The sequence below is a fragment of the Cherax quadricarinatus genome, chromosome 35 (assembly GCF_038502225.1).
Source record: "Cherax quadricarinatus isolate ZL_2023a chromosome 35, ASM3850222v1, whole genome shotgun sequence".
Lineage (NCBI taxonomy): Eukaryota > Metazoa > Arthropoda > Malacostraca > Decapoda > Parastacidae > Cherax > Cherax quadricarinatus.
The window spans coordinates 7,727,513-7,871,691 of NC_091326.1; the positions used below are offsets into that span (position 1 = coordinate 7,727,513).

General features: G+C 44.5%; 3 protein-coding genes across 5 annotated transcripts; all 3 read right to left on the reverse strand.

Moving 5' to 3' along the window:
* Nucleotides 1-11,282: 11,282 nt before the first annotated feature.
* Nucleotides 11,283-16,644, reverse strand: LOC128695035 (uncharacterized). Its single transcript, XM_070091358.1, has 2 exons — nucleotides 16,557-16,644; nucleotides 11,283-12,613 (listed from the first exon to the last, which is right to left on the reverse strand). Exon 2 carries the CDS (start codon nucleotides 12,610-12,612, stop codon nucleotides 11,407-11,409), a length of 1,206 nt encoding a protein of 401 aa, XP_069947459.1. The 5' UTR covers nucleotide 12,613; nucleotides 16,557-16,644; the 3' UTR covers nucleotides 11,283-11,406.
* LOC138853611 (polyhomeotic-proximal chromatin protein-like) lies at nucleotides 12,663-49,539 on the reverse strand. Its single transcript, XM_070091359.1, has 2 exons — nucleotides 49,165-49,539; nucleotides 12,663-14,206 (listed from the first exon to the last, which is right to left on the reverse strand). Exon 2 carries the CDS (start codon nucleotides 14,203-14,205, stop codon nucleotides 13,012-13,014), a length of 1,194 nt encoding a protein of 397 aa, XP_069947460.1. The 5' UTR covers nucleotide 14,206; nucleotides 49,165-49,539; the 3' UTR covers nucleotides 12,663-13,011.
* Nucleotides 49,540-57,342: 7,803 nt separating this feature from the next.
* Nucleotides 57,343-64,888, reverse strand: LOC128695127 (uncharacterized). 3 transcript variants are annotated; one of them, XM_053785554.1, is made up of 2 exons: nucleotides 64,730-64,888; nucleotides 57,343-58,765 (listed from the first exon to the last, which is right to left on the reverse strand). In XM_053785554.1, exon 2 carries the CDS (start codon nucleotides 58,757-58,759, stop codon nucleotides 57,542-57,544), a length of 1,218 nt encoding a protein of 405 aa, XP_053641529.1. In that variant the 5' UTR covers nucleotides 58,760-58,765; nucleotides 64,730-64,888; the 3' UTR covers nucleotides 57,343-57,541. The 3 variants fall into 3 exon arrangements, with proteins under 3 accessions (XP_053641529.1, XP_053641530.1, XP_053641531.1); XM_053785555.2 differs by lacking the exon at nucleotides 64,730-64,888 and adding an exon at nucleotides 58,867-59,068; XM_053785556.1 differs by lacking the exon at nucleotides 57,343-58,765 and adding an exon at nucleotides 58,923-60,269 and having other exon boundaries at nucleotides 64,730-64,881.
* Between the last annotated feature and the right edge of the window lie 79,291 nt (nucleotides 64,889-144,179).

Consider the following 144,179-nt stretch of genomic DNA (forward strand, 5'->3'; position numbering starts at 1 on the left):
GGGTGGGTAGATTGCATTTTCTTGGACTGTAAGAAGGCTTTCGACACAGCTCCACACAAGAGACTAGTGCAAAAACTAGAGGATCAAGCATGTATAATAGGAAAGGCATAGCAGTGGATCAGAGAATACCTGACAGGAAGGCAACAACGAGTCATGGTACGTGATGTGTCAGAGTGGGCGCTTGTGACGAGCGAGGTTCCACAGGGGTTAGTCCTAGGACCGGTGCTGTTTCTAGTATATGTGAATGACATGACGGAAGGGATAGACTTAGAAGTGTCCTGTTTGCAGACGATGTAAAGCTAATGAGGAAAATTCAATCAGATAAGGATCAGGTAGGACTACAAAGGAATCTGGACATGCTGCAAGCCTGGTCCAGCAACTGGCTCCTGGACTTTAACCCACCAAGTGCAAAGTCATGAAGATAGGAAAGGGCAAAGAAGACTGCAAACAGAGTACAGGCTAGGGGGCCAGAGACTGCAAACCTCACTCAAGGAAAATGATCTTGGGGTGAATAATAACGAGCACATTTCCTGAGGCACACATCAACCAAATAACGGCTGCAGTATATGGGCGCCTGGCAAACCTAAGAATAGCGTTCCCACACCTCGGTAAGTATTCATTCAAGACTCTGTATACCGTGTACGTCAGGTCCATATTGGAGTATGCAGCACCAGTTTGGAACCCACATCTGGTCAAGCCCGTCAAGACAAGAGAAAGTTCAGAGGTTTGTAACAAGACTAGTCCTGGAGCTAAGGGACATGTCCTACGAGGAGAGATTAAGGGAAATCGACCTGACGACACTGGAAGACAGAAGGAACAGGGGAGGACATGATAACGACATATAAAATACTGCGAGGAACTGACAAGGTGGATAAGGACAGGTTGTTTCAGAGATGGGACACAGTAACAAGGGGTCACTATTGGAAGTTGAAGACTCAGATGAGTCACAGGGATGTTAGGAAGTATTTTTCCAGTCATAAAATTGCTAGGAAGTGGAATAGTCCGGAGAATGATGTAGTGGAGGCAGGGTTCATACATAGCTTTAAGAAGAGGTATGATAAAGCTCATGAAACAGAGAGTGGACCTAGTAGTGACCAGGGAAGAGGCGGGGCCGGAAGCTATGACTCGACCCCTTCAACCACAACTGAGTTACCTGGAGTTTACCAGGAGAGAGTTCCGGGGGTCAACGTCCCCGCGGCCCGGTCTGTGACCAGGCCTCCTGGTGGATCAGAGCCTGATCAACCAGGCTGTTACTGCTGGCTGCACGCAATCCAACGTACGAGCCACAGCCCAGCTGGTCAGGTACCGACTTTAGGTGCTTGTCCAGTGCCAGCTTGAAGACAGTCAGGGGTCTATTGGTAATCCCCCTTATGTATGCTGGGAGGCAATTGAACAGTCTCGGGCCAATGACACTTATTGTGTTGTCTCTTAACGTGCTACTGGCACCCCTGCTTTTCATTGGGGGGATGTTGCATCGTCTGCCGAGTCTTTTGCTTTCGTTGTGAGTGATTTTCGTCTGCAGGTTCGGTACTATAATCATGTATCTCTCCTGCCTGCGTTCCAGGGAGTACAAGTTCAGGAACTTCAAGCGCTCCCAGTACACAATGGGATCAGATAATATCCCTCCGTGGGTTCTGAAAGGAGCAACAGGAATGTAAGCTGCGGGTAAAAGACATCTAACCTATTTTTAAGGTCACGGGGCAAGCGTAGCACCAAGCATTTCACCTGAGGAGCACATTGACCTAATAACCTCTACGCATATGTCCGTTTACCATATTTAAGGTTAACTTTTAGTAATACCAACGTAAAAAGGTGTTTGAACAGTGTGAATAATGACAGTGCGTGTATACTACTTATCACCCGCGTCACTGCTCACACACTCCACTCGTCAACAGCAACGACAGTCTTGTGGTACAGCAACAGTGACAGTCGTGGTGGAAGGACAGTCTTGTGCTACAATAACAGTGACAGTGGTGGTGGAAGGACAGCCTTGTGGTACAGCAACAGTGACAGTGGTGATGGAAGGACAGTCTTGTGCCACAATAACAGTGAGAGTGGTGGTGGAAGGACAGTCTTGTGCTACAACAGCAGTGACAGTGGTGGTGGAAGGACAGTTGTGGTACAACAACAGTGACAGTGGTGGTGGAAGGACAGTCTTGTGGTACAACAACAGTGACAGTGGTGGTGGAAGGACAGTCTTGTGGTACAACAACAGTGACAGTGGTGGTGGAAGGACAGTCTTGTGGTACAACAACAGTGACAGTGGTGGTGGAAGGACAGTCTTGTGGTACAACAACAGTGACAGTGGTGGTGGAAGGACAGTCTTGTGCCACAATAACAGTCAGTGACAGTGGTGGTGGAAGGACAGTCTTGTGCTACAATAACAGTGACAGTGATGGTGGAAGGACAGTCTTGTGGTACAACAACAGTGACAGTGATGGTGGAAGGACAGTCTTGTGGTACAACAACAGTGACAGTGGTGGTGGAAGGACAGTCTTGTGGTACAACAACAGTGACAGTGGTAGTGGAAGGACAGTCTTGTGGTACAATTACAGTGACAGTGGTGGTGGAAGGACAGTCTTGTGGTACAATAACAGTGACAGTGGTGGTGGAAGGACAGTCTTGTGGTACAGCAACAGTGACAGTGGTGGTGGAAGGACAGTCTTGTGCTACAACAACAGTGACAGTGGTGGTGGAAGGACAGTCTTGTGGTACAACAACAGTGACAGTGGTGGTGGAAGGACAGTCTTGTGGTACAACAACAGTGACAGTGATGGTGGAAGGACAGTCTTGTGGTACAACAACAGTGACAGTGGTGGTGGAAGGACAGTCTTGTGGTACAACAACAGTGACAGTGGTAGTGGAAGGACAGTCTTGTGGTACAACAACAGTGACAGTGATGGTGGAAGGACAGTCTTGTGCTACAACAACAGTGACAGTGGTGGTGGAAGGACAGTCTTGTGGTACAACAACAGTGACAGTGGTGGTGGAAGGACAGTCTTGTGGTACAACAACAGTGACAGTGGTGGTGGAAGGACAGTCTTGTGGTACAACAACAGTGACAGTGGTGGTGGAAGGACAGTCTTGTGCTACAACAACAGTGACAGTGATGGTGGAAGGACAGTCTTGTGGTACAACAACAGTGACAGTGGTGGTGGAAGGACAGTCTTGTGCTACAACAACAGTGACAGTGGTGGTGGAAGGACAGTCTTGTGCTACAACAACAGTGACAGTGATGGTGGAAGGACAGTCTTGTGCTACAACAACAGTGACAGTGGTGGTGGAAGGACAGTCTTGTGCTACAACAACAGTGACAGTGGTGGTGGAAGGACAGTCTTGTGCTACAACAACAGTGACAGTGGTGGTGGAAGGACAGTCTTGTGGTACAACAACAGTGACAGTGGTGGTGGAAGGACAGTCTTGTGCTACAACAACAGTGACAGTGGTGGTGGAAGGACAGTCTTGTGCTACAACAACAGTGACAGTGGTGGTGGAAGGACAGTCTTGTGCTACAACAACAGTGACAGTGGTGGTGGAAGGACAGTCTTGTGCTACAACAACAGTGACAGTGGTGGTGGAAGGACAGTCTTGTGCTACAACAACAGTGACAGTGGTGGTGGAAGGACAGTCTTGTGCTACAACAACAGTGACAGTGGTGGTGGAAGGACAGTCTTGTGCTACAACAACAGTGACAGTGGTGGTGGAAGGACAGTCTTGTGCTACAACAACAGTGACAGTGGTGGTGGAAGGACAGTCTTGTGCTACAACAACAGTGACAGTGGTGGTGGAAGGACAGTCTTGTGCTACAACAACAGTGACAGTGGTGGTGGAAGGACAGTCTTGTGCTACAACAACAGTGACAGTGGTGGTGGAAGGACAGTCTTGTGCTACAACAACAGTGACAGTGGTGGTGGAAGGACAGTCTTGTGCTACAACAACAGTGACAGTGGTGGTGGAAGGACAGTCTTGTGCTACAACAACAGTGACAGTGATGGTGGAAGGACAGTCTTGTGCTACAACAACAGTGACAGTGGTGGTGGAAGGACAGTCTTGTGCTACAACAACAGTGACAGTGGTGGTGGAAGGACAGTCTTGTGCTACAATAACAGTGACAGTGGTGGTGGAAGGACAGTCTTGTGGTACAACAACAGTGACAGTGGTGGTGGAAGGACAGTCTTATGGTACAACAACAGTGACAGTGGTAGTGGAAGGACAGTCTTGTGGTACAACAACAGTGACAGTGGTAGTGGAAGGACAGTCTTGTGGTACAACAACAGTGACAGTGGTAGTGGAAGGACAGTCTTGTGGTACAACAACAGTGACAGTGGTAGTGGAAGGACAGTCTTGTGGTACAATTACAGTGACAGTGGTGGTGGAAGGACAGTCTTGTGGTACAATTACAGTGACAGTGGTGGTGGAAGGACAGTCTTGTGCTACAATAACAGTGACAGTGGTGGTGGAAGGAGAGTCTTGTGGTACAATTACAGTGACAGTGATGGTGGAAGGACAGTCTTGTGGTACAACAACAGTGACAGTGGTAGTGGAAGGACAGTCTTGTGGTACAACGACAGTGACAGTGGTGGTGGAAGGACAGTCTTGTGCTACAATAACAGTGACAGCGGTGGTGGAAGGACAGTCTTGTGCTACAATAACAGTGACAGTGGTAGTGGAAGGACAGTCTTGTGGTACAACAACAGTGACAGTGGTGGTGGAAGGACAGTCTTGTGGTACAACAACAGTGACAGTGGTAGTGGAAGGACAGTCTTGTGGTACAACAACAGTGACAGTGATGGTGGAAGGACAGTCTTGTGGTACAACAACAGTGACAGTGGTAGTGGAAGGACAGTCTTGTGGTACAACAACAGTGACAGTGATGGTGGAAGGACAGTCTTGTGGTACAACAACAGTGACAGTGGTGGTGGAAGGACAGTCTTGTGGTACAACAACAGTGACAGTGGTAGTGGAAGGACAGTCTTGTGGTACAACAACAGTGACAGTGGTAGTGGAAGGACAGTCTTGTGGTACAACAACAGTGACAGTGATGGTGGAAGGACAGTCTTGTGGTACAACAACAGTGACAGTGGTAGTGGAAGGACAGTCTTGTGGTACAACAACAGTGACAGTGGTAGTGGAAGGACAGTCTTGTGGTACAACAACAGTGACAGTGGTAGTGGAAGGACAGTCTTGTGGTACAACAACAGTGACAGTGGTAGTGGAAGGACAGTCTTGTGGTACAACAACAGTGACAGTGGTAGTGGAAGGACAGTCTTGTGGTACAACAACAGTGACAGTGGTAGTGGAAGGACAGTCTTGTGGTACAACAACAGTGACAGTGGTGGTGGAAGGACAGTCTTGTGGTACAACAACAGTGACAGTGGTGGTGGAAGGACAGTCTTGTGCTACAACAACAGTGACAGTGGTGGTGGAAGGACAGTCTTGTGGTACAACAACAGTGACAGTGGTGGTGGAAGGACAGTCTTGTGGTACAACAACAGTGACAGTGGTAGTGGAAGGACAGTCTTGTGGTACAACAACAGTGACAGTGGTAGTGGAAGGACAGTCTTGTGGTACAATAACAGTGACAGTGGTGGTGGAAGGACAGTCTTGTGGTACAACAACAGTGACAGTGGTGGTGGAAGGACAGTCTTGTGGTACAACAACAGTGACAGTGGTGGTGGAAGGACAGTCTTGTGGTACAACAACAGTGACAGTGGTGGTGGAAGGACAGTCTTGTGGTACAACAACAGTGACAGTGGTGGTGGAAGGACAGTCTTGTGGTACAATTACAGTGATAGTTGTGGTGGAAGGACAGTCTTATGGTACAACAACAGTGACAGTGGTGGTGGAAGGACAGTCTTGTGGTACAACAACAGTGACAGTGGTGGTGGAAGGACAGTCTTGTGCTACAATAACAGTGACAGTGGTGGTGGAAGGACAGTCTTGTGGTACAATAACAGTGACAGCGGTGGTGGAAGGACAGTCTTGTGGTACAACAACAGTGACAGTGGTGGTGGAAGGACAGTCTTGTGGTACAACAACAGTGACAGTGGTGGTGGAAGGACAGTCTTGTGGTACAATAACAGTGACAGCGGTGGTGGAAGGACAGTCTTGTGGTACAACAACAGTGACAGTGGTGGTGGAAGGACAGTCTTGTGGTACAACAACAGTGACAGTGGTGGTGGAAGGACAGTCTTGTGGTACAACAACAGTGACAGTGGTGGTGGAAGGACAGTCTTGTGGTACAACAACAGTGACAGTGGTGGTGGAAGGAGAGTCTTGTGGTACAATAACAGTGACAGCGGTGGTGGAAGGACAGTCTTGTGGTACAGCAACAGTGACAGTGGTAGTGGAAGGACAGTCTTGTGGTACAACAACAGTGACAGTGGTGGTGGAAGGAGAGTCTTGTGGTACAATAACAGTGACAGCGGTGGTGGAAGGACAGTCTTGTGGTACAGCAACAGTGACAGTGATGGTGGAAGGACAGTCTTGTGCTACAATAACAGTGACAGTGGTGGTGGAAGGACAGTCTTGTGCTACAACAACAGTGACAGTGATGGTGGAAGGACAGTCTTGTGCTACAACAACAGTGACAGTGATGGTGGAAGGACAGTCTTGTGCTACAACAACAGTGACAGTGATGGTGGAAGGACAGTCTTGTGCTACAACAACAGTGACAGTGGTGGTGGAAGGACAGTCTTGTGCTACAACAACAGTGACAGTGGTGGTGGAAGGACAGTCTTGTGCTACAATAACAGTGACAGCGGTGGTGGAAGGACAGTCTTGTGCTACAATAACAGTGACAGTGGTGGTGGAAGGACAGTCTTGTGGTACAACAACAGTGACAGTGGTGGTGGAAGGACAGTCTTGTGGTACAACAACAGTGACAGTGGTGGTGGAAGGACAGTCTTGTGGTACAACAACAGTGACAGTGGTGGTGGAAGGACAGTCTTGTGGTACAACAACAGTGACAGTGGTGGTGGAAGGACAGTCTTGTGGTACAACAACAGTGACAGTGGTGGTGGAAGGACAGTCTTGTGCTACAATAACAGTGACAGTGGTGGTGGAAGGACAGTCTTGTGCTACAATAACAGTGACAGCGGTGGTGGAAGGACAGTCTTGTGGTACAACAACAGTGACAGTGGTGGTGGAAGGACAGTCTTGTGGTACAACAACAGTGACAGTGGTGGTGGAAGGACAGTCTTGTGGTACAACAACAGTGACAGTGATGGTGGAAGGACAGTCTTGTGGTACAACAACAGTGACAGTGATGGTGGAAGGACAGTCTTGTGGTACAATAACAGTGACAGTGGTGGTGGAAGGACAGTCTTGTGGTACAACAACAGTGACAGTGGTGGTGGAAGGACAGTCTTGTGGTACAACAACAGTGACAGTGATGGTGGAAGGACAGTCTTGTGCTACAACAACAGTGACAGTGGTGGTGGAAGGACAGTCTTGTGGTACAACAACAGTGACAGTGGTGGTGGAAGGACAGTCTTGTGCTACAACAACAGTGACAGTGGTGGTGGAAGGACAGTCTTGTGCTACAACAACAGTGACAGTGGTGGTGGAAGGACAGTCTTGTGGTACAACAACAGTGACAGTGGTGGTGGAAGGACAGTCTTGTGCTACAACAACAGTGACAGTGGTGGTGGAAGGACAGTCTTGTGGTACAATAACAGTGACAGTGGTGGTGGAAGGACAGTCTTGTGCTACAACAACAGTGACAGTGGTGGTGGAAGGACAGTCTTGTGCTACAACAACAGTGACAGTGGTGGTGGAAGGACAGTCTTGTGCTACAATAACAGTGACAGTGATGGTGGAAGGACAGTCTTGTGGTACAACAACAGTGACAGTGGTGGTGGAAGGACAGTCTTGTGCTACAACAACAGTGACAGTGGTGGTGGAAGGACAGTCTTGTGCTACAATAACAGTGACAGTGATGGTGGAAGGACAGTCTTGTGGTACAACAACAGTGACAGTGGTGGTGGAAGGACAGTCTTGTGGTACAACAACAGTGACAGTGGTGGTGGAAGGACAGTCTTGTGGTACAACAACAGTGACAGTGGTGGTGGAAGGACAGTCTTGTGCTACAATAACAGTGACAGTGGTGGTGGAAGGACAGTCTTGTGCTACAATAACAGTGACAGCGGTGGTGGAAGGACAGTCTTGTGGTACAACAACAGTGACAGTGGTGGTGGAAGGACAGTCTTGTGCTACAACAACAGTGACAGTGATGGTGGAAGGACAGTCTTGTGCTACAATAACAGTGACAGTGGTGGTGGAAGGACAGTCTTGTGCTACAATAACAGTGACAGCGGTGGTGGAAGGACAGTCTTGTGGTACAACAACAGTGACAGTGGTGGTGGAAGGACAGTCTTGTGCTACAACAACAGTGACAGTGATGGTGGAAGGACAGTCTTGTGCTACAATAACAGTGACAGTGGTGGTGGAAGGACAGTCTTGTGCTACAATAACAGTGACAGTGGTGGTGGAAGGACAGTCTTGTGCTACAATAACAGTGACAGTGGTGGTGGAAGGACAGTCTTGTGCTACAATAACAGTGACAGCGGTGGTGGAAGGACAGTCTTGTGGTACAACAACAGTGACAGTGATGGTGGAAGGACAGTCTTGTGGTACAACAACAGTGACAGTGGTGGTGGAAGGACAGTCTTGTGCTACAACAACAGTGACAGTGGTGGTGGAAGGACAGTCTTGTGGTACAACAACAGTGACAGTGGTGGTGGAAGGACAGTCTTGTGGTACAACAACAGTGACAGTGGTGGTGGAAGGACAGTCTTGTGGTACAACAACAGTGACAGTGATGGTGGAAGGACAGTCTTGTGCTACAATAACAGTGACAGTGGTGGTGGAAGGACAGTCTTGTGCTACAACAACAGTGACAGTGGTGGTGGAAGGACAGTCTTGTGGTACAACAACAGTGACAGTGATGGTGGAAGGACAGTCTTGTGCTACAACAACAGTGACAGTGATGGTGGAAGGACAGTCTTGTGGTACAACAACAGTGACAGTGGTGGTGGAAGGACAGTCTTGTGCTACAACAACAGTGACAGTGGTGGTGGAAGGACAGTCTTGTGGTACAACAACAGTGACAGTGATGGTGGAAGGACAGTCTTGTGGTACAACAACAGTGACAGTGGTGGTGGAAGGACAGTCTTGTGGTACAACAACAGTGACAGTGGTGGTGGAAGGACAGTCTTGTGGTACAACAACAGTGACAGTGGTGGTGGAAGGACAGTCTTGTGGTACAACAACAGTGACAGTGGTGGTGGAAGGACAGTCTTGTGGTACAATTACAGTGACAGTGATGGTGGAAGGACAGTCTTGTGGTACAACAACAGTGACAGTGGTGGTGGAAGGACAGTCTTGTGCTACAACAACAGTGACAGTGGTGGTGGAAGGACAGTCTTGTGCTACAATAACAGTGACAGTGATGGTGGAAGGACAGTCTTGTGGTACAACAACAGTGACAGTGATGGTGGAAGGACAGTCTTGTGCTACAACAACAGTGACAGTGGTGGTGGAAGGACAGTCTTGTGCTACAATAACAGTGACAGTGATGGTGGAAGGACAGTCTTGTGCTACAACAACAGTGACAGTGGTGGTGGAAGGACAGTCTTGTGCTACAATAACAGTGACAGTGATGGTGGAAGGACAGTCTTGTGCTACAACAACAGTGACAGTGGTGGTGGAAGGACAGTCTTGTGCTACAATAACAGTGACAGTGATGGTGGAAGGACAGTCTTGTGCTACAACAACAGTGACAGTGGTGGTGGAAGGACAGTCTTGTGCTACAACAACAATGACAGTGGTGGTGGAAGGACAGTCTTGTGCTACAATAACAGTGACAGTGGTGGTGGAAGGACAGTCTTGTGCTACAACAACAGTGACAGTGATGGTGGAAGGACAGTCTTGTGCTACAACAACAGTGACAGTGGTGGTGGAAGGACAGTCTTGTGGTACAATAACAGTGACAGTGATGGTGGAAGGACAGTCTTGTGCTACAACAACAGTGACAGTGGTGGTGGAAGGACAGTCTTGTGCTACAATAACAGTGACAGTGATGGTGGAAGGACAGTCTTGTGCTACAATAACAGTGACAGTGATGGTGGAAGGACAGTCTTGTGCTACAATAACAGTGACAGTGATGGTGGAAGGACAGTCTTGTGCTACAATAACAGTGACAGTGATGGTGGAAGGAGAGTCTTGTGGTACAACAACAATAAAGATCTTCAGACAACAACAATGGGTGAGTGGTGGCTCCATCACATTAGATCCTTCAAGAGGTTAAGTATTACACTTATGAGGTTACGAAACTGCTTAAAAGTAACATAAAACTTAGAGAGGAAGGTTTCGATGATGTTTCGATATATCCTGGACAAAGTGACGATGCGAAGCACCGTTCAAAGTCTCCATTGTAAAGTTTTAGGTTGCTGTCAATTATAGCAGCCAGGGTCTCGGCGATTTTAATATTCACATGAATGAGATAAGATATGATTTGTTCGTATTTTTAACCTGGAGGTTTATCCACCCAGGATAACCCTAGAAAGTCTTATTTCCGTTGGGGTCCCTCAATCTTGTCTCCCAGGATGCGACCCACACCAGTCGACTAACACCCAGGTACCTGCTTACTGCTAGGTGAACAGGGACAACAGGTGTAAGAAAACAGGGGATCGAACACTCAGTATGTGAGGTGAGAGCGTTGCCTGCCAAGCCACGGGACTGTGTGAACCATTAGCTAAGATCTACAACTAGTCGCTGGATACTGGACAATTCTCAAACATCTGGAAAACACCGAATACGGTCCCAATATTTAAGACAAAAAGAAAGGAATCCTTGAATTAAAGGCCACTTTGCCAAAGGACAAGAGAGCCGGGTGCCCGTCGGTGTGGGCAGGGCACCTCGCACCCAGGGCATAACCCAAGATGGAGATTATTCGTCTTAAAATGAAATCAAACTTGGGTTCACCCGCAACGTTCAGCTTCCCTTCTCTGTATGAAAGTTTAACAGCGAGAACCAAAGCTACGTGTCTTCCCTGTCAATTTCCACCACGCAGGATGGATTCCAAGCATAAGGTGTTGAAATTTCTCAGCTTGAGCTGGTAGACGTGAGAACGACAAGAGAGAGTGGAAAGATGAAGCCTAACATTCTTTTATAGAGAATTACATTGTGAAATATGCTGGATAAGAGAGTTAATATAACTCGCAAGATAATCCTAATGCCTTTGAACCATATTTAATTAAGCTAAGTTTATTTGGATAAATAAATATTTCTTTTTACAAAATATTTAATACTCTGTTTAGCAGAGTTTGAGTATAACAGCTCTTCCCTGGACCTTTTACATCTTCCTCTTAACAGTTATAGAATGTAGACATATATAACATCACTTTAGCCATAAGCATTGAATGGCTTAGATGGAGCTGGGTAGTTGTAGCCAGTGTTACAGTTGGGCTGGTAGGTGCTGGTGGCGGTCACAGTGTTGTACTGCGGCCTGTAGACAGTGGAGGTGACGTAGTTGGTGTTGTAGATGGTCGTAGTCTGGTATTGTGTACGAGTCTGACCTGGCAGCTGGACAGTACTGACGAAGGTCCTGGTGACGGTGACGTATTGTGTCTGGGCCGGAAGGTTCACAACAGATGGCACCACTTGTTGAGTGTAGATGGTTGTGGGCACCACCTGTGTTGATACCTGGGTACTCACTACTTGCTGTGGTACCGTTACTGTCCTGGTAATATACTGCGGCACTTGCTGTGTACGGACTAGGGTAGACACCACCTGTTGTACTTGGGTACGTGTCACGTACTGTGTCTGGGTGTTAGTGAGAACCACCTGGGAGAAGATGGTGGTAGTGACGGGTACCACCTGGGTGGAAGTAATAACTCGGGTCTGACCTGGCTGAGTGATGGTCTGAGTGACAACGTTGGTGCGGATAACTTGAGTTGTACTAACTACGTCCTGAGCGGGTACCACTATGGTGGAGTAGATGGTACTGTACTGAGTACTGTCCACTGTACGGGTCTGTCCTGGGACCTGCTGGGTTCTGGTCACATACTGTGTCTGGTAGATTGTGCTGACTACCTGTTGAGGAACTACTAATGTCGACACCACATTCCTGATAATTGTTGTTGGTACTTGCTGGATGCGGGTCGAGTATACAGTCTGATACTGAACTTGTGTCCTCACGTCTTGTTGCGTCTGAGTGACGTAGTTGATCTGAGGAGGCAGAGTTACGACCTGTGTGCGGACGTTGTCCTGGGTGCGTGTGACGATCACTGTCTGGTACTGGACGGACGGAACCACTTGTGTGCGGACGATCTCGGAGTAGACAGTGGTGTAGACCTGCTGTGTGCGGAAAGACGTCTGAGTGACGTACTGCACGTTAGTGTTGTAGACGGTGGTAGGGATGACCTGGGTGGAGTACTGCGTCTGTGTACGATAGACGGTAGACGGCTGACAGGGTTGTGGAGGTGGTGGGGGAAGGTACCCACCACCTGAGGATGACTGTAGACTGTTACCTAGAAGTTCTCTCCGTTGTCGATCCAGCGAGACAGCAAGTGCACAACCCACCAGCAACGACAGGACCACCACCTTCATTCTGTTACAGAAAACTATACATAAATACACGAAAATAAAGCTAAATGTTGTCTTAAAAAAAATCGTCCTACGAGCGAAAGATAATTTGTCAACATACTGAGAGAGAGTAGCAATTCAGTGTAGAAAATAATCAAACAACGAGAAGTTAAAACTTACCATTAACCATTTCAGAAAACTAATAAAATGTATTTTATTAAAAAAATGTCTTTTTATGTAAATTATATTTAACAAATACATTTCTGCTTTAATATACATGTATTAAAAATGATTGATTCATGTTTATGTGAATGTTGAACATGTTCTCATGACGCACTTGTTTACAAAGAATTGTTCAGTTTGTTCACATTCTTCTGGTGGTTCACCAGCACTGTAGTTTATGTATGAGGAAGAATTTTGTATTTATTTGCCATAATTAAAAGGAGTTGGAGGAGGGTTGTAGTTGTATCCTGTCTTGCCACAGGTGGCTGTGATGGTCTGTGTGACGGTGACCTGCTGGGGCTGGTTGACGGTCTGATAGACCACCTGTTGTTGTTGCTGGGTCTGAGCCACCTGTTGGGTCACCACACGGTCCTGGCCAGGCACTTGCACCACTGAGGTTCTGGTTTCTTCACGTGTCTGGTACACAGGAGCGGGAGTGACGTACTGGGTCTGGACCACGGTCTGTACCTGAGTGAAGGGCTGAAATCTGGTCTCGTAGATGGTGGTGTAGATGATGTTGGGTACGACCTGCGTACTTACGACCTCCTGAGGAACTACCTGCGTGCTGATCAATGTCTGAGTGACAAAATTGGTCCTGATCACCACCTGCTCGCGAGTTGTGTAAGCTGTTTCATAACGGGTGTTGACAGAAGTATAAGGGATGACCTGTTGACGTTGAACAAAACTGGTCCTGATATCATCTCGTCCACGAACGACGCTGGTCTGCACTACTTGTTGTACACGCGTCGACGTCACATAACGTGTATTGGCTGGCTGTTGACGCCTCACAATGGAGGTTTGAACGACGGTCTGGACACGCGTCCGTACTACGTCAGGGCCTGGGATTGGCACCACTTGGGTCTGCTGCTGTATTTGTGTCTGGTAGTTTGTCACGGGCTGATTGATGGTTTGCACCTGTGTGCGAGTCACCTCCACAGGTATTACCTGTGTTTGCACCTGTGTGCTAGTGATGTAGCTGACCTGTGGCACAACGCGAGTTGACGTAACGTAAACAACTTCTTGACGAGGTGGGCTTGGGATAGTTTGAGTCACAATTCTGTCATTAAAAAAGGTGGTTGTACGCTGGATCACACTGGTCTGGTACTGGACCTGAGTTTGGACGCGAGTCTGGAAGACGGTAGTTGGTATGACCTGTTGTCTGACCAGGGTGGTGGTGATGTACTGTGTGTTGATCTGGTTCACTGTTTGAACGTTGATAGAAGTCTGAACTCGTTTGTCGTAGATCACCGAGGTAATGGGAGCGACCTGACAACTCGGGTAGGTTGGAGGAGGTGGTAGATAAGCATTGTTGGGTGGAGAGTAGTTATACCCCTGAGGGGACGCTGAGGTCCAGGGCATTGTCGCCACCAGCAGCGTCGCCGTCAAGCGCCACATCCTGCAAAGAGAAATTCCACAGGTTAGAACAGCGGTGATTGGAACCCCCGCGTCTCGGCAACTCATTTGGGAATAAAGTCCAATCACGCGCCGCTCCCTCTGTGCAATTTCTCTATGCTTTGTGGGCTGACCCGAGAGGACTTTATCGCCCAGATGAGCCGCGAGGCGCTGACCTGGTTTTTGAGTTAACACTAAAAACACCAATCATAAAATGTTCCACCAGTGATGCATATAACATTCCCTTTCTTTCGAAAACCTCAGTAGTATAGCACACACACACACACACACACACACACACACTCACACACACCACACACACACACCACACACACACACACAAATATATATATATATATATATATATATATATATATATATATATATATATATTATTTTTTTATTAACACACTGGCCGATTCCCACCAAGGCAGGGTGGCCCGAAAAAGAAAAACTTTCACCATCATTCACTCCATCACTGTCTTGCCAGAAGGGTGTTTTACACTACAGTTTTTAAACTGGAACATTAACACCCCTCCTTCAGAGTGCAGGCACTGTATTTCCCATCTCCAGGACTCAAGTCCGGCCTGCCGGTTTCCCTGAATCCCTTCATAAATGTTACTTTGCTCACACTCCAACAGCACGTCAAGTATTAAAAACCATTTGTCTCCATTCACTCCTATCAAACACGCTCACGCATGCCCGCTGGAAGTCCAAGCCCCTCGCACACAAAACCTCCTTTACCCCCTCCCTCCAACCTTTCCTAGGCCGACCCCTACCCCGCCTTCCTTCCACTACAGACTGATACACTCTTGAAGTCATTCTGTTTCGCTCCATTCTCTCTACATGTCCGAACCACCTCAACAACCCTTCCTCAGCCCTCTGGACAACAGTTTTGGTAATCCCACACCTCCTAACTTCCAAACTACGAATTCTCTGCATTATATTCACACCACACATTGCCCTCAGACATGACATCTCCACTGCCTCCAGCCTTCTCCTCGCTGCAACATTCATCACCCATGCTTCACACCCATATAAGAGCGTTGGTAAAACTATACTCTCATACATTCCCCTCTTTGCCTCCAAGGACAAAGTTCTTTGTATCCACAGACTCCTAAGTGCACCGCTCACCCTTTTCCCCCTCATCAATTCTATGCTTCACCTCATCTTTCATAGACCCATCCGCTGACACGTCCGCTCCCAAATATCTGAATACATTCACCTCCTCCATACTCTCTCCCTCCAATCTGATATCCAATCTTTCATCACCTAATCTTTTTGTTATCCTCATAACCTTACTCTTTCCTGTATTCACTTTTAATTTTCTTCTTTTGCATACCCTACCAAATTCATCCATCAACCTCTGCAATTTCTCTTCAGAATCTCCCAAAAGCACAGTGTCATCAGCAAAGAGCAACTGTGACAACTCCCACTTTATGTGTGATTCTTTATATTTTAACTACACGCCTCTTCCCAAGACCCTCGCATTCACTTCTCTTACAACCCCATCTATAAATATATTAAACAACCATATATATATATATATATATATATATATATATATATATATATATATATATATATATATATATATATATATATATATATATATAGAGGTGGTACTTCCCTATATATATATATATATATATATATATATATATATATATATATATATATATATATATATATATATTGTGTGTGTGTACGTGTGTGTGTTTGCTCGCGCGAATGCGTCATTTTCTCACGATTTTTAATATGTAATTATCCTGTGTTGTGTCAGATATCATTCAAGATGCTGCATATGGTAGAACCGTCTGCCAATTTTTCTTAGCAGTATATATTCAGAATCACTTGTGTTTTTCACATGTATTCAGAAGCATCTTCACTTGAAGTATGGATTTCATGATTTATGTTTCGCTCTTTCTTCCTGGGATCTCTTCCATTAAAATCGCATCAACGCCTTAAATATCTCTTCAAGTAGGTTGAAACGTTCACGTGATTGTTTATAGACACACACACACACACACACACACACACACACACACACACACACACACACACACACACACACACACACACACACACACACATACAGAGGTGTTTCAAGGCCTTCTGGGGTTAGAATTCAGGGGTCTTTCTTTGCTCAAAGAAAACTGTGCTTCGAGGACACTTGTCTCTTGCAGATGACGCACTAAAGTTGCTACCGCCACTGGAAGCTTAAAAATATATAAATGTGTATAAAACAGTGAGGACAGGACACTATGAACATGGTTCTGTTTCTATAAACACTGGCAGGTTATCACTACGAAGTACTGAGACACGCGCAGCAGCGCTGTGACACAGGTACGTACTTGGTGTAGGTGGAAGAGGATTCACAGGCAGAAGTGTTCAGCGAGGTGAGTGACGGGAGTCTGACGTGGTGGCGGCAAACATTATGTTTTTATACGGAGGGTGGTGCTGGAGAAGGGGCGACGGGGAAGGACGCTCTCCCTAGGTAAAGGTTCCTGGATGGTGGGAGGGCTGCTGGCTCGCTCTGCTCATCATCAATTACCATTACGTGGGAGTGTTACTCACCGTTACCGGGAGTCATGGATTCTTCACCGTTGTTTGGTCTCATTTTGCATCGTTGTGGTGATGACGGGTCCTGTTTTTTTTAAGTATTACCGCCGTTACTGGGTCTGGTGAAGAGGTTCTTGATCGTTACTGGTTCTAGTGAGGGAGTTATTGGTCGCTATTGGTTCTTGTGAGGGGGGGTAATTGGTCGTTATTGGTTCTAACGAAGGGGTCTTGGTCGTTATGGGGTCTAATGAGGGGGTTCTTGGTCGTTGCTGTTTAGAGTGAGGGGGTTCTCAGTCGTTACTGGTTCTAGTGAGGGGGGTTCTTGGTCGTTACTGGTTCTAGTGAAGGGGTTCTTGATCGTTACTGGTTCTAGTGAGGGGGTCTTGGTCGTTACTGGTTCTAGTGAGGGGGTCTTGGTCGTTACTGGTTCTAGTGAGGGGGTTCTTGGTCGTTACTTGTTCTAGTGAGGGTCTTAGTCGTTACTGGTTCTAGTGAGGGAGTCTTGGACGTTACTGGTCCTAGTGAGGGGGGTCTTGGTCGTTACTGGTTCTAGTGAGGGGGTTCTTAGTCGTTACCGGTTCTAGTGAAGGGGTTCTTGATCGTTTCTGGTTCTAGTGAGGGGGGCTCTTAGTCGTTACTGGTTCTAGTGAAGGGGTTCTTGATCGTTACTGGTTCTAGTGAGGGGGGTTCTTGGTCGTTACTGGTTCTAGTGAGGGGGTACTTAGTCGTTACTGGTTCTAGTGAAGGGGTTCTTGATCGTTACTGGTTCTAGTGAGGGGGGTTCATGGTTCTTGCTGGCTCGCTCTGCTCATCATCAATTACCATTACGTGGGAGTGTTACCGTTACCGGGAGTCATGGGTTCTTCACCGTTGTTTGGTCTCATTTTGCATCGTTGTGGTGATGACGGGTCCTGTTTTTTTTAAGTATTACCGCCGTTACTGGGTCTGGTGAAGAGGTTCTTGATCATTATTGGTTCTAGTGAGGGGGTTATTGGTCGTTATTGGTTCTTGTGAGGGGGGTTATTGGTCGTTATTGGTTCTAACGAGGGGGTCTTGGTCGTTATGGGTTCTAATGAGGGGGTTCTTGGTCTTTACTGGTTCTAGTGAGGTGGGTTTTTGGTCGTTACTGGTTCTAGTGAGGGGTTCTTAGTCGTTACTGGTTCTAGTGAGGGGGGTTCTTGGTCGTTACTGGTTCTAGTGAGGGGATCTTAGTCGTTACTGGTTCTAATGAGGGGGGTTCTTGGTCGTTACTGGTTCTAGTGAGGGGGTCTTGGTCGTTACTGGTTCTAGTGAGGGGGTTCTTAGTCGTTACTGGTTCTAGTGAGGGTCTTAGTCGTTACTGGTTCTAGTGAGGGGGTTTTGGTCGTTACTGGTTCTAGTGAGGGGGTCTTGGTCGTTACTGGTTCTAGTGAGGGGGTTCTTAGTCGTTACTGGTTCTAGTGAGGGGGTTCTTTATCGTTACTGGTTCTAGTGAGGGGGGTTCTTGGTCGTTACTGGTTCTAGTGAGGGGGGTTCTTGGTCGTTACTGGTTCTAGTGAACGGGTTCTTAATCGTTACTGGTTCTAGTGAGGGGGGTTCTTGGTCGTTACTGGTTCTAGTGAACGGGTTCTTAATCGTTACTGGTTCTAGTGAGGGGGGTTCTTGGTCGTTACTAGTTCTAATAAGGGCGGGTTCTTCATATTTTTCACTTGATATTACTCATAGGTAGCGTGTATATGAGTTCGTCTGGAGCGTCACTCGGTGTCGTCTCCTGCGTCACAGTCACTGCTTCAGGCCTCTCCTTCCGCCTCCCTGTTAATTCACTTTCACCGTGACATTCGTTGTTACAAAAATTTCCCATACTGGACACCAGGCTGGTCTTCCAAGCTGCAACACTCCCACCATACACCAGGCTGGTCTTCCAAGCTGCAACACTCCCACCATACACCAGGCTGGTCTTCCAAGCTGCAACACTCCCACCATACACCAGGCTGGTCCTCCAAGCTGCAACACTCCCACCATACACCTGGCTGGTCCTCCAAGCTGCAACACTCCCACCATACACCAGGCTGGTCCTCCAAGCTGCAACACTCCCACCATACACCAGGCTGGTCCTCCAAGCTGCAACACTCCCACCATACACCAGGCTCGTCCTCCAAGCTGCAACACTCCCACCATACACCAGGCTCGTCCTCCAAGCTGCAACACTCCCACCATACACCAGGCTGGTCCTCCAAGCTGCAACACTCCTACCATACACCAGGCTGGTCCTCCAAGTTGCAACACTCCCACCATACACCTGACTGGTCCTCCAAGCTGCAACACTCCCACCATACACCAGGCTCGTCCTCCAAGCTGCAACACTCCCACCATACACCAGGCTGGTCCTCCAAGCTGCAACACTCCTACCATACACCAGGCTGGTTCTCCAAGTTGCAACACTCCCACCATACACCAGGCTGGTCCTCCAAGCTGCAACACTCCCACCATACACCAGGCTCGTCCTCCAAGCTGCAACACTCCCACCATACACCTGGCTGGTCCTCCAAGCTGCAACACTCCCACCATACACCAGGCTGGTCCTCCAAGGTGCAACACTCCCACGATACACCTGACTGGTCCTCCAAGCTGCAACACTCCCACCATACACCAGGCTGGTCCTCCAAGCTGCAACACTCCCACCATACACCAGGCTGGTCCTCCAAGCTGCAACACTCCGACCATCCACCAGGCTGGTCCTCCAAGCTGCAACACTCCCACCATCCACCAGGTTGGTCCTCCAGCTGCAACACTCCCACCATACACCAGGCTGGTCCTCCAAGCTGCAACACTCCCACCATACACCAGGCTGGTCCTCCAAGCTGCAACACTCCCACCATACACCAGGCTGGTCCTCCAAGCTGCAACACTCCCACAATACACCAGGCTGGTCCTCCAAGCTGCAACACTCCCACCATACACCAGGCTGGTCCTCCAAGCTGCAACACTCCCACCATACACCAGGCTGGTCCTCCAAGCTGCAACACTCCCACCATACACCAGGCTGGTCCTCCAAGCTGCAACACTCCCACCATCCACCAGGCTGGTCCACCAAGCTGCAACACTCCCACCATCCACCAGGCTGGTCCTCCAGCTGCAACACTCCCACCATACACCAGGCTGGTCCTCCAAGCTGCAACACTCCCACCATACACCAGGCTGGTCCTCCAAGCTGCAACACTCCCACCATACACCAGGCTGGTCCTCCAAGCTGCAACACTCCCACCATACCCCAGGCTGGTCCTCCAAGCTGCAACACTCCCACCATCCACCAGGCTGGTCCTCCAAGCTGCAACACTCCAACCATACACCAGGCTGGTCCTCCAAGCTGCAACACTCCCACCATACACCAGGCTGGTCCTCTAAGCTGCAACACTCCCACCATACACCAGGCTGGTCCTCCAAGCTGCAACACTCCCACCATACACCAGGCTGGTCCTCCAAGCTGCAACACTCCCACCATCCACCAGGCTGGTCCTCCAAGCTGCAACACTCCCACCATCCACCAGGCTGGTCCTCCAGCTGCAACACTCCCACCATCCACCAGGCTGGTCCTCCAAGCTGCAACACTCCCACCATACACCAGGCTGGTCCTCCAAGCTGCAACACTCCCACCATACACCAGGCTGGTCCTCCAAGCTGCAACACTCCCACCATCCACCAGGCTGGTCCTCCAAGCTGCAACACTCCCACCATACACCAGGCTGGTCCTCCAAGCTGCAACACTCCCACCATCCACCAGGCTGGTCCTCCAAGCTGCAACACTCCCACCATACACCAGGCTCGTCCTCCAAGCTGCAACACTCCCACTATACACCAGGCTGGTCCTCCAAGCTGCAACACTCCCACCATACACCAGGCTGGTCCTCCAAGCTGCAACACTCCCACCATACACCAGGCTGGTCCTCCAAGCTGCAACACTCCCACCATACACCAGGCTGGTCCTCCAAGCTGCAACACTCCCACCATACACCAGGCTGGTCCTCCAGCTGCAACACTCCCACCATACACCAGGCTGGTCCTCCAAGCTGCAACACTCCCACCATACACCAGGCTGGTCCTCCAAGCTGCAACACTCCCACCATACACCAGGCTGGTCCTCCAAGCTGCAACACTCCCACTATTCACCAGGCTGGTCCTCCAAGCTGCAACACTCCCACCATACACCAGGCTGGTCCTCCAAGCTGCAACACTCCCACCATACACCAGGCTGGTCCTCCAAGCTGCAACACTCCCACCATACACCAGGCTGGTCCTCCAAGCTGCAACACTCCCACCATACACCAGGCTGGTCCTCCAAGCTGCAACACTCCCACCATACACCAGGCTGGTCCTCCAAGCTGCAACACTCCCACCATACATCATACAAGGACCCAAGTGGAAATAAGTCACTTTGACTTTTTGAGGTTACTCTATGTTATTTATACATGTGCTGCTGTGTATGATAACTTATGTAACGGTATTTATGTGTACCTGTACCTAAATGAACTTACTATCTGCTTGCTCGAGGATGACCATCAAGGATGACCATCAAGGATGACCATCAAGGGTGACCATCAGGGATGACCATCAAGGGTGACCAAGGATGACCATCAAGGGTGACCATCAAGGATGACCATCAAGGGTGACCATCAAGGATGACCATCAAGGGTGACCATCAAGGATGGCCATCAAGGGTGACCATCAAGGATGACCATCAATGATGACCATCAGGGATGACCATCAAGGGTGACCAAGGATGACCATCAAGGATGACCATCAAGGGTGACCATCAAGGGTGACCATCAAGGATGACCATCAAGGGTGACCAAGGATGACCATCAGGGATAACCATCAAGGGTGACCATCAAGGATGACCATCAAGGATGACCATCAAGGGTGACCATCAAGGATGACCATCAGGGATAACCATCAAGGGTGACCATCAAGGATGACCATCAAGGATGACCATCAAGGATGACCAAGGATGACCATCAAGGGTGACCATCAAGGGTGACCATCAAAGATGACCATCAAGGGCGACCATCAAGGGTGACCATCAAAGGTGACCATCAAGGATGACCATCAAGGGTGGCCATCAAGGATGACCATCAAAGGTGACCATCAAGGATGACCATCAAGGGTGACCATCAAGGATGACCATCGAAGGTGACCATCAAGGATGACCATCAAGGATGACCATCAAAGGTGACCATCAAGGATGACCATCAAGGGTGACCATCAAGGATGACTATCAAGAGTGTTCATCAAGGGTGACCATCAAGGGTGACCGTCAAGGATGACTATCAAGGGTGATCATCAAGGGTGACCATCAAGAGTGACCATCAAGGATGACCATCAAAGGTGACCATCAGGGATGACCATCAAAGATGACCATCAAGGATGACCATTAAAGGTGACCATCAAGGATGACCATCAAGGGTGACCATCAAGGATGACCATCAAAGGTGACCATCAAGGATGACCATCAAGGATGACCATCAAAGGTGCCCATCAAGGATGACCATCAAGGATGACCATCAAGGATGACCATCAAAGGTGACCATCAAGGATGACCATCAAGGATGACCATCAAAGGTGCCCATCAAGGATGACCATCAAGGATGACCATCAAGGATGGCCATCAAACGTGACCATCAAGGATGACCATCAAGGATGACCATCAGAGGTGACCATCAAGGATGACCATCAAGGGTGACCATCAAGGATGACCAAGGATGACCATCAAGGATGACCATCAAGGGTGATCATCAAGGGTGACCATCAAGGATGACAGCTGTTGCAAGCCTCCCACCATACATTATCTCCGCTTCAACTATCCCCTCGTTTGGTTGAGCTGCAGTTCTGGGACCCGACGCTATAGCCGGGGGTCAGAGGATCGAGCCTCCTGTGTAATACTTATACTCCAACTCCGGGGCCCTCTTCAAGGCATTGAGCTCTAGTTCCTGGCCCACTTGCTCACCTACTTAACACCACGAGACACGATGACTCGTGGTCTCTCATTACCGTTCTTAAGGAAGAGTGTTGAGTTAGGCATTCTCAGTAATTATTTTTAAAGTGATGAGGGAAGTGAAAGTGCTGGTTACATTCTCCAGTTCTATAGTAGTGTGTTGCATGATCAACCAGTGGGTAGTGATGACCAGTATTGCACGTAGGGGTAACTTAAGAATGGAGGAACGTTGCAGCAGGCCTACTGGCCTATACAAGGCAGGTCCTCAAATGACTCTGTTGAACTATAACAACTCCAGCAACATTAAAATGGTATAAAATACCGACAGGTTGTTAGGAAAGACACATGCATTTCCATATGCAACCTAACTGTTGCATATGTGTCTTACCTAACAACCTGTCGGTATTTTATACCATTTTAATGTTCAATCTATCAGACACTGCAACACAAGGGTATCTTGGTACAGACCTGCAATCAACTTCGACAGCCTCTACTAGTGAGAACGGCTGGATTTGAGAGGGACCTGACCTCCCAACATCTGCGTTCTTACTTCTACTAGTGACCTACGTCTCACCTCCTGGTGCTATATAAGGCTCCATCCTGTCACTTCAACTCCATATTGTTTCAGACTATGGAACAATGCTCTTCTCCAGACTGAGGGACTGACCACCTCAAAACTTTAAGGGTGATGGACTGATTACATCGTCTTCAAGTCTCTTCTGCTTCTACCAACTCTTCTGTACTCGACTGAAGAAGCCTACTGTGTAGGCGAAACGTTTCAAAATAAAGATACCTAACTGTTGCATATGTGTCTTACCTAACAATTCCAGCAACGAAAGAAACGCATAAGAATCTTTATTAAGAGCTTTCCGCCTACACACTAGGCTTTATTGAACCACAAAGAAAGTTTACTTTCTCAGTAAAGGATCGTATTATACAGAATTTAGCCATTTTTTCAAACGTATGTTTATTTTATACCATCTCACTCCATAGTAACTCTGGCTTTGCTGGAAAGACACCCGTGAAGCTTCCCTAGCTGCTGAACCTTTAATGGAGTACCTGACAACATTATTGTAGCCACATCAGACACAATGGGAGTAGTCATCTTCAACCGTTCAAAGCACGACAACAAGATCCACGACCTTCGACAGCACCAACACATGTTCATCCGGAGCGGCATTAGAAAAGGAGATAGACCGCATTCTCAGCAGGACTCGTAAAATATCGAGAAAGAGCGAGAGGGGCTAAAAAAGATATTTGGTTTAGACAGAGACTTGAGCAACACTCGACACATGTCACTCACATCTCATGCTCCGCCTTATATATATTGTCTTTTTTTAACCTTTGTATGGTAGAAGTGATCAAGGTCCCAGGATCGAAACGTTTTCTAGTAAATATGTCCTAGTGTTTACTCAAGTTTCTTTGTAAACAACTTGTCAGTATCTGTTACCAAGATTTATACCAAACAAGATGGTGTACCTACACCAAGAATGCTACAGCAGCTAGGCTATATGGTTTGCTATAAACACAGTTCGATGTCCCTCTCAGGTCTACCATGTCAGGGATTGGTAACGCCTCTAATGAGCTATCTGGTGTCCTGGCAAAACAACTTTCTAAACACTTAAGCACTCAGGTGATCTTAATCCCATTAAGAAACACAGGGTAGGACGGTAATCTGCCCCACAGTTCTTTGAAGAGGAAGTGAATACTTTACACAGGCATTTAGTCTACTGCATTCCCCTCTTAGCGTTATTGCCAACTGCAAAAAAGCTTGAAACACTTAGTCTCAACAGGAAGAACGCCGACATAAGACAACACACTTACCTGGTACACTGTTTTACGTGTCAGCAACGTACCATCGACCGTGTCCCTGACAGTGACTGGTAGCAAGTATAAAATACTACAACCAATTCTTCAGCCTCTGAAATAATCATAACTAAAAATTTTTAAAGGGTGGACCGGCAAGCCAGCGGAAGGCCTGGGTCAGATGAGCAAAAGCTCCAGCTGCGGGTCATTAAGACCCGCGTCAGAAAACACTTGTCCTGTTTCCTGACAAATCTTACCTAACCTCTGTGAAAGACCTGGCAATAAGGAAACAGATTAACAAGAGAATCACAGGTGTAAGAGTTTGTATCATACATTGTGGGGAAAGATGTGATAAGACTTATGTAGATGAAACAGCAAGATCTCTTGGGATAAACAGTATGAGAATATAAATACGCACGTTGAAGATTGAGACATGCAACATATGGGAATCTTTATTGAAGGAACGTTTCGCCACACAGTGGCTTCAACAGTCCAATACAAAGCACCTTTCTGCTTTGTATCTGACTGATGAAGCCACTGTGTGGCGAAACGTTTCCCATAAAAGATTTCCCATAAAGATTCCCATATGTTGCATAAGTGTCTCAATCTTCAACTTATCGGTTTTAAAGTATTTATCACACAAAATACGCATGTAATAGTTTGTACCAGACTAATACCTGTATCCAATATAACAACCCACAAAACCACTGCATAAAATGGGAGGAAGCCAAACTGAATCCAAGAAAGTGCTATACATTGACGTAAGTGTCTGGTAACTGCCATCATAGCTCCCACCAACACCATCACACTGACGTAAGTATCTAGTAGCTACCATCATAGCTCCCACCAACACCATCACACTGACGTAAGTATCTAGTAGCTACCATCATAGCTCCCACCAACACCATCACACTGACGTAAGTATCTAGTAGCTACCATCATAGCTCCCACCAACACCATCACACTGACGTAAGTATCTAGTAGCTACCATCATAGCTCCCACCAACACCATCACACTGACGTAAGTATCTAGTAGCTACCATCATAGCTCCCACCAACACCATCACACTGACGTAAGTATCTAGTAGCTACCATCATAGCTCCCACCAACACCATCACACTGACGTAAGTATCTAGTAGCTACCATCATAGCTCCCACCAACACCATCACACTCTCCTGTGTTAAGTGTCACTTGCAAATTGTCCAAGAAGAACCGAAACTTCGTCATAAGCTTCTCTGTGTAACGTGAATATATTTTGAGCTACGGCATTTCCAAGGTCTTGGCAAACTGTTCACTGTTCACACTGAACACTCCAGTTGCATGATACTTCATTTATAGAAAAAATGGTATATAAATACCAACAGCTTTTATATACTTAAAAAAACACACACACACACAAAAAAACGGCATTGGGGTTGTTGGCCCATGCTAGGCAGGTTCAACTCGCACCCACCCACACCCATTCATGTACACGTCTAATCTATTGTATGTTTAAAGCTATCCAATGTTTCTAGCTTCATTGACACTACTAGGAAGTATGTTCCGCTGGTCTACAACTCTGTTGCTAAACAGGTACCTCCCCATTTCCTTTCTAAATCTAAATTTGTCCAATTTGAATTTATTCATATTAATAATCTGTACAATTCACTCGTATCCCTTCTAATTTTGCGCCACTAGAGAGTGTAAATTCAGCCCATCTTCGTAAGAAATAAAGAATTCTGATACAGGGAATCAGCATCTACTTTATATGTATTCCAGCGCATTTATGTCCAGTCTGTAATGTGGAGACGAGAACTATGCAGCTTAATTAATTGGAGAGGATATATAAAGGATATATAAAGTTGAAGCTTAACTTGAACACTTCTGTTATTTATACTTCTTGATATAAAGTCAAAAACTCTTATTAGCTTTATTGCGAACACATATACATTGTTGTATTGGCTTTAGATTACTGGTAACCAAAACCCTTAAATCTTTTTCGCATTCAGAATAATTAAGATCTACATAATTTAGTTTATAAGTACCATGGTTATTTTCTTTCCCCAGGATTAGAGCCTTACATTTGTCAACATTAAACTGCATCAACCTATTCAGATCTTCCTGTAGCTCTCTAGTGTCCTCATCAGAATTTATCTGGTTGCCTATTTTAGTGTCGTCGGCAACTTGCTTATGTCGCTATTTATCCCCTTATCTATGTCGTTTATGCATGTGAACAACAAGGGGCCCGGCACTGACCCCTGCAGAACACCTGGTAACGGATCCCTACTCTGATTTCTCTTGAATTTATGCAAACTCTGTTGCTTATCGGTCAGCCATGCCTCGTTCCAGTTGAGCCTCCAGTTTCTCCTCCTATTCATATACTGCTACTTAATAGCCTCCAGTGTGGCACGCTATCTGTGTCCATAATGAAATCCATATACACATTATCGTATTCATTATCTTTGTCTACAACTGCAAATACCTCAGTAAAAAAAGGAGAGGGGGGGAGTTACTTAATTTGTAAACCGGGAACGCTAATTTGTAAACCGGGAACGCTAATTTGTAAACCGGGAACGCTAATTTGTAAACCGGGAACGCTAATTTGTAAACCGGGAACGCTAATTTGTAAACCCGGAACGCTAATTTGTAAACCGGGAACGCTAATTTGTAAACCGGGAACGCTAATTTGTAAACCGGGAACGCTAATTTGTAAACCGGGAACGCTAATTTGTAAACCGGGAACGCTAATTTGTAAACCGGGAACGCCAATTTGTAAACCGGGAACGCTAATTTGTAAACCGGGAACGCTAATTTGTAAACCGGGAACGCTAATTTGTAAACCGGGAACGCTAATTTGTAAACCGGGAACGCTAATTTGTAAAACCGTACTGAGATTCAGTGATAAATTTTACATATTTTTTCAAGATGGCTTCGAATTTCATCTGAAGTTACTGACCCCTTGAACCTTCTTATAATTAAAATTAGACTAACAGGTCGTTACCTTCAAATTATAGATCATGTGCAACACCTGAGTATCTTTATTGATGAATAAGACATGTGTAACACCTGGGTATCTTTATTGATGAATAAGACATGTGTAACACCTGAGTATCTTTATTGATGAATAAGACATGTGTAACACCTGGGTATCTTTATTGATGAATAAGACATGTGTAACACCTGGGTATCTTTATTGATGAATAAGACATGTGCAACACCTGGGTATCTTTATTGATGAATAAGACATGTGCAACACCTGAGTATCTTTATTGATGAATAAGACATGTGCAACACCTGAGTATCTTTATTGATGAATAAGACATGTGCAACACCTGAGTATCTTTATTGATGAATAAGACTTGTGCAACACCTGAGTATCTTTATTGATGAATAAGACATGTGCAACACCTGAGTATCTTTATTGATGAATAAGACATGTGCAACACCTGAGTATCTTTATTGATGAATAAGACATGTGCAACACTTGAGCATCTTTATTGATGAATAAGACATGTGCAACACCTGAGTAACTTTATTGATGAATAAGACATGTGCAACACCTAAGTATCTTTATTGATGAATAAGACATGTGCAATACCTGAGTAGCTTTATTGATGAATAAGACATGTGCAACACCTGAGTATCTTTATTGATGAATAAGACATGTGCAACACCTGAGTAACTATTGATGAATAAGACATGTGCAACACCTGAGTAACTATTGATGAATAAGACATGTGCAACACCTGAGTATCTTTATTGATGAATAAGACATGTGCAACACCTGAGTATCTTTATTGATGAATAAGACATGTGCAACACCTGAGTATCTTTATTGATGAATAAGACATGTGCAACACCTGAGTAACTATTGATGAATAAGATATGTGCAACACCTGAGTATCTTTATTGATGAATAAGACATGTGCAACACCTAAGTATCTTTATTGATCAAAACGTCTCAGCCATAAATTTCACTTTACATGGAACTTTATTTATCTAGATCTGTCAGTATTACCATACGTCACGTCATACACTGTCAGTATTACCATACGTCACGTCATACACTCAGTATTACCATACGTCAAACCATACACTGTCGGTATTACCATACGTCACGCCATACACTGTCAGTATTACCATACGTCACGCCATACACTGTCAGTATTACCATACGTCACGCCATACACTGTCAGTATTACCATACGTCACGTCATACACTGTCAGTATTACCATACGTCACGCCATACACTGTCAGTATTACCATACGTCACGCCATACACTGTCAGTATTACCATACGTCACGCCATACACTGTCAGTATTACCATACTTCACGTCATACACTGTCAGTATTACCATACGTCACACCATACACTGTCAGTATTACCATACGTCACACCATACACTCAGTATTACCATACGTCACACCATACGCTGTCAGTATTACCATACTTCACGTCATACACTGTCAGTATTACCATACGTCACACCATACACTGTCAGTATTACCATACGTCACACCACACACTGTCAGTATTACCGTACGTCACGTCATACACTGTCAGTATTACCATACGTCACAACATACACTCAGTATTACCATACGTCACACCATACACTGTCAGTATTACCATACGTCACACCATACACTGTCAGTATTACCATACGTCAAACCATACACTGTCAGTATTACCATACGTCACGCCATACACTGTCAGTATTACCATACGTCACGCCATACACTGTCAGTATTACCATACGTCACGTTATACACTCAGTATTACCATACGTCACGCCATACACTGTCAGTATTACCATACGGCACGCCATACACTGTCAGTATTACCATACGTCACGCCATACACTGTCAGTATTACCATACGTCACGTCATGCACTCAGTATTATCATACGTCACACCATACACTGTCAGTATTAACATACGTCACACCATACACTCAGTATTACCATACGTCACACCATACACTCAGTATTACCATACGTCACGTCATACAATGTCAGTGTTACCATACGTCACACCATACACTGTCAGTATTACCATACGTCACACCATACACTGTCAGTATTACCATACGTCACGTCATACACTCATTATTACCATACGTCACAACATACACTCAGTATTACCATACGTTACACCATACACTGTCAGTATTGCCATACGTCACACCATACACTGTCAGTATTACCATACGTCACGTCATACACTCATTATTACCATACGTCACAACATACACTGTCAGTATTACCATACGTCACACCATACACTGTCAGTATTACCATACGTCACACCGTACACTATCAGTATTACCATACGTCACGCCATACACTGTCAGTATTACCATACGTCACGCCATACACTTAGTATTACCATACGTCACACCATACACTGTCAGTATTACCATACGTCACGCAATACACTGTCAGTATTACCATACGTCACGCCATACACTCAGTATTACCATACGTCACGTCATACACTGTCAGTATTACCATACGTCACACCATACACTGTCAGTATTACCATACGTCACGCCATACACTGTCAGTATTACCATACGTCACGCCATACACTGTCAGTATTACCATACGTCACGTCATACACTCAGTATTACCATACGTCACGTCATACACTGTCAGTATTACCATACGTCACACCATACTGTCAGTATTACCATACGTCACACCATACACTGTCAGTATTACCATACGTCACACAATACACTGTCAGTATTACCATACGTCACACCATACACTGTCAGTATTACCATACGTCACACCATACACTGTCAGTATTACCATACGTCACGCCATACACTGTCAGTATTACCATACGTCACGCCATTCACTGTCAGTATTACCATACGTCACGCCATACACTCAGTATTACCATACGTCACGCCATACACTCAGTATTACCATACGTCACGCCATACACTGTCAGTATTACCATACGTCACGCCATACACTCAGTATTACCATACGTCACGCCATACACTGTCAGTATTACCATACGTCACGCCATACACTGTCAGTATTACCATACGTCACGCCATACACTGTCAGTATTACCATACGTCACGTCATACACTGTCTGTATTACCATACGTCACACCATACACTGTCAGTATTACCATACGTCACGCCATACACTGTCAGTATTACCATACGTCACGTCATACACTGTCAGTATTACCATACGTCACACCATACACTGTCAGTATTACCATACGTCACACCATACACTCAGTATTACCATACGTCACACCATACACTGTCAGTATTACCATACGTCACGTCATACACTGTCAGTATTACAATACGTCACACCATACACTGTCAGTATTAACATACGTCACACCATACACTGTCAGTATTACCATACGTCACGCCATGCACTGTCAGTATTACCATACGTCACGCCATACACTGTCAGTATTACCATACGTCACACCATACACTGTCAGAATTACCATTCGTCACGCCATACACTGTCAGTATTACCATACGTCACGCCATACACTGTCAGTATTACCATACGTCACGCTATACACTGTCAGTATTACCATACGTCACGCCATACACTGTCAGTATTACCATACGTCACGCCATACACTCAGTATTACCATACGTCACGCTATACACTCAGTATTACCGTACGTCACGCCATACACTCAGTATTACCATACGTCACACCATACACTCAATATTACCATACGTCACGCCATACACTGTCAGTATTTCCATACGTCACGCCATACACTGTCAGTATTACCATACGTCACACCATACACTCAATATTACCATACGTCACGCCATACACTGTCAGTATTCTCATACGTCACGCCATATACTGTCAGTATTACCATACGTCACGCTATACACTGTCAGTATTACCATACGTCACATCATACACTGTCAGTATTACCATACGTCACGCCATACACTGTCAGTATTACCATACGTCACGCCATACACTGTCAGTATTACCATACGTCACGTCATACACTGTCTGTATTACCATACGTCACACCATACACTGTCAGTATTACCATACGTCACGCCATACACTGTCAGTATTATCATACGTCACGTCATACACTGTCAGTATTACCATACGTCACGTCATACACTCAGTATTACCATACGTCACACCATACACTGTCAGTATTACCATACGTCACACCATACACTGTCAGTATTACCATACGTCACGCCATACACTGTCAGTATTACCATACGTTACACCATACACTGTCAGTATTACCATACGTCACACCATACACTGTCAGTATTACCATACGTCACGCCATACACTGTCAGTATTACCATACGTCACGCCATACACCGTCAGTATTACCATACGTCACACCATACACTGTCAGTATTACCATGCGTCACGCCATACACTGTCAGTATTACCATACGTCACGCCATACGCTGTCAGTATTACCATACGTCACACCATACACTGTCAGTATTACCATACGTCACGCCATACACTGTCAGTATTGCCATACGTCACACCATACGCTGTCAGTATTACCATACGTCACGCCATACATTGTCAGTATTCTCCTACGTCACGCCATACACTGTCAGTATTACCATACGTCACGTTATACACTGTCAGTATTACAAAACGTCACACCATACACTGTCAGTATTACCATACGTCACGCCATACACCCAGTATTACCATACGTCACGCCATACACTGTCATTATTACCATACGTCACGCCATACACTGTAAGTATTACCATACGTCACGCCATAAACTGTCAGTATTACCATACGTCACGCCATACACTGTCAGTATTACCATACGTCACGCCATACACTCAGTATTACCATACGTCACGCCATACACTGTCAGTATTACCATACGTCACGCCATACACTCAGTATTACCATACGTCACGCCATACACTCAGTATTACCATACGTCACGCCATACACTGTCAGTATTACCATACGTCACGCCATACACTGTCAGTATTACCATACGTCACGCCATACACTGTCAGTATTACCATACGTCACGTCATACACTGTCTGTATTACCATACGTCACACCATACACTGTCAGTATTACCATACGTCACGCCATACACTGTCAGTATTACCATACGTCACGTCATACACTGTCAGTATTACCATACGTCACACCATACACTGTCAGTATTACCATACGTCACACCATACACTCAGTATTACCATACGTCACACCATACACTGTCAGTATTACCATACGTCACGTCATACACTGTCAGTATTACAATACGTCACACCATACACTGTCAGTATTAACATACGTCACACCATACACTGTCAGTATTACCATACGTCACGCCATGCACTGTCAGTATTACCATACGTCACGCCATACACTGTCAGTATTACCATACGTCACACCATACACTGTCAGAATTACCATTCGTCACGCCATACACTGTCAGTATTACCATACGTCACGCCATACACTGTCAGTATTACCATACGTCACGCTATACACTGTCAGTATTACCATACGTCACGCCATACACTGTCAGTATTACCATACGTCACGCCATACACTCAGTATTACCATACGTCACGCTATACACTCAGTATTACCGTACGTCACGCCATACACTCAGTATTACCATACGTCACACCATACACTCAATATTACCATACGTCACGCCATACACTGTCAGTATTTCCATACGTCACGCCATACACTGTCAGTATTACCATACGTCACACCATACACTCAATATTACCATACGTCACGCCATACACTGTCAGTATTCTCATACGTCACGCCATATACTGTCAGTATTACCATACGTCACGCTATACACTGTCAGTATTACCATACGTCACATCATACACTGTCAGTATTACCATACGTCACGCCATACACTGTCAGTATTACCATACGTCACGCCATACACTGTCAGTATTACCATACGTCACGTCATACACTGTCTGTATTACCATACGTCACACCATACACTGTCAGTATTACCATACGTCACGCCATACACTGTCAGTATTATCATACGTCACGTCATACACTGTCAGTATTACCATACGTCACGTCATACACTCAGTATTACCATACGTCACACCATACACTGTCAGTATTACCATACGTCACACCATACACTGTCAGTATTACCATACGTCACGCCATACACTGTCAGTATTACCATACGTTACACCATACACTGTCAGTATTACCATACGTCACACCATACACTGTCAGTATTACCATACGTCACGCCATACACTGTCAGTATTACCATACGTCACGCCATACACCGTCAGTATTACCATACGTCACACCATACACTGTCAGTATTACCATGCGTCACGCCATACACTGTCAGTATTACCATACGTCACGCCATACGCTGTCAGTATTACCATACGTCACACCATACACTGTCAGTATTACCATACGTCACGCCATACACTGTCAGTATTGCCATACGTCACACCATACGCTGTCAGTATTACCATACGTCACGCCATACATTGTCAGTATTCTCCTACGTCACGCCATACACTGTCAGTATTACCATACGTCACGTTATACACTGTCAGTATTACAAAACGTCACACCATACACTGTCAGTATTACCATACGTCACGCCATACACCCAGTATTACTATACGTCACGCCATACACTGTCATTATTACCATACGTCACGCCATACACTGTAAGTATTACCATACGTCACGCCATACACTGTCAGTATTACCATACGTCACGCCATACACTGTCAGTATTACCATACGTCACGCCATACACTCAGTATTACCATACGTCACGCCATACACTGTCAGTATTACCATACGTCACGCCATACACTCAGTATTACCATACGTCACGCCATACACTCAGTATTACCATACGTCACGCCATACACTGTCAGTATTACCATACGTCACGCCATACACTGAGTATTACCATACGTCACGCCATACACTGTCAGTATTACCATACGTCACGCCATACACTGTGAGTATTACCATACGTCACGCTATACACTGTCAGTATTCTCATACGTCACGCTATACACTGTCAGTATTCTCATACGTCACGCTATACACTCAGTATTCTCATACGTCATGCTATACACTGTCAGTATTACCATACGTCACGCCATACAATCATTATTACCATACGTCACGCCATACGCTGTCAGTATTACTATACGTCACGCCATACACTGTCAGTATTACCATACGTCACGCCATACACTGTCAGTATTACCATACGTCACACCATACACTGTCAGTATTACTATACGTCACGCCATACACTGTCAATATTACCATACGTCACACCATATACTCTCGGTATTACCATACGTCACGCCATACACTGTCAGTATTACCATACGTCACGCCATACACTGTCAGTATTACCATACGTCACACCATGCACTGTCAGTATTATCATACGTCACGCCATACACTGTCAGTATTACCATACGTCACACCATACACTCAGTATTACCATACGTCACGCCATACACTGTCAGTATTACCATACGTCACACCATACACTGTCAGTATTACCATACGTCACACCATACACTCAGTATTACCATACGTCACACCATACACAGTATTACCATACGTCACACCATACACTGTCAGTATTTCCATACGCCAAGCCATACACTGTCAGTATTATAATACGTCACACCATACACTGTCAGTATTACCATACGTCACACCATACACTGTCAGTATTACCATACGTCACACCATACACTGTCAGTATTACCATACGTCACGCCATACACTGTCAGTATTACCATACGTCACACCATACACTGTCAGTATTACCATACGTCACGCCATACACTGTCAGTATTACCATACGTCACGCCATACACTGTCAGTATTACCATACGTCACACCATACACTGTCAGTATTACCATACGTCACGCCATACACTGTCAGTATTACCATACGTCACACCATACACTGTCAGTATTACCATACGTCACGCCATTCACTGTCAGTATTCTCATACGTCACGTCATACATAGTATTACCTTACGTCACGGCATACACAGTATTACCATACGTCATTATGGTAATCGTAATACAGTGTATTACGATAATCTTCTCCAGCTATACCCCAGCTTTCACAGTCGCAATCTTGTTGACTCGGCCCTCATGCACAACTGTATGAATATTAGTCGTGGCTTGTCCCCCTATAAGCCTTCCTTTCTCATCACATTGTCAAATGCTCCGAGCTTGTGAACACTTGTGGCTTGACCTGATCCTCTCTTCTCCTCCTTTCCCTAACTCTTCTTCTTACTTCTTTCTTTTTTTCTTTGTTTGCTTTCCTTCTGCTTAAGTGTGTTCTATCTGTCAGTTTCCTCCCCCGTTTCCTTCTGTGTTTCTTGGTCTTGCCCCTTGTAGGCCAGTAGCTCTTCCGCAGTGCTGCTTTTTCTTGTCCTTAGACTGACCCCACTTCTATCTCTACTACGTCTTCCTCTCCACTCATCTACTTTTGCATCCTTCACCCTTCACTCCCCTTCTCTCCTGTGCCACTAAACTACTCTACTTTCTACTTCCACTGTTACTGCTTCCCTGTCTTCCTCACTTTGTTCCCGTCCTTGTCCTCCTCACTCTTGTGTTTGTGTGATTGTAAATGGTCCAAGACGGACCGAAACGTCTTCATAAGTTTCTCTCTCCTATGTGCGAGTTATTTGTGTATTTAGTCCCTGTTTTACGAATGATGTTATTCCTAATGATCATGTACAGCTTTATTATTATTATTTATTATTATTATTATTATTATTATTATTATTATTATTATTATTATTATTATTATTATTCATGAGGAAGACGTAACTACGTGAAGATAATACAGAGCTTTGGGGTTTAGGAGGGAATCAGGATTGATCCTAGGGAAGGGAAGGTAATCAGGTCATTCTATACCAGTCCAAGGTGTGCCCAGTACCGACACACCAGAGGCTGACCGGTTCTACCCGTAACCGAGGTGCTGGACCCAGCGGTCCAGCACCTCGGTCCAGCACCACAGTGTAGCAACAGTGCGGTCCAGCAGTTGCGCTTGACGGTAGCTGACATTTCCGCCTTGGGTCCCTGGTTGACCACAGATATCCACCTTCTACTTTTGGATTTTACGACTACGCCAGTGAACCCCGTCTGGACTGTCTTATGTTCAGCACCTGCGTAAGGATGATTTTCCTTCTCTTAGCATGGAATGACCTATTTAGTCCCTCTTCGTAATCAGGTGTTGTAACCTGCCTGACGAAGACAGGAAACAAAAACAAGAAATAATAAGGATGTGTTTATAAAATAGTACGAGAAAATATTGATGAATTAGATGTGTAACATCTTGGTTTCTTTATTGTAGACGTTGCGCTATCCAGAGGCTTTATCAGTACAGATTCAAGGACATAATTGGAAGACAGTAGAAACACATACGAAGGATGAGGAAAATCAGTTCCTCTGCTTTGGAGTTGGTGAAGAGCACCGTAGTCTTGCAGAGTCTGGAGGACAGGTATGATGATGAATTAGACACATGTGCAACACTTGGGTATCTCAGTAAAGATACCCAAGTGTTGCACATGTGTCTAATTTATCATCTTGTTGGGTCTGTCAACCATTTATTTACATTCACAGGCATGAAGATTGGCTCTTATATAATGACGTCAGGTGAGGGACGTGTAGCAGATGAAGAGGAAAAAAAATAGATATAGTCATTGGGCTATTTACTTATTTTTGCATCTTAAAATGATCATAAGAACAGAGGAGCATTGCAAGAGGCTTGCTGGAGCATGCAGTGCAAGTGCTACGCTCACGCATCAGGTGTTTACAAACTGAAGTATTGATGGAACAAGTCTTAAAGCTGTGACATTTTTTTTCCCGAAACGTTTCACCTACAATGTTGGCTTCTACAGTCAGTGGAAAGGTTAAAATAATGTGATCATTCCATCTGGCCAGAAGTAGTATTGAGATAGTCAGTCCCTCAGATAATACAAGCATCCACGTTCTCTGAAGTATTTGCTTCATTTACAATACCTCGCAGTCCCTGTCATCAGTAAACCAGAGCTTGCTTATATCTCCTTTGTGTGTGTGTGTGTATATATATATATATATATATATATATATATATATATATATATATATATATATATATATAAATTATATAAATATATTATATATAATATATATATATATATAAATATATATATATATATATATATATATGCAAAACAACCACTCTGAAAGAATAGAAAAATTCCAAGCGCTTTCGTGACTACTCACATTATCAAGGAACTATGAAAGTAAAGCATCCAAGGAAGCTATATAAGGGGTCTGGCCAGCACCTCACTATCAGATCCCACAACGGTTAAACACCTGACGCGCGCCGACCCAACTTGGATAGGTCCTTTGCACAACTCACCCACAAACTATTCTACCCAAGAAAATTTAAAAATTATTATTTGTCCAGTGTATTATTAAATTCTTCCCAAATTCTATTAATTATAAATGGATCTAATTTATATAAACTAAAGGAAATATTCATATTATTGTCAAAACTGCTTTTTATGAAACAAGATTCAATTATATTCCTGTCGACCATGGACTTGCTTGATACTACTTTCTCAACTTTTTGAAAATCAATTGGATGGTTAAACTCTCTTACATGAATAAATAGAGCATTGGAATCTTGTCCAGTTCTAATGCTATATTTATGTTGTTTTAATCTTAGTTCGAGATTTTTACCAGTTTGACCGTAATAAACTTTATCGCAAATTTTACAAGGAATCTTATAGACACATCCACCTGTTTACTGTGATCTTATTGCATATATATATATATATATATATATATATATATATATATATATATATATATATATATATATATATATATATATATATATATATATATATATATGTATATATATATATATATATATATATATATATATATATATATATATATATATATATATATATATATATATATATATATATATATATATATAATAGTTTTCGATTGGTAGTGCCTGTCCAATCTATTTTGAAATCAATCCAAGTTTCCCGCTACTTGCAAGTTTGTTCCACTCATCCACAACTGCATCATCAGTTGACTGACCAACTGCCTCCTGATGCCACACCACTGTCGCTTTAGTTTTCAGTCTCAGGTCTAGGACCAAGGTCTTCCGCCGGCTTACCGATCCAGCCTCCTTTTAAATTTACAGATAACATCATTTAATAACCTGTACCAGGGCTATGTAGTGGATCGAGGTCAGGTCAAATGTCGAGAGAGAGAGGTCAGGTCAAGCGTCGAGAGGGAGGTCAGGTCAAGGGTTCTCCTTGACTCAAACACTTAGATAATACTCGATAATCCTTAATCTAGGTAAAAATATATGGTTCTTAGCTGATAGCCTCCGTGTGGACTTCCAAGTTCTCTGATATCTGTATATCCCAAGTACTCCCATGATTACACCCATGTATACTCCCATGAAATACTCCCATGTCTATTGTTATATGCTCTAGGAGCAGAATGGGTGTTTCGGCCAGCTAACCATGATGGTTACGTTAGTTATGGTAAGTTGTTTGGTTATGTTAACTTTGTTTAAGCTAGGTTAGGGCAGGTTCAGTTAAGTTAGGTTACGTATGAATTTTGGTTATTTCTAATGGGCCAAAGCATCGGTTCTCCCAGAATACCAGACCGAATGGTCCTTGGCCGAAACTTCATAAGTTCGCTGTAAGCAGGTCTCAGACACAACTCATCTCACATACTCATCAGTTCGCTGTAAGCATGTGAAGTATACTTGAAAGACGTAGAAAGAGGGGAGATCACAATTGAAGTATATCTGAAAGACGTAGAATGAGGGGATATTATAATTAAAATATACAAGTGATAGACGGGTATAAATAAAGGAAATATGAGTAAACGGTGTGCCGAGCATATCTAACCCAGCAAGAACTCTGAATAATTTATTTGGATTGGGTAACTTTAGATTTAGAAAGGATGTTCGGAAATACCGATTTGGAAATGGTTATCGATGAGTGGAACAATCTACCAAGCAGTATTGTCCAAGCTAAAATCTTGTTTATTTCTATTTACCTTTAAAAATAATTTAGACAGGTATGGAAATGCAGGTATTTGCAATAGAGGTTTAGGTGTTTGTGGGAAGAGAGTGGAAAATCTGGTACCATAGACCCCTGGCTGTCTTCAAGAAGGCTCTGGAATGACACCTAAAGTCAGTACCTGACCAGCCGGGCTGTGGTTCGTACGTCGGGTTCCGTGCCGTCAACAGTAACAGCCTGGGTGATCACGCCCTGATCCACCATGAGGCCTGGTCACAGACTGGGCAGCGGGGGCGTTGACCCCCGAAACCCTGTCCAGGCATAAAAGCGGACAGTGTGATTTGTCAGGCTTGTGACAGTGTTCATTTTGGAGATGATAGTTGTTGCAGGAATGAAGTGGAATTACTGAGTAATGTTAGTGGTAGCAATTCGATGTCATTAGGAGGTGAAGTTAAACGGTATAAAATACCATTTTACGGCAGAGATAATGAGGAGCAGAGGCTAGAGACGGAAGTAGGTGTTTCTCTGTATTTATTACCCAAACATTCTAAAGTTTCGAGTCAAAATTAGTTTTATACGAGGGAAAATGCTGAAGTTTTTTAAATAACTGAAACGTGGTTTAAATTGAAGATTGAGAACTCCACATCCATGGGTTTAGTTGTTCTATGTTGATGGAAATAACAGGAAGGTGAGGTGGCACTGTACGTCCGGGAAAACTCCAACTGCTGCATAAAGTCTTTTATGAAGCCTGGAAGAGCACACGCACACTGGGTAGACCTTCTAGGGACACCAAAAGTAGATTTTTAGGTGTTACATACCGACCCTCTGAACCTGGATGGGTTCCAAGGGAGGCTGCTGTGGAAGGCTATGAGGCACCATAACATAGTAGTTCTAGGGGATTTTAACTTGTGTTAAATTGACTGGAATTCAACTGGTCAATATACTAGGGAGGTGAGCAGGGCAATATGTACAGTGTGTGTTGAACCTCGTGATGTCAAGCGACGTTTTAAACCTCGTGATGTCAAGCGACGTTTTAAACCTCGTGATGTCAAGCGACGTTCATCTCACCAGGGAAGTGAGACGTCTCACGTAAGGAATTGTGACAGTAACCCAGTTTCTTTGTCTGGTAGTTGTGGCACCTTCGGTGGTAGTAGTAGTAGTAATAATAGTAGTAGTAATAGTAATAGTAGTAGTGGTAGTAGTAGTAGTAGTAGAAGTAGTAGCAGTAGTAGTAATAATAATTTCGGAGGCAGTGGTAGTGGTGGCACCACTACTACTATTACCACTGAATGTCAGCATACGCTGACAGTCGTGCTGCGTGAAGATAAATATCACGTGAGTTAGCTATACCCTCTCATGTGTCTGCAGGCCATCCCCCAAATAAATGAGAAAAGCTCAACAAACTCAGCAGGCTGTGTTATAACACCAATCCCTGCTAAGTGTGCCACTACAACCAATGTTTCAAGCGGCAACAATCACCTATAAACATCCCAACACTGACGCATCCGACAATCACAAACACAACTCTCGTACACCACGAAAAAATAATTGCTATTTACTATCATACCTTCCCTGTTTAAGTCAGCAGCGTGTACTGACTTACCAACAAGCGGTGAGATTGCAAGCTGTGATGCATAGCTTCGTCCTGATGGTACGAGTCTCTGAGGGATGAAAGTGAATGTAGGTTCTTAGGGAAGTTAGAAAACGGGTTTGAATGGCGACATTGTGTGGGTGACAACCCTAGGTTTATGTGGTGACCAGAGGCTTGGATGAAAGTGAAAGTCAAGTCTGTTGTTGCTGTTGCTGCTAGCTGGCTACTGCTCTACTGCTGCTGCTGCTGCTGTTGCTGGCTACTGCTACTGTTGTTGTTACTGCATGTGGCTACTGCTCTGTTGCTATTGTTGTTGCTGCTGGCTACTGCTACTGTTGTTGTTGCTGCTGCAGTTGTTCCTACTGGTACTGCTATTGTTGTGTTCACTATGTAACTTTTCCTGCGTGAACACGTTCATCTACCCTGTACGTTCACAGGTGTTCACACGAGTTACTGTCTACCCTGTACGTTCACAGGTGTTCGCGCCACTTACTGTCTACCCTGAACGTTCACAGGTGTTCACACTTACTGTCTACCCTGAACGTTCACAGGTGTTCACACTTACTGTCTACCCTGTACGTTCACAGGTGTTCACACTTACTGTCTACCCTATACGTTCACAGGTGTTCACACTTACTGTCTACCCTGAACGTTCACAGGTGTTCACACTTACTGTCTACCCTGAACGTTCACAGGTGTTCACACTTACTGTCTACCCTGTACGTTCACAGGTGTTCGCGCCACTTACTGTCTACCCTGAACGTTCACAGGTGTTCACACTTACTGTCTACCCTGAACGTTCACAGGTGTTCACACTTACTGTCTACCCTGAACGTTCACAGGTGTTCACACTTACTGTCTACCCTATACGTTCACAGGTGTTCGCGCCACTTACTGTCTACCCTGAACGTTCACAGGTGTTCACACTTACTGTCTACCCTATACGTTCACAGGTGTTCACACTTACTGTCTACCCTGAACGTTCAGTCCATCAAGGTTGATGGAGTAAAGACATCGACTCCAGACTGAGGGACGGACCACCTCAAACTCCTCATCTTCCATCGTTCTTCTCTGTATTGGACTGAAGAAGTCACTGGCTGACGAAACGTTTCCTCAGTAAAGATTCCCAATGTTGCACAAGTGTCTCATTCTTTTGCTGAGTATGAAGCTTTACTTCTCAAGCTTTACTCTTCAAGCTTTACTCTTCAAGCTTTACTCTTCAAGCTTTACTCTCACTGTCTCAGCTTTCCTCCCTCACACCTGTCTGTTTTTAAAGCTAAAGCAAGTTTATACATCTTTATCTCCTTCTTTATTGAGAGATGAGTTGACCATAAACCTGTCTTGTGTTTACTGTGACCTTCTTAAAGTGCTCTTTTCTTCATTCTTCTTCTCCTCTCTTTCTTCTTCATTCTCTTTCTTCTTCTTTCTCTTCTTTCTCTTCTTTCTCTTCTTTCTCTTTCTTCTTCTTCTTCTTCTTCTTCTTCTTCTTCTTCTTCTTCTTCTTCTTCTTCTTCTTCTTCTTCTTCTTCTTCTTCTTCTTCTTCTTCTTCTTCTTCTTCTGGTCATTATCCTCATACTTTTTTTTATCTTGTTTTCTCTTCTGTTAGTATTAATTACATTCGTGGGAGGAGCCTGGAGAGAGGCACTTGATCAGGTTTAATTCGAGAAAAGAGAGTGATGTAGTTCAAGAGCAAAATTGTAGTTTTGGCATTGGAATCAGTTACAAATTGGCACTGTTAGGAGTCACAGGCACTGTTGGGGGTCACAGGCACTGTTGGGGGTCACAGGCACTGTTAGGAGTCACAGGCTCTGAGGGTCACAGGCACTGTTGAGGGGCACATGCACTGTTGGGGTCATAGGCACTGTTAGGAATCTCAGTCACTGTTGGGGGTCACAGGCACTGTTGGGGGTCACAGACACTGTTAGTAGTCACAGGCTCTGAGGGTCACAGGTACTGTTGAGGGGCACATGCACTGTTGGGGGTCATAGGCACTGTTAGGAGTCTCAGGCACTGTTGGAGGTCACAGGCACTGTTGGGGGTCACAGGCATTGTTGGGGTCACAGGCACTGTTGAGGGTCACAGGCATTGTGGGGGGTCACAGGCATTGTTGAGGGCCACAGGCACTGTTAGGAGTCACAAGCTCTGAGGGTCACAGGTACTGTTGAGGGGCACATGCACTGTTGGGGTCACAGGCACTGTTGAGGGTCAGAGATACTGTTGAGGGTCACCGGTACTGTTGAGGGTCATAGTCACTGTTGGGGGTCACAGTCACTGTTGAGGGTCACAGTCACTGTTGAGGGTCGCAGGCACAGTTTACATCAGTCATTCCCTTCAACTCGAGCACTACTGCTGCTGTTACTGCTACTACTATTACTAACTATAATATCGAAGTTAATAATAATAATAATAATAATAATAATAATAATAATAATAATAATAATAATAATAATAATAATAATAATAACAATAATAATAATAATAATAATAATAATAATAATAATAATAATAATAATAATAATAATACCGCTGTTTTTGAACAAAACTATTGAAGGAAATTTTATGAATTTATCGTGTTATTGTAGGAGTGTGGCGCTAATAAACGTGGCCACTGTGATGACTCTTCTCTCACTGGTTGACAGTGAGGCCTTAATGACAGTGTGAAGGTTATAACCTCGCTTAATATATTTTATTTATTTCTATTAACCTGCGTCAAAAATAATTATTGTTATAATTTACATTATAATGGTGGTGATGGTATATGTATTTGACTCGACGCTGAGTGTGAATGTCATGGTGCAGTACAGCTGTTGGTGCAGCTGGCGGTGCTGTTCGTCACAGCGGAGGTTGGTGCAGCTGTTGCTGTGGTTATTAGTCACAAGTGAGGCTGCAGTAATTTATGCGGTTATTAGTTACAGCAGAGGTTGGTGCAGCGTCTGCTCCCACTTGCAGCAGAAAAGTTGCAATTCTCGGTGGAGAAGTTTGGCAGGATGTGTGAAAGATGGAGTTGTAAAAGAAGTGAAGGTCGGGGTGTTGGGGGGAGGTGTGGGAGTACAAGATAATGAATTTAATAGGAAGTGGGAGTTGTCGCAGCTGCTCTTTCTATGACACTGTCCTTGTTTGAGGAGATTCTGAAGAGAAGTTGCAAAGGTTGGTGGAGGAATTTGAGAGTGTCTCTTGAGGTGGGAGAATGTTGCAGGATCTAATCTCGACTGGTCCCAGTTTGGAATATTACACACACACACACACACACACACACACACACACACACACACACACACACACGTATATATATATATATATATATATATATATATATATATATATATATATATATATATATATATATATATATATATATATATATGTGTGTGTGTGTGTGTGTGTGTGTGTATAATGTGTGTGTGTGTAATATATATATATATATAGTATGTATATATATATATATATATATATAGTATATATATATATATATATATATATACAAAAACCTGTAACTGTTTTGCATGATGGTAGGATTGCTGGTTTCTTTTTCTGTCTCATAAACACGCTAAGATAACAGGGATATCTTGCTACTCCTACTTACACTTTGGTCACACTTCACAGACACGCACATGCATATATATATATACATACATCTAGGTTTTTCTCCTTTTTCTAAATAGCTCTTGTTCTTTTTTATTTCTTCTATTGTCCATGGGGAAGTGGAAAAGAATCTTTCCTCCGTAAGCCATGCGTGTCGTATGAGGCGACTAAAATGCCGGGAGCAATGGGCTAGTAACCCCTTCTCCTGTATACAATTACTAAAAAAGAGAAGAAGAAAAACTTTATAAAACTGGGTTGCTTAAATGTGCGTGGATGTAGTGCGGATGACAAGAAACAGATGATTGCTGATGTTATGAATGAAAAGAAGTTGGATGTCCTGGCCCTAAGCGAAACAAAGCTGAAGGGGGTAGGAGAGTTTCAGTGGGGGGAAATAAATGGGATTAAATCTGGAGTATCTGAGAGAGTTAGAGCAAAGGAAGGGGTAGCAGTAATGTTAAATGATCAGTTATGGAAGGAGGAAAGAGAATATGAGTGTGTAAATTCAAGAATTATGTGGATTAAAGTAAAGGTTGGATGCGAGAAGTGGGTCATAATAAGCGTGTATGCACCTGGAGAAGAGAGGAATGCAGAGGAGAGAGAGAGATTTTGGGAGATGTTAAGTGAATGTATAGGAGCCTTTGAACCAAGTGAGAGAGTAATTGTGGTAGGGGACTTGAATGCTAAAGTAGGAGAAACTTTTAGAGAGGGTGTGGTAGGTAAGTTTGGGGTGTCAGGTGTAAATGATAATGGGAGCCCTTTGATTGAACTTTGTATAGAAAGGGGTTTAGTTATAGGTAATACATATTTTAAGAAAAAGAGGATAAATAAGTATACACGATATGATGTAGGGCGAAATGACAGTAGTTTGTTGGATTATGTATTGGTAGATAAAAGACTGTTGAGTAGACTTCAGGATGTACATGTTTATAGAGGGGCCACAGATATATCAGATCACTTTCTAGTTGTAGCTACACTGAGAGTAAAAGGTAGATGGGATACAAGGAGAATAGAAGCATCAGGGAAGAGAGAGGTGAAGGTTTATAAACTAAAAGAGGAGGCAGTTAGGGTAAGATATAAACAGCTATTGGAGGATAGATGGGCAAATGAGAGCATAGGCAATGGGGTCGAAGAGGTATGGGGTAGGTTTAAAAATGTAGTGTTAGAGTGTTCAGCAGAAGTTTGTGGTTACAGGAAAGTGGGTGCAGGAGGGAAGAGGAGCGATTGGTGGAATGATGATGTAAAGAGAGTAGTAAGGGAGAAAAAGTTAGCATATGAGAAGTTTTTACAAAGTAGAAGTGATGCAAGGAGGGAAGAGTATATGGAGAAAAAGAGAGAAGTTAAGAGAGTGGTGAAGCAATGTAAAAAGAGAGCAAATGAGAGAGTGGGTGAGATGTTATCAACAAATTTTGTTGAAAATAAGAAAAAGTTTTGGAGTGAGATTAACAAGTTAAGAAAGCCTAGAGAACAAATGGATTTGTCAGTTAAAAATAGGAGAGGAGAGTTATTAAATGGAGAGTTAGAGGTATTGGGAAGATGGAAGGAATATTTTGAGGAATTGTTAAATGTTGATGAAGATCGGGAAGCTGTGATTTCGTGTCTAGGGCAAGGAGGAATAACATCTTGTAGGAGTGAGGAAGAGCCAGTTGTGAGTGTGGGGGAAGTTCGTGAGGCAGTAGGTAAAATGAAAGGGGGTAAGGCAGCCGGGATTGATGGGATAAAGATAGAAATGTTAAAAGCAGGTGGGGATATAGTTTTGGAGTGGTTGGTGCAATTATTTAATAAATGTATGGAAGAGGGTAAGGTACCTAGGGATTGGCAGAGAGCATGCATAGTTCCTTTGTATAAAGGCAAAGGGGATAAAAGAGAGTGCAAAAATTATAGGGGGATAAGTCTGTTGAGTGTACCTGGTAAAGTGTATGGTAGAGTTATAATTGAAAGAATTAAGAGTAAGACGGAGAATAGGATAGCAGATGAACAAGGAGGCTTTAGGAAAGGTAGGGGGTGTGTGGACCAGGTGTTTACAGTGAAACATATATGTGAACAGTTTTTAGATAAGGCTAAAGAGATCTTTGTGGCATTTATGGATTTGGAAAAGGCGTATGACAGGGTGGATAGGGGGGCAATGTGGCAGATGTTGCAAGTGTATGGTGTAGGAGGTAGGTTACTGAAAGCAGTGAAGAGTTTTTACGAGGATAGTGAGGCTCAAGTTAGAGTATGTAGGAAAGAGGGAAATTTTTTCCCAGTAAAAGTAGGCCTTAGACAAGGATGTGTGATGTCACCGTGGTTGTTTAATATATTTATAGATGGGGTTGTAAGAGAAGTAAATGCGAGGGTCTTGGCAAGAGGCGTGGAGTTAAAAGATAAAGAATCATACACAAAGTGGGAGTTGTCACAGCTGCTCTTTGCTGATGACACTGTGCTCTTGGGAGATTCTGAAGAGAAGTTGCAGAGATTGGTGGATGAATTTGGTAGGGTGTGCAAAAGAAGAAAATTAAAGGTGAATACAGGAAAGAGTAAGGTTATGAGGATAACAAAAAGATTAGGTGATGAAAGATTGAATATCAGATTGGAGGGAGAGAGTATGGAGGAGGTGAACGTATTCAGATATTTGGGAGTGGACGTGTCAGCGGATGGGTCTATGAAAGATGAGGTGAATCATAGAATTGATGAGGGAAAAAGAGTGAGTGGTGCACTTAGGAGTCTGTGGAGACAAAGAACTTTGTCCTTGGAGGCAAAGAGGGGAATGTATGAGAGTATAGTTTTACCAACGCTCTTATATGGGTGTGAAGCGTGGGTGATGAATGTTGCAGCAAGGAGAAGGCTGGAGGCAGTGGAGATGTCATGTCTGAGGGCAATGTGTGGTGTGAATATAATGCAGAGAATTCGTAGTTTGGAAGTTAGGAGGAGGTGCGGGATTACCAAAACTGTTGTCCAGAGGGCTGAGGAAGGGTTGTTGAGGTGGTTCGGACATGTAGAGAGAATGGAGCGAAACAGAATGACTTCAAGAGTGTATCAGTCTGTAGTGGAAGGAAGGCGGGGTAGGGGTCGGCCTAGGAAGGGTTGGAGGGAGGGGGTAAAGGAGGTTTTGTGTGCGAGGGGCTTGGACTTCCAGCAGGCATGCGTGAGCGTGTTTGATAGGAGTGAATGGAGACAAATGGTTTTTAATACTTGACGTGCTGTTGGAGTGTGAGCAAAGTAACATTTATGAAGGGATTCAGGGAAACCGGCAGGCCGGACTTGAGTCCTGGAGATGGGAAGTACAGTGCCTGCACTCTGAAGGAGGGGTGTTAATGTTGCAGTTCAAAAACTGTAGTGTAAAGCACCCTTCTGGCAAGACAGTGATGGAGTGAATGATGGTGAAAGTTTTTCTTTTTCGGGCCACCCTGCCTTGGTGGGAATCGGCCGGTGTGATAATAAAAAAAAAAAAATATATATATATATATATTTCACTGTGTTTGTTCATTATTAAATTATTGTAAAAAAATCTAAAATATATTTAGTTGGGTTTGGCTAAAATAAATTGTTTTTGTTATAATAAGGTTAGGTAAATTTTCTAAGATTCTTTTGGTGGAAAATTAATTTTTTTTACATTAACATTAATGAAAAAATATATCTTTAAACGTATAAGAGAAAATTTTAGAAAGGACTTATTTTTAAACGAGTTCTTGCTAATTGACCAGTTTTACATATTCGGCACGACATATATATATATATATATATATATATATATATATATATATATATATATATATATATATATATATATATATATATATATATATATATATAGATATATATATATATATATATATATATATATATATATATATAATATATATATATATATATATATATATATATATATATATATATATACACGTGTGTGTGTGTGTGTGTGTGTGTATGTGTGTGTGTGTATGTGTGTGTGTGTGTATGTGTGTGTGTGTGTGTATGTGTGTGTGTGTGTGTATGTGTGTGTGTGTGTGTGTGTGTGTGTGTGTGTGTGTGTGTGTGTGTGTGTGTGTGTGTGTGTGTGTGTGTGTGTGTGTGTGTGTGTGTGAATAGGAAATTAAAAGCGAACATAGAAAAGAGTAAAGTTAACTTTATGCTGCTTCCTGGGGTCGTCGTCCCCGCGGCCCGGTCTCTCAGAGTTCCTAAGAGATCTCTTCTGAGAATTCCTTAGCGCCCAAATAGAATCAGACTCTATTTCATTAAGGAGTTGAACCCCTCACATGTGTCTTAATCTCACGAGAAAAGACCTTACTGTTGTACTCTTGGTCTGTTGTCTCTCCCGTTTATACTCGCCTATTTTCGATTCTCAGCTCCTGGTCCCGCCTCTTTAACTTCGTTGGAATTACCCACCTTAGTAACCTGGTGTGGAGGGTCCACTTATGACGTGTGTCTTATGATCAAGTCGATCAGGACTGCTGGGTTCCTGACGATCAGGTCTGTCTTATAGCACCTGGACTTGATCAGGTCTGCTGTGGTCTTGATCAGAGCTGTTGTGGTTCTGACGATCAGGTCTGCTGTAGTTTTGATGATCAAGTCTGGCGTAGTCTTGCTGACCAGGGCTCTGTTAAAAATTCAGGGACACACCGTCTACTCTCCATGACCCAGAAAGGAGAGCAAGTGAAAGGTACCTGGGTGTGTGAGGAAGGTAATGAAGAAAAGTGCTTCGTACGTGCTGATGGTCCACAAAGGTGAGGGATTGGTGGACTCAGATGAGGATTGATGGACTCAGGCGAGGATTGATGGACTCAGGCGAGGATTGATGGACTCAGACGAGGAATGATGGACTCAGGCGAGGATTGATGGACTCAGGCGAGGATTGATGGACTCAGGCGAGGATTGATGGACTCAGGCGAGGATTGATGGACTCAGACGAGGATTGATGGACTCAGATGAGGATTGATGGACTCAGACGATGATTGATGGACTCAGACGAGGATTGATGGACTCAGATGAGGATTGATGGACTCAGACGATGATTGATGGACTCAAACGAGGATTGATGGACTCAGACGAGGACTGAGAGACTTAACCTCACTTGTTTTGAATGGGACATTCAATTGAAAGACTTTTCGACCACTCTGAGGCATGAAGACATTTTCCAATTTAATATATATTCTGTGCTCTACAATTCTATGTGCTGGATTGGAAAAACGCCCTCAGTGGGCGAAACGTCTCCTAATCTAATGTCTGAAGTGTTGCACGTGCAGTATGTGTTGCACGTGCAGTCTGTGTTGCACATACAGTCTGATGTGTTGCACGTACAGTCTGTGTTGCACGTGCAGTATGATGTGTTACATGTGCAATCTGATGTGTTTTACGTGCAGACTGTTACACGTGCAGTCTGTGTTACATGTGCAGTCTGATGTGTTGCACGCCTAGTCGAATGTGTTGCACATACCTGGAGGTTACCTGGAGGTTATTCCGGGGATCAACGCCCCCGCGGCCCGGTCCATGACCAGGCCTCCCGATGGATCAGGGCCTGATCAACTAGGCTGTTACTGCTGGCCGCAAGCAGACCAACGTACGAGCCACAGCCCGGCTGATCCGGCACTGACTTTAGGTATCTGTCCAGCTCTCTCTTGAAGGCAGCCAGGGGTTTATTGGCAATTCCCCTAATGCTTGATGGGAGGCTGTTGAACAGTTTTGGGCCCCGGACACTTATGGTGTTTTCTCTTAGTGTACCAATGGCGCCCCTACTTTTTATTGGGGGCATTTTCCATCGCCTGGCCAGTCTTTTACTTTCGTAGGGAGTGATTTCTGTGTGCAGATTTGGGACCATTCCTTCCAAGATTTTCCAAGTGTAGATTATGATATATCTCTCCCTCCTGCGTTCCAACGAGTACAAGTCAAGTGCTTCCAAGCGTTCCCAGTAGTTAAGGTGCTTGACAGAACTTATACGTGCAGTAAAGGATCTCTGTACACTCTCTAGATCTGCGATTTCACCTGCTTTGAATGGAGATGTTAATGTACAGCAGTATTCCAGCCTAGAGAGAACAAGTGATTTGAAAAGGATCATCATGGGCTTGGCATCTCTCGTTTTGAAAGTTCTCATTATCCATCCTATCATTTTCTTTGCACGTGCGATCGTGGCACTGTTGTGATCCTTGAAAGTGAGATCCTCAGACATTACTACTCCCAGGTCCCTTACATTATTTTTCCGCTCTATTGTATGGCCGGAGTCAGTAGTATACTCTGTTCTAGTTATTATCTCCTCCAGTTTTCCATAACGGAGTAGTTGGAATTTGTCCTCATTGAACATCATATTGTTTACCGTTGCCCACTGGAAAACTTTGTTTATATCTTCTTGGAGGTTAACCGCGTCCTCAGCAGATGACAGCCTCATGCAGATCCTAGTATCATCCGCAAAGGATGATACGGTGCTGTGGTGTATATCTCTGTTTATGTCTGATATGAGGATAAGGAATAAGATGGGGGCGAGTACTGTGCCTTGTGGAACAGAGCTCTTCACTATGGCAGCCTCCGATTTAACTCTGTTGACCACTACTCTTTGTGTTCGATTTGTTAGGAAGTTGAAGATCCATCTCCCCACTTTCCCAGTTATTCCTTTAGCACGTATTTTATGGGCTATTACGCCATGATCGCATTTGTCAAATGCTTTTGCAAAGTCTGTGTATATTACATCTGCATTCTGATTTTCTTCCAGTGCATCCAAGGCCATGTCATAGTGATCCAGTAGTTGTGAGAGGCAGGAGCGACCTGCCCTGAAGCCATGTTGCCCTGGATTGTGCAGATTTTGGGAATCCAGGTGATTTGCAATCCTGCTTCTTAGCACTCTTTCAAAGATTTTTATGTGGGACGTCAGAGCTATTGGTCTATAGTTCTTAGCTAATGCTTTGCTGCCACCTTTATGGAGTGGGACTATATCCGTTGTTTTAAGTGACTGTGGAATTTCACCCATGTCCAAGCTCCTCCTCCATAGTGTACTTAGGGCACGCGAGAGGGATTTCTTGCAGTTCTTAATGAAAACAGAGTTCCACGAGTCTGGGCCCGGGGCTGAGTGCATAGGCATGTTGTCAATGGCTTTTTCGAAATCTATCGGAGTTAGGGTAATGTCGGAAATCTGGCATACATTTATGGAGTTTTGAGGCTCATTCATGAAGAAATCATTTGGGTCGTCGATCCTCAGACCGATTAGTGGTTCACTAAACACAGAGTCGTACTTGGATTTCAATATTTCACTCATTTCCTTGTTGTCATCTGTGTAAGTCCCATCCTGTCTGAGTAAGGGCCCGATACTAGATGTGGTATTTGCCTTGTTTTTGGCATATGAAAAGAAATATTTTGAATTTCTTTCAATTTCACTAATAGCTTTAAGCTCCTCCTGCCTCTCCTGGTTCCTGTAAGAGTCATTTAGCTTAAGTTCGATAGTTTCCACTTCCCTGGTCAGCGCCTCCTTTCGTGTATCAGATATTCTAGCACTCCTGAGGAGCTCAGTGACTCTTCGTCGTCTTCTGTAGAGGGAGCGTCTTTTTCTCTCCAGTTTACTCCTGCTCTTCTTCTTTCTTAGGGGAATATGCCTAGAACATGCTTCGGCTACCAGGAAGTTGATCCTTTCAAGGCACTGGTTTGGATCCATGTCATTTAAGACATCTTCCCAACATGTTTCGTTTAGGACATGGTTTACCTGGTCCCAGTTGATGTTCTTGTTGTTGAAATTGTATTTTGTGAAGACACCTTCACAGGTACATGCATTCTGCTGTTCAGGACCCCTATGCATGTACGTCTGGACTTCGATTAGATTGTGATCGGAATTAGTTGTTTTTGATATTCTTATGTCTCTTATCAGGTCCTCATTATTTGTGAAGATAAGGTCAAGTGTGTTTTCTAGTCTTGTTGGCTCCACTATCTGCTGGCTTAAGGTGTGTTTTTCGCAGAGACTTAGTAGCTCATGTGTGTGTGACCTTTCATCTGCGCTACCTCCGGGGATTGTTTCAGCTATAACATTATTTGCTACATTCTTCCATTTTGTATGCCTTAGGTTGAAATCACCAAGCAGTAAGATGTTTGGGGATGGAGCTGGAAGGTTTTCCAAACAGTAATCGATTTTCAGTAGCTGTTCCTTGAACTGTTGTGAGGTTGCATCTGGTGGCTTGTATACAACCACAATGACTAGGTTTTGGTTCTCGATCTTTATTGATAGAACTTCAACTACCTCATTTGTGGTGTTCAGCAACTCCATGCAGATAAGGGACTCTTTGACATACAGGCCAACCCCCCCTTGTTGCCTGTTTTTTCTGTCGCATCTAAAAAAGTTGTAACCACTTATCCATATTTCACTGTCAAAGTGATCTTTTGTGTGAGTCTCTGTGAAGGCTGCAAACATTGCATTAGACTCCACTAGAAGTCCACTGATAAAAGGTATTTTGTTGTTGGTGGATGGCTTAAGGCCCTGTATATTAGCAAATATGAACGAGGTTGTATTCTGTGTTTGTTGGGGGGATTTTGTTATTGGCATCAGTAGTTGTAATTGCACGCACAGTCTGATGTGTTGCACATGCAGTCTAAGGTGTTGCACGTGCAGTCTGATGTGTTGCACATACAGTCTAAGGTGTTGCACGTGCAGTCTGTGTTGCACATATAGTCTGAGGTGTTGCACGTGCAGTCTGATGTGTTGCACGTGCAGTCTGTGTTGCACATATAGTCTGAGGTGTTGCACGTGCAGTCTGAGGTGTTACACGTGCAGTCTGAGGTGTTTCACGTGCAGTCTGAGGTGTTTCACGTGCAGTCTGATGTGTTGCACGTGGTCTGTGTTGCACATATAGTCTGAGGTGTTGCACGTGCAGTCTGATGTGTTGCACATACATTCTAAGGTGTTGCACGTGCAGTCTGTGTTGCACATATAGTCTGAGGTGTTGCACGTACTGTCTGTGTTGCACATGCAGTCTGTGTTGCACATATAGTCTGAAGTGTTGCACGTGCAGTCTGAGGTGTTGCACGTGCAGTCTGATGTGTTGCACGTGCAGTCTGATGTGTTGCACGTGCAGTCTGTATTGCACATATAGTCTGAGGTGTTGCACGTGCAGTCTGATGTGTTGCACATACAGTCTAAGGTGTTGCACGTGCAGTCTGTGTTGCACATATAGTCTGAGGTGTTGCACGTGCAGTCTGATGTGTTGCACATACAGTCGAAGGTGTTGTACGTGCAGTCTGTGTTGCACATATAGTCTGAGGTGTTGCACGTGCAGTCTGAGGTGTTGCACGTGCAGTCTGATGTGTTGCACGTGCAGTCTGAGGTGTTGCACGTGGTCTGTGTTGCACATATAGTCTGAGGTGTTGCACGTACAGTCTGATGTGTTGCATATACAGTCGAAGGTGTTGCACGTGCAGTCTGTGTTGCACATATAGTCTGAGGTGTTGCACGTGCAGTCTGATGTGTTGCACATGCAGTCTGTGTTGCACATATAGTCTGAGGTGTTGCACGTGCAGTCTGAGGTGTTGCACGTGCAGTCTGATGTGTTTCACGTGCAGTCTGAGGTGTTGCACGTGGTCTGTGTTGCACATATAGTCTGAGGTGTTGCACGTGCAGTCTGATGTGTTGCACATACAGTCTAAGGTGTTGCATGTGCAGTCTGTGTTGCACATATAGTCTGAGGTGTTGCACGTGCAGTCTGATGTGTTGCACATGCAGTCTGTGTTGCACATATAGTCTGAAGTGTTGCACGTGCAGTCTGAGGTGTTGCACGTGCAGTCTGATGTGTTGCACGTGCAGTCTGATGTGTTGCACGTGCAGTCTGTGTTGCACATATAGTCTGAGGTGTTGCACGTGCAGTTTGATGTGTTGCACATACAGTCTAAGGTGTTGCACGTGCAGTCTGTGTTGCACATATAGTCTGAGGTGTTGCACGTGCAGTCTGATGTGTTGCACATGCAGTCTGATGTGTTGCACGTGCAGTCTGTGTTGCACATATAGTCTGAGGTGTTGCACGTGCAGTCTGATGTGTTGCACATGCAGTCTGTGTTGCACATATAGTCTGAAGTGTTGCACGTGCAGTCTGATGTGTTGCACGTGCAGTCTGATGTGTTGCACGTGCAGTCTGATGTGTTGCACATGCAGTCTGATGTGTTGCACATGCAGTCTGATGTGTTGCACATATAGTCTGAGGTGTTGCACGTGCAGTCTGATGTGTTGCACATGCAGTCTGATGTGTTGCACATGCAGTCTGTGTTGCACATGCAGTCTAATGTGTTGCACATGCAGTCTGATGTGTTGCACGTGCAGTCTGATGTGTTGCACATATAGTCTGATGTGTTGCACATGCAGTCTGATGTGTTGCACGTGCAGTCTGATGTGTTGCACATATAGTCTGAGGTGTTGCACATGCAGTCTGATGTGTTGCACGTGCAGTCTACACGAGGGTCATTAAGGCTGCATGTAACCTGTTCACTACCAGTCAAAAATTATTCAGTTCTTGAAATAAAGAACATTGAACAAGTAACATTATGACAACGTTACCACTTGGATCTTTAACTGGTAACGCAGAAGAGTGAAGGAAAGCAGGGGGGGGGAGCGGCGGGCCCGGGACTAGAACCAGAAGAGACAGTAAGATAGTAGTGGTAGTTATAGTAGTAGTAGTAGTAGTAGTCATTGTAACTAGTTGATAGTCTAAGTTGGACCGCAACGTCGTCATAAGTGTCATAGTCCTGTGTGCGGGTTGTATGTGTTTTGTCCCAGTTAGTAAGGATCAAAATACTATTAGCTTGTATATACTGTGAGGTATACACTTCTCGGTGTATATACTGTGAGGTATACACTTCTCGGTGTATATACTGTGAGATATACACTTATCGGTGTATATACTGTGAGATATACACTTATCGGTGTATATACTGTGAGGTATACACTTCTCGGTGTATATACTGTGAGATATACACTTCTCGGTGTATATACTGTGAGATATACACTTCTCGGTGTATATACTGTGAGATATACACTTATCGGTGTATATACTGTGAGGTATAAACTTCTCGGTGTATATACTGTGAGGTATACACTTCTCGGTGTATATACTGTGAGATATACACTTCTCGGTGTATATACTGTGAGGTATACACTTCTCGGTGTATATACTGTGATATATACACTTCTCGGTGTATATACTGTGAGGTATACACTTCTCGGTGTATATACCTGTTCATTGTTTTCAGTTTGGTCATTGTCTTCTCAATATGTATCAGTTATCGTTTATTATGTCCTATTTTATCTTAGTTATTTTCTTGAAGCGTTAAAACCGTTTGGATTACTGAGCGTGGGGAGTATTAAGCCTCGATCATCCGTCCGGTAATGACGGCTCTGTTCTGTGATCCCTTTTACTTGTTTTCTTCAGTTTTTTGAAGATGTGAACCCGTAGTTGGCGAATAATGTTCAAAACTTGTCGTCTAAACGAGGGTCATTAAGGCTTCACTTGACCTGCTCCAGCTGCAGGTCATCACGTGACTAAGATTGTCCTCAAGACTCTCTTAATTATAAGCATCCAAGATATCCAGTGTGTGTATTTCGTATTTCTTACTCCAATATCTCGTCACGAACTCTCACGACAAGACATTTGTCCTCTTTCCCGACGAACCTTAACCTAACCTAAACCTGTTCACCACCAGTCATTGACACTAATCCTTCAGAGCAAGACTAGACCTTGTATTCACCCTAAGTGACTCTGGCATAGATAATGTTACATGTGAATGTCCCTCCTCGGTGCCAGTGACCACATTGTCCTGAGTCTGGAATATCTTGTGCAAGTAAATTTGAGCTCACATCTAATAACATTGTAAGTTCATGAGAGATATCTCTTCCGATCGCCCAGAGAGGATCAAATTCTATTGTCTAGTTCCAGAGAGGATCAAATTCTACTATCTAGTTCCAAAGAGGATCAAATTCTATTATCTAGTTCCAGAGAGGATCAAGTTCTATTGTCTAGTTCCAAAGAGGATCAAATTCTATTATCTCGTTCTAAAGAGGATCAAATTCTATTATCTAGTTCCAAAGAGGATCAAACTTTATTATGTAGTTCCAAAGACGATCAAATTCTATTATCTAGTTCCAAAGAGGATCAAATTCTATTATCTAGTTCTAAAGGGGATCAAATTCTATTATCTAGTTCCAAAGAGGATCAAATTCTATTATCTAGTTTTAAAGAGGATCAAATTCTATTATCTAGTTCTAAAGAGGATCAAATTCTGTTATCTAGTTCCAAAGAAAATCAAATTCTATTATCTAGTTCCAAAGAAGATCAAATTCTATTATCTAGTTCCAAAGAGGATCAAATTCTATTATCTAGTTCCAAAGAGGATCAAATTCTATTATCTAGTTCTAAAGAGGATCAAATTCTATTATCTAGTTCTAAAGAGGATCAAATTCTATTATCTAGTTCCAAAGAGGATCAAATTCTATTATCCGGACTAAGTATTTTTACCTGGTATTACCACAAACGTGATAGGAGAAGTCACTCCCTTCACACAGTGTATAAACTGCCTCTCGTTTGCAGTGTATAGGAAACGTATTATATGTAGAAATTTAAATCATAATTTTTATTTAAAGTAACAATTATGTGCATTTAATAACACCCACTCGAATGATAAGGAAAATTTATCACATTTTCCCAACATTTCGCTCATTTCAAAATCATTAACATGGATGTGTAGAGACTATCGATATTTTTTTGTTGCATTTCCTTTCATTTAATCTCAGAATTTTAGGATTATTCTTTAAATATTAGCGACCGTATGGGTCGAAAGGTTTAGCAGGTGGAGGGTAGTTGTAGCCGGTGTTGCAGTTTGGCTGGTAGCTGGTGGTAGATGTTACAGTGTAGACCTGGTCTTTATACACGGTGGAAGTGACGTAGTTGGTGTTGTAGACCACTCTGGTCTGGTACTGGGTTCTGGTCTGGCCGGGAAGCTGCTGGGTTTTTGCAATTGTTTCATAGACGGTCTGGTACTGGGTCTGGGCCGGCAGGTATTCTACCGTTGGTACCACAAGTTTGCTGTAGATGGTGGTGGGCACCACCTGTGTTGATACCACGGTACTCACTACTTGTTGTGGTACTGTCACGGTCCTGGTAACGTACTGCGGCACCTGTTGCGTGCGTACGTACGTGGAGACCACCTGTTGTACTTGGGTCCGTGTCAAGTACTGTATCTGGGTGTTGGGGATCACCACTTCGGTGTAGATGGTGGTGGTGACGGGAACCACCACTGTGGAGTATATTACCTGTGTCTGACCTGGCTGTGTGATGGTCTGAACGACCACGTTGGTGCGGACGACCTCAGTCGTTTTGACCACGTCCTGAGCGGGTATCACCACTGTGGAGTAGATGGTACTGTACTGGGTGTTGTAGATTGTGCGAGTCTGTCCTGGTAGCTGCTGAGTTCTGGTCACATACTGGGTCTTGTAAATGGTGCTGACTACCTGTTGAGGAACCACTAATGTCGAGACCACGTTCCTGACGATTGTTGTTGGTACTTGCTGGATGCGAGTCGTATAAACAGTCTGGTACTGAACTTGCGTCCTCACGTCTTGTTGCGTTTTAGTGACGTAGTAGACCTGGGGAGGCAGAGTGATAACCTGCGTGCGATAGTTTTCCTTGGTTTGGGTGATGATGACTGTCTTGTACTGGACAGAAGGAACCACTTGTGTACGGATGATTTCCGAGAAGATAGTCGTGTAGACGGGATTTGTCCGCACGTCTGTCTGCGTGACATACTGCACGTTGGTGTTGTAGACGGTAGAGGGAATCACCACAGTGGAGTATTGTACCTTTGTGTTGTAGATGGTAGACGGCTGGCAGGGCTTGGGTGTTGGTGGTGCTGGTGGCAGGTACCCGTCCAGTGACGACTCTAAAGCATTGAGGTTACCAAGAAGCTCCCGACGATGTCTGTCAATCGAGCTTCCTCGTGAGAAGCTCACCAGGAGAAGCACCAGGAAGCCCCGCATTATATTCTGTAAGGGAAGAGGGAATCGTGAAACAATGAGCTTAAATCAAACAGTTAAAAACAAAAGAAGCAATGTATATTACATAAGAACATAACAGTAGGACTTACTTGTCTGCTGAAGATCCAAGTCAGAATACCTACAGGAAGTGTCAAACAACATGGGATTTATTTTCTTAAACTTTAATAATATTCTTTACATGTCGTGTTCAATCTGTTTCGAAGAAACTTTTAAAAAATATTGTTTTTTTGTAGTATTTTTCAACATTTTCTAATCTTATATATATAAACTTTTAACTAATGGTTTATAACAATTTATCTCTTAATGACTTTTTTTTACTATTTACTTTCGGAAGTTAAAAGGTACAGCCGGAGAATCGTAATTGTATCCTGTCTTGCCACAGGTTCCTGTAATGGTCTGTGTGACGACCACCTGCCGGGGCCGGTTGACAGTCTGATACACCACTTGTTGTTGATATTGGGTCTGGAGTACCTCTTTGTTTACCACGCGGTCTTGGCCAGGCACCTGGACCACTGAGGTCCGGTACTGTTTCTGGGTATGGATTACAGGCGCAGGTGTGATGTACTGTGTCTGGACGACAGTTTGCACTTGCGTGTAGGGTTGAACACGTGTCTCGTAGCGGGTGGTGTAGATGACGTTGGGAACCACCTGTGTTTTCAAGACTTCATGGGGAACCACCTGGGTGTAGACTTGGGTCTGAGTTACGACATTGGTCTTGTAGACCACCTGCTCGCGAGTCACGTACACGTTTTGGTAGCGAGTGTTGACGGAGGTGTACGGGATGACTTGTTGGCGCTGAACCACACTGGTTCTATATACGTTTTGGCCTGGGATCACCTGCGTCTGCACTTTCTGTTCGTACCTTGTTTGTGTGTAATAGCGAGTGTTTGCTGGCAACTGTTGCTTAACAATGGAGGTTTGGTACTGGGTTTGGTATTTTGTCTCTACCACGTCGCGTCCTGGGATGGTTACCACTTGTGTCTGCTGCTGGTATTTAGTTTCGTAGTTAACTACAGGCTGGTACCTCGTCTGTATCTGTGTTTGCGTGACCTCCACAGGGACGACTTGCGTCTGGACCTGCGTGCGTGTCACGTAGTTAACTTGTGGCACTACGCGAGTTGAGGTCACGTAGATAGTCTGCTGGACGGGAGGGCTTGGGACAGTTTGTGTCACTATTCTGTCAATGTAGAGGACAGACGGCTGCTGGACCACACTGGTCTGGTACTGCACCTGAGTGATGTAACGCGTCTGGAAGAATGTGGTGGGTATCACTTGCTCTTTGTACACAGTAGTTTTGACGTACTGTGTATTAACAACGTTCTGGGTCTGCACGTAGACTGAGGTCTGGACGCGGGTGTCGTACACTACTTTGTTCACAGGAGGACAGTTAACTGGAGGCAGGTAGTCTCCTGGTGGAGGAGGAAGATAACCTCCCTGAGGAGTAGCCGAGGCCAGGGTCACCACCAGCAGCGTCGCCGTCAAGCGCCACATCCTGCAAAGAGAAATTCCACAGGTTAGAACAGCGGTGATTGGAACCCCCGCGTCTCGGCAACTCATTTGGGAATAAAGTCCAATCACGCGCCGCTCCCTCTGTGCAATTTCTCTATGCTTTGTGGGCTGACCCGAGAGGACTTTATCGCCCAGATGAGCCGCGAGGCGCTGACCTGGTTGAATGGCTGACCTGGAGGTATGGCTGACCTGCATGCACGACTGACCTGGATGCACGACTGACCGGATTCTACCGCTAACATGGTGATGCTTGCTCAAGAATACTTTTACCTGTTGCAATGAACGCCTCGCCCGAGTGCCTGCACCTGCAACCCCTCCCATTTTTCCAGCCACGTTTGTTCTTAGGACTTTAAACGCTTTTTTATTCTCTGTCAGAATCTTTTTTTCGAGCCTTTCTAGAACCGAGTTAAATAACCATTTAAAGACACTTAAAAATGACTTCCCTGTCCTTAAAGCAAGAATGGTGTCTTCAAGAACACACTTCAAGACAAACTCCGTCTTCATGTGTACAAATACTGGAATTATCTGTGTAAGACGCTTACAAAACATTAATTGCTGGTAATAAATGATATAATTTACTGTCGGAGAGACTGAGGGAGTCATGAAAGCATGAAAGTAAGGGGTGATGAGGGGGGGGTTAAGAAGAGAGGGAGGAGGGATGGGTGATGGGGGTAGGGGTTTACATGGATGGGAAAGGGACTTGGAGGAGAGGGTTGAAAGGCAGGGACGGGGTTTTAAAGAAGGTAAGGGGAAGGCTAAAAGGAACGGGATGAGATTAAGAGGAAGGGGGAAGGGAAAGAAGAGGAGCAAGTAAAGAGGACTTTCCTGAGAGATCTGACACAGTTCATACACAAATGCAGAATAATGCGATCCTTTGTTGACCGGTGATCCTTTACTGAGAAGACATCAAATATCAACAAGGTCTGGTATTATTCCCATTAGTTGTCCTCAGGTTTTATTCTTCACGTGTTGATGACAAAGACACATAGGCAGTAATTATGTATCTTTATTGATGAATAAGACGCATTTGCGGCATCTGGTTGTCTATGTTGTAACGTTTCGCCAGCACAGCAGTTTCTTAAGGCGAAAAACAGGCGAATATAGCACTGGAGAGGATCAGTCTCCCAGCTTACGGCAGATGATAAAGCCTTGTGTTTGGCCACATGCGTCTGTTGTTGGCTGAGGGGACGGATTCCCTCCTGTCAAAGATGAGGGACTGATCTCAGAGTTACTTCTTCTCTCCTCTCCAGTGTTATATTTGCTTGTATTCAACTGATGAAGCCTGCTGAACAGGCGAGACGTTTCGACAGTAAAGATACCCATGTGTTTTATTCATCAATAAAGGTACCCAGGTGTTGCCCATGTCTTAATTATCGGTAAAGATACCCAGGTATCTTATTCATCGGTAAAGATACCCAGATAGCTGTTTCTGGGATTTGAACATATGTGTATATACGTATACATGTATATATAAACAGAAGAATGAACGTGGACTCGAACCGGGGTTCTGACTGATAACAGGTCCAGTCCTGTACCAGTTAGGACAAAGGTTCGAATCACCGTTCATTCTTTTGGTTATTCATTGACAGTCGTTTAGTACAACTTATCTCGAGTTCGGATTCATGTATACATGTATCTATGTATATACGCATGTATATATATATTTGGTAGGGATGAATTTGGTAGGGCATGCAAAAGAAGAAAATTAAAAGTGAATACAGGAAAGAGTAAGGTTATGAGGATAACAAAAAGATTAGGTGATGAAAGATTGGATATCAGATTGGAGGGAGAGAGTATGGAGGAGGTGAATGTATTCAGATATTTGGGAGTGGACGTGTCAGCGGATGGGTCTATGAAAGATGAGGTGAATCATAGAATTGATGAGGGGAAAAGGGTGAGCGGTGCACTTAGGAGTCTGTGGAGACAAAGAACTTTGTCCTTTGAGGCAAAGAGGGGAATGTATTAGAGTATAGTTTTACCAACCCTTTTATATGGGTGTGAAGCATGGGTGACGAATGTTGCAACGAGGAGAAGGCTGGAGGCAGTGGAGATGTCATGTCTGAGGGCAATGTGTGATGTGAATATAATGCAGAGAATTCGTAGTTTGGAAGTTAGGAGGAGGTGCGGGATTGCCAAAACTGTTGTCCAGAGGGCTGAGGAAGGGTTGTTGAGGTGGTTCGGACATATAGAGAGAATGGAGCGAAACAGAATGACTTAAAGAGTGTATCAGTCTGTAGTGGAAGGAAGGATGGGTAGGGGTCGGCCTAGGAAAGGTTGGAGAGAGGGGGTAAAGGAGGTTTTGTGTGCGAGGGGCTTGGACTTCTAGCGGGCATGCGTGAGCGTGTTTGATAGGAGTGAATGGAGACAAATGGTTTTTAATACTTGACGTGTTGTTGGAGTGTGAGCAAAGTAACATTTATGAAGGGATTCAAGGAAACCGGCAGGCCGGACTTGAGTCCTGAAGATGGGAAGTACAGTGCCTGCACTCTGAAGGAGGGGTGTTAATGTTGCAGTTTAAAACACCCTTCTGGCAAGACAGTGATGGAGTGAATGATGGTGAAAGTTTTTTTTTCGGGCCACCCTGCCTTGGTGGGAATCGGCCAGTGTGTTAATAAAAAAATAAAAAAAAAAAAAATATATTTATATATATATATATATATATATATATATATATATATATATATATATATATATATATATATATATATATATGTGTGTGTGTGTGTGTGTGTGTGTGTGTGTGTGTGTGTGTGTGTGTGTGTGTGTGTACTCACCTATTTGTGGTTGCAGGGGTCGAGTCTTAGCTCCTGGCCCCGCCTCTTCACTGGTTGCTACTAGGTCCTCTCTCTCCCTGCTCCATGAGCTTTATCAAACCTCGTCTTAAAACTATGTATGGTTCCCGCCTCCACTACGTCACTTTCTAGGTTATTCAACTGCCTGACAGCTCTATGACTGAAGAAATACTTCCTAACATCCCTTTGACTTATCTGAGTCTTCAACTTCCAATTGTGACCTCTTGTTTCTGTGTCCCCTCCCTGGAACATCCTGTCTTTGTCCACGCTGTCTATTCCGCGCAGTATTTTATACGTCGTTATCATGTCTTCCCTGACCCTCCTGTCCTCCAGTGGCGTCAGGCCGATTTCCCTTAACCTTTCTTCATAGGGCATTCCCTTTAGCTCTGGAACTAACCTTGTCGCAAACCTTTGCACTTTCTCTAATTTCTTGACGTGCTTGATCAAGTGTGGGTTCCAAACAGGTGCTGCATACTCCAGTATGGGCCTGACGTACACGGTGTACAGTGTCTTTAACGATTCCTTACTAAGGTATCGGAACGCTGTTCTCAGGTTTGCCAGGCGCCCATATGCTGCAGCAGTTATCTGGTTGATGTGTGCTTCCGGGACATGCTCGGTGTTATACTCACCCCAAGATTTTTCTCCTTGAGCGAGGTTTGCAGTCTTTGGCCACCTAGCATATACTCCGTCTGCGGTCATGACTTTGCATTTGGCAGGGTTAAATTCGAGAAGCCAGTTGCTGGACCAGGTGTCCAGTCTGTCCAGGTCTCTCTGAAGTCCTGCCTGATCCTCATCTGATTTAATTCCCCTCATTAACTTCACATCATCTGCGTGTGTGTGTGTGTGTGTGTGTGTGTGTGTGTGTGTGTGTGTGTGTGTGTGTGTGTGTGTGTGTGTGTGTGTGTGTGTGTGTGTGTGTGTGTGTGTGTGTGTGTGTGTGTGTGTGTGTGTGCACAAAAAAAATCGAAAAAAATTATATTCCCAAGCGCTTTTCTTATTTACTTTGCTGGAGGAAAACAAAGGTCGCAGACGGAAGCACTGAGGGAAAGTTCTGAAAGTGTTGGCGCAGAAGCAAGACGCTTACTCACTGACGTGACTTAACGTGTTCAGTGATAATACCCACATAAACGTACTTTTGGGTGCTCATTGCTACTCTCACAGAGGATCGTCATCACCTCGGAGCAGGGAGGAATATACATGAAAATCAAAGCATGCATCCGGATGTACTGGCTGCTTTTGGGAAGTCCACTTGTATGTGAGCACGGCTGGTCACACTTTGATCGGATATATGTGAGTTTACTTTGAAGGCGAATTTATCTACAAAATTCACTGATTCGGGAAATATATATATATATATATATATATATATATATATATATATATATATATATATATATATATATATATATATATATATATATATATATATATCACTGGCGTATAGCAAGTGTTCTGTTGGTCTACTTGCTGTGTTGATAGACTCGTCTCTACTCGTCATATTTCCAATCAATCCTCAAAGGAAACCAGCAGTGTTCGCACACTCAACGTCGTCTACAACTTCACTAAAGAGTATGTTAACTACCACAAGAACTGCTCTGTTTCCTGACGATCACACTGGAGGAGAGGCAGTCGAAGATGGCGATCCACCCACCTTGTTATTTACTGAGATGACCTAGGTAGGAGTGAGCAGAAGAGTTGCACAGCGAATGTGAGGAACCTGACCCGGCAAGCATTATATATACTGATGCAGAGAGAAGGGAACGGCGGCGAGGAAGGAGGGGCGGGGGGCTGGTTGGAAAGGAAGAACAGGAAAAAAAAGCGCGATGAGACCTTGCTAGTGAGAGGTGGGAGCAGTGGTAGTGGTGAGGCTCCAGGAGCGTGCCACAAGTACAGGTCACTTTTTCATGATATATCCTGCCCGGGAAAGTAAAGTCAGCCAAGATTACTTTCTCTTTTATCTGTAGTGCCAATTGTTGTTATTCTCTCGTGTTGTAAATCATTTTTTTTAATGCTCGTTTCGCACTTCTATTGTAACTGCCATAGCATATCGTAACTTGATAATTATAACTCTCATAACCTTCTAGCTGACAATTTATAAATGATTTGCTTCTAGTTTTGCTTCATATAACCAGCTATTACTGCTCGTACAGTGGTAATCGATAAACCTTTTTATTTATATCTTGTAGCTGTCCAGATTTATTTTTCATCTTCTGACAGTTTGAAAGGATGACAGTCTTACGCAAATGGCAGAATGTGACGAATGACTGACCTAAACAAATGGGTGATTGGTGAGTCTGTTAGAAAAAAGCTCCATCACGATCTTGCGTTGGAACGATGTTACATTCAATCTTCAATCTTACAGGCAAAGGGCTAAAGCTTTCTTTTTTGCAATTCTATACTAATATTGATAAAATTTCTCTCTCTCTCTCTCTCTCTCTCTCTTTCTCATATATATATATATATATATATATATATATATATATATATATATATATATATATATATATATATATATATATATATATATATATATGTGTGTGTGTGTGTGTGTGTGTGTGTGTGTGTGTGTGTGTGTGTGTGTGTGTGTGTGTGTGTGTATTATTCACAACAACCACAGGGGGAGTAGAATGATAGCTCTAGGCCTTTCGTGTTGCAATAAGCACATCATCAGGAGCTTGCAAAATTACAGAAAAAAGAAGGATGTTCAAGCAAGTAAGTTCCCAAAGGACGTCTTCACTGGAGTGAGGGAGAGAGAGAGAGAGAGAGAGAGAGAGAGAGAGAGAGAGAGAGAGAGAGAGAGAGAGAGAGAGAGAGAGAGAGAGAGAGAGAGAGAGAGAGAGAGAGAGAGAAGTGGCCGTCTTCCTTGTTATTACAGATGCCTCCCTCTTTAAATGAGTTTATTTAATGAGCCCCGTCTCCTTTACATAACTTTTAGAAGTCTCCCCTTTAAATGTTACCGTTTTCTCGTCCCCTTTAAATGGAGCCGCTGTCCCATGGGTGGCTACCACATAATTGCCAGTGACTTCTGTATCACTGGCAATTATGGGGTAGCATATATATTTATGTATGTAAAGTTACTGGTATCATAGAGGAATATGATTGATTTTTTATTATTGCCACGTTAGGTTCATCTAGGCTATTACAATATCAATGCTTGTGGGATTTTTCTAATGCTATAATATTCATCCTTCTGGCTATGGGCACTGGTATGCCTGGGGGCACTTCTTGTACCCTTCTCTCTCTCTCCCTTTTTTTTTTTTTTTTTTTTTTTTTTTTTTTTTTTTTTTTTACACAGGGTTTGACAAGGTTAAGGATCCCTAGCTTTATTGACAGCTATTTACAGGTTAAGGATTCCTAACTTTATTGGCAAGCTAAGAGCTGTTACCTACATCAGCTCATTTGAAAGCATTTTTATTGTTATGAGACATACAAGTAGGGAACAGGATGAAGTTGGAGCCATCTGTGGGCCAGCATTTTCATTTGATCAACTGACGTTATCTCGTTGACATCATTATGCTGTACGAATGTGTTCCATACTCGAGTCATCCTGGGTATGTATGATCTCAGATGGAGTGATGTTCTGGAGAAGGGTACAGCCAGAGTGAAGTTGCTGCTTTCTGCCCGTCTTGTGGCATAAAAGCTTGTTTCACGCTGTCCTCGAAGTGGATCCAAGTGTGGTATTTTGACAATATTGGCCTTGTACATAACAGTAAGGCCACCAACATCCCTCCTATGTTGAAGGCTCTGCTGAAATGACAGATCTATCCAGGATGGGTCCAGGCGAGAGATGAGACGTCTTGCTCTGTTCTCTACTCTGTCAAGCAGTCGCAGATGAGAGGGGGGGCAGGCAAACCAAGAAAGTGGAGCATACTCAAGGTGTGAGCGTACTTGTGCCTCGTACAGGATCTTGCAACCCCTACTGTCAAGCAGATGCGAGATACGGCGAAGTGCTGTAAGCTTCCTGGCTGCCTTGTTTGCAAGATTTACAACATGGTTCTTCATGGTTAGTTTGGAGTCAAATTTCACCCCAAGGATATCAACTTCTTCTCCAGGTGCCAACATCGTCCCATTCATCCTTACTACTGCACCAGCATTACCATCATGGTGCCTAGAGACTCTCTCTCTCTCTCTCTCTCTCTCTCTCTCTCTCTCTCTCTCTCTCTCTCTCTCTCTCTCTCTCTCTCTCTCTCTCTCTCTCTCTCTCTCTCCCTCACTCCAGTGAAGACGTCCTTTGGGAACGTACTTGCTTGGACATCCTCCTCTTTTCTGCAATTTTACAAGCTCCTGATGATGTGTTGATTGCAACACGAAAGGCCTAGAGCTATCATTCTACTCCCCCGTGGTTGTTTTGCATCCTGTATCGCTTGGTTTGTGATATTTGCATAATATTTAGGTAAAAGTGGTCAATTAGCAAGAACTCAATTAAAATTAAGTTCTTTCTAAATTTTTCTCTTTAAGTTTAAAGATACTTTTTTTCTAATTTATGTTTATGCCAAAATTAATAATTTTGTAACAAAAGAATCTTAGGAAACTTACCTAACCGTATTATAACAAGCGCAATTTAATTTAGCCTAATCCAACTAAATATATTTTAGATAAGTTATAGTGATTTAATAATAAACAAACGCAATTAAATGTATTTTTCTCACTAGGTTCAGAATGATTTTTGCGAAATTATTGCATACAAAAATTTTCGCTTGCCTTATTCGGCAAGAGGAGCGTTCCTATTTAAGCCAAAATCGCAAGTTTTAGTTATTCGACACGACACTATATATATATATATATATATATATATATATATATATATATATATATATATATATATATATATATATATATATATATATATGGAGTTAAAAGATAAAGAATCACACACAAAGTGGGAGTTGTCACAGCTGCTCTTTGCTGATGACACTGTGCTCTTGGGAGATTCTGAAGAGAAGTTGCAGAGATTCGTGGATGAATTTGGTAGGGTGTGCAAAAGAAGAAAATTAAAGGTGAATACAGGAAAGAGTAAGGTTATGAGGATAACAAAAAGATTAGGTGATGAAAGATTGAATATCAGATTGGAGGGAGAGAGTATGGAGGATGTGAATGTATTCAGATATTTGGGAGTGGACGTGTCAGCGGATGGGTCTATGAAAGATGAGGTGAATCATAGAATTGATGAGGGAAAAAGAGTGAGTGGTGCACTTAGGAGTCTGTGGAGACAAAGAACTTTGTCCTTGGAGGCAAAGAGGGGAATGTATGAGAGTATAGTTTTACCAACGCTCTTATATGGGTGTGAAGCGTGGGTGATGAATGTTGCAGCGAGGAGAAGGCTGGAGGCAGTGGAGATGTCATGTCTGAGGGCAATGTGTGGTGTGAATATAATGCAGAGAATTCGTAGTTTGGAAGTTAGGAGGAGGTGCGGGATTACCAAAACTGTTGTCCAGAGGGCTGAGGAAGGGTTGTTGAGGTGGTTCGGACATGTAGAGAGAATGGAGCGAAACAGAATGACTTCAAGAGTGTATCAGTCTGTAGTGGAAGGAAGGTGGGGTAGGGGTCGGCCTAGGAAAGGTTGGAGAGAGGGGGTAAAGGAGGTTTTGTGCGCGAGGGGCTTGGACTTCCAGCAGGCATGCATGAGCGTGTTTGATAGGAGTGAATGGAGACAAATGGTTTTTAATACTTGACGTGCTGTTGGAGTGTGAGCAAAGTAACATTTATGAAGGGATTCAGGGAAACCGGCAGGCCGGACTTGAGTCCTGGAGATGGGAAGTACAGTGCCTGCACTCTGAAGGAGGGGTGTTAATGTTGCAGTTTATAAACTGTAGTGTAAAGCACCCTTCTGGCAAGACAGTGATGGAGTGAATGATGGTGAAAGTTTTTCTTTTTCGGGCCACGGCCAGTGTGATAATAAAAGAAAATATATATATGTATATATATATATATATATATATATATATATATATATATATATATATATATATATATATATTCAACAAGTCGGCCGTCTCCCACCGAGGCAGGGTGACCCAAAAAGAAAGAAAATCCCCAAAAAGAAAATACTTTCATCATCATTCAACACTTTCACCACACTCACACATAATCACTGTTTTTGCAGAGGTGCTCAGAATACAACAGTTTGGAAGCATATACGTATAAAGATATACAACATATCCCTCCAAACTGCCAATGTCCCAAACCCCTCCTTTAAAGTGCAGGCATTGTACTTCCCATTTCCAGGACTCAAGTCCGACTATATGAAAATATCCGGTTTCCCTGAATCCCTACACTAAATATTACCCTGCTCATTCATACATATATGTAATGTAATGTGTATGTGTGTCACAAAAATAATATTCTAAGGAAATGTTAATAGAGGCAATAAATTTGCCAAAGACTTTCATTTATATTCAGGTGTATTTCATGTTCCCGTGAGTTGTCAGTAGATGAGTTGACTCGTCCGACTTCTCCTGCGTAACAATCTTATATAAAAAGTTGAAGAATGGAGGTTAGGTGGCGGTGTGCAGAGTAACCAGATCTTGCACCACACCCACCACTGCACATCTGAACAAATTCCCGGGGTCAGAAAAACACGTTGCTTCATTCATGAAATCAATCAAGGTCACTTATCTAAGAGAACAAGAAGCCTGATGAGAATTAGACACATATGTAACATCTGGGTATCTTTATTGTAGACGTTTCGCCATCCAGTGGCTCTATCAATACAAATTCTAAGAAATAATTGGAAGACAGTAGAACTACATACAAAAGATGAGGTAATCAGTCCGTCAGCTTTGGAGTGGAGAGCAGCACCGTAGTCGTGAAGAATCTGATTCTTCACGACTGGAATCAGTCAAGAGCACTTGTCTCAGAGAACAGGAAGTGCACTTGTTAATTACAACTCTAAGTAATATAAGAACATAAGAAAGGAGGAACACTGCAACAGGTCTACTGACCCATGCAGAGCAGGTCTATGTCCCCCAACCGGATAAGCCCAATGACCCACCCCCCTGGATTAGCCCAATGACCCACCCAGTCTGGTCACCTCCACTCAAGGAAGGAGCACGGCACCAGACCCAGCAGCACAAGCAAGTCAGGTCCAACTCACACCCACCCATACCCACTCATGTATTTATCTAACCTATTTTTAAAACTACACAACGTTTTAGCCTGATTAACTGTACTCGGGAGTTTGTTCCACTCATCCACAACTCTATTACCAAACCAGTGCTTTCCTATATCCTTTCTGAATATGAATTTTTCCAACTTGAAACCATTGCTGCGAGTCCTGTCTTGGCTGGAAATTTTCATCACGCTATTTACATCCCCTTTATTTATTCCTGTTTTCCATTTATACACCTCGATCATATCCCCCCTAATTCTACCCTTTCGAGAGAGTGAAGATTCAGGTCCCTCAGTCTATCCTCATAGGGAAGATTTCTGATACATGGGGTCATCTTTGTCATCCTCCTCTGTACGTTTTCCAGAGCATTTATATCCATTCTCTAATACGGTGACCAGAACTGATCAGCATAGTCTAAATGAGGCCTAACCAAGGATATATAGAGTTGAAGACTTCTATTATTTATACTTCTAGATATGAAGCCAAGAATTCTGTTAGCTATATTGCGAACACTAATGCACTGTTGTCTTGGTTTTAGATTACTGCTAACCAGAACTCCTAAATCCTTTTCGCAATCAGTAGTATTAAGATCTACATTATTTAGTTTATATGTGGCATGGTTATTTACCTGTCCAACATTTAGAACTTTGCATTTGTCAATATTAAACTGCATCTGCCACTTCTCCGACCATTGCATCAGTCTATTCAAATCATCCTGGAGTGCTCTAGTGTCCTCATTAGAATGAATTGGACGGCCTATTTTGGTGTCATCAGCAAATTTGCTTATGTCGCTATTTATTCCCTCATCTATGTCGTTTATGTAAATTGTGAACAACAACGGGCCCAATACTGACCCCTTAGGAACACCGCTTGTGACGTGCCCCCATTCTGATTTCTCCCCATTTATGCAAACTCTCTGCTGCCTATTTGTCAGCCATGCCTCTACCCAGGAAAAAATTTCTCCTCCTATTCCGTGTGCCTTAAGTTTCCTCAATAGCCTCTGGTGTGGAATTTTATCGAAAGCCTTACTGAAGTCCATATACACAATATCATATTCATTACCATGATCTACCTCCTCAAACACCTTAGTGAAAAAAGTTAGTAAATTCATAAAACAAGAACGCCCTTTTGTAAAACCGTGTTGAGACCCATTAATCAATCTGTGCCTATCAAGATTCCATAAATTTTCCGACTATGGAGGTAAGGCTTATTGGTCTATAGTTCGAAGCCAAGGACCTGTCACCTGCCTTGTAAATAGGTATTACATTTGCCATTTTCCACTTATCAGGCACTATGCCAGTTTGTAGTGATATGTTAAAAAGATTAGCCAAAGGTATGCTAAGTTCCTCTTTACATTCCTTTAACACCCTTGCAAACAGTTCATCAGGACCTGGGGATTTGTTAGGTTTTAGTTTCTCTATTTGTCTGAGGACCATGTCACTAGTTACAGCAATCGTGCATAGTTTATTATCATCCTGTTCTACATAATCTGTTATTTCAGGAATATCGCTATTATTTTCCTGGGTGAAAACTGAGAGGAAGTAGGTATTGAGAATTTCACACATATCCTTATCACTGTCAGTGATCTGACCAGAGTTACTCTTAAGTGGGCCAATCTTGTGCCTGATCTTACTTCTGTATATATGAGACACTTCAATATACAATATTTTTTTTTTATATAATTATGACAACGCTTTGCGTTTTTTTTTTTTTACAAAGGTAGTTTGTAAATCAAGCGAAAAGTTTTGGGGGATTTACAAGATGTTTTAGAAGACTGTAAATCAAGCGAAAAGTTTGTCATAAATCATGTTTCCATTCTGTTTGAATGTGTGTACCGATATGTGTGTATACCATGTTGGTTGGTTTAGAAAGACACGTAAGCAAACACTATAACATATTTATTAGAAAACGTTTCGGTCCTGGGACCTTGATCACTTCTAACATACAGAGGTAGGAAGACATTATATATAGGCGGAGAGTGAGGTGTGACGCACGTGACCTGAGGAATGTCATAAGAACATAAGAATGGAGGAACACTGTAGAAGGCCTACTGGCCCATGCGAGGCAGGTCCTTATCAAAACCACCTCTGCCTATGATGAGGACGGGTAGACGATGAAATCACGTGACTCCTGTGTTGTTGGGTTGGTGCTGCTTAAGTATCATGTATGCCAATGTTTTTGAAATTTTGTAGTTTCCAGTGTTGCGTTCAATAGTGTCGGTGACGGCGATTAGTGAGGCTTCTAGGCACCGTCGGCGTCTGAGGTCTGGTTCGGTGAGAACGAGTTGTGCCTCATTCCAGTTCTTCAAATGCCCCGTGGAGTCTCTGTGGAGGACACATGCGTACCTTACATCGTCTCTGTTAGAGGCATTTCGATGCTCATTCAGGCGGACTGCAAGATCTCTGCCTGTCTCGCCTACATATTTCTTGGGACAGAACCCACAGGGGATAGCGTAGACGCCTGCTGTAGAAGTTAGAGGTGTGGGGCTGCGTTTCGTAGTGAGGTCTTTGATAGATGATGTGTTTATGGTGGAAACGTTGATGTTACTCATAGCAAGTGCCCTGCGAGTATTCGTGGCAACATCGCCACATGGGAGTACTATGAACTGTGGCGATGTTGCCACGAATACTCGCAGGGCACTTGCTATGAGTGATCAAGAAGTGATCAAGGTCCCAGGACCGAAACGTTTTCTAATAAATATGTTATAGTGTTTGCTTACGTGTCTTTCTAAACCAACTTGTCGGTATTTATTACCAAGGTTTATACCATACCATGTTGGTATACACACATGCCACGGTGGTATATATACACACCATGCTGGTATACACACCATCTTGGTATACGCACACCATGCTGGTATACACACACCATGCTGGTATACACATACCATGCTGGTATACACACACCATACTGGTATACACATACCATGCTGGAATACACACACCATGCTGGCATACACACACACCATGCTGGTATACACACCATCTTGGCATACGCACACCATGCTGGTATGCACACACCATGCTGGTATACACACCATCTTGGTATACACACACCATGCTGGTATACACACACCATACTGGTATACACATACCATGCTGGAATACACACACCATGTTGGTATGCACACACCATGCTGGTATACACACCATCTTGGCATACGCACACCATGCTGGTATGCACACACCATGCTGGTATACACACACACCATGCTGGTATACACATACCATGCTGGAATACACACACCATGCTGGTATACACACATACCATGCTGGTGTACACACCATCTTGGTATACGCACACCATGCTGGTATGCACACACCATGCTGGTGTACACACACACCATGCTGGTATACACACCATCTTGGTATACACACACCATGCTGGTATGCACACACCATGCTGGTATACACACACCATGCTGGTATACACATACCATGCTGGAATACACACACCATGCTGGTATACACACACCATGCTGGTATACACACCATCTTGGTATACGCACACCATGCTGGTATACACACCATCTTGGTATACGCACACCATGCTGGTATACACACCATCTTGGTATACGCACACCATACTGGTATACACACACCATGCTGGTATACACATACCATGCTGGTATACACACACCATACTGGTATACACATACCATGCTGGAATACACACACCATGCTGGTATACACACACACCATGCTGGTATACACACCATCTTGGCATACGCACACCATGCTGGTATGCACACACCATGCTGGTATACACACCATCTTGGTATACACACACCATGCTGGTATACACACACCATACTGGTATACACATACCATGCTGGAATACACACACCATGCTGGTATGCACACACCATGCTGGTATACACACCATCTTGGCATACGCACACCATGCTGGTATGCACACACCATGCTGGTATACACACACACCATGCTGGTATACACATACCATGCTGGAATACACACACCATGCTGGTATACACACATACCATGCTGGTGTACACACCATCTTGGTATACGCACACCATGCTGGTATGCACACACCATGCTGGTGTACACACACACCATGCTGGTATACACACCATCTTGGTATACACACACCATGCTGGTATGCACACACCATGCTGGTATACACACACCATGCTGGTATACACATACCATGCTGGAATACACACACCATGCTGGTATACACACACCATGCTGGTATACACACCATCTTGGTATACGCACACCATGCTGGTATACACACCATTTTGGTGTACGTACACCGTGCTGGTATACACACACCATGCTGGTATACACACACACACCATGCTGGTATACACATACCATGCTGGAATACACACACCATGCTGGTATACACACACACACCATGCTAGTATACACACCATCTTGGTATACGCACACCATGCTGGTATACACACACCATGCTGGTATACACACACCATGCTGGTATACACATACCATGCTGGTATGCACACACCATGCTGGTATACACACACACCATGCTGGTATACACACCATCTTGGTATACGCACACCATGCTGGTATACACACACCATGCTGGTATACACACACCATGCTGGTATACACACACCATGCTGGTATACACATACCATGCTGGAATACACACACCATGCTGGTATACACACACACCATGCTGGTATACACACCATCTTGGTATACGCACACCATGCTGGTATACGCACACCATGCTGGTATGCACACACCATGCTGGTATACACACACACCATGCTGGTATACACACACCATGCTGGTATACACATACCATGCTGGTATACACACACCATGCTGGAATACACACGCCATGCTGGTATACACATACCATGCTGGTATACACACACCATGCTGGTATACACACACCATGCTGGCATACACACACCATGCTGGTATGCACATACCATGCTGGTATACACACACCATGCTGGTATACACATACCATGCTGGAATACACACACATCCTGTCGCATCCTGTTAATTATACAAGCTTTTCCCGAGGGTCTTCCGGAGGATAACATTCCCATCAAACAACTGACTCTCTTAGTGTCTTACAATGTTTATGTGTGTGTCGAGCCTCAGCTCCTGGCCCCTCCTCTTGGACTGCAGTCGTCAGCATTTTGGACCCTGTCGTACGTACTCTCAAAGCTGCACATCGAGCTTCTCTGTGCCACTTGCTGTGGAGTTGTGAGATGTAGTTGTTATGTTATTGTAGGCAATAACAACCAGGTGTTTTCCTCCCCCTCCTCTTTCACTTCCTTCTCCTCTTCCTCTTCTTACTCCTCTTCCACTTCCTCCTCTTTTTCTTCTTCTATCTCCTTTTCCTGTCTTACCATTCCTGATTGGATGTGGTTCATACCTAAACGTAGTAATTAAACTCAGTTTAAGTCGTAATGAACGACTGTCAATGAGTAAAGAAAAAGGTAGACGGGGGGATCGAACCGTGGTCCCGTCCACTTTTCTGTTGATTCATTGACAGCCGTTCATTACGACTTAAACTGAGTTCATAGACTGTGGCTGTGAGGGAGGTGAGGATAGATTTACTGACAGAACTACTGAGGCTGTGGGACGGGACAGTAGGATTGCAGACAGTAAGTAGCTACTGACGCAGACAGGACACAGCAGTGCCTTCTGTGAAGCTTCCCTTCCAGAAGCTTAGCGGCAGAACGTTGGACCTGTTATTCTCAGGGCCACGATTCAAGCCTCTTTCCCCCTTCGTTTTCTTCTACAGTACCCCTAAGAGACACGGTGAGTGTCAGGGGTCCAAGACTGTTCAACTGCCTCCCAGCATATATAAGGGGGATTACCAATAGACCCCTGGCTGTCTTCAAGAGGGAGCTGGACAGGCACCTAATGTCAGTTCCTGACCGGCCGGGCTGTGGCTTGGACGTCGGTTTACGTGCGGCCAGCAGTAACAGCCTGGTTGATCAGGCCCTGTTCCACCGCGAGTCCTGGTGGTCACGGACAGGGCCTGTGGGGCGTTGACCCCACAAAACCTCCTCCAGGTATTCTCCAGGGAAAAAGATTTATTGCCACTGTTTATATGCAGGAGATGCAGCTCCCTCGCCCGTATATGTGTGTGTGTATATATATATATATATATATATATATATATATATATATATATATATATATATATATATATATACACACACAAATACATTGTACATACGCTGTATATACACCTCGTGTGGAGTCATTCCTTAAGATGCGGTGAAAGTCGACGACTGTGCACGCTAGAAAGGATCTCGCTGTGCAGGAAGTTGAAATTGCGCTGGAGTTGATGGATCCTTGGGGGCCGACTGGCGGAAGGCTCTTGATCCATGGGATTGGAGCTACCACCTCGCCCCCCTCCTGTATTATTTTAGGATCAAGCCTAACAGCCTACCATTTCTCAAGCACTGAAGAGCACTTAAAAGATTCTTCTGGTACTGCTACTACTACTACTACTACTACTACTACTACTACTACTACTACTACTACTACTATTACTACTATTACTACTACTACTACTACTACCATCACTACTACTACTACTACTACTACTACTACTACTACTACTACTACTACTAACAGAATGAAAGGGGGTAAGGCAGCTGGGATTGATGGGATAAAGACAAATGATAAAAGCAGTTGGGGATATAGTTTTGGAGTGATCAGTGTTTTTATTTAATAAATGTCTGAAAGAAGGTAAGGTACCTCGGGATTGGCAGAGAGCATGTATGGTTCCTTTGTATAAAGGCAAAGGGGATAAAACGGAGAAATAAGCCTGTTGAATATACCTGGTACAGTTTACAGTAGAGGTTTTATTGAAAGAATTAAGAGTAAGACGAAGAGTAGGATTGCAGATAAGATAAGATAAGATTTCGTTCGGATTTTTAACCCCGGAGGGTTAACCACCCAGGATAACCCAACAAAGTCAGTGCGTCATCGAGGACTGTCTAACTTACTTCCATTGGGGTCCTTAATCTTGTCCCCCAGGATGCGACCCACACCAGTCGACTAACACCCAGGTACCTATTTGCTGCTAGGTGAACAGGACAACAGGTGTAAGGAAACGTATCGAAATGTTTCCACCCGCCGGGAATCGAACCCGGGCCCTCCGTGTGTGATGCGGGAGCTGTAGCCACCAGGTCACCGGGCCACGTGATGAATTAGGAGGCTTTAGGAAGGGTAGGAGGTATGTAGAATAAGTGTTCAAAGTGACACATGTAGGTAAACGGTATTTACATAAGGGTAAAGAGTTCTTGCATTTATAGATGTATGTGGAAAAGGTATATAACAGGATGGCAGTGTGGCAGATATTGCAAAGAGTTTTTTTGAGGATAGTGATGCTCAGGTTAGAGTATATACGAGATAAGGAGATTATATGTCGTGCCGAATAGGTAAAACTTGCGATTTTGGCTTAAATAGCAACGTTCATCTTGCCATATAGTACAAGTGAAAATTTGTGTATGCAATAATTTCGCCAAAATCATTCTGAACCTAACGAAAAAAATATATTTCACTGTGTTTGTTTAGTATTAAATTATTGTAAACAAATCTAAAATATATTTAGTTGGGTTAGGCTAAAATAAATTATTATTGTTATAATAAGTTTAGGTAAGTTTTCTAAGTTCCTTTTGGTGCAAAATTAAAATTTTTTACATTAACATTAATGAAAAAAATATATCTTTAAACGTATAAGAGAAATTTTTTAGAAAGGACTTAATTTTAAATGAGTTCTTGCTAATTGACCAGTTTTACATATTAGGCGCTACATATATATATATATATATATATATATATATATATATATATATATATATATATATATATATATATATATATATATATATATATATATATATATATATATATATATATATATATAATATACCGCGGTTGTCAGTGTATACATATTCAGTGGGATATACCCTCATGATGTTCTCTATAAACACTGATAGGTGTATGTCTCTCGGTGTATATACACCGATAGGTGTATGTATATTAATGTGACATACACCGATAGGTGTATGTCACCATACTTTAAGAGGTGAAGTATTCTTGACTGGTGTGGAACAGGCGGCATCATACACACATATCAAGCTTTCGTAGAATCTTTCTCCGAAGATAATTACTGACCCCTCGTGTGTAGTCGATAGGTTCCAAACCCCAACAGCGAACCAACCAGTGATTGTTAACCACACAAAACAAAATTACGCGTTTATACCCTTTAATGTGAAGCAAATATTTAACTACAAGCTTTCTCCGCATGAGTTGCTGACAGATACTAAGCTTGAACAAATACTTTGTTTTGTGTCGTTCTTTTTGGCACAAACACTGGGCACAACATGCCTAATTTTCTTTGTTTACTTTCACATTAATTCATTAAAGTTGTTTGGGTAAATGACATCATTCTTTTATATATACGGAGCCTGGCAATAGCATGAGCTCTCTCCACTAGGCTGTTATTTTTTTTTTTTTGTTAATTAGGCTTGTTCAGTACTCTAGGAATATTTTGCGCAATGTGCTTCTCTCTCTTCTTTATTCTTGTTTTGAGTAGCTAATATTTATCTTGGCTATGTACAATTGTAAATTGTTTACTGTAATTTTTACCATTGAATCTGTTATAGCTTAATTAATCTTAAGTTAATTTTAAGCCTGCTCATAATGCTCTGCATACAAGGTGCTTTTGATATGTACACCCAACTACTGTAATTCCTTGTACAACTGTGTATCATGTCTTAATAAACTAATTATTATTATTATTATTATTATTATTATTATTATTATTATTATTACAGTGGTTATGTAAACAGACTAGGATCTACAAATGGCAGATGATCTCTTAAAACCCTTTGTGCGGAACAACCCTTGAAAACAGTCACGTTTCGCTCTGGGTAGAGCGAAACGTTGGCTGTACACCAGTCGTCATTCCACCAGGTGTAGAGGAAAGAACATCAGTTGTGTTGTCGAGAAAGTAACTCTTCCAACGCCTCTTCAAAAACCGGATATTAAGAGTGTCAGGGAAGACTGGTTGATTGTCATGATTGTGATGGCCTCCTTCCCTCCCTCCCATCCTCCCTCTTGTCTTCTAACGCATGATTTTGCTTGTCACTAACCTCCAGTATCTGCTACAATGTTATCCTGCTCTTACTCCCTCCCGTGACCTCAGCAGTGGTCTCTAGTTCTTTCAGGTCTCCTCGGCCTCTCACCTGGCAATTCTTTGACATTAAAAACAAAACGTAAATACGTGACTAATATCTTTATTTTTGGTGCCATGGGAACTTTGAAATTCCTGTTAGTTGCCATAGCATCTGTCAACAACGTATATGGAATGTATATATCAGTTTGGCGTTTTCTTAAACCGTTTATAGAAGAGGATTATGAAAGGTAAATGAAAGTCATGGGAAAAAAATGCGTTTGACGCTTCGAGTTTTGTTTCATGTAGTTTGTTCCTGTCCTCGTTGTGTTGTCTTTATTAGCCCCTCAAGGAAGGTTCCTTGATGTTGGTGAGGGGCTCTTGATTTAGGGAATTGGATCTGTGCTCCAGTTCCCCGAATTAAACCTGAATGCCTTCCACATCCCCCCCCCCCAGGCGCTGTATAATCCTCCGGGTTTAGCGCTTCCCCCTTGATTTTAATAATTGTCTTGTTAGAAGAGAACTTCAGCGTTCACCTAGACAGGGATTTTCAACTTTTTTTCCATCATTTACGTCCTCGGCTTGATGTATTTCTCCAATTACCCTCTTCTATACAAAAAAAAAATTATCTCCATCATAAAGGGACAGGAAAACAACATAATTGAATTACCTGTTAATTGAATTATTATTCAATTATCAGGTGCATTAAATATTTACCCCATGCCATGTAATTTTTTACCCCAAGGGGTAAATTTAACCCTGGTTGAGAATCACTGACCTAGAAGGTGAGTTCTGCGTCATCAGCAAACATTGTCGCGGTAGTGTCTATCTAACAGTGGTAGGATAGATTTCTTGAAAGATCAGCTCCCTCAGCTCAGGTACCAGACAGAGAAGCGCAAAGGGCAGTAACCCCGGGGAGGCACTGGGGGAGCAGTAACCACGGGCAGGCACTGATCAGCAGTAACCACGAGTAGGCACTGGTCAGCAGTAACCACGGGCAGGCACTGATCAGCAGGAACCACGGGCAGGCACTGGTAAGCAGTAACCACGGGCAGGCACTGGTCAGCAGTAACCACGGGAAGGCACTGATCAGCAGGAACCACGGGCAGGCACTGGTAAGCAGTAACCACGGGCAGGCACTGGTCAGCAGTAACCACGAGCAGGCACTGGTAAGCAGTAACCATGGGCAGTCACTGGTCAGCAGTAACCACGGGTAGGCACTGATCAGCAGGAACCACGGGCAGGCACTGGTAAGCAGTAACCACGGGCTGGCAATGGTCAGCAGTAACAACGAGCAGGCACTGGTAAGCAGTAACCACGGGTAGGCACTGATCAGCAGGAACCACGGGCAGGCACTGGTAAGCAGTAGCCACGGGCAGGCACTGATCAGCAGTAACTACGAGCAGGCACTGGTAAGCAGTAACCACGGGCAGGCACTGGTCAGCTGTAACCACGGGCAGGCACTGGTCAATAACCACGGGCAGGCACTGGTCAGCAGTAACCACGGGCAGGCACTGGTCAGCAGTAACCACGAGCAGGCACTGGTAAGCAGTAACCATGGGCAGTCACTGGTCAGCAGTAACCACGGGTAGGCACTGATCAGCAGGAACCACGGGCAGGCACTGGTAAGCAGTAACCACGGGCTGGCAATGGTCAGCAGTAAGAACGAGCAGGCACTGGTAAGCAGTAACCACGGGTAGGCACTGATCAGCAGGAACCACGGGCAGGCACTGGTAAGCAGTAGCCACGGGCAGGCACTGATCAGCAGTAACTACGAGCAGGCACTGGTAAGCAGTAACCACGGGCAGGCACTGGTCAGCTGTAACCACGGGTAGGCACTGGTCAGTAACCACGGGCAGGCACTGGTCAATAACCACGGGCAGGCACTGGTCAGCAGTAACCACGGGCAGGCACTGGTCAGCAGTAACCACGGGCTGGCACTGGTCAGCAGTAACCACGGGCAGGCACTGGTCAGCAGTAACCACGGGCAGGCACTGATCAGCAGTAACCACAGGCTGGCACTGGTGAGCAGTAACCACGGGCTGGCACTGGTGAGCAGTAACCATGGGTAGGCACTGGTGAGCAGTAACCACGGGCAGGCACTGGTCAGCAGTAACCACGGGCTGACACTGGTCAGCAGTAACCACGGGCAGGCACTGGTCAGCAGTAACCATGAGCAGGCACTGGTCAGCAGTAACCACGGGCAGGCACTGGTCAGTAACAACGGGCAGGCACTGGTCAGTAACCAGGGGCAGGCACTGGTAAGCAGTAACCACGGGCAGGCACTGATCAGTAACCACGGGCAGACACTGATCAGCAGTAACCACGGTCAGGCACTGATCAGCAGTAACCACGGACAGGCACTGGTCAGCAGTAACCATGAGCAGGCACTAGTCAGCAGTAACCACGGGCAGGCACTGATCAGCAGTAACCACGGGCAGGCACTGGTCAGTAACCACGGGCAGGCACTGGTCAGTAGTCACGGGCTGGCACTGGTCAGTAACCACGGGCAGGCACTGGTCAGCAGTAACCACGGGTAGGCACTGGTCAGTAACCACGCGCTGGCACTGGTAGGCAGTAACCACTGGCAGGCACTGGTCAGTAACCACGGGCTGGCACTGGTCAGCAGTAACCACGGGCAGACACTGGTCAGTAACCATGGGCAGGCACTGGTCAGTGACCATGGGCAGGCACTGGTCAGTAACCACGGGCTGGCACTGGTCAGCAGTAACCACGGGCAGGCACTGGTCAGTAACCACGGGCAGGCACTAGTCAGTAACCACGGGCAGGCACTGGTCAGTAACCACGGACTGGCACTGGTCAGCAGTAACCACGGGCAGGCACTGGTCAGTAACCACGGGCTGGCACTGGTCAGCAGTAACCACGGGCAGGCACTGGTCAGTAACACTGGTCAGCAGTAACCACGGGCAGGCACTGGTCAGTAACCACGGGCTGGCACTGGTCAGCAGTAACCACGGGCAGGCACTGGTCAGTAACCACGAGCTGGCACTGGTCAGCAGTAACCACGGGGAGGCACTGGTCAGCAGCAATCACGGGCTGGCACTGGTCAGCTGTAATCACGGGCAGGCACTGGTCAGTAACCACGGGCAGGCACTGGTCAGCAGTAACCACGGGCTGGCACTGGTCAACAGTAACCACTGGCAGGCACTGGTCAGCAGTAAACACGGGCTGACACTGGTCAACAGTAACCACTGGCAGGCACTGGTCAGCAGTAACCACTGGCAGGCACTGGTCAGCAGTAACTACGGGCTGACACTGGTCAACAGTAATCACTGGCAGGCACTGATCAGCAGTAACCACGGGCTGACACTGGTCAACAGTAACCACTGGCAGGCACTGGTCAGCAGTAACTACGGGATGACACTGGTCAACAGTAACCAATGGCAGGCACTGAGCAGCAGTCACTACGGGCTGACACTGGTCACCAGTAACTACGGGCTGACACTGGTCAACAGTAACCACGGGCAGGCACTGGTCAGCAGTAACCACGGGCTGGCACTGGTCAACAGTAACCACTGGCAGGCACTGGTCAGCAGTAAACATGGGCTGACACTGGTCAGCAGTAACCACTGGCAGGCACTGGTCAGCAGTAACCACTGGCAGGCACTGGTCAGCAGTAACTACGGGCTGACACTGGTCAACAGTAATCACTGGCAGGCACTGATCAGCAGTAGCCACGGGCTGACACTGGTCAACAGTAACCACTGGCAGGCACTGGTCAGCAGTAACTACGGGCTGACACTGGTCAACAGTAACCACTGGCAGGCACTGATCAGCAGTAACTACGGGCTGACACTGGTCAGCAGTAACTACGGGCTGACACTGGTCAACAGTAACCACTGGCAGGCACTGGTCAGCAGTAACTACGGGCTGGCACTGGTCAACAGTAACCACTGGCAGGCACTGGTCAGCAGTAACTACGGGCTGACACTGGTCAGTAACTACGGGCTGGCACTAGTCAGCAGTAACTACGGGCTGACACTGGTCAACAGTAACCACTGGCTGACACTGGTCAGCAGTAACTACGGGCTGACACTGGTCAACAGTAACCACTTGCAGGCACTGGTCAGCAGTAACCACTGGCTGACACTGGTCAGTAACTACGGGCTGGCACTAGTCAGCAGTAACTACGGGCTGACACTGGTCAGCAGTAACTACGGGCTGACACTGGTCAGCAGTAACTACGGGCTGACACTGGTCAGCAGTAACCACTGGCTGACACTGGTCAGCAGTAACTACGGGCTGACACTGGTCAGCAGTAACTACGGGCTGACACTGGTCAGCAGTATCTCCGGGGATGTTTATCATTGCTGATATATACCAACAAACATTTTAATATGACACAATATGTGGTTCATGTTACTTCACAAGGAAGACTTTTCGCCCACCAGTTACATTATCAGATCCCCAGTCATGAAGTGTCGGGGGAGACAACAGTCATGAAGTGTCTGGGGAGACAACAGTCATGAAGTGTCTGGGGAGACAACAGTCATGAAGTGTCTGGGGAGACAACAGTCATGAAGTGTCTGGGGAGACAACAGTCATGAAGTGTATGGGGAGACAACAGTCATGAAGTGTCTGGGGGAGACAACAGTCATGAAGTGTCTGGGGAGACAACAGTCATGAAGTGTCTGGGGAGACAACAGTCATGAAGTGTCTGGGGAGACAACAGTCATGAAGTGTCTGGGGAGACAACAGTCATGAAGTGTCTGGGGAGACAACAGTCATGAAGTGTCTGGGGGAGACAACAGTCATGAAGTGTCTGGGGAGACAACAGTCATGAAGTGTCTGGGGAGACAACAGTCATGAAGTGTCTGGGGAGACAACAGTCATGAAGTGTCTGGGGAGACAACAGTCATGAAGTGTCTGGGGAGACAACAGTCATGAAGTGTCTGGGGAGACAACAGTCATGAAGTGTCTGGGGAGACAACAGTCATGTGTCTGGGGAGACAACAGTCATGAAGTGTCTGGGGAGACAACAGTCATGAAGTGTCTGGGGAGACAACAGTCATGAAGTGTCTGGGGAGACAACAGTCATGAAGTGTCTGGGGAGACAACAGTCATGAAGTGTCTGGGGAGACAACAGTCATGAAGTGTCTGGGGAGACAACAGTCATGAAGTGTCTGGGGGAGACAACAGTCATGAAGTGTCTGGGGAGACAACAGTCATGAAGTGTCTGGGGGAGACAACAGTCATAAAGTGTCTGGGGGAGACAACAGTCAGAAAGTGTCTGGGGGAGACAACAGTCATAAAGTGTCTGGGGGAGACAACAGTCATGAAGTGTCTGGGGGAGACAACAGTCATGAAGTGTCTGGGGGAGACAACAGTCATGAAGTGTCTGGGGAGACAACAGTCATGAAGTGTCTGGGGAGACAACAGTCATGAAGTGTCTGGGGAGACAACAGTCATAAAGTGTCTGGGGAGACAACAGTCATGAAGTGTCTGGGGAGACAACAGTCATGAAGTGTCTGGGGAGACAACAGTCATAAAGTGTCTGGGGAGACAACAGTCATAAAGTGTCTGGGGAGACAACAGTCATGAAGTGTCTGGGGAGACAACAGTCATGAAGTGTCTGGGGAGACAACAGTCATAAAGTGTCTGGGGAGACAACAGTCATGTGTCTGGGGAAGTCATAAAGTCTGGGGGGAGACAACAGTCATAAAGTGTCTGGGGAGACAACAGTCATAAAGTGTCTGGGGAGACAACAGTCATAAAGTGTCTGGGGGAGACAACAGTCATGAAGTGTCTGGGGGAGACAACAGTCATAAAGTGTCTGGGGAGACAACAGTCATAAAGTGTCTGGGGAGACATAAAGTGTCTGGGGGAGACAACAGTCAGAAAGTGTCTGGGGAGACAACAGTCATAAAGTGTCTGGGGAGACAACAGTCATAAAGTGTCTGGGGGAGACAACAGTCATAAAGTGTCTGGGGAGACAACAATCATGAAGTGTCTGGGGAGACAACAGTCATAAAGTGTCTGGGGGAGACAACAGTCATAAAGTGTCTGGGGAGACAACAGTCATAAAGTGTCTGGGGAGACAACAGTCATAAAGTGTCTGGGGAGACAACAGTCATAAAGTGTCTGGGGAGACAACAGTCATAAAGTGTCTGGGGAGACAACAGTCATAAAGTGTCTGGGGAGACAACAGTCATAAAGTGTCTGGGGAGACAACAGTCATAAAGTGTCTGGGGAGACAACAGTCATAAAGTGTCTGGGGAGACAACAGTCATAAAGTGTCTGGGGAGACAACAGTCATAAAGTGTCTGGGGAGACAACAGTCATAAAGTGTCTGGGGGAGACAACAGTCATGAAGTGTCTGGGGAGACAACAGTCATAAAGTGTCTGGGGGAGACAACAGTCATAAAGTGTCTGGGGAGACAACAGTCATAAAGTGTCTGGGGAGACAACAGTCACAACAGTCATAAAGTGTCTGGGGGAAACAACAGTCATAAATTGTCTGGGGAGACAACAGTCATAAAGTGTCTGGGGAGACAACAGTCATAAAGTGTCTGGGGAGACAACAGTAATAAAGTGTCTGGGGGAGACAACAGTCATAAAGTGTCTGGGGAGACAACAGTCATAAAGTGTCTGGGGAGACAACAGTCATAAAGTGTCTGGGGGAGACAACAGTCATAAAGGGTCTGGGGAGACAACAGTCATAAAGTGTCGGGGGAGACAACAGTCATAAAGTGTCTGGGGGAGACAACAGTCATAAAGTGTCTGGGGAGACAACAGTCATAAAGTGTCTGGGGGAGACAACAGTCATAAAGTGTCTGGGGAGACAACAGTCATAAAGTGTCTGGGGAGACAACAGTCATAAAGTGTCTGGGGAGACAACAGTCATAAAGTGTCTGGGGAGACAACAGTCATAAAGTGTCTGGGGAGACAACAGTCATAAAGTGTCTGGGGAGACAACAGTCATAAAGTGTCTGGGGAGACAACAGTCATAAAGTGTCTGGGGAGACAACAGTCATAAAGTGTCTGGGGAGATAACAGTCATAAAGTGTCTGGGGGAGACAACAGTCATAAAGTGTCTGGGGAGACAACAGTCATAAAATGTCTGGGGGGAGACAACAGTCATAAAGTGTCTGGGGAGAGACAACAGTCATAAAGTGTCTGGGGGAGACAACAGTCATAAAGTGTCTGGGGAACAACATTCATAAAGTGTCTGGGGGAGACAACATTCATAAAGTGTCTGGGGGAGACAACAGTCATGAAGTGTCTGGGGGAGACAACAGTCATAAAGTGTCTGGGGGAGACAACAGTCATAAAGTGTCTGGGGGAGACAACAGTCATAAAGTGTCTGGGGGAGACAACAGTCATGAAGTGTCTGGGGGAGACAACAGTCATGAAGTGTCTGGGGGAGACAACAGTCATAAAGTGTCTGGGGGAGACAACAGTCATGAAGTGTCTGGGGGAGACAACAGTCATAAAGTGTCTGGGGGAGACAACAGTCATAAAGTGTCTGGGGGAGACAACAGTCATAAAGTGTCTGGGGGAGACAACAGTCATAAAGTGTCTGGGGGAGACAACAGTCATAAAGTGTCTGGGGGAGACAACAGTCATAAAGTGTCTGGGGGAGACAACAGTCATAAAGTGTCTGGGGGAGACAACAGTCATAAAGTGTCTGGGGGAGACAACAGTCATAAAGTGTCTGGGGGAGACAACAGTCATAAAGTGTCTGGGGGAGACAACAGTCATAAAGTGTCTGGGGGAGACAACAGTCATAAAGTGTCTGGGGGAGACAACAGTCATAAAGTGTCTGGGGGACAACAGTCATAAAGTGTCGGGGGAGACAACAGTCATAAAGTGTCTGGGGGAGACAACAGTCATAAAGTGTCTGGGGAGACAACAGTCATAAAGTGTCTGGGGAGACAGTCATAAAGTGTCTGGGGGAGACAACAGTCATAAAGTGTCTGGGGAGACAACAGTCATAAAATGTCTGGGGAGACAACAGTCATAAAGTGTCTGGGGGAGACAACAGTCATAAAGTGTCTGGGGAGACAACAGTCATAAAGTGTCTGGGGGAGACAACAGTCATAAAGTGTCTGGGGGAGACAACAGTCATAAAGTGTCTGGGGAGACAACAGTCATAAAGTGTCTGGGGGAGACAACAGTCATAAAATGTCTGGGGAGACAACAGTCATAAAATGTCTGGGGAGACAACAGTCATAAAGTGTCTGGGGAGACAACAGTCATAAAGTGTCTGGGGAGACAACAGTCATAAAGTGTCTGGGGAGACAACAGTCATAAAGTGTCTGGGGGAGACAACAGTCATAAAGTGTCGGGGAGACAACATTCATAAAGTGTCTGGGGGAGACAACAGTCATAAAGTGTCTGGGGAGACAACAGTCATAAAGTGTCTGGGGAGACAACAGTCATAAAGTGTCTGGGGGAGACAACAGTCATAAAGTGTCGGGGAGACAACATTCATAAAGTGTCTGGGGGAGACAACAGTCATAAAGTGTCTGAGGGAGACAACAGTCATAAAGTGTCTGGGGGAGACAACAGTCATAAAGTGTCTGGGGGAGACAACAGTCATGAAGTGTCTGGGGGAGACAACAGTCATGAAGTGTCTGGGGAGACAACAGTCATGAAGTGTCTGGGGGAGACAACAGTCATAAAGTGTCTGGGGGAGACAACAGTCATGAAGTGTCTGGGGGAGACAACAGTCATAAAGTGTCTGGGGAGACAACAGTCATAAAGTGTCTGGGGGAGACAACAGTCATGAAGTGTCTGGGGAGACAACAGTCATGAAGTGTCTGGGGGAGACAACAGTAATAAAGTGTCTGGGGGAGACAACAGTCATAAAGTGTCTGGGGAGACAACAGTCATAAAGTGTCTGGGGAGACAACAGTCATAAAGTGTCTGGGGAGACAACAGTCATAAAGTGTCTGGGGAGACAACAGTCATAAAGTGTCTGGGGAGACAACAGTCATAAAGTGTCTGGGGAGACAACAGTCATAAAGTGTCTGGGGGAGACAACAGTCATAAAGTGTCTGGGGAGACAACAGTCATAAAATGTCTGGGGAGACAACAGTCATAAAGTGTCTGGGGGAGACAACAGTCATAAAGTGTCTGGGGAGACAACAGTCATAAAGTGTCTGGGGGAGACAACAGTCATAAAGTGTCTGGGGGAGACAACAGTCATAAAGTGTCTGGGGAGACAACAGTCATAAAGTGTCTGGGGGAGACAACAGTCATAAAGTGTCTGGGGAGACAACAGTCATAAAATGTCTGGGGAGACAACAGTCATAAAGTGTCTGGGGAGACAACAGTCATAAAGTGTCTGGGGAGACAACAGTCATAAAGTGTCTGGGGAGACAACAGTCATAAAGTGTCTGGGGGAGACAACAGTCATAAAGTGTCGGGGAGACAACATTCATAAAGTGTCTGGGGGAGACAACAGTCATAAAGTGTCTGGGGAGACAACAGTCATAAAGTGTCTGGGGAGACAACAGTCATAAAGTGTCTGGGGGAGACAACAGTCATAAAGTGTCTGGGGGAGACAACATTCATAAAGTGTCTGGGGGAGACAACAGTCATAAAGTGTCTGAGGGAGACAACAGTCATAAAGTGTCTGGGGGAGACAACAGTCATAAAGTGTCTGGGGGAGACAACAGTCATAAAGTGTCTGGGGGAGACAACAGTCATGAAGTGTCTGGGGGAGACAACAGTCATGAAGTGTCTGGGGGAGACAACAGTCATAAAGTGTCTGGGGGAGACAACAGTCATGAAGTGTCTGGGGGAGACAACAGTCATAAAGTGTCTGGGGGAGACAACAGTCATAAAGTGTCTGGGGGAGACAACAGTCATAAAGTGTCTGGGGGAGACAACAGTCATAAAGTGTCTGTGGGAGACAACAGTCATGAAGTGTCTGGGGGAGACAACAGTCATGAAGTGTCTGGGGGAGACAACAGTCATGAAGTGTCTGGGGGAGACAACAGTCATGAAGTGTCTGGGGGAGACAACAGTCATAAAGTGTCTGGGGGAGACAACAGTCATAAAGTGTCTGGGGGAGACAACAGTCATAAAGTGTCTGGGGAGACAACAGTCATAAAGTGTCTGGGGGAGACAACAGTCATAAAGTGTCTGGGGGAGACAACAGTCATAAAGTGTCTGGGGGAGACAACAGTCATAAAGTGTCTGGGGGAGACAACAGTCATAAAGTGTCTGGGGGAGACAACAGTCATAAAGTGTCTGGGGAGACAACAGTCATAAAGTGTCTGGGGGAGACAACAGTCATAAAGTGTCTGGGGGAGACAACAGTCATAAAGTGTCTGGGGGAGACAACAGTCATAAAGTGTCTGGGGGAGACAACAGTCATAAAGTGTCTGGGGGAGACAACAGTCATAAAGTGTCTGGGGGAGACAACAGTCATAAAGTGTCTGGGGGAGACAACAGTCATAAAGTGTCTGGGGGAGACAACAGTCATAAAGTGTCTGGGGGAGACAACAGTCATAAAGTGTCTGGGGAGACAACAGTCATAAAGTGTCTGGGGAGACAACAGTCATAAAGTGTCTGGGGAGACAAGTCATAAAGTGTCTGGGGAGACAACAGTCATAAAGTGTCTGGGGGAGACAACAGTCATAAAGTGTCTGGGGGAGACAACAGTCATAAAGTGTCTGGGGGAGACAACAGTCATAAAGTGTCTGGGGGAGACAACAGTCATAAAGTGTCTGGGGAGACAACAGTCATAAAGTGTCTGGGGGAGACAACAGTCATAAAGTGTCTGGGGGAGACAACAGTCATAAAGTGTCTGGGGGAGACAACATTCATAAAGTGTCTGGGGGAGACAACAGTCATAAAGTGTCTGGGGGAGACAACAGTCATAAAGTGTCTGGGGGAGACAACAGTCATAAAGTGTCTGGGGGAGACAACAGTCATAAAGTGTCTGGGGGAGACAACAGTCATAAAGTGTCTGGGGGAGACAACAGTCATAAAGTGTCTGGGGAGACAACAGTCATAAAGTGTCTGGGGGAGACAACAGTCATAGTGTCTGGGGAGACAACAGTCATAAAGTGTCTGGGGAGACAAGTCATAAAGTGTCTGGGGGAGACAACAGTCATAAAGTGTCTGGGGAGACAACAGTCATAAAGTGTCTGGGGAGACAACAGTCATAAAGTGTCTGGGGGAGACAACATTCATAAAGTGTCTTGGTAGACAACAGTCATAAAGTGTCTGGGGATAAAACAGTCATAAAGTGTCTGGGGGAGACAACAGTCATAAAGTGTCTGGGGAGACAACAGTCATAAAGTGTCTGGGGAGACAACAGTCATAAAGTGTCTGGGGAGACAACAGTCATAAAGTGTCTGGGGAGACAACAGTCATAAAGTGTCTGGGGAGACAACAGTCATAAAGTGTCTGGGGAGACAAGTCATAAAGTGTCTGGGGGAGACAACAGTCATAAAGTGTCTGGGGGAGACAACAGTCATAAAGTGTCTGGGGGAGACAACAGTCATAAAGTGTCTGGGGGAGACAACATCTCAGTAAGATGCTGTATGTTGTCTTATCTCTTAATACAGTATATGATATTTTCCATTTGACTTTCAATAGGTTCTGACTCATCGTACCTGTCAGTAATCTTCTGATTTGTTGGTCATCACTTGTGGTGAAGACCACGTGGTGATTCCTGTGGTGATGACAGATGGTGATACCTAGTGGTGATGCCTGGTTGTGATGACTGATGGTGATGCCTGTGGTGATGTCTGATGGTGATGCCTGTGATGATGCCTTCTTATTAGCTGTGGCGTAAGAAGTCAGCAAGTGTCCAGTTCACGAGTCAGTGGGTCAAGGATACGATTGCATGCATCTGTGACCCTCTTCGTGATCACCTGTCTTTAATTCTGGTCACTCAGAGGCTGTGTCGTCTCCTCCACCTCCACTATGAGCCTGTGTCGTCTCCTCCACCTCCACTCCAAGCCTGTGTCGTCTCCTCCACCTCCACTCTGAGCCTGTGTCGTCTCCTCCACCTCCACTCTGAGCCTGTGCCGTCTCCTCCACCTCCACTCTGAGCCTGGGCCGTCTCCTCCACCTCAACTCCAAGCCTGTGTCGTCTCCTCCACCTCCACTCTGAGCCTCTGTCGTCTCCACCATCTCCACTCTATGCCTGTGTCGTCTCCTCCACCTCCACTCTATGCCTGTGTCGTCTCCTCCATCTCCACTCTGAGCCTGTTTCGTCTCCACCTCCACTCTGAGCCTGTGTCGTCTCCTCCACCTCCACTCTGAGCCTGTGTCGTCTCCTCCACCTCCACTCTGAGCCTGTGTCGTCTCCTCCGCTTCCACTCTGAGCCTGTGGCGTCTCCTCCGCCTCCACTCTGAGCCTGTGTCGTGTCCTCCACCTCCACTCTGAGCCTGTGTCGTCTCCTCCACCTCCACTCTGAGCCCGTGTCGTCTCCTCCATCTCCACTCTATGCCTGTGTCGTCTCCTCCACCTCCACTCTGAGCCTGTGTCGTTAAAACCATCTCCATTCTATGCCTGTGTCGTCTCCTCCACCTCCACTCTGAGCCTGTGTCGTCTCCTCCGCCTCCACTCTGAGCCTGTGTCGTGTCCTCCACCTCCACTCTGAGCCTGTGTCGTCTCCTCCACCTCCACTCTGAGCCTGTGTCGTCTCCTCCACTTCCACTCTATGCCTGTGTCGTCTCCTCCACTTCCACTCTGAGCCTGTGTCGTCTCCTCCACTTCCACTCTGAGCCTGTGTCGTCTCCTCCACTTCCACTCTGAGCCTGTGTCGTCTCCTCCACTTCCACTCTGAGCCTGTGTCGTCTCCTCCACCTCCACTCTGAGCCTGTGTCGTCTCCTCCACTTCCACTCTGAGCCTGTGTCGTCTCCTCCACTTCCACTCTGAGCCTGTGTCGTCTCCTCCACTTCCACTCTGAGCCTGTGTCGTCTCCTCCACCTCCACTCTGAGCCTGTGTCGTCTCCTCCACCTCCACTCTGAGCCTGTGTCGTCTCCACCTCCACTCTGAGCCTGTGTCGTCTCCTCCACCTCCACTCTGAGCCTGTGTCGACTCCTCCACCTCCACTCTGAGCCTGTGTCGTCTCCTCCACCTCCACTCTGAGCCTGTGTCGTCTCCTCCACCTCCACTCTGAGCCTGTGTCGTCTCCTCCACCTCCACTCTGAGCCTGTGTCGTCTCCTCCGCCTCCACTCTGAGCCTGTGTCGTCTCCTCCACCTCCACTCTGAGCCTGTGTCGTCTCCTCCATCTCCACTCTATGCCTGTGTCGTCTCCTCCACCTCCACTCTGAGCCAGTGTCGTTAAAACCATCTCCATTCTATGCCTGTGTCGTCTCCTCCACCTCCACTCTGAGCCTGTGTCGTCTCCCCCACCTACACTCTGAGCCTGTGTCGTCTCCCCCACCTCCACTCTGAGCCTGTGTCGTCTCCTCCGCCTCCACTCTGAGCCTGTGTCGTGTCCTCCACCTCCACTCTGAGCCTGTGTCGTCTCCTCCACCTCCACTCTGAGCCTGTGTCGTCTCCTCCATCTCCACTCTATGTCTGTGTCGTCTCGTCCACCTCCACTCTAAGCCTGTGTCGTCTCCACCATCTCCACTCTATGCCTGTGTCGTCTCCTCCACCTCCACTCTGAGCCTGTGTCGTCTCCTCCACTTCCACTCTGAGCCTGTGTCGTCTCCTCCACTTCCACTCTGAGCCTGTGTCGTCTCCTCCACCTCCACTCTGAGCCTGTGTCGTCTCCTCCACTTCCACTCTGTGCCTGTGTCGTCTCCTCCACTTGCACTCTGAGCCTGTGTCGTCTCCTCCACTTCCACTCTGAGCCTGTGTCGTCTCCTCCACCTCCACTCTGAGCCTGTGTCGTCTCCTCCACCTCCTCCATCTCACCTTTGCTAGGATGCCACACGTCAGATTCCGAGCATTTCATCTTAGCTCAACTCTTTTCAGGAGGATTACGCTGTGATGCTCGTGAAGGGCTCTTAATTCAAGGAATTAGAGCTAAATTTCCCTTGGATCAAACCTGATTTCCTCGCATTCCTCAGGATCTCTGTGACCGCCGCTCGTTTTTTAATTTATTTTTGAATATAATAATAGTAATAATAATAATAATAATAATAATAATAATAATAATAATAATAATAATAATAATAATAATAATAATAATGATGATAATAATAACCCGTAATGTGTTCTGTTTTCTCCTATGGAAAAAATACAATACTGCGTTCACTCTTGCTGTTTCGTAAGACACTCTTAATTTCGTTGGGTTCTTAACATATTGAAACCTGAAGTTCTTCTTTGGAGAATTCAGGAGATTAGTACCACCCTCTACCTCATGTTTATGGGTCCTTACATGGGGTCCCCAATACCCCATGTCTGTGGGTCCTTAAATGGGGTCCCCAGTACCCCATGTCTCTGGGACCTTACATGTAGTCCCGGTATTCCATGTTTCTGGGTCACACATGGGGTCCCAGTTCTCTCGATATGTTTATACTATACTGGAAAGTGCTTGTCTCTGGCCTGCCTGTTGTCTGCTGCCTGTTGTCTGCTGCCTGTTGGCTGCTGCCTGCTGTCTGCTGCCTGCTGTCTGCTGCCTAGTTAAGTTGCTGTGTCATATAGTTGTTTGCTTGCTGTTGTATCACAGTCTAGTTTTTGGCTTTGCTGTAAGGTAGGGCAACACTTGCTCGTAGGAAACACTCTTGGTACATACTGTAATTAGTATTCCTGGGCTGTAGCCAGTTAGTCTTCTTACAGTCTGCCACGTATGCTGGTATCTAATATTGAAGTTATTTTCCTGTTGTTACCTGGTTACCTTATTACCTGGTTGTGTGTGTGTACTCACCTATTTGTGGTTGCTGGGGTCGATTCATAGCTCCTGACCTCTTCACTTATCGCTACTAGGTCCTCTCTCTCCCTGCTCCATGAGCTTTATCATACCTCCTCTTAAAACTATGTATGGTTCCTGCCTCCATTACGCCACTTGCCAGACCATTCCATTTCCTGACAACTCTATGACTAAATAAATACTTCCTAACATCTCTTTGACTCATCTGAGTCTTCAACTTCAACTGTGACCCCTTGTTTCTGTGTCCCATCTCTGGAACATCCTGTCTGTCCACCATGTCAATTCCTCGCAGTATTTTGTATGTCGTTATCATGTTTCCCTTGATCCTTCTGTCTTCCAGTGTCGTCAGGCCAATTTCCCTTAACCTTTCTTCATAGGACATTTCCCTTTGCTCTGGAACCAGCCTTGTTGCAAAAGCTTTGCACTTTCTCTAATTTCTTGACGTGCTTGACCAGGTCTAGGTTCCAAACTGGTGCTGCATACTCCAAAATCTGCCTGACGTACACGGCGTGCGCGCGCGTGTGTGTGTGTGTGTGTGTGTGTGTGTGTGTGTGTGTGTGTGTGTGTGTGTGTGTGTGTGTGTGTGTGTGTGTTTGTGTGTGTGTGTGTGTGTATGTGCGTGTGTGTGTGTGTGTGTGTGTGTGTGTGTGTGTGTGTGTGTGTGCGTGTGTGTGTGTGTGTGTGTTTTTTTGTGTGTGTGTGTGTGTGTGTGCGTGTGTGTGTGCGTGTGTGTGTGTGTGTGTGTGTGTGTGTGTGTGTGTGTGTGTGTGTGTGTGTGTGTGTACTCACCTATTTGTGGTTGCAGGGGTCGAGTCACAGCTCCTGGCCCCGCCTCTTCGCTGATTGCTACTAGGTCCCTCTCTCCCTGCCCCATGAGCTCTATCATACCTCGCCTTAAAACTATGTATGGTTCCTGCCTCCACTACATCACTTTCTAGGCTATTCCATGGCCTGACTACTCTATGACTGAAGAAATACTTCCTAACATCCCTTTGATTTATCTGAGTCTTCAACTTCCAATTGTGACCTCTTGTGTCTGTGTCCCATCTCTGGAACATCCCGTCTTTGTCCACCTCGTCTATTCCGCGCAGTATTTTATATGTCGTTATCATGTCTCCCCTGACCCTCCTGTCCTCCAGTGTCGTCAGGCCGATTTCCCTCAACCTTTCTTCATAGGACAATCCCCGTAGCTCTGGGACTAGTCTTGTTGCAAACCTTTGCACTTTCTCTAATTTCTTGACGTGCTTGACTAGGTGTGGATTCCAAACTGGTGCTGCATACTCCAGTATGGGCCTGACGTAGATGGTATACAGAGTCTTAAACGAATCCTTACTGAGGTATCGGAACGCTATCCGTAGGTTTGCCAGGCGCCCGTATGCTGCAGCAGTTATCTGATTGATGTGCGCCTCAGGAGATATGCTCGGTGTTATACTCACCCCCAGATCTTTTTCCTTGAGTGAGGTTTGCAGTCTTTGGCCATCTAAACTATATTGTGTCTGCGGTCTTCTTTGCCCTTCCCCAATCTTCATGACTTTACCTTTGCATTTGGCAGGGTTAAATTCAAGGAGCCAGTTGCTGGACCAGGCTTGTAGCCTGTCCAGGTCTCTTTGTAGTCCTGCCTGATCCTCGTCCGATTTGATTCTTCTCATTAACTTCACATCATCTGCAAACAAGGACACTTCTGAGTCTATCCCTTCCGTTATGTCGTTCACATATACCAAGAACAACACAGGTCCTAGGACTGACCCCTGTGGAACCCCGCCTGTCACAGGCGCCCACTCTGACACCTCGTCACGTACCATGACTCGTTGTTGCCTCCCTGTCAGATATTCTCTGATCCATTGCAGTGCCTTTCCTGTTATGTGTGCCTGGTCCTCTAGCTTTTGCAGTAACCTCTTGTGAGGAACTGTGTCGAAGGCCTTCTTGCAGTCCAAAAATATGCAGTCGATCCACCCCTCTCTCTCTTGTCTTACTTCTGTCACCTTGTCATAAAACTCTAGTAGGTTTGTGACATAGGATTTTCCTTCCCTGAAACCGTGCTTGTTGTCAATTATACACTTGTTTCTTTCCAGGTGCCCCACCACTCTCCTCCTGATGATCTTCTCCATGACCTTGCATACTATACACGTTAGTGATACAGGTCTGTAGTTTAGTGCCTCATGTCTGTCTCCCTTTTTAAAAATTGGGATTACATTTGCCATTTTCCATACCTCAGGGAGTTGCCCAGTTTCAAAAGATGTGTTGAAGATCTTTGTTAATGGCTCACACAATATCTCTGCTCCCTCTTTAAGGACCCATGGAGAGATGTTGTCTGGTCCCACCGCCTTTGAGGTGTCAAGTTTGCATAGCAGCTTCTTCACCTCCTCCTTGGTTATATGTACCTCATCCAGCACTTGCTGGTATGCCCCCCTGTTCTGATTTCTTGGAGTCCTACTGGTTTCCACTGTAAATACCTCTTTAAATCTTGTGTTGAGCTCCTGACAAACCTCTCGGTCGTTTCTTGTGAATTCCCCATCACCCTTCCTCAGTCTGATTACCTGGTCCTTGACTGTTGTTTTCCTCCTGATGTGGCTGTACAACAGCTTCGGGTCAGTCTTTACTTTTGATGCTATGTCATTTTCATATTGTCTCTGAGCCTCCCTTCTTATCTGTGCATATTCGTTTCTGGCTCTTCGGCTGATTTCTTTATTTTCCTGAGTTCTCTGTCTTCTGTACCTTTTCCATTCTCTAGTACACCTAGTTTTTGCCTCCCTACACCTTTGGGTGAACCAAGGACTCGTTATGTTCTTCCCATTATTTCTGTTTCCCTTGGGAACAAACCTCTCCTCTGCCTCCTTGCATTTTGTTGCTACATAGTCCATCATTTCTTGTACTGGTTTTCCTGTCAGTTCCCTCTCCCACTGAATGTCTTGAAGGAAGTTCCTCATGCCTGAGTAGTTCCCCCTTTTGTAGTTTGGTTTTTCCCAGCCTATTCCTGCTACTCTTTCCACTTGGAGCTCAACTATGTAGTCGAAGCACAGAACCACATGATCACTAGCTCCCAGGGGCCTTTCATACATGATACCCTCGATGTCCGAACTACTCATGGTGAATACAAGGTCCAACCCTGCTGGTTCATCCTCTCCTCTCTCTCTGGTAGTGTCTCTAACATGTTGATGCATGAGGTTTTCCAGTACCACGTCCATCATCTTGGCTCTCCATGTTTCGGGACCCCCATGGGGCTCCAGGTTTTCCTAGTCAATCTCCTTGTGATTGAAATCACCCATAACTAGTAACTTTGCTCCCCCCATGTGTGCTCTCCTGGCCACCTCGGCTAGTGTGTCGATCATTGCTCTGTTGCTCTCATCGTATTCTTCTCTTGGCCTCCTGCAGTTCTGTGGTGGGTTGTACATTACTGCAATTATCACCTTATGTCCCTCAGACTGGATTGTTCCTACTAAGTAGTCGCTTTCGCCCGTGCCATCCATTCCTTCCATTTTCTCAAAACCCCACTGGTTTTTAATGAGCAGTGCAACTCCTCCTCCCTCTGTCTTTCCTGAGGATTTGATATCCAGATGGAAAGATTGAATCTGTTATTATTCTGGTGAGTTTTGTTTCTGTGAGTGCTATTATGTCTGGAGATGTCTCTTTGATTCTTTCGTGCCACTCCTCATACTTGTTTGTTATTCCATCTACATTTGTATACCACACCTTCAACTTCTTTTCTAAGACTGTGGTCTGGGAGGTATATTGGGGTTGGGGAAGTGGGAGACCTGGTAGGGAACTATGGGTTGTTGCTGTGGGTGTGGAGTTTGTAATGTAGTGGGTGGGGGCATTGGATGTGGCATGGGTGTTTTGATTTAGAGTGTTTGGTTGCACTGGGGTTGACCTGGTTGGGAGGCTTCTATAGGAAGTTGTGAGGGAGGCTGTATTTGATCTTCTTCCTGGGTCTGGGATCTCCTGTCTGTCTTCTCCATCCCCTCTCTTTCCTCCTTTCGCCTTTGTACCATCTCTCTCAGTTTCTACCTTTCTACTTGTGTTCTGTCGCAGTCGAGATACACCTTCCTGTATGCCGTCATGTCCCTTAATCGTGCTTTCTCCTGCAGGATCCTGGTCCGAGTTGCTTCTGCCTTGAAGGTCACTCTCACTGGCCGGGTTCTTTTTTTTACAAACCCCCCTATTCTCCGAAAATTTTCCAGCTGGGTCATATCGTCTTCTCCTATTGCTTTCATGATGCTTTCAATTGCTTTTTTTCCCCTTGTTTTCTTGCTTCATATGTTTCCCCTTCGACTTCCTGGAGCCCATACACAAAGACTGACCTCACCCTTTCATTCTCCCACTGCATATCCCTGTGTATCCCCTCATTTAATTTGGTTTCCTCCACTGCAGCTTTCCTTTCATCAGTTTCACTGGCTAATGTACTTGGGCTCAGTGGCCTGTCATTTTCCCTTCTCGGCTTTCCTTGGGCTCTGTTGTTGTCTGTTAGGGCCTCCACATAAAGCTTAGCTCTTTCATTTGCTACAGTCTCCTCTGATAGAGCTTCTCCATGCAGTTGTGCCCCTTCTTTCCTTACAGTCCCCTTATTTGTGGCTGAGGTAGCAGTCTCTGTTGTCAATCCCAAAATGTTCTTTAGTTCTTTAGGCTGTTTCAGATTTTTCAATTCCTCTTCTAAACTCTGTATCCTAGCTTCTGCTGCTTTGACATGCACCTCCCACTTCCTGCTTTCCATATCTATCCTCTCTTCCATTCTCATGCTAAGTTCTTCTAATTTCTTTTCCCATTCATGATCCCTTTTTATGAGCTCTGCTGCCCAATCTTCCTTTGCAGTTTCCTCCTCCTGTCCCTTGGTTTTTCTTGTTGCTCTCTGGCAACCCATTTTTGTTTTATCCTGATTGCCTCAGAGTGGGAAACCTATGTAGTTCTGTATGTTAGGTTAGTAGTGTGTATGTCAGAGTGTGGGGAGGGGGAAGTAGTGGAGGAACTGTGGCTATTTGGGAGCAGAGTGGGGAGGGGTGGGGAGGGTTTAGGGTGAACGGGGAAGGGGAGGGTGATCGAGGGAGGGGAGGGATCAGGGGAAGTAGTGAGATGTCGGTGGTGAGGGGGGGGAGTGTATGTGTGTCTGGATATGTGTGTGTGTGTATGTGTGTGTGTGTGTGTGTGTGTGTGTGTGTGTGTGTGTGTGTGTGTGTGTGTGTGTGTGTGTGTGTGTGTGTGTGTGTGTGTAATTTTGTGTGTAATTTTGTGTGGAATTACGTGTGGGTTTATTATGTACTGAAAGGTAGGTGGCTTGTGCGTTGTAATGTAAGTCTCAGTGGTCCTTGGCTGCCCACACCTTCTTGTGACCTGACCCCCAACCTCCTGGGACTTACCGGCACTTACTTACAGTGTGTGTGTGTGTGTGTGTGTGTGTGTGTGTGTGTGTGTGTGTGTGTGTGTGTGTGTGTGTATGTGTGTGTGTGTGTGTGTGTGTGTGTGTGTGTATGTGTGTGTGTATGTGTGTGTGTGTGTACTCACCTATTTGTACTCACCTATTTGTGGTTGCAGGTGTGTGTGTGTGTGTGTGTTTGTGTATGTGTGTGTATATATATATGTGTGTGTGTGTGTGTGTGTGTGTGTGTGTGTGTGTGTGTGTGTGCGTGTGTGTGTGTGTGTGTGTGTGTGTGTGTGTAATTATGTGTCGAATTATGTGTGGGTTTATTATGTGTCTGAAAAGTAGGTGGCTTGTGCTTGGAGTGTAATGTAGATTCTCAGTTGTCGCTTGTATCCACAACCTCTTGTGACCTGAGTCCCACCCTTACAGTGTTGCCTATGCTCGACCTGCTTATAGTGAGTTAATCACCTTGTTCAATGGATTACCATTTGCTAAACCTTATTGAATACTTGAGTGCCTATTCTTTATCGTGCTATGAGAGTTAGACCATTCACATTCAGCTTGGCGGTTAATTGGAACCTGGAACCCCACACCCAAACAACCACTCATAGGTGATACAGTACTTGTAGTGCAGCTGTAGCACTGTAGATTGTCCAGGTCGATGTGACGTCCTGGCGTAGATCCAGCTCGATGTACGTCCTGGCGTAGATCCACCTCAATTTCTTCTCGTTAATAATGTACCCTATTCACTGTATTTCTTTCACTGGTCACACGATTGTTTCACTTTATTATCTTTCTTGGGTGACACTTGACAACGTCGCCTTACACACTAGCCTGCCCACTCTGCGCCACAACGTTTTTATTTTCTAGATCACTTACAAAATTGTGGCTCTCCCCACACTTATGTGGTTCAGGCAGATTAAAAATCACTTCTAGGATTGTTCACTACCCTGACACACTTAGCAACCCTTGCAGAACACTTAGGTAGCCCTCAAAAACACTTATATTCACGGAGCACGGAAGGCGTGACTAGCGAGCTCGCTGTCACTATTGTGTGTGTGTGTGTGTATTCACATATTTGTGGTTGCAATGGTCAGTTCCTAGCTCCTGGCTCCTTGGCGCCTGTGTACCCAGCTGTTTGTAGTTGCTGTTGTCGATTCACAGCTCCTGGCCCCGTCTCTTCGCTGGTCACTACTAGTCAACTCTCTCCCTGCTCCAAGAGCTTCTTACTGCTATGTATGGATCCTGCCCCTACAACATCACTCTCCAGACTATTCCACTTACTGGAAACTAAGGCTGAAGAAAGACTTCCTAACATCCCTCTGTGTGTGTGTACATGCATATAATACTGATAAGCTGCAAAAACTATGAGTCTTCCATTGCTGAGAGTTGCAGCTGCAACTGATCTACTTGATAGACATGTGAAGGTAGGTGTCCATATCTCTCACCACTTACCTCTCCTCTTAACCCTTGCTTCTTACCTCTCCTCTTAACCCTTGCTTCTTACCTCTCCTCTTAACCCTTGCTTCTTACCTCTCCTCTTAACCCTTGCTTCTTACCTCTCATCTTAACCCTTGCTTCTTACCTCTCATCTTAACCCTTGCTTCTTACCTCTCATCTTAACCCTTGCTTCTTACCTCTCCTCTTAACCCTTGCTTCTTACCTCTCCTCTTAACCCTTGCTTCTTACCTCTCATCTTAACCCTTGCTTCTTACCTCTCATCTTAACCCTTGCTTCTTACCTCTCATCTTAACCCTTGCTTCTTACCTCTCATCTTAACCCTTGCTTCTTACCTCTCATCTTAACCCTTGCTTCTTACCTCTCATCTTAACCCTTGCTTCTTACCTCTCATCTTAACCCTTGCTTCTTACCTCTCATCTTAACCCTTGCTTCTTACCTCTCATCTTAACCCTTGCTTCTTACCTCTCATCTTAACCCTTGCTTCTTACCTCTCATCTTAACCCTTGCTTCTTACCTCTCATCTTAACCCTTGCTTCTTACCTCTCATCTTAACCCTTGCTTCTTACCTCTCATCTTAACCCTTGCTTCTTACCTCTCATCTTAACCCTTGCTTCTTACCTCTCATCTTAACCCTTGCTTCTTACCTCTCATCTTAACCCTTGCTTCTTACCTCTCCTCTCAACCCTTGCTTCTTACCTCTCCTCTTAACCCTTGCTTCTTACCTCTCATCTTAACCCTTGCTTCTTACCTCTCCTCTCAACCCTTGCTTCTTACCTCTCCTCTTAACCCTTGCTTCTTACCTCTCCTCTTAACCCTTGCTTCTTACCTCTCATCTTAACCCTTGCTTCTTACCTCTCCTCTTAACCCTTGCTTCTTACCTCTCCTCTTAACCCTTGCTTCTTACCTCTCCTCTTAACCCTTGCTTCTTACCTCTCATCTTAACCCTTGCTTCTTACCTCTCATCTTAACCCTTGCTTCTTACCTCTCCTCTTAACCCTTGCTTCTTACCTCTCCTCTTAACCCTTGCTTCTTACCTCTCCTCTTAACCCTTGCTTCTTACCTCTCCTCTTAACCCTTGCTTCTTACCTCTCCTCTCAACCCTTGCTTCTTACCTCTCCTCTTAACCCTTGCTTCTTACCTCTCATCTTAACCCTTGCTTCTTACCTCTCCTCTTAACCCTTGCTTCTTACCTCTCCTCTTAACCCTTGCTTTTTACCTCTCCTCTTAACCCTTGCTTCTTACCTCTCCTCTCAACCCTTGCTTCTTACCTCTCATCTTAACCCTTGCTTCTTACCTCTCCTCTTAACCCTTGCTTTTTACCTCTCCTCTTAACCCTTGCTTTTTACCTCTCCTCTTAACCCTTGCTTCTTGCCTCTGCTCTTAACCCTTGCTTCTTACCTCTCCTCTTAACCCTTGCTTCTTACCTCTCCTCTTAACCCTTGCTTCTTACCTCTCCTCTTAACCCTTGCTTCTTACCTCTCCTCTTAACCCTTGCTTCTTGCCTCTGCTCTTAACCCTTGCTTCTTACCTCTCCTCTTAACCCTTGCTTCTTACCTCTCCTCTTAACCCTTGCTTCTTACCTCTCCTCTTAACCCTTGCTTCTTACCTCTCCTCTCAACCCTCAACCCTTGCTTCTTACCTCTCCTCTTAACCCTTGCTTTTTACCTCTCCTCTTAACCCTTGCTTCTTACCTCTCCTCTTAACCCTTGCTTCTTACCTCTCCTCTTAACCCTTGCTTCTTACCTCTCCTCTTAACCCTTGCTTCTTACCTCTCCTCTTAACCCTTGCTTCTTACCTCTCCTCTTAACCCTTGCTTCTTACCTCTCCTCTTAACCCTTGCTTCTTACCTCTCATCTTAACCCTTGCTTCTTACCTCTCCTCTTAACCCTTGCTTTTTACCTCTCCTCTTAACCCTTGCTTCTTGCCTCTGCTCTTAACCCTTGCTTCTTACCTCTCCTCTCAACCCTTGCTTCTTACCTCTCATCTTAACCCTTGCTTCTTACCTCTCCTCTTAACCCTTGCTTCTTACCTCTCCTCTTAACCCTTGCTTCTTACCTCTCCTCTCAACCCTTGCTTCTTACCTCTCCTCTTAACCCTTGCTTCTTACCTCTCCTCTTAACCCTTGCTTCTTACCTCTCCTCTCAACCCTTGCTTCTTACCTCTCCTCTTAACCCTTGCTTCTTACCTCTCATCTCTTGCTTCTTACCTCTCCTCTTAACCCTTGCTTCTTAACCCTTGCTTCTTACCTCTCCTCTTAACCCTTGCTTCTTACCTCTCATCTTAACCCTTGCTTCTTACCTCTCCTCTTAACCCTTGCTTCTTACCTCTCCTCTTAACCCTTGCTTCTTACCTCTCCTCTTAACCCTTGCTTCTTACCTCTCCTCTTAACCCTTGCTTCTTACCTCTCCTCTTAACCCTTGCTTCTTACCTCTCTCTTAACCCTTGCTTCTTACCTCTCCTCTTAACCCTTGCTTCTTACCTCTCTTTAACCCTTGCTTCTTACCTCTCCTCTTAACCCTTGCTTCTTACCTCTCCTCTTAACCCTTGCTTCTTACCTCTCCTCTTAACCCTTGCTTCTTACCTCTCCTCTTAACCCTTGCTTCTTACCTCTCCTCTTAACCCTTGCTTCTTACCTCTCCTCTTAACCCTTGCTTCTTACCTCTCCTCTTAACCCTTGCTTCTTACCTCTCCTCTTAACCCTTGCTTCTTACCTCTCCTCTTAACCCTTGCTTATTACCTCTCCTCTAAACACTTGCTTCTTACCTCTCCCCTTGCTTCTTACCTCTCCTCTTAACCCTTGCTTCTTACCTCTCCTCTTAACCCTTGCTTCTTACCTCTCTTAACCCTTGCTTCTTACCTCTCCTCTTAACCCTTGCTTCTTACCTCTCCTCTTAACCCTTGCTTCTTACCTCTCCTCTTAACCCTTGCTTCTTACCTCTCCTCTAACCCTTGCTTCTTACCTCTCCTCTTAACCCTTGCTTCTTACCTCTCCTCTTAAACCCTTGCTTCTTACCTCTCCTCTTAACCCTTGCTTCTTACCTCTCCTCTTAACCCTTGCTTCTTACCTCTCCTCTTGCTTCTTACCTCTCCTCTTAACCCTAACCCTTGCTTCTTACCTCTCCTCTTAACCCTTGCTTCTTACCTCTCCTCTTAACCCTTGCTTCTTACCTCTCCTCTTAACCCTTGCTTCTTACCTCTCCTCTTAACCCTTGCTTCTTACCTCTCCTCTTAACCCTTGCTTCTTACCTCTCCCCTTGCTTCTTACCTCTCCTCTTAACCCTTGCTTCTTACCTCTCCTCTACCTCTCCTCTTAACCCTTGCTTCTTACCCTTGCTTCTTACCTCTCCTCTTAACCCTTGCTTCTTACCTCTCCTCTTAACCCTTGCTTCTTACCTCTTCTCTTAACCCTTGCTTCTTACCTCTCCTCTTAACCCTTGCTTCTTACCTCTCCTCTTAACCCTTGCTTCTTACCTCTCCTCTTAACCCTTGCTTCTTACCTCTCCTCTTAACCCTTGCTTCTTACCTCTCCTCTTAACCCTTGCTTCTTACCTCTCCTCTTAACCCTTGCTTCTTACCTCTCCTCTTAACCCTTGCTTCTTACCTCTCCTCTTAACCCTTGCTTCTTACCTCTCCTCTTAACCCTTGCTTCTTACCTCTCCTCTTTGCTTCTTACCTCTCCTCTTAACCCTTGCTTCTTACCTCTCCTCTTAACCCTTGCTTCTTACCTCTCCTCTTAACCCTTGCTTCTTACCTCTCCTCTTAACCCTTGCTTCTTACCTCTCCTCTTAACCCTTGCTTCTTACCTCTCCTCTTAACCCTTGCTTCTTACCTCTCCTCTTAACCCTTGCTTCTTACCTCTCCTCTTAACCCTTGCTTCTTACCTCTCCTCTTAACCCTTGCTTCTTACCTCTCCTCTTAACCCTTGCTTCTTACCTCTCCTCATAACCCTAGCTTCTTACCTCGCCTCTTAACCCTTGCTTCTTACCTCTCCTCTTAACCCTTGCTTCTTACCTCTCCTCTTAACCCTTGCTTCTTACCTATCCTCTTAACCCTTGCTTCTTACCTCTCCTCTTAACCCTTGCTTCTTATCTCTCCTCTTAACCCTTGCTTCTTACCTCTCCTCTTAACCCTTGCTTCTTACCTCTCCTCTTAACCCTTGCTTCTTACCTCTCCTCTTAACCCTTGCTTCTTACCTCTCCTCTTAACCCTTGCTTCTTACCTCTCCTCTTAACCCTTGCTTCTTACCTCTCCTCTTAACCCTTGCTTCTTACCTCTCCTCTTAACCCTTGCTTCTTACCTCTCCTCTTAACCCTTGCTTCTTACCTCTCCTCTTAACCCTTGCTTCTTACCTCTCCTCTTAACCCTTGCTTCTTACCTCTCCTCTTAACCCTTGCTTCTTACCTCTCCTCTTAACCCTTGCTTCTTACCTCTCCTCTTAACCCTTGCTTCTTACCTCTCCCCTTGCTTCTTACCTCTCCTCTCTAACCCTTGCTTCTTACCTCTCTCTTAACCCTTGCTTCTTACCTCTCTTAACCCTTGCTTCTTACCTCTCCTCTTAACCCTTGCTTCTTACCTCTCCTCTTAACCCTTGCTTCTTACCTCTCCTCTTAACCCTTGCTTCTTACCTCTCCTCTTAACCCTTGCTTCTTACCTCTCCTCTTAACCCTTGCTTCTTACCTCTCCTCTTAACCCTTGCTTCTTACCTCTCCTCTTAACCCTTGCTTCTTACCTCTCCTCTTAACCCTTGCTTCTTACCTCTCCTCTTAACCCTTGCTTCTTACCTCTCTTACTCTCTAACCCTTGCTTCTTACCTCTCCTCTTAACCCTTGCTTCTTACCTCTCCTCTTAACCCTTGCTTCTTACCTCTCCTCTTAACCCTTGCTTCTTACCTCTCCTCTTAACCCTTGCTTCTTACCTCTCCTCTTAACCCTTGCTTCTTACCTCTCCTCTTAACCCTTGCTTCTTACCTCTCCTCTTAACCCTTGCTTCTTACCTCTCTTAACCCTTGCTTCTTACCTCTCCTCTTAACCCTTGCTTCTTACCTCTCCTCTTAACCCTTGCTTCTTACCTCTCCTCTTAACCCTTGCTTCTTACCTCTCCTCTTAACCCTTGCTTCTTACCTCTCCTCTTAACCCTTGCTTCTTACCTCTCCTCTTAACCCTTGCTTCTTACCTCTCCTCTTAACCCTTGCTTCTTACCTCTCCTCTTAACCCTTGCTTCTTACCTCTCCTCTTAACCCTTGCTTCTTACCTCTCCTCTTAACCCTTGCTTCTTACCTCTCCTCTCAACCCTTGCTTCTTACCTCTCTTAACCCTTGCTTCTTACCTCTCCTCTTAACCCTTGCTTCTTACCTCTCTTAACCCTTGCTTCTTACCTCTCCTCTTAACCCTTGCTTCTTACCTCTCCTCTTAACCCTTGCTTCTTACCTCTCCTCTTAACCCTTGCTTCTTACCTCTCTTAACCCTTGCTTCTTACCTCTCCTCTTAACCCTTGCTTCTTACCTCTCCTCTTAACCCTTGCTTCTTACCTCTCCTCTTAACCCTTGCTTCTTACCTCTCCTCTTAACCCTTGCTTCTTACCTCTCCTCTTAACCCTTGCTTCTTACCTCTCATCTTAACCCGTGCTTCTTACCTCTCCTCTTTGCTTCTTAAACCCTTGCTTCTTACCTCTCCTCTTAACACTTGCTTCTTAACTCTCCTCTTAACCCTTGCTTCTTACCTCTCCTCTTAACCCTTGCTTCTTACCTCTCCTCTTAACCCTTGCTTCTTACCTCTCCCCTTGCTTCTTACCTCTCCTCTTAACCCTTGCTTCTTACCTCTCCTCTTAACCCTTGCTTCTTACCTCTCCTCCTAACCCTTGCTTCTTACCTCTCCTCTTAACCCTTGCTTCTTACCTCTCCTTAACCCTTGCTTCTTACCTCTCCTCTTAACCCTTGCTTCTTACCTCTCCTCTTAACCCTTGCTTCTTACCTCTCCTCTAAACCCTTGATTCTTACCTCTACTCTAAACCCTTGATTCTTACCTCTCCTCTTAACCCTTGCTTCTTACCTCTCCTCTTAACCCTTGCTTCTTACCTCTCCTCTTAACCCTTGCTTCTTACCTCTCCTCTTAACCCTTGCTTCTTACCTCTCCTCTTAACCCTTGCTTCTTACCTCTCCTCTTAACCCTTGCTTCTTACCTCTCCTCTTAACCCTTGCTTCTTACCTCTCCTCTTAACCCTTGCTTCTTACCTCTCCTCTTAACCCTTGCTTCTTACCTCTCCTCTCAACCCTTGCTTCTTACCTCTCCTCTCAACCCTTGCTTCTTACCTCTCCTCTTAACCCTTGCTTCTTACCTCTCCTCTTAACCCTTGCTTCTTACCTCTCCTCTTAACCCTTGCTTCTTACCTCTCCTCTTAACCCTTGCTTCTTACCTCTCCTCTTAACCCTTGCTTCTTACCTCTCCTCTTAACCCTTGCTTCTTACCTCTCCTCTTAACCCTTGCTTCTTACCTCTCTTAACCCTTGCTTCTTACCTCTCCTCTTAACCCTTGCTTCTTACCTCTCCTCTTAACCCTTGCTTCTTACCTCTCCTCTTAACCCTTGCTTCTTACCTCTCCTCTTAACCCTTGCTTCTTACCTCTCTCTTAACCCTTGCTTCTTACCTCTCCTCTTAACCCTTGCTTCTTACCTCTCCTCTTAACCCTTGCTTCTTACCTCTCCTCTTAACCCTTGCTTCTTACCTCTCCTCTTAACCCTTGCTTCTTACCTCTCCTCTTAACCCTTGCTTCTTACCTCTCCTCTTAACCCTTGCTTCTTACCTCTCCTCTTAACCCTTGCATCTTAACTCACCACTTAACACTTGCTTCTTACCTCTCCTCTTAACCCTTGCTTCTTACCTCTCCTCTTAACCCTTGCTTCTTACCTCTCCTCTTAACCCTTGCTTCTTACCTCTCCTCTTAACCTTGCTTCTTACCTCTCCTCTTAACCCTTGCTTCTTACCTCTCCTCTTAACCCTTGCTTCTTACCTCTCCTCTTAACCCTTGCTTCTTACCTCTCCTCTTAACCCTTGCTTCTTACCTCTCCTCTTAACCCTTGCTTCTTACCTCTCCTCTTAACCCTTGCTTCTTACCTCTCCTCTTAACCCTTGCTTCTTACCTCTCCTCTTAACCCTTGCTTCTTACCTCTCCTTAACCCTTGCTTCTTACCTCTCCTCTTAACCCTTGCTTCTTACCTAACCCTTCCTCTTAACCCTTGCTTCTTACCTCTCCTCTTAACCCTTGCTTCTTACCTCTCCTCTTAACCCTTGCTTATTACCTCTCCTCTTAACCCTTGCTTCTTACCTCTCCTCTTAACCCTTGCTTCTTACCTCTCCTCTTAACCCTTGCTTCTTACCTCTCCTCTTTGCTTCTTACCTCTCCTCTTAACCCTTGCTTCTTACCTCTCCTCTTAACCCTTGCTTCTTACCTCTCCTCTTAACCCTTGCTTCTTACCTCTCCTCTTAACCCTTGCTTCTTACCTCTCCTCTTAACCCTTGCTTCTTACCTCTCCTCTTAACCCTTGCTTCTTACCTCTCCTCTTAACCCTTGCTTCTTACCTCTCCTCTTAACCCTTGCTTCTTACCTCTCCTCTTAACCCTTGCTTCTTACCTCTCTTAACCCTTGCTTCTTACCTCTCCTCTTAACCCTTGCTTCTTACCTCTCCTCTTAACCCTTGCTTCTTACCTCTCCTCTTAACCCTTGCTTCTTACCTCTCCTCTTAACCCTTGCTTCTTACCTCTCCTCTTAACCCTTGCTTCTTACCTCTCCTCTTAACCCTTGCTTCTTACCTCTCCTCTTAACCCTTGCTTCTTACCTCTCCTCTTAACCCTTGCTTCTTACCTCTCCTCTTAACCCTTGCTTCTTACCTCTCCTCTTAACCCTTGCTTCTTACCTCTCCTCTTAACCCTTGCTTCTTACCTCTCCTCTTAACCCTTGCTTCTTACCTCTCCTCTCAACCCTTGCTTCTTACCTCTCCTCTTAACCCTTGCTTCTTACCTCTCCTCTTAACCCTTGCTTCTTACCTCTTCTCTTAACCCTTGCTTCTTACCCCTCCTCTTAACCCTTGCTTCTTACCTCTCCTCTTAACCCTTGCTTCTTACCTCTCCTCTTAACCCTTGCTTCTTACCTCTCCTCTTAACCCTTGCTTCTTACCTCTCCTCTTAACCCTTGCTTCTTAACCCTTGCTTCTTACCTCTCCTCTTAACCCTTGCTTCTTACCTCTCCTCTTAACCCTTGCTTCTTACCTCTCCTCTTAACCCTTGCTTCTTACCTCTCCTCTTAACCCTTGCTTCTTACCTCTCCTCTTAACCCTTGCTTCTTACCTCTCCTCTAAACCCTTGCTTCTTACCTCTCCTCTAAACCCTTGCTTCTTACCTCTCCTCTTAACCCTTGCTTCTTACCTCTCCTCTAAACCCTTGCTTCTTACCTCTCCTCTTAACCCTTGCTTCTTACCTCTCCTCTTAACCCTTGCTTCTTACCTCTCCTCTTAACCCTTGCTTCTTACCTCTCTTAACTCTTCTTAAACCCTTGCTTCTTACCTCTCCCCTTGCTTCTTACCTCTCCTCTCACCCTTGCTTCTTACCTCTCCTCTTAACCCTTGCTTCTTACCTCTCCTCTTAACCCTTGCTTCTTACCTCTCCTCTTAACCCTTGCTTCTTACCTCTCCTCTTAACCCTTGCTTCTTACCTCTCCTCTTAACCCTTGCTTCTTACCTCTCCTCTTAACCCTTGCTTCTTACCTCTCCTCTCAACCCTTGCTTCTTACCTCTCCTCTTAACCCTTGCTTCTTACCTCTCCTCTTAACCCTTGCTTCTTACCTCTCCTCTTAACCCTTGCTTCTTACCTCTCCTCTTAACCCTTGCTTCTTACCTCTCCTCTTAACCCTTGCTTCTTACCTCTCCTCTTAACCCTTGCTTCTTACCTCTCCTCTTAACCCTTGCTTCTTACCTCTCCTCTTAACCCTTGCTTCTTACCTCTCCCCTTGCTTCTTACCTCTCCTCTTAACCCTTGCTTCTTACCTCTCCTCTTAACCCTTGCTTCTTACCTCTCCTCTTAACCCTTGCTTCTTACCTCTCCTCTTAACCCTTGCTTCTTACCTCTCCTCCCTTGCTTCTTACCTCTCCTCTTAACCCTTGCTTCTTACCTCTCCTCTTAACCCTTGCTTCTTACCTCTCCTCTTAACCCTTGCTTCTTACCTCTCCTCTTAACCCTTGCTTCTTACCTCTCCTCTTAACCCTTGCTTCTTACCTCTCCTCTTAACCCTTGCTTCTTACCTCTCCTCTTAACCCTTGCTTCTTACCTCTCCTCTTAACCCTTGCTTCTTACCTCTCCTCTTAACCCTTGCTTCTTACCTCTCCTCTTAACCCTTGCTTCTTACCTCTCCTCTTAACCCTTGCTTCTTACCTCTCCTCTTTGCTTCTTACCTCTCCTCTTAACCCTTGCTTCTTACCTCTCCTCTTAACCCTTGCTTCTTACCTCTACTCTTAACCCTTGCTTCTTACCTCTCCTCTTAACCCTTGCTTCTTACCTCTCTCTTAACCCTTGCTTCTTACCTCTCCTCTTAACCCTTGCTTCTTACCTCTCCTCTTAACCCTTGCTTCTTACCTCTCCTCTCAACCCTTGCTTCTTACCTCTCCTCTTCTTAACCCTTGCTTCTTACCTCTCCTCTTAACCCTTGCTTCTTACCTCTCCTCTTAACCCTTGCTTCTTACCTCTCCTCTTAACCCTTGCTTCTTACCTCTCCTCTTAACCCTTGCTTCTTACCTCTCCTCTTAACCCTTGCTTCTTACCTCTCCTCTTAACCCTTGCTTCTTACCTCTCCTCTTAACCCTTGCTTCTTACCTCTCCTCTTCTTAAACCCTTGCTTCTTACCTCTCCTCTTAACCCTTGCTTCTTACCTCTCCTCTTAACCCTTGCTTCTTACCTCTCCTCTTAACCCTTGCTTCTTACCTCTCCTCTTAACCCTTGCTTCTTACCTCTCCTCTTAACCCTTGCTTCTTACCTCTCCTCTTAACCCTTGCTTCTTACCTCTCCTCTCAACCCTTGCTTCTTACCTCTCCTCTTAACCCTTGCTTCTTACCTCTCCTCTTAACCCTTGCTTCTTACCTCTCCTCTTAACCCTTGCTTCTTACCTCTCCTCTCAACCCTTGCTTCTTACCTCTCTTAACCCTTGCTTCTTACCTCTCCTCTTAACCCTTGCTTCTTACCTCTCCTCTTAACCCTTGCTTCTTACCTCTCCTCTTAACCCTTGCTTCTTACCTCTCCTCTCAACCCTTGCTTCTTACCTCTCCTCTTAACCCTTGCTTCTTACCTCTCCTCTTAACCCTTGCTTCTTACCTCTCCTCTTAACCCTTGCTTCTTACCTCTCCTCTTAACCCTTGCTTCTTACCTCTCCTCTTAACCCTTGCTTCTTACCTCTCCTCTTGCTTCTTACCTCTCATCTTAACCTTGCTTCTTACCTCTCCTCTTAACCCTTGCTTCTTACCTCTCCTCTCCCTTGCTTCTTACCTCTCCTCTCAACCCTTGCTTCTTACCTCTCCTCTTAACCCTTGCTTCTTACCTCTCCTCTTAACCCTTGCTTCTTACCTCTCCTCTTAACCCTTGCTTCTTACCTCTCCTCTTAACCCTTGCTTCTTACCTCTCCTCTTAACCCTTGCTTCTTACCTCTCCTCTTAACCCTTGCTTCTTACCTCTCCTCTTAACCCTTGCTTCTTACCTCTCCTCTTAACCCTTGCTTCTTACCTCTCCTCTCAACCCTTGCTTCTTACCTCTCCTCTTAACCCTTGCTTCTTACCTCTCCTCTTAACCCTTGCTTCTTACCTCTCCTCTTAACCCTTGCTTCTTACCTCTCCTCTTAACCCTTGCTTCTTACCTCTCCTCTTAACCCTTGCTTCTTACCTCTCCTCTTAACCCTTGCTTCTTACCTCTCCTCTTAACCCTTGCTTCTTACCTCTCCTCTCAACCCTTGCTTCTTACCTCTCCTCTCAACCCTTGCTTCTTACCTCTCCTCTCAACCCTTGCTTCTTACCTCTCCTCTTAACCCTTGCTTCTTACCTCTCCTCTTAACCCTTGCTTCTTACCTCTCCTCTTAACCCTTGCTTCTTACCTCTCCTCTTAACCCTTGCTTCTTACCTCTCCTCTTAACCCTTGCTTCTTACCTCTCCTCTTAACCCTTGCTTCTTACCTCTCATCTTAACCCTTGCTTCTTACCTCTCCTCTTAACCCTTGCTTCTTACCTCTCCTCTTAACCCTTGCTTCTTACCTCTCCTCTTAACCCTTGCTTCTTACCTCTCCTCTTAACCCTTGCTTCTTACCTCTCCTCTTAACCCTTGCTTCTTACCTCTCCTCTCAACCCTTGCTTCTTACCTCTCCTCTTAACCCTTGCTTCTTACCTCTCCTCTCAACCCTTGCTTCTTACCTCTCTCTATTTCTACTTCTTACGTCAAACATCTTGTATATTATCTCTCATCCTTCGCTTCGCATTTTTATTTTGTTTACACCTGAGTATTGTACAATATCCTTCCTAATATCCTACAATATCCTTCCTAATATCCTACAATATACTTCCTAATATCCTACAATATCCTTCCTAATATCCTACAATATCCTTCCTAATATCCTACAATATCCTTCCTAATATCCTACAATATCCTTCCTAATATCCTACAATATCCTTCCTAATATCCTACAATATCCTTCCTAATATCCTACAATATACTTCCTAATATCCTACAATATCCTTCCTAATATCCTACAATATCCTTCCTAATATCCTACAATATCCTTCCTAATATCCTACAATATCCTTCCTAATATCCTACAATATCCTCCCTAATATCCTACAATATCCTTCCTAATATCCTACAATATCCTTCCTAATATCCTACAATATCCTTCCTAATATCCTACAATATCCTTCCTAATATCCTACAATATCCTTCCTAATATCCTACAATATCCTTCCTAATATCCTACAATATCCTTCCTAATATCCTACAATATCCTTCCTAATATCCTACAATATCCTTCCTAATATCCTACAATATCCTTCCTAATATCCTACAATATCCTTCCTAATATCCTACAATATCCTTCCTAATATCCTACAATATCCTTCCTAATAGCCTACAATATCCTTCCTAATATCCTACAATATCCTTCCTAATATCCTACAATATCCTTCCTAATATCCTACAATATCCTTCCTAATATCCTACCTCAGTTTATTTCAATGCTTGACTTCAGTGATACCTTTAAGCATAATTGAGTAATAAGCGGCAGCAGTTACGTATCAAGGTAAAGCTGAGGTCGGCTTTCTAGAGCCTTCATAAAGCCGGCTCGTTCATCTTAATATGCATGTGCTGTTAGAATCATGCAGGGCGTAAAGGAAAGTAGGAATGATAATATCCTTGACAGGGATACAGCCAGAATGAAAATTCTGATGGTTACCCGTCGTGTGGTGTAATAGCTGCCCCCGAAGGTGATTAACCTGGAGATAGTCTTTCGCAAAGCAGCGACGCGCCAACTTATTTCAGGTGTTCTAGACTCTGGTAAGACGACAGGCCTAGACAGAGTGGTGCCGAGAGAGAGAGAGAGAGAGAGAGAGAGAGATGCCTTGGCCGGCTCTCTACCACATTCCTACGTATGACAGCGAACTTGTGTCTCATGTTCCGTCCTGCTGTCAGCTGTTGAGACAGCACAAGATAGCCCCTGGCACTAAGAAGAAAGCCCCTTGCACTAGGAAGATAGTCCCTGGCACTAAGAAGATAGTTCTTGGCACTAGGAAGATAGCCCCTGGCATTAAGAAGATTGTCCCTGGCACTAGGAAGATAGCCCCTGGCACTAAGAAGATAGCCCCTGGCACTAGGAAGATAGTCCCTGGCACTAGGAAGATAGCGCCCTGCACTAAGAAGATAGTCCCTGGTACTAGGAAGATAGCCCCTGGCAATAGGAAGATAGCCCCTGGCACTAAGAAGATAGCCCCCTGCACTAAGATGATAGTCCCTGGTACTAGGAAGATAGCCCCTGGCAATAGGAATATAACCCCTGGCACTGAGAAGGTAACCCCTGGCACTAGGAAGATAGCCCTTGGCACTAGGAAGATAGCCCCTGGCACTAGGAAGATAACCTCTGGCACTAGGAAGATAGCTCCTGGCACTAGGAAGATAGCTCCTGGCACTAGGAAGATAGCACCTGGCACTAAGATAGCTCCTGGCACTAAGAAGGTAGACCCTGGCACTAGGAAGATAGCCTCTGGCACTAGGAAGATAGTTCCTGGCACTAGGAAGATAGCTCCTGGCACTAGGAAGATAGCTCCTGGCACTAGGAAGATAGCCCCTGGCACTAGGAAGATAGCCTCTGGCACTAGGAGCATAGCCCCTGACACTAAGATAGCTCCTGGCACTAAGAAGGTAACCCCTAGCACTAGGAAGATAGCTCCTGGCACTATGAAGATAGCTCCTGGCACTAGGAAGATAGCTCCTGGCACTAGGAAGATAGCTCTTGGCACTAGGAAGATGGCCCCTGGCACTAGGAAGATAGCTCCTGACACTAGGAAGATAGCTCCTGACACTAGGAAGATAGCTCCTGACACTAGGAAGATAGCCCCTGGCACTAGGAAGATAGCTCCTGACACTAGGAAGATAGCTCCTGACACTAGGAAGATGGCCCCTGGCACTAGGAAGATAGCTCCTGGCACTAGGAAGATAGCTCCTGACACTAGGAAGATGGCCCCTGGCACTAGGAAGATAGCTCCTGGCACTAGGAAGATAGCTCCTGACACTAGGAAGATAGCTCCTGGCACTAGGAAGATAGCTCCTGACACTAGGGAGATAGCTCCTGGCACTAGGAAGATAGCTCCTGGCACTAGGAAGATAGCTCCTGACACTAGGAAGATGGCCCCTGGCACTAAGTTGCTTGGCTACCTTTGCTCTGTGAGATTCGCTCGAGTTTCTTGACAGTCATTACCAGCGTTGTGTCATCCCGGGGGGATGGTAGTCTTGCTACTTACCTTTTATCCACTTACCTCTTATCCACTTACCTCTTCTCCACTTACCTCTTCTCCACTTACCTCTTCTCCACTTACCTCTTCTATACTTACCTCTTCTCCACTTACCTCTTCTCCACTTACGTATCTTGCTTGATACTTATTCTCTCCTGTCTCAAGTCCTGCTTCTTCCATGACAATAGCCACGTACCCATTGCTTATTTCACCTTTCACTTTCTACATCATTTCTTTCTAAATATTTTTTTCTTGTTGATTTTAGTGCCAGGCACTTACAAGACCCCCTCCCTAATCCCCCTCACCCCCTCACCCCCTCACCCCTTCACCCCTTCACCCCCCTCACCCCCCTCACCCCCTCACCCCCCTCACCCCCGCCCCACGCACTCAGGGCTACATTTCCCTCAACACTTAACCCCTTGTATACAAGACCACCTCAGTTTACCTAATTTCTAGTGTATCTATTTTTTATTAAGTTAGGTTATGTAAGGTTCGTCAGGAAACAGGACAAGTGTTTCCTGACGCAGGTCTTAGATGATGACCCGCCATTGGAACTTTTTGACCCTCTGACCGAGGCCTTCCACCGGCTTACCGGTCCACCCCTTTAAACATTTTGTTTTTAATTATTCTCTCCTTTTATTGTAAATGATTTTCACACAGTTGAGTTACTTAGCTGTTTTAGCTTTTAAGGTTTAAATAATAAAATATTACAGAGACCCCAGTGAAAAAAAAACACTTTTTTGGGTTATCCTGGGTAATTTATACATATATTACTATGTAGATCAAGTCACATGGAGGTGGAAATTTTTAGCTTTACATCTTTCGCACTCTGGTGCGTCGTCAGGAGCTCTGCAGTGTTGCAAGACAGCAACAGATAGGAGGGGAAATTGTCTGGGGTAAGGCAGAAGTTGTCAATGGCAGACTATGACTGTGATAGTGTCTGCCTTGCCTCAGACAATTTTCCATCTTATCTGTTGCTGTCTTGCAACATTGCATAGCTCCTGACGACGCAGGAGAGTGTGAAAGATCTAGAGTTAAAGATTTCCATCGCCATGTTGCTTGTTCTGTATTGTTAAGATCTCCTGTTTGTGAATGTGTTGCATGTATTACTATGTATGATAATTGTGTGTATTTGTGTCTACCTGTACCTAAATAAACTTCGTCCACACCTGTACAACATCTGACTACCTCCTGTTGTTCAGGCTGTCTATCACCTGTTGTACAGGCTCTTTATTACTTCCTGTTGTACAGGCTCTTTATCACTTCCTATTGTACAGGCTCTTTATCACCTCCTGTTGTACAGGTTCTTTATCACCTCCTGTTGTTCAGGCTGTCTATCACCTGTTGTACAGGCTCTTTATTACTTCCTGTTGTACAGGCTCTTTATCACTTCCTATTGTACAGGCTCTTTATCACCTCCTGTTGTACAGGCTCTTTATCACCTCCTGTTGTACAGGCTCTTTATCACCTCCTGTTGTACAGGTTCTTTATCACCTCCTGTTGTACAGGCTCTTTATCACCTCCTGTTGTACAGGCTCTCTATCACCTCCTGTTGTACAGGCTCTTTATCACCTCCTGTTGTACAGGCTCTTTATCACCTCCTGTTGTACAGGCTGTCTATCACCTGTTGTACAGGCTCTTTATCACCTCCTGTTGTACAGGCTCTTTATCACCTCCTGTTGTACAGGCTCTTTATCACCTCCTGTTGTACAGGCTCTTTATCACCTCCTGTTGTACAGGCTCTTTATCACCTCCTGTTGTACAGGCTGTCTATCACCTGTTGTACAGGCTCTTTATCACCTCCTGTTGTACAGGCTCTTTATCACCTCCTGTTGTACAGGCTCTTTATCACCTCCTGTTGTACAGGCTCTTTATCACCTCCTGTTGTACAGGCTCTCTATCACCTGCTATTGTTGTAGCTCTTTCCACCCCTCCTTCCTTGGTATCTGGCACTCCGAGCATTCCTTCCTCTGCCCCTTGGCACCAGGCACTCACAAGACCCTCCTCTGCCCCTTGGCATCAGGCATTCACAAGACCCTCCTCTGCCCTTGGCACCAGGCACTCACAAGACCCCTCTCTGCCCTTGGCACCAGGCATTCACAAGACCCTCCTCTGCCCTTGGCACCAGGCACTCACAAGACCCTCCTCTGCCCCTTGGCACCAGGCATTCACAAGACCCTCCTCTGCCCTTGGCACCAGGCACTTACAAGACCCCTCTCTGCCCTTGGCACCAGGCATTCACAAGACCCTCCTCTGCCCTTGGCACCAGGCACTCACAAGACCCTCCTCTGCCCCTTGGCACCAGGCATTCACAAGACCATCCTCTGCCCTTGGCACCAGGCACTCACAAGACCCCTCTCTGCCCTTGGCACCAGGCATTCACAAGACCCTCCTCTGCCCTTGGCACCAGGCACTCACAAGCCCCCTCTCTGCCCTTGGCACCAGGCACTCACAAGCCCCCTCTCTGCCCTTGGCACCAGGCACTCACAAGCCCCCTCTCTGCCCTTGGCACCAGGCACTCACAAGCCCCCTCTCTGCCCTTGGCACCAGGCACTCACAAGACCCCTCTCTGCCCTTGGCACCAGGCATTCACAAGACCCTCCTCTGCCCTTGGCACCAGGCACTCACAAGCCCCCTCTCTGCCCTTGGCACCAGGCACTCACAAGCCCCCTCTCTGCCCTTGGCACCAGGCACTCACAAGACCCCTCTCTGCCCTTGGCACCAGGCATTCACAAGACCCTCCTCTGCCCTTGGCACCAGGCACTCACAAGACCCCTCTCTGCCCTTGGCACCAGGCATTCACAAGACCCTCCTCTGCCCTTGGCACCAGGCACTCACAAGACCCCTCTCTGCCCTTGGCACCAGGCACTCACAAGTCCCTCCCTTAACCACTCTAGTTTGTTAAAGTTACCTTCACCGCATACTTCCTCGCGATTCTGAGAGAGTCACTTTCTCAGTCATTCATATTTCTCTGTCGACATGAAGAATACAAATCACAGCACCGTGGCTGCAACAATTCACAACACACAATACAGTGGCTGCAACAGTTAACAACTGACACAATACCGTGGCTGCAACAGTTAATTAACATACAATACCGTAGCTGCAACAGTTAACTAACATACAATATCGTGGCTGCAGCAACTAACAACTAATACAGTGTACCGTTGTTACAACAATTCACATCAGTGCAACTAATGGGACATTTTTATTGTGGCAACGTTTCGCTCTCCACGAGCTTTGTTAAGCTGCAATAAAAATGTCACATTAATTGCACTTGTGTCCTTTTTACTTTACATATTGTCGGTAATTCTACCAACTTTATAACCATTCACATCACACAATACAGTAGCTACAATAATTCACATCACACAATACAGTAGCTACAATAATTCACATCACACAATACAGTAGTTACAATAATTCACATCACACAATACAGTAGCTACAATAATTCACATCACACAATACAGTAGCTACAATAATTCACATCACACAATACAGTAGCTACAACAATTCACATCACACAATACAGTAGCTACAATAATTCACATCACACAATACAGTAGATACAATAATTCACATCACACAATACAGTAGCTACAACAATTCACATCACACAATACAGTAGCTACAATAATTCACATCACACAATACAGTAGATACAATAATTCACATCACACAATACAGTAGCTACAACAATTCACATCACACAATACAGTAGCTACAATAATTCACATCACACAATACAGTAGCTACAACAATTCACATCACACAATACAGTAGCTACAATAATTCACATCACACAATACAGTAGCTACAATAATTCACATCACACAATACAGTAGCTACAACAATTCACATCACACAATACAGTAGCTACAACAATTCACATCACACAATACAGTAGCTACAATAATTCACATCACACAATACAGTAGCTACAACATTTCACATCACACAATACAGTAGCTACAATAATTCACATCACACAATACAGTAGCTACAACAGTTCACATCACACAATACAGTAGCTACAACAAATCACAACTAACCAAACACACTTTTGGGGATAGAAAAAAAAACACATTTTTGACAACGTTTCGGTCCGTACTGTGCGAAAAGAGACTTTACTTAAAGCCAAACGTATTCCCAATAAAGTTTTCTCCTTTAGAAACATCTTTACTTTTCTCAAGACTGATGAACTGAAGACACAACTACAGACTGAGAGACTGATAACCTGAAATTCTTCATCTTCCACTGTACTGGACTGAGGAAGCCACTGGCTGACGAAACGTTTCCACAGTAGAGGTTCTCAAAAAGTTGCATAAATGTTTCAGTCTTGAACTGTTGCTGTTTCACCCTTGTGGGTTTATTACTGTGTACGTAATTGCATTATTGCCGTCTCTTTGTGTGTACAAATCCACGCTTTATTTATGTCTGTGTACGTAATCGCACACGCAGTTATTCTTTTAATGTAAGTGTACGTTTTTTAGTCTTATTGTACATGTACGTTATTTTAGTCTTACTGTACATGTCCTTAATTGTTCACTATATTATGTGATGAGAGAGCTGAGCTCTACTGCACGACTGAAGTTTTTTTTAGGCTTTTAAAGCGTGACTGAACCTTGTAGACACGAGGAGTGTCAGATTTTAATGACTGGTCTTCAGTCATCCCGATAGAGCGGTTTTTCCGGTCCATCTTGAGTTATGTGGTCATTCTGTCTGTGGTGTGTGAAGTTCCATGGTCTGTGAAGTTCCGTGGTCTGTGTTAACCTACCAATGCAAGACTAGGATTGGTTGTCAGTCTAGCACTGTAAGACGGGTTGGTTGTCAGCCTATCAGTGGAAGACTTGGATTGGTTGTCAGCCTAGAAGTGGAAGACTTGGTTGTCAGCCTAGCTCCAGGTAACTCCAGCAGTGGAAGACATGGGTTGGTTGTCAGCCTAGCAGTGGAAGACGTGGGTTGGTTGTGTCAGCTTAGCGGTGGAAGACTTGGGTTGGTTGTCAGCCTAGCAGTGGAAGACTTGGGTTGGTTGTCGGCCTAGCAGTGGAAGACTAGGATTGGTTGTCAGCCTAACAGTGGAAAACTTGGGTTGGTTGTTAGCCTACTAGTATAATATCTGGGTTGGTTGTCAGCCTAGCAGTGGAAGACTTGGGTTGGTTGTCAGCTTAGCAATGGAAATCCTGGGTTGGTTGTTAGCCTAGCAGTGGAAAACCTGGGTTGGTTTTCAGTCCAGCAGTGGAAAACCTGGGTTGGTTGTCAGCCTACCAGTGTAAGATTGGGTTGGTTGTCAGCCTAGCAGTGTAACACTGGGATTGGCTGTCAGCCTAGCAGTGTAACACTGGGGTTGGTTGTCAGCCTAGCAGTGTAACACTGGGGTTCGTTGTCAGCCTAGCAGTGTAACACTGGGATTGGTTGTCAGCCTAGCAGTGTAACACTGGGGTTGGTTGTCAGCCTAGCAGTGTAACACTGGGGTTGGTTGTCAGCCTAGCAGTGTAACACTGGGGTTGGTTGTCAGCCTAGCAGTGTAACACTGGGGTTGGTTGTCAGCCTAGCAGTGTAACACTGGGGTTGGTTGTCAGCCTAGCAGTGTAACACTGGGGTTGGTTGTCAGCCTAGCAGTGTAACACTGGGGTTGGTTGTCAGCCTAGCAGTGCAAGATTAGGCTTGGCTATCAGTCTAGCAGTAGAAGACTAGGATAGCTCTAAGCTACAGTCATACACTGCGCTAAAGGAAATTTTCAGATAAGTATATCGAAATACAGTATTGATCCATAAATAAGTCTTGCTGTTATATGATGAAGTATTTTTTTTCGAGTAAATTGTTGATAGATTTGTGTACAGCCTTAGCATTAGAATTTTGTACATAGTTACTTTCTTGCAGTGTCTTTCTTACATTGCTCCTTCTCGTACATTGCTACATTTTTACAGTGGTGATTGTGTACACTGCTGCTTTACATCATTCCATCGTTTACGCATTTACTCCATTAACTTTCCTAACATTAACCCAATAGATTTCCATTGCAGCATTGATCTTTCTCTTCCTCTACAGTTCTACGCTGCACCGCTGACGCATTGACCCTAACCAATTCTTGACTTGCTTCCGCATATCTACCAATTTTTTGCTCGTTACCAATCATTACTCTTGCTTTCCTTGTTATTACAAACATTTCGTAACGTGCGGCGCGCACTTACGAAGCTGGATGAGCTGCATGACACAATTCTTGATGACTGTCTTTGCTTTTATTGTCAAGCCTTGAATCTTCTTTTAATATACACACTGTATCTTGGGTGTTGAAGAATTGTACACACATGCAACATCTGGGTATCTTTTTTTAGTAGACGTTTTGCCAACCAGTGACTTTATCAAGGACATAATGCAAAAATTATATATAAAAGATAAGATAATGAGTCCCTCAGCCTTGGTGTTGGTCAGGAGCACTGTAATCTTGACTACTGTGCCATATTGGAGGTTGGGTTTACCGCCACAGTGACCGTGGCACCCGTTGCTTTTCAGGTCATTGACCGGAAAAGGGAGAGAGAGTGTGGAATGCTGCTCCTTCGTGATCTGACAGAGTTGATCGTCAACACCGTGCAAGGGATTGTATTACAGTTATGTAGCATAGACCTGGTCGACAAGACCAGACCAGACGCTGTATCCCAGTGATGCAACAAGAGACCAGCTCATCCAGGCCACACCTGCGGGATAAGTACGGACTCCGGCATGTTAAATTCATGAGGCTCTACGCGTCTCCATTAACCTCTTCCTCCTCGTTTCAGATACAGACTCACTCTAGACAACCTACGTGTCATTCTTGGCAGAAATTCCTCTCACCATCCCAACCCTTTTACTTAGAGGCGCATACTGCTGCTTTCATATTACACACACACACACACACACACACACACACACACACACGCACACACACACACACACACATATATATATATAAATATATATATATATATATATATATATATATATATATATATATATATATATATATATATATATATATATATATATATATATATATATTATTGTTACAATAATATATAAATACTGCTCGTGAAGCTAGTACACCAAACAGGGATGAGAATGAAATTAGCTTAGAAGCTCCCACACCTCCGTATGCCCTCGGATGGCGGCCCAACAGCTAGCTCTGTGCTGGCTACGCCATTCTTGTAGGGTTGGGTGGTCCTGTGGTTTAAAGCGTCATGTGGTTCTCGCTTACCATGAGGCAGGCCAGTACAACATGGGTTCGAATCCTTGGCTAGTGCAGTGTTGTTATTGAGCAATACCATTCTTTCGTGGTTACAATTATATATATATATATATATATATATATATATATATATATATATATATATATATATATATATATATATATATTAGTTTATTTTTATTTGATATTAGAGAAAATTAATACTGTAGTACTGATCCAACATACTGTAACACTGATCCAACATACTGTAACACTGATCCAACATACTGTAACACTGATCCAACATACTGTAACACTGATTCAACATACTGTAACACTGATCCAACATACTGTAACACTGATCCAACATACTGTAACACTGATCCAGCATACTGTAACACTGATTCAACATACTGTAACACTGATCCAACATACTGTAACACTGATCCAACATACTGTAACACTGATCCAACATACTGTAACACTGATTCAACATACTGTAACACTGATCCAACATACTGTAACACTGATCCAACATACTGTAACACTGATCCAACATACTGTAACACTGATTCAACATACTGTAACACTGATCCAACATACTGTAACACTGATCCAACATACTGTAACACTGATCCAACATACTGTAACACTGATCCAACATACTGTAACACTGATCCAACATACTGTAACACTGATTCAACATACTGTAACACTGATCCAACATACTGTAACACTGATCCAACATACTGTAACACTGATCCAACATACTGTAACACTGATCCAACATACTGTAACACTGATCCAACATACTGTAACACTGATTCAACATACTGTAACACTGATCCAACATACTGTAACACTGATCCAACATACTGTAACACTGATCCAACATACTGTAACACTGATTCAACATACTGTAACACTGATCCAACACACTGTAACACTGATCCAACATACTGTAACACTGATTCAACATACTGTAACACTGATCCAACATACTGTAACACTGATCCAACATACTGTAACACTGATCCAACATACTGTAACACTGATCCAACATACTGTAACACTGATTCAACATACTGTAACACTGATCCAACATACTGTAACACTGATCCAACATACTGTAACACTGATCCAACATACTGTAACACTGATCCAACATACTGTAACACTGATCCAACATACTGTAACACTGATTCAACATACTGTAACACTGATCCAACATACTGTAACACTGATCCAACATACTGTAACACTGATCCAACATACTGTAACACTGATCCAACATACTGTAACACTGATCCAACATACTGTAGTACTGATCCAACATACTGTAACACTGATCCAACATACTGTAACACTGATCCAACATACTGTAACACTGATCCAACATACTGTAACACTGATTCAACATACTGTAACACTGATCCAACATACTGTAACACTGATCCAACATACTGTAACACTGATCCAACATACTGTAACACTGATCCAACATACTGTAACACTGATTCAACATACTGTAACACTGATCCAACATACTGTAACACTGATCCAACATACTGTAACACTGATCCAACATACTGTAACACTGATCCAACATACTGTAACACTGATCCAACATACTGTAACACTGATCCAACATACTGTAGTACTGATCCAACATACTGTAACACTGATCCAACATACTGTAACACTGATCCAACATACTGTAACACTGATCCAACATACTGTAACACTGATCCAACATACTGTAACACTGATCCAACATACTGTAACACTGATCCAACATACTGTAACACTGATCCAACATACTGTAAGACTGATCCAACATACTGTAACACTGATTCAACATACTGTAACACTGATTCAACATACTGTAACACTGATCCAACATACTGTAACACTGATCCAACATACTGTAACACTGATCCAACATACTGTAACACTGATCCAACATACTGTAACACTGATCCAACATACTGTAACACTGATCCAACATACTGTAACACTGATCCAACATACTGTAACACTGATCCAACATACTGTAACACTGATCCAACATACTGTAACACTGATCCAACATACTGTAACACTGATCCAACATACTGTAACACTGATCCAACATACTGTAACACTGATCCAACATACTGTAACACTGATTCAACATACTGTAACACTGATTCAACATACTGTAACACTGATCCAACATACTGTAACACTGATCCAACATACTGTAACACTGATCCAACATACTGTAACACTGATCCAACATACTGTAACACTGATCCAACATACTGTAACACTGATCCAACATACTGTAACACTGATCCAACATACTGTAACATCACCCGACATTCAAAGTGTAAGCACCGGTCTTCTCATCTTAAAAACCCAAGTCTAGCTAACCAGTTTTCCTGAATTTCGCCAATGATTTTAAGTTGGTGACACTCCAACAGCGTATCAAATAAATGAACCACCTGTCTCCACTCACGCTGATCTCACGTTCGTTCATGCATGTCTTCTAGACTCCCCATCTTTTACCCTTTTCATCTTCATTTATTTTTCCACTAATTTTTTTCTTCCTCACTTATTCTCTAGGTTTGAACTCCATCTGTCATTCGTTATCATTTCTACCTAAGCAAAGTGTCTCAGTAAACTCGCTTAAAATTACGCATTTCGTATAGCTGCATCTTTTTTTAATTTCTTCGTTTCTTTTACGCATAAAATTCGCATACCCACACGTTGGTCTGTTGACACATCAGTGTAGCCTCCAGTCTCCTCCTAGCTGCAGCTTTCACAGCTAAGCTTACTGTGCTGCTCACGCTTAAATAAGCTTTGTCTCCGTTATGTTCTTATGTGTGTGTGTGTTTTCATTATATTTTTTTCGCTCAACTTTCTCATCACCCAAACTAATTTCCTTTTTTGAAACATTCTCTAAGTCACCTCATCTTTCATAGACACCATCTCCCTACATGTTTACTCACAGATATCTAAAAAAAAAAAAAGTAACTTCCTTCCCATTCCTTCATTTCGCTTTAAACGTTATTCTTTCCTTCCTTAAATTACTGTTTACTCGTGACACCTGGTTATTTTCTGTGTTCATATTCATCCTTCTTCTTTTACACTCAGTCACTAATATCTGCACTTGCTTCTTTTCTTGAATTTCCCAGAAGTAGTGTGTCATCATCAGCATGTAGCATCAGCTGCAGTGTGTCAGCATCAGCTGCAGTGTGTCAGCATCAGCTGCAGTGTGTCAGCATCAGCTGCAGTGTGTCAGCATCAGCTGCAGTGTGTCAGCATCAGCTGCAGTGTGTCAGCATCAGCTGCAGTGTGTCAGCATCAGCTGCAGTGTGTCAGCATCAGCTGCAGTGTGTCAGCATCAGCTGCAGTGTGTCAGCATCAGCTGCAGTGTGTCAGCATCAGCTGCAGTTACTGTCTTCCACGACGACACGCTGCTTCTAGACATTTTAAAAGCACTGTCATCAGTAAACAGCAACAACCGCGACAGCTCCCCTATTGTATTTAGTTCCTTATCATTAATACTATACCCTTCTCTAACACTCTAACATTCACCTCGTTTATAATCCTATTTACGAGGACTTCAAACAACCATAGTAACATATTGCTGCTTCAACCCAGTCACTCTGTACTCACTGTCCACTCTACTCTTACAACAAGTCTGTTTCTCTCAGTCCTACAGCATGGTGAAAATTTCTGGTTCCATTTTATTGCCTACATTCAACAGCTTCTCAAAATATAAACACACACACACACACACACACACACACACGGCTCAGGGAGAGTGACCTAGTAGCGATCAGTGAAGAGGCGGGGCCAGGAGCTCGGACTCGACCCCCGCAACCTCAACTAGGTGAGTACAACTAGGTGAGTACACACACACACACACACACACACACACACACACACACACACACACACACACACACACACACACACACACGTAAAACTTACGATTTTGGCTTAAATAGCAATTCTCTTCGTGCCGAATAAGGCAAGCTAAAATTTGTGTATACAGTAATTTCGCAAAAAATCATTCTGAACCTATCGAAAAAATAAATTTCATTGTTTGTTTATTATTAAATTATTGTAAACTTATCTAAAACATATTTAGTTTTATTAGGCTAAATTATATTGCGCTTGTTATAATAAAGTTAGGTAAGTTTTCTAAGGTTCTTTTGGTACAAAATTATTAATTTTTACATTAACATAAATGAAAAAATATCATTAAACGTATAAGAGAATTTTTTAGAAAGGACTTAATTTTAAATGAGTTCTTGCTAATTGACCAATTTTATCTATTCGGCGCGACATAGATATATATTTACACAATACGCAGTGCTCCGGTTTACATGTCTCACGGCGCGTAAATTCAGACGTCAGTCTTCCAGAGCTAAGGAATGTGTTGCATTGTAATATACACTTATATACAATGAAACATATTTTAGCGTTCTTTAATCATGAGTTTACAGTGAGAAATTGCATCAGAATTTACGTAGAAGCCAGACATCGCTGCCATGAAGCTCAGTCTAACAGTCACAACATAGAAGATCAAACACCAGTACCATTAAATACTCAAAACGATAGAGATAAATAGTATAAAATACCAACACGATGGAGAAATTGACACAACTGCAGTATATGTGATCATTTATTGACAACGTTTCGCCCACACAGTGAGTTTTATGAAGTCACGGACAGATTAGGACAAACAGATCTGTTTGTGACTTGATAAAGCCCACTGTGTGGGCGATACGTGGTCAATAGAAGATCACATCATACTGCGGTTGTGTCTACTTTTCCACTTTCGGCGATAGCCACACATGGTTGCACAGACACGAAATAATAACACAGAAGTTGAATACAGGTTACGATAGCTTCAAGCATTTCGTGAGTTAATACGTTGTCGCTCCTGTAGCTCTGTTTTTTTTTTCCTTTCGTCTCTTAATGTTGAGACTTGTGGAGTGAATGGCAGCGTAAGGTAACAAGTTGCTTAACTCGTCTCATCACCACGAGCAGTGATTCTTGTGGGGAAGTCATCATGGTGACTGTGTAACTCACACACTATTGCAAGACACTTGCCTCTTTTAGATACCACTTTTATGGGGTGTTTTGCTTTTAAGTGTTTTGTATATAGCAAGAAAACACACATTATTGTTATAATTTCTATGATATTCTCTTCTTTGCTCAACAAATCCAGGGCCACATAATTCTGTGATGCTGAAGTGTATATATATATATATATATACATATATATATATATATATATATATATATATATATATATATATATATATATATATATATATATATATATATATATATATGTCGTGCCAAATAGGTAAACTTGCGATTTGGGTTTAAATAGCAACGTTCTTCTTGCTGAATAAGGCAAGTAAAAATTTGTGTATGTAAGAATTTCGCAAAAAGAGTTCTGAACCTAAACAAAAAAATATATTTCATTACGTTTGTTTATTATTAAATTATTGTAAACTTACCTAACATATATTTAGTTGGAATAGTCTAAATTAAATTGCGTCTGTTATAATTGGCTTAGGTAAGTTTTCTAAGGTTCTTTTGGAATAAAATTATTAATTTTTACATTAACATAAATGATAAAAATATATCTTTAAACATATAAGAGAAAATTATATATATATATATATATATATATATATATATATATATATATATATATATATATATATATATATATATATATATATATATATATATATATATATATATATATATATTAGTTTTGATAAAAATATAAGATGATATGAAGACGTCAGTGAGGAGAATATTAATACATGTTCAGAAGACAGAGCAGGAATGCACTAATACTGCAAGTCAACTAAAATAAGAGCTTGTCATGTAGTTTCAAGGGCTGTTGAAATCGACTCGGAGGGTAAGATGGTGCCGGCTCTTACTGACTGTGAGAAAGTTGATCACCTTCCCACTGTAGTGTGAAGATCTGGAGTGAAGCCTCACCTACATGTTCCACTGTTGCATAATAGTACAAGGTGATGCTGCTGCTGCTGCTGTTGCTGTTGTTGCTGTTCAAGTTGTTAATGCAACTGTGCAAGATTGCTTCAGTTGTACGTATTTTGGTCGCTGTGGGAGGAGAGAGAGAGAGAGAGAGAGAGAGAGAGGGGGGGGGGAGGGGTAGGTGATGGTACCCTTCCCCGCATCCCATAGTTCCAGCCTCATAAGTACATAAGAACGAGCACTTCTGCAGGCCTACTGGCCCATGTGGAAAAAGACACATGTTCGGTTCAGGAGTTTAATTTGAGGAAACGTCTCACCACTTGTAGCTTTATCAGTCCTCTAATGAATGTCCTGAAGTGTACATAAGTGTCTTTGTCAACATCTTGCTGGCATTAACATACAATTTGTCTGCTGGCCCATGCTAGGTAGGTCCAATTCACACCCACTCATTCACTTGTCTAAAATATTTTGAAAGATACAGAAGGTTTTAGCTTCAGTGATGCTACTCAGGAGTTTGTCCCACTAACCTCTTTCATGTACCTGTGATACAGCTTTGAAAGGTTTCGAGAGTTTTCCTATTCCACAACCCGTCCCTGAGCCATGGTTTAACTTGTGCTTGTCTGGTCAACCAGGCTGTTACTGCTGGATTCCCGCTGGACCATGTATGCAGCCGTTGGCGGAAATAATTGCAAGACAGTGTGTGTGTGTGTGTGTGTGTGTGTGTGTGTGTGTGTGTGTGTGTGTGTGTGTGTGTGTGTGTGTGTGTGTGTGTGTGTGTGGCATAATTTTCAATTCTTTTACATTGCAACTCTGTAAAACATAATAAAAGTGTTCCTAGTGTATTAAACCTCAAGTTTACTATTGTTCTCAGCGTGTTAAACCACATGTTAGTTTACTGACTATTGTTCTCAGCGTGTTAAACCACATGTTAGTTTACTGACTATTGTTCTCAGCGTGTTAAACCGCATGTTAGTTTACTGACTATTGTTCTCAGCGTGTTAAACCGCATGTTAGTTTACTGACTATTGTTCTCAGCGTGTTAAACCGCATGTTAGTTTACTGACTATTGTTCTCAGCGTGTTAAACCACATGTTAGTTTACTGACTATTGTTCTCAGCGTGTTAAACCACATGTTAGTTTACTGACTATTGTTCTCAGCGTGTTAAACCACATGTTAGTTTACTGACTATTGTTCTCAGCGTGTTAAACCGCATGTTAGTTTACTGACTATTGTTCTCAGCGTGTTAAACCGCATGTTAGTTTACTGACTATTGTTCTCATCATGTTAAACCACATGTTAGTTTACTGACTATTGTTCTCAGCATGTTAAACCACATGTTAGTTTACTGATCATTGTTCTCAGCGTGTTAAACCACATGTTTGTTTACTGACTATTGTTCTCAGCGTGTTAAACCACATGTTAATTTACTGACTATTGTTCTCAGCGTGTTAAACCACATGTTAGTTTACTGACTACTGTTTTCAGCGTTTTAGACCGCATATTAGTTTATATATATATATATATATATATATATATATATATATATATATATATATATATATATATATATGTCGTGCCTAATAGGTAAAATTGGTCATTTAGCAAGAACTTATTTAAAATTAAGTCCTTGCTAAAATTTTCTCTTATACCTTTAAAGATTAATTTTTTTTAATTGATGTTAATGTAAAAATTAATAATTTTGGACCATAAGAACCTAAGAAAACTTACCTAACCTTATTATAACAAGCGCAATTTAATTTAGCCTAATCCAACTAAATATATTTCAGATAAGTTTACAATAATTTAATAATAAAAAAGCACAATGAAATATATTTTTTCGTTAGGGTCAGAATGATTTTTGCGAAATTATTGCATAGACAAATTTTCGCTTGCCTTATTCGGCAAGAATAGCTTTGCTATTTAAGCCAGAATCGGAAGTTTTACCTATACTGCACGATACATATATGTTTGTATATATATATATATATATATATATATATATATATATATATATATATATATATATATATATATATATATATATATATATATATATATATATATATATATATATATATATATATATATATATATATATATATATATATATATGTATATATATATATATATATATATATATATATATATATATATATATATATATATATATATATATATATATATATATATATATATATATATATATATATATATATATATATATATATATATATATATATATTATATATATATATATATATATATATATATATATATATATATATATATATATATATATATATATATATATATATATATATATATATATATATATATATATATATATATATATATATTTATATATATATATATATATATATATATATATATATATATATATATATATATATATATATATATATATATATTTATATAGATAGATAAAGTTAGAGGTAGTGACCCAGGCGGCAGGAAACACAGCGTCAGACAATAAGTTAAGTGTCATTCTCTTGCTTCCACTTCCAATCATTATTACGTAAGTTCTTGTTAATGTCTTCTTGGATCATCTGCCTCTCCCGCCTTCTCTGGAGTCTACGTCACCCTTACCTTATTTTACGATGTTTCGCACGCGCGCACACACACACACACACACACACACACACACACACACACACACACACACACACACACACACACACACACACACACACACACACACACACACACACACTGGGGCACAGAACTTCGTTCAGTTTGGATAAAACGTTGTGGAATTAAAGTTTTACCCATGAAAGCAGTGTCTTGAGTAAAACGTGTGTGTGTGTGTGTGTGTGTGACTGTACTCTCACAAGCACTCAACACTTGTGTACGTGTAACTGTACTCTCACAAATACTCAACACCTGTGTACGTGTAACTGTACTATAACAAGCACTCAACACCTGTGTACGTGTAACTGTACTCTCACAAGCACTCAACACTTGTGTACGTGTGACTGTACTCTCACAAGCACTCAACACCTGTGTACGTGTAACTGTACTCTCACAAGCACTCAACACTTGTGTACGTGTGACTGTACTCTCACAAACACTCAACACCGGTGGACGTGTGACTGTACTCTCACAAGCACTCAACACCTGTGTACATTTAACTCTACTCTCACAAGCACTCAACACCTGTGTACATGTAACTGTACTCTCACAAGCACTCAACACCTGTGCACGTGTAACTGTACTCTCACAAGCACCCAAAACCTGTGTACGTGTAACTGTACTCTCACAAGCACTCAACACCGGTGTACGTGTAACTGTACTCACACAAGCACTCAACACCTGTGTACGTGTGACTGTACTCTCACAAGCACTCAACACCTGTGTACGTGTGACTGTACTCTCACAAGCACTCAACACCTGTGTACGTGTGACTGTACTCTCACAAGCACTCAACACCTGTGTACGTGTGACTGTAGTCTCACAAGCACTCAACACTTGTGTACGTGTAACTGTACTCTCACAAGCACTCAACACCTGTGTATGTGTGACTGTACTCTCACAAGCACTCAACACTTGTGTACGTGTAACTGTACTCTCACAAGCACTCAACACCTGTGTATGTGTGACTGTACTCTCACAAGCACTCAACACTTGTGTACGTGTAACTGTACTCTCACAAGCACTCAACACCTGTGTATGAGTGACTGTACTCTCACAAGCACTCAACACTTGTGTACGTGTGACTGTACTCTCACAAGCACTCAACACCTGTGTATGTGTGACTGTACTCTCACAAGCACTCAATACCTGTGTACGTGTAACTGTACTCTCACAAGCACTCAACACCTGTGTACGTGTGACTGTACTCCCACAAGCACTCAACACCTGTGTACGTGTAACTGTACTCTCACAAGCACTCAACACTTGTGTACGTGTGACTGTACTCTCACAAGCACTCAACACTTGTGTACGTGTAACTGTACTCTAATAAGAACTCAACACCTGTGTACGTGTGACTGTACTCTAACAAGCACTCAACACCTGTGTACGTGTGACTGTACTCTAACAAACACTCAACACCTGTGTACGTGTGACTGTACTCTAACAAGCACTCAACACCTGTGTACGTGTAACTGTACTCTAACAAGCACTCAACACTTGTGTACGTGTGACTGTACTCTCACAAGCACTCAATACCTGTGTACGTGTAACTGTACTCTCACAAGCACTCAACACCTGTGTACGTGTGACTGTACTCCCACAAGCACTCAACACCTGTGTACGTGTAACTGTACTCTCACAAGCACTCAACACTTTTGTACGTGTGACTGTACTCTCACAAGCACTCAACACTTGTGTACGTGTAACTGTACTCTAATAAGAACTCAACACCTGTGTACGTGTGACTGTACTCTAACAAGCACTTAATACCTGTGTACGTGTGACTGTACTCTAACAAACACTCAACACCTGTGTACGTGTGACTGTACTCTAACAAGCACTCAACACCTGTGTACGTGTAACTGTACTCTAACAAGCACTCAACACTTGTTTACGTTTGACTGTACTCTCACAAGCACTCAACAGCCGTGTACGTGTGACTGTACTCTCACAAGCACTCAACACCTGTGTACGTGTGACTGTACTCTCACAAGCACTCAACACCTGTGTACGTGTGACTGTACTCTCAGAAGCACTCAACATCCGTGTACGTGTGACTGTACTCTCACAAGCACTCAACACCCGTGTACGTGTGACTGTACTCACACAAGCACTCAGCACCTGTGTACGTGTAACTGTACTCTAACAAGCACTCAACACCTGTGTACGTGTGACTGTTCTCTCACAAGCACTCAACACCCGTGTACGTGTGACTGTACTCTAACAAGCACTCAAGACCCGTGTACGTGTGACTGTACTCTCACAAGCACTCAACACCTGTGTATGTGTGACTGTACTCTCACAAGCACTCAACACCTGTGTACGTGTAACTGTACTCTCACAAGAACTCAACACCCGTGTACGTGTGACTGTACTCTCACAAGCACTCAGCACCTGTGTACGTGTAACTGTACTCAAACAAGCACTCAACACCTGTGTACGTGTGACTGTTCTCTCACAAGCACTCAACACCCGTGTACGTGTGACTGTACTCTAACAAGCACTCAACACCTGTGTACGTGTGACTGTACTCTCACAAGCACTCAACACCCGTGTACGTGTGACTGTACTCTAACAAGCACTCAACACCTGTGTACGTGTGACTGTACTCTAAAAAGCACTCAACACCTGTGTACGTGTGACTGTACTCTAACAAGCACTCAAAACCTGTGTATGTGTGACTGTACTCTAACAAGCACTCAACACCTGTGTACGTGTGACTGTTCTCTCACAAGCACTCAACACCCGTGTACGTGTGACTGTACTCTAACAAGCACTCAACACCTGTGTACGTGTGACTGTACTCTCACAAGCACTCAACACCCGTGTACGTGTGACTGTACTCTAACAAGCACTCAACACCTGTGTACGTGTGACTGTACTCTAACAAGCACTCAACACCTGTGTACGTGTGACTGTACTCTAACAAGCACTCAAAACCTGTGTATGTGTGACTGTACTCTAACAAGCACTCAACACCTGTGTACGTGTGACTGTACTCTAACAAGCACTCAACACCTGTGTATGTGTGACTGTACTCTAACAAGCACTCAACACCTGTGTACGTGTGACTGTACTTTCACAAGCACTCAACACCTGTGTACGTGTGACTGTACTCTAACAAGCACTCAAAACCTGTGTATGTGTGACTGTACTCTAACAAGCACTCAACACCTGTGTATGTGTGACTGTACTCTAACAAGCACTCAACACCTGTGTACGTGTGACTGTACTCTAACAAGCACTCAACACCTGTGTACGTGTGACTACTTTCACAAGCACTCAACACCTGTGTACATGTGACTGTACTTTCACAAGCACTCAACACCTGTGTAAATGTGACTGCACTTTCACAAGCACTCAACACCTGTGTACGTGTGACTGTACTTTCAAAAGCACTCAACACCTGTGTACATGTGACTGTACTCTCACAAGCACTCAACACCTGTGTACGTGTGACTGTACTCTCACAAGCACTCAACACCTGTGTACGTGTGACTGTACTTTCACAAGCACTCAACACCTGTGTACATGTGACTGTACTTTCACAAGCACTCAACACCTGTGTACATGTAACTGTACTCTAACAAGCACTCAACACCTGTGTACGTGTGACTGTACTCTAACAAGCACTCAAAACCTGTGTATGTGTGACTGTACTCTAACAAGCACTTAACACCTGTGTATGTGTGACTGTACTCTAACAAGCACTCAACACCTGTGTACGTGTGACTGTACTCTAACAAGCACTCAACACCTGTGTACGTGTGACTGTACTCTAACAAGCACTCAAAACCTGTGTATGTGTGACTGTACTCTAACAAGCACTCAACACCTGTGTACGTGTGACTGTACTCTAACAAGCACTCAACACCTGTGTACGTGTGACTGTACTCTAACAAGCACTCAACACCTGTGTATGTGTGACTGTACTCTAACAAGCACTCAACACCTGTGTACGTGTGACTGTACTTTCACAAGCACTCAACACCTGTGTACATGTGACTGTACTTTCACAAGCACTCAACACCTGTGTAAATGTGACTGTACTCTCACAAGCACTCAACACTTGTGTACGTGTGACTGTACTCTCACAAACACTCAACACCGGTGGACGTGTGACTGTACTCTCACAAGCACTCAACACCTGTGTACATTTAACTCTACTCTCACAAGCACTCAACACCTGTGTACATGTAACTGTACTCTCACAAGCACTCAACACCTGTGCACGTGTAACTGTACTCTCACAAGCACTCAAAACCTGTGTACGTGTAACTGTACTCTCACAAGCACTCAACACCGGTGTACGTGTAACTGTACTCACACAAGCACTCAACACCTGTGTACGTGTGACTGTACTCTCACAAGCACTCAACACCTGTGTACGTGTGACTGTACTCTCACAAGCACTCAACACCTGTGTACGTGTGACTGTACTCTCACAAGCACTCAACACCTGTGTACGTGTGACTGTAGTCTCACAAGCACTCAACACTTGTGTACGTGTAACTGTACTCTCACAAGCACTCAACACCTGTGTATGTGTGACTGTACTCTCACAAGCACTCAACACTTGTGTACGTGTAACTGTACTCTCACAAGCACTCAACACCTGTGTATGTGTGACTGTACTCTCACAAGCACTCAACACTTGTGTACGTGTAACTGTACTCTCACAAGCACTCAACACCTGTGTATGAGTGACTGTACTCTCACAAGCACTCAACACTTGTGTACGTGTGACTGTACTCTCACAAGCACTCAACACCTGTGTATGTGTGACTGTACTCTCACAAGCACTCAATACCTGTGTACGTGTAACTGTACTCTCACAAGCACTCAACACCTGTGTACGTGTGACTGTACTCCCACAAGCACTCAACACCTGTGTACGTGTAACTGTACTCTCACAAGCACTCAACACTTGTGTACGTGTGACTGTACTCTCACAAGCACTCAACACTTGTGTACGTGTAACTGTACTCTAATAAGAACTCAACACCTGTGTACGTGTGACTGTACTCTAACAAGCACTCAACACCTGTGTACGTGTGACTGTACTCTAACAAACACTCAACACCTGTGTACGTGTGACTGTACTCTAACAAGCACTCAACACCTGTGTACGTGTAACTGTACTCTAACAAGCACTCAACACTTGTGTACGTGTGACTGTACTCTCACAAGCACTCAATACCTGTGTACGTGTAACTGTACTCTCACAAGCACTCAACACCTGTGTACGTGTGACTGTACTCCCACAAGCACTCAACACCTGTGTACGTGTAACTGTACTCTCACAAGCACTCAACACTTTTGTACGTGTGACTGTACTCTCACAAGCACTCAACACTTGTGTACGTGTAACTGTACTCTAATAAGAACTCAACACCTGTGTACGTGTGACTGTACTCTAACAAGCACTTAATACCTGTGTACGTGTGACTGTACTCTAACAAACACTCAACACCTGTGTACGTGTGACTGTACTCTAACAAGCACTCAACACCTGTGTACGTGTAACTGTACTCTAACAAGCACTCAACACTTGTTTACGTTTGACTGTACTCTCACAAGCACTCAACAGCCGTGTACGTGTGACTGTACTCTCACAAGCACTCAACACCTGTGTACGTGTGACTGTACTCTCACAAGCACTCAACACCTGTGTACGTGTGACTGTACTCTCAGAAGCACTCAACATCCGTGTACGTGTGACTGTACTCTCACAAGCACTCAACACCCGTGTACGTGTGACTGTACTCACACAAGCACTCAGCACCTGTGTACGTGTAACTGTACTCTAACAAGCACTCAACACCTGTGTACGTGTGACTGTTCTCTCACAAGCACTCAACACCCGTGTACGTGTGACTGTACTCTAACAAGCACTCAAGACCCGTGTACGTGTGACTGTACTCTCACAAGCACTCAACACCTGTGTATGTGTGACTGTACTCTCACAAGCACTCAACACCTGTGTACGTGTAACTGTACTCTAACAAGAACTCAACACCCGTGTACGTGTGACTGTACTTTCACAAGCACTCAACACCTGTGTACGTGTGACTGTACTCTAACAAGCACTCAAAACCTGTGTATGTGTGACTGTACTCTAACAAGCACTCAACACCTGTGTATGTGTGACTGTACTCTAACAAGCACTCAACACCTGTGTACGTGTGACTGTACTCTAACAAGCACTCAACACCTGTGTACGTGTGACTACTTTCACAAGCACTCAACACCTGTGTACATGTGACTGTACTTTCACAAGCACTCAACACCTGTGTAAATGTGACTGCACTTTCACAAGCACTCAACACCTGTGTACGTGTGACTGTACTTTCAAAAGCACTCAACACCTGTGTACATGTGACTGTACTCTCACAAGCACTCAACACCTGTGTACGTGTGACTGTACTCTCACAAGCACTCAACACCTGTGTACGTGTGACTGTACTTTCACAAGCACTCAACACCTGTGTACATGTGACTGTACTTTCACAAGCACTCAACACCTGTGTACATGTAACTGTACTCTAACAAGCACTCAACACCTGTGTACGTGTGACTGTACTCTAACAAGCACTCAAAACCTGTGTATGTGTGACTGTACTCTAACAAGCACTTAACACCTGTGTATGTGTGACTGTACTCTAACAAGCACTCAACACCTGTGTACGTGTGACTGTACTCTAACAAGCACTCAACACCTGTGTACGTGTGACTGTACTCTAACAAGCACTCAAAACCTGTGTATGTGTGACTGTACTCTAACAAGCACTCAACACCTGTGTACGTGTGACTGTACTCTAACAAGCACTCAACACCTGTGTACGTGTGACTGTACTCTAACAAGCACTCAACACCTGTGTATGTGTGACTGTACTCTAACAAGCACTCAACACCTGTGTACGTGTGACTGTACTTTCACAAGCACTCAACACCTGTGTACATGTGACTGTACTTTCACAAGCACTCAACACCTGTGTAAATGTGACTGTACTTTCACAAGCACTCAACACCTGTGTACGTGTGACTGTACTCTCACAAGCACTCAACACCTGTGTACGTGTGACTGTACTCTCACAAGCACTCAACACCTGTGTACGTGTGACTGTACTCTCACAAGCACTCAACACCTGTGTACGTGTGACTGTACTTTCACAAGCACTCAACACCTGTGTACATGTGACTGTACTTTCACAAGCACTCAACACCTGTGTATATGTGACTGTACTTTCACAAGCACTCAACACCTGTGTACATGTGACTGTACTCTCACAAACACTCAACACCTGTGTACGTGTGACTGTACTCTCACAAGCACTCAACAACTGTGTACGTGTGACTGTACTCTCACAAGCACTCAACACCTGTGTACGTGTGACTGTACTCTCACAAGCACTCAACACCTGTGTACGTGTGACTGTACTCTCACAAGCACTCAACACCTGTGTACGTGTGACTGTACTCTCACAAGCACTTAACACCTGTGTACGTGTGACTGTACTCTCACAAGCACTTAACACCTGTGTACGTGTGACTGTACTCTCACAAGCACTTAACACCTGTGTACGTGTGACTGTACTCTCACAAGCACTTAACACCTGTGTACGTGTGACTGTACTCTCACAAGCACTCAACACCTGTGTACGTGTGACTGTACTCTCACAAGCACTCAACACCTGTGTACGTGTGACTGTACTCTCACAAGCACTCAACACCTGTGTACGTGTGACTGTACTTTCACAAGCACTCAACACCTGTGTACATGTGACTGTACTTTCACAAGCACTCAACACCTGTGTATATGTGACTGTACTTTCACAAGCACTCAACACCTGTGTACATGTGACTGTACTCTCACAAACACTCAACACCTGTGTACGTGTGACTGTACTCTCACAAGCACTCAACAACTGTGTGCGTGTGACTGTACTCTCACAAGCACTCAACACCTGTGTACGTGTGACTGTACTCTCACAAGCACTCAACACCTGTGTACGTGTGACTGTACTCTCACAAGCACTCAACACCTGTGTACGTGTGACTGTACTCTCACAAGCACTTAACACCTGTGTACGTGTGACTGTACTCTCACAAGCACTTAACACCTGTGTACGTGTGACTGTACTCTCACAAGCACTTAACACCTGTGTACGTGTGACTGTACTCTCACAAGCACTTAACACCTGTGTACGTGTGACTGTACTCTCACAAGCACTTAACACCTGTGTACGTGTGACTGTACTCTCACAAGCACTCAACACCTGTGTACGTGTGACTGTACTCTCACAAGCACTCAACACCGGTGTACGTGTGACTGTACTCTCACAAGCACTCAACACCGGTGTACGTGTGACTGTACTTTCACAAGCACTCAACACCTGTGTATATGTGACTGTACTTTCACAAGCACTCAACACCTGTGTACATGTGACTGTACTCTCACAAACACTCAACACCTGTGTACGTGTGACTGTACTCTCACAAGCACTCAACAACTGTGTACGTGTGACTGTACTCTCACAAGCACTCAACACCTGTGTACGTGTGACTGTACTCTCACAAGCACTCAACACCTGTGTACGTGTGACTGTACTCTCACAAGCACTCAACACCTGTGTACGTGTGACTGTACTCTCACAAGCACTTAACACCTGTGTACGTGTGACTGTACTCTCACAAGCACTTAACACCTGTGTACGTGTGACTGTACTCTCACAAGCACTTAACACCTGTGTACGTGTGACTGTACTCTCACAAGCACTTAACACCTGTGTACGTGTGACTGTACTCTCACAAGCACTTAACACCTGTGTACGTGTGACTGTACTCTCACAAGCAGTCAACACCTGTGTACGTGTGACTGTACTCTCACAAGCACTCAACACCGGTGTACGTGTGACTGTACTCTCACAAGCACTCAACACCGGTGTACGTGTGACTGTACTCTCACAAGCACTCAACACCTGTGTACGTGTGACTGTACTCTCACAAGCACTTAACACCTGTGTACGTGTGACTGTACTCTCACAAGCACTTAACACCTGTGTACGTGTGACTGTACTCTCACAAGCACTTAACACCTGTGTACGTGTGACTGTACTCTCACAAGCACTCAACACCTGTGTACGTGTGACTGTACTCTCACAAGCACTCAACACCGGTGTACGTGTGACTGTACTCTCACAAGCACTCAACACCTGTGTACGTGTGACTGTACTCTCACAAGCACTCAACACCTGTGTACGTGTGACTGTACTCTCACAAGCACTCAACACCGGTGTACGTGTGACTGTACTTTCACAAGCACTCAACACCTGTGTAAATGTGACTGCACTTTCACAAGCACTCAACACCTGTGTACGTGTGACTGTACTTTCAAAAGCACTCAACACCTGTGTACATGTGACTGTACTCTCACAAGCACTCAACACCTGTGTACGTGTGACTGTACTCTCACAAGCACTCAACACCTGTGTACGTGTGACTGTACTTTCACAAGCACTCAACACCTGTGTACATGTGACTGTACTTTCACAAGCACTCAACACCTGTGTACATGTAACTGTACTCTAACAAGCACTCAACACCTGTGTACGTGTGACTGTACTCTAACAAGCACTCAAAACCTGTGTATGTGTGACTGTACTCTAACAAGCACTTAACACCTGTGTATGTGTGACTGTACTCTAACAAGCACTCAACACCTGTGTACGTGTGACTGTACTCTAACAAGCACTCAACACCTGTGTACGTGTGACTGTACTCTAACAAGCACTCAAAACCTGTGTATGTGTGACTGTACTCTAACAAGCACTCAACACCTGTGTACGTGTGACTGTACTCTAACAAGCACTCAACACCTGTGTACGTGTGACTGTACTCTAACAAGCACTCAACACCTGTGTATGTGTGACTGTACTCTAACAAGCACTCAACACCTGTGTACGTGTGACTGTACTTTCACAAGCACTCAACACCTGTGTACATGTGACTGTACTTTCACAAGCACTCAACACCTGTGTAAATGTGACTGTACTTTCACAAGCACTCAACACCTGTGTACGTGTGACTGTACTCTCACAAGCACTCAACACCTGTGTACGTGTGACTGTACTCTCACAAGCACTCAACACCTGTGTACGTGTGACTGTACTCTCACAAGCACTCAACACCTGTGTACGTGTGACTGTACTTTCACAAGCACTCAACACCTGTGTACATGTGACTGTACTTTCACAAGCACTCAACACCTGTGTATATGTGACTGTACTTTCACAAGCACTCAACACCTGTGTACATGTGACTGTACTCTCACAAACACTCAACACCTGTGTACGTGTGACTGTACTCTCACAAGCACTCAACAACTGTGTACGTGTGACTGTACTCTCACAAGCACTCAACACCTGTGTACGTGTGACTGTACTCTCCCAAGCACTCAACACCTGTGTACGTGTGACTGTACTCTCACAAGCACTCAACACCTGTGTACGTGTGACTGTACTCTCACAAGCACTTAACACCTGTGTACGTGTGACTGTACTCTCACAAGCACTTAACACCTGTGTACGTGTGACTGTACTCTCACAAGCACTTAACACCTGTGTACGTGTGACTGTACTCTCACAAGCACTTAACACCTGTGTACGTGTGACTGTACTCTCACAAGCACTCAACACCTGTGTACGTGTGACTGTACTCTCACAAGCACTCAACACCTGTGTACGTGTGACTGTACTCTCACAAGCACTCAACACCTGTGTACGTGTGACTGTACTTTCACAAGCACTCAACACCTGTGTACATGTGACTGTACTTTCACAAGCACTCAACACCTGTGTATATGTGACTGTACTTTCACAAGCACTCAACACCTGTGTACATGTGACTGTACTCTCACAAACACTCAACACCTGTGTACGTGTGACTGTACTCTCACAAGCACTCAACAACTGTGTGCGTGTGACTGTACTCTCACAAGCACTCAACACCTGTGTACGTGTGACTGTACTCTCACAAGCACTCAACACCTGTGTACGTGTGACTGTACTCTCACAAGCACTCAACACCTGTGTACGTGTGACTGTACTCTCACAAGCACTTAACACCTGTGTACGTGTGACTGTACTCTCACAAGCACTTAACACCTGTGTACGTGTGACTGTACTCTCACAAGCACTTAACACCTGTGTACGTGTGACTGTACTCTCACAAGCACTTAACACCTGTGTACGTGTGACTGTACTCTCACAAGCACTTAACACCTGTGTACGTGTGACTGTACTCTCACAAGCACTCAACACCTGTGTACGTGTGACTGTACTCTCACAAGCACTCAACACCGGTGTACGTGTGACTGTACTCTCACAAGCACTCAACACCGGTGTACGTGTGACTGTACTTTCACAAGCACTCAACACCTGTGTATATGTGACTGTACTTTCACAAGCACTCAACACCTGTGTACATGTGACTGTACTCTCACAAACACTCAACACCTGTGTACGTGTGACTGTACTCTCACAAGCACTCAACAACTGTGTACGTGTGACTGTACTCTCACAAGCACTCAACACCTGTGTACGTGTGACTGTACTCTCACAAGCACTCAACACCTGTGTACGTGTGACTGTACTCTCACAAGCACTCAACACCTGTGTACGTGTGACTGTACTCTCACAAGCACTTAACACCTGTGTACGTGTGACTGTACTCTCACAAGCACTTAACACCTGTGTACGTGTGACTGTACTCTCACAAGCACTTAACACCTGTGTACGTGTGACTGTACTCTCACAAGCACTTAACACCTGTGTACGTGTGACTGTACTCTCACAAGCACTTAACACCTGTGTACGTGTGACTGTACTCTCACAAGCACTCAACACCTGTGTACGTGTGACTGTACTCTCACAAGCACTCAACACCGGTGTACGTGTGACTGTACTCTCACAAGCACTCAACACCGGTGTACGTGTGACTGTACTCTCACAAGCACTCAACACCTGTGTACGTGTGACTGTACTCTCACAAGCACTTAACACCTGTGTACGTGTGACTGTACTCTCACAAGCACTTAACACCTGTGTACGTGTGACTGTACTCTCACAAGCACTTAACACCTGTGTACGTGTGACTGTACTCTCACAAGCACTCAACACCTGTGTACGTGTGACTGTACTCTCACAAGCACTCAACACCGGTGTACGTGTGACTGTACTCTCACAAGCACTCAACACCTGTGTACGTGTGACTGTACTCTCACAAGCACTCAACACCTGTGTACGTGTGACTGTACTCTCACTTTGTGTCAAGAACTCTGTTTGATGTTTACTCATTCGTCAAAATTTTATTGCTGTATAATTCTCCCAACGGTGCTGTATAATTCTCCCAACGGTGCTGTATAATCCTCTCAACGGTGCTGTATAATTCTCCCAACGGTGCTGTATAATTCTCCCAACGGTGCTGTATAATCCTCTCAACGGTGCTGTATAATTCTCCCAACGGTGCTGTATAATTCTCCCAACGGTGCTGTATAATCCTCTCAACGGTGCTGTATAATTCTCCCAACGGTGCTGTATAATTCTCCCAACGGTGCTGTATAATTCTCCCAACGGTGCTGTATAATCCTCCCAACGGTGCTGTATAATTCTCCCAACGGTGCTGTATAATTCTCCCAACGGTGCTGTATAATTCTCCCAACGGTGCTGTATAATCCTCCCAACGGTGCTGTATAATTCTCCCAACGGTGCTGTATAATTCTCCCAACGGTGCTGTATAATCCTCCCAACGGTGCTGTATAATTCTCCCAACGGTGCTGTGTAATTCTCCCAACGGTGCTGTATAATCCTCCCAACGGTGTTGTATAATTCCCACAATGGTGTTGTATAATTCTCCCAACGGTGCTGTATAATTCTCCCAACGGTGCTGTATAATCCTCCCAACGGTGCTGTATAATTCTCCCAACGGTGCTGTATAATTCTCCCAACGGTGCTGTATAATCCTCCCAACGGTGCTGTATAATTCTCCGAACGGTGCTGTATAATTCTCCCAACGGTGCTGTATAATCCTCCCAACGGTGCTGTATAATTCTCCCAACGGTGCTGTGTAATTCTCCCAACGGTGCTGTATAATCCTCCCAACGGTGTTGTATAATTCCCACAATGGTGTTGTATAATTCTCCCAACGGTGCTGTATAATTCTCCCAACGGTGCTGTATAATCCTCCCAACGGTGCTGTATAATTCTCCCAACGGTGCTGTATAATTCTCCCAACGGTGCTGTATAATCCTCCCAACGG

What these genes read in the sequence shown, in the direction of transcription:
- LOC128695035 (XM_070091358.1), bottom strand. Translation starts at nt 12,612, where the DNA reads ATGAAGGTGGTGGTCCTGTCGTTGCTGGTGGGTTGTGCACTTGCTGTC.
- LOC138853611 (XM_070091359.1), bottom strand. Translation starts at nt 14,205, where the DNA reads ATGTGGCGCTTGACGGCGACGCTGCTGGTGGCGACAATGCCCTGGACC.
- LOC128695127 (XM_053785554.1), bottom strand. Translation starts at nt 58,759, where the DNA reads ATGCGGGGCTTCCTGGTGCTTCTCCTGGTGAGCTTCTCACGAGGAAGC.